The 144,179-nt window shown below is 40.5% G+C and overlaps 1 protein-coding gene and 2 long non-coding RNA genes across 5 annotated transcripts in view; 1 reads left to right on the top strand and 2 right to left on the bottom strand.

Annotated features, from left to right (window-relative positions):
• LOC116631577 overlaps positions 1-2,747 on the bottom strand; it is a 17,417-nt gene extending 14,670 nt beyond the window's left edge. Inside the window, exon 1 of the long non-coding RNA XR_004299216.1 lies at positions 2,584-2,747. This is a non-coding gene — a long non-coding RNA (uncharacterized LOC116631577). The remainder of the gene's footprint in view (positions 1-2,583) is intronic.
• Positions 2,748-24,712: 21,965 nt separating this feature from the next.
• On the bottom strand, positions 24,713-126,017 carry LOC116631576. 3 transcript variants are annotated; one of them, XR_004299214.1, is made up of 4 exons: positions 125,854-126,017; positions 125,654-125,756; positions 88,664-88,805; positions 24,713-24,988 (listed from the first exon to the last, which is right to left on the bottom strand). It is a non-coding gene; the product is annotated as an uncharacterized LOC116631576 (long non-coding RNA). The 3 variants fall into 3 exon arrangements; XR_004299215.1 differs by lacking the exon at positions 24,713-24,988 and adding an exon at positions 64,179-64,218; XR_004299213.1 differs by lacking the exons at positions 24,713-24,988; positions 88,664-88,805 and adding an exon at positions 118,673-118,879 and having other exon boundaries at positions 125,854-126,016.
• On the top strand, positions 106,197-107,288 carry LOC116631575 (RNA-binding protein PNO1-like). Its single transcript, XM_032402832.1, has one exon. The coding sequence runs from the start codon at positions 106,255-106,257 to the stop codon at positions 107,011-107,013; it is 759 nt and encodes a 252-aa protein (XP_032258723.1). The 5' UTR covers positions 106,197-106,254; the 3' UTR covers positions 107,014-107,288.
• Positions 126,018-144,179: the final 18,162 nt, after the last annotated feature.

The following is a 144,179-nucleotide window of genomic DNA, read 5'->3' as shown; positions in this document are numbered from 1 at the left end:
GCACGGCAGGGAGGGGCAGAGGGAGAGTCTTAAGGAAACTCCATGCTGAGTGTGGAACCCCAACAAAGGGCTGGATCTCACAACCCTGAGATCATGACCTGAGCTGAAACCAACAGTCAGACACTTAACCGACTGTGCCACCCAGGCACCCCCCCCCCTTCTGGTCCTCTTTTCTTATCAGAATACTTTAAAATGCATTCACAAAATTAATGGCCCAGTGTCATGTAGCTGAGGTTTAACGTATCTCCTGTAGTAACAATGAAACATCTGACACAGCATCTGCGAGAAGGGCTACCGGTGTTGGATCCTGCAATGACCGACAGTTATTGCAAAGGATCCATCAGTATCTGTAAAGGCCAGACTAGCAGACTAAGAGGAAATAAGGAAATGATAGGGACCACTGCCCCACAAATCTCTGCCACACTCTCACTACACCCTTTCCCCACAATGCATTAGCTAGCATGGGTGTTTCCAGCATGGGGGCAATTTCAGAGATTTCTCTTTGGCCTCCCTCACTATATGACCTCTTTACCTAATAGGCAAGGACCCAGTGAAAGAATTATTCCAACGATCAAGTATGTCTATCTCAGTTATGCAGTAGGGAAATGACCGTGGACACAATGGACCCATTGAAAACCGGATTTTAGTCAGAATTCCATTTATTTTCTGAACTTCATAAACCACCAATCTAGCAGGGAAGCCATGATGATGCTTTGGAGTGGGACCAGACAGATAAGGTCTCTGTCTTCAAGAGGTTTATATTTTTGTTTGGGGAGATATGTAGATTTATTTTTTTAAATGTAAGAAAATCCATGGCAATTGAAAGATTGTGCCTTCAAGAGAGTATTTCTCTCAATAGAATGCTAGACATCAAATTATGTGTTTATGGAATCAGCAAGTTATTTTAAAATGGAGCTAGTGGACATAGACTGTCACTGTGAAGAAGTCACACAGAAAATAGCACTTTAAAGGGAAGATACAAGTGTGTTAATTGGAAGAAATAAATGGAAACAGTGCTTGAAGATGTAAAATAAAGGGAATAATTAATGGAGTAAGTCCTGCAAAAGGGATGGTATTGTGAATGTAGAATAAACCACTGGCCTTGAGAAGAAAAATGGACCTTCTTTTTCCTTTATAAGAACTGAGAATTTATAAGAATTAAGAACAAGGTGAGAGGGGGTGCCTGGGTGGCTCAGTTGGTTAAGCGTCTGACTCTTGATGTCAGCTCAGGTCGTGATTTCAGGGTCCTGGGATCAAGCCCTGCATCCAACTCTGCACTCAATGGGGAGTCTGCTTGAGATTCTCTCCCTCTCCCTCTGCCTCACCCCCACTGACATGCTCTGTCTCTCCTTCACTCTCTCTCTCCCTCTCTCTAAAATCAATAAATGAATCTTTAAAAAAAAATGAGGTGACAGGTGAAAATACAAAGAAAATGTAAGGTGGGAAATACCTGAAATACCTGAGAGTTGAGCTTTTCTCAGATGGTGTTATTTATCTTGGTGAAGATGAAAGGGGCTATGGATGGGTATTTAGGTGTGAAGAGAGGGGCAAAAATAATATTTGGAATTGTACCTCTGAGGACCATGACTCCAAATCATAACAGTTGGCTCATCAAAGGTTACGTGCCATGAATTTTTAGAGCACCTAATCAGCATGAGTTTCTCCAGCAACCCAAGAGCAGAGAACATAGAAAATTCAGGTTGTAAAGCAAACTGAAATAAAAGCAAGTAAATAAACACATAAAAAATAGATGGCAAATACGATGGAAAGTCAGGGCATTTGATATACAAAAGTGTTACTGAAATGGATGATGACAAGGTCCAATATAGACAGAGAATTCAGAATCTAGGAGAGAAGTCATGGTCAGTTCATGATAACATGACAAGCCGATGCAGAATAAGGTAGTTGGAAAGGTAGGAAGTAAAAAGATTGTAGACAGAAAGGAATTGCAGACTCTGGATATGGGGTTACAGAAGTTCCTAGAAATAATATAGTCAGGATGAGGCATTGAGCCTTAATTAAAAGTATTGTGTACAGTGAGGGTTTCAAAAAATACTTTTCGAATCTCAATCCACCATTTATTACAGATCTGTATGTGAAATCCTAAGGTGCTAATTAAAGCCTTTGTAAACATTTGCACATAGTAATTTCACAATTCTTTGAGGAGATATGAAGAAGCACTTCATCTTTTGAGCACAGCCTATTTTTGCAAGTGGTTGTTATCAATGTGAAGTTATAAAAAGGAAACTTCAGATGCCTTCTCTGCGCTGTTGGCAACAGTCTCTTTCTGGCCAGGAAAGGAGGATGATGTGATTGGATTATAGACTAGAAAATTCCTAAATGTGCCTCATGCTATATTTATGATGATTGAATTAAATTTCGTTACCCCCAGGGTTTGGTGATCAACTTGGAGAACAAATAAAAACTAAAGAAACTGAAAAGAACATTTTCTCCTAATGTTCTGCTTCTTAGTAGAGAAAATGAATCTTAGGAGCTGTATTATTGTGACTGGAAGAAACAACTCGGGCAAGGCAGCAGGTGGTTATCGTTTTGAAACAAAAAAATAAATGCAAACTCCCATACCTTAAAGTTCAAAATGTTCTTTTGAACTTAATCCAACTGAGTATTAATGTCTCCTGAGTATTGATGTCCGTGGGTGAGCTCTGAAATGCGAATACAATGAGTGACTTCATCACTCGGGATCACATATTCAAAGTCCTAAATACAGAAAAAACAGAGTAACTTAATCCCCCTCAGCCTATGAGAGTCACATTTCTGGAAGCAACATCCCCTGCCCCCACCCCCGCACCCCGGCTCAGAAATACTGAAGTGATCAAAGAACCAAAGCATTTGGTTATATCGATTCCCTAAGAGCAATGTTACATCACCTGAGCAGCGCACACAGTACACTGAGGTCTCCCCAGAATCATGCCTGTTTTAAACGAATTGCAGAATATCAAACTGACTACATCTTTAGTCCAATTTGGTCACATCTCTACAGATACAATACTTGTTTAATTTGTTTTCCTCTACAGTGGAAGTTTTTTTCCCCCTCTCCTTTTCCGAAATGCAGAGAGGAAATTCATGGTCTTAATATGGTTTGGAAGTTCTGCAGAATACTTAATGGACTGCTTTGATAGGTATAAAATGGAAGGAGATGGATTAAGTCCTCCAAATTACACAGCACCAGGACACATCATTCTTGCAGAATGCCGGACTGTGTCCCAGGTGGTGTCATTCACATTACATTCTCTGTTGTGCAACATGGTGGCCCTGTGGAGAGCAGATTACAAATGAGTTTGTCAGGTACGTGTGCATGAGCAAATATTTGTGGGCAGGTTGTCTTTTCATCACACAGATAATAGTAGGCTAACACTTATATAGCACTGACTTGTGCCCGGCACTGTTCTAACCCTGTGGGAAAGATAATTTTATTATCTCATTTTACACATGAGGAAGCTGAGTTAAAAAGAGATTAGGTGCCTTGCCCTTGGTCATAATGCTCATAAGTGGCAAAACCAAGATTCGAAAGCAGGCAGTCTGCCTCCAGAATCTGGGCTTGTCTGCTTTTCAGATTGAGAAAATAATAACCAGGACAACAACATAGTTCGTGAGATCTGCAATGAAAGAAATATTTGGGAGAGCACTTGATTTATTATCCAGGCTGGGTCTTTCAAAAGCAAGCACTGGATATATTTTCTAGTAACTTGTAAAAATATAAAACAAAAGGAATTGACAGTGGCATCTGAGAGAGCAAATTTAATCATGTAGCAATTACTCCTTTCCTCTTAATATCATATCAAACCTGCACACACACAAAAAAATAAAGAAACCAGCTTTCTTTAGAGAGGGTTATCATACTCTACTCTCCATTTTTCCTTTTTTTAATGGAATGCAATGAAAGAAGGGTATGAGCTTTCTTTTGCCATATGTTTCTTTACTTTTACTATAACAAAGTGAAAGTCAATAAATGATGGAAATGAAATGCACAAAAATCTATACTTATAAAGAATTAAGAAAATATCTTAAAAGGAAGGGAATCACTCCTGCAGTCATTTTTCTATTGCTTTTATTCAGGTGCTTCCTGATGGTGCTGTTTTTTATTTTATTTTTTTACTTATATGATAATGTCCAATTAAAGTAAATTTTTCAGGAATATGAGAGAACGTTTCAAAGTGTGTTATACAGAATTTTTAAAACATAATTCAGTTTTATCAAACATAGAAACTATTATCCTGGAGTTAAAACAAGGCATTACTGATTTAAATGTGCCAGGCAACCACATAATATAGCTTTTTTTTCTACAAGATTTATCTTCTACTTGACAATGTTCATACATCATTCTCAGATCCTGACAGATAACCTGATTGTAAAGATTTTACAACCGAGCTACTAAAGTATGCCAAGGTTCACATAAAAGAAACTCTGGCAATTGGTAAGAGGCTTCTCAATAAAATGGAACACCCTTAGACCTCAAATAGCTCTGTGAGAGATCGAAAGATAAAGACATTTGGATAGAAATTTCTTGGCAAAGTCAAAAGTAGCATGCAGCTTGGTTCTGCACCTGAAAATGAAAGTCACAAACATGAGTAAAGACATTATCTTTGGAGAGCAAAGATGAAAGTTCCCATCCTAAAGCTTTTTAAGAATTAAAGAAAAAAAAAAATAGTGGTTCCCACCTCGGTTTGAAAGTGCCCAAAGCAAATCCATTAGAGAAAACTAAAACTGTTTCTAGAAAATTTCCTTATATTTTCTGGAGTTTGAACAGAGCCACCTTCTTGGAGAGCTGAAAATGCACATATTGTTTCTATTGATCAGGAAGAAAAGCTGAGGCTGCTTGCAATTTAGTTTGCCATCTTCAGGAGGGCACAAGAATATTATACTTGAGAGTATTGAAAATAATATGTAGATTCTTTAGGAGGGAGCGACAGCAGTCTCGCAGTCTCCGGTTGTGAGGAAGAGTCTACCCTGCACCAGCAGCTGGGCTCTCTACCCCAAATAGCTAGGAGAATTTTTAGTTAAGACTGGAGAGTCAATTTAAGAAGCAAAAAAAAAAAAAAGAGGAGTGTGTGTGTGTGTGTGTGTGTGTGTGTGTGTGTGTGTGTGTACTTACTCTGCTTATCTTTTTATTTGTCTAGCTGGGCCCAGGAGAAAAAGAGAGATACATGACTTAATAAAGGGATGTAATATCAATAAGAGCTTGTCCTTATCCTTTGTTCTAGCTGGATTTGAAGGTCAGTGTGATTTTACCCACAAATGCTGTCTATGAGAATCCATGGCAGAAAACAAAGATTAGCAACAAGGCACAAACAAAATGGAAAATGAAGGAGTGAGCAGCTCTCGCTCCTTCTCTCTTGGCCCTCTTCCCACCTCCTAACCTGAGCCTCCCTGCCTGAATCTTGTGGACGGACAGACCACAGATGTTAGGGCTTTGTTCTTTCCTTTTCAAATAACAAAAAGCCACCCCGGGTATCTCATCTGGGGGAAGAGGGGCCTGGGCTATAAGGTAGCTCATTTGAAAAGCTGAAGCTGTGGTGCAGACTATTCCTTCTCGTTCCTTCTGGCTCTCATCATCCCTGGTCCACTAAGCACATCAGTTCTCTTTGACGCCCTCCACCTATTTAAATCTTTTCTGCTCCTTTGGGGCACCTGGGTGGCTCAGTCGTTAAGCGTCTGCCTTCGGCTCAGGTCATGATCCCAGGGTCCTGGGATTGAGCCCCGCATCAGGCTCCCTGCTCAGCGGGAAGCCTGCTTCTCCCTCTCCCACTCCCCCTGCTTGTGTTCCCTCTCTCGCTGTGTCTCTCTCTGTCAAATAAATAAATAAAATCTTTAAAAAAAAATAAAATAAAAAAATAAATCTTTTCTGCTCCTTTATAATTTCAGTTTGTTCATGGCTTTGGCTAGTTACAGTCCTCATCCATGACATCCTCTCAAAAGAGAAAACTCTATTTTACTTTGATCTCAGATTTCCAAGATAGAGATTGTGGTTGGCTCCACTCATTCTTTTGTGTCTGGTCATGGTTCATAAATATTTGGTCACTGTTATGGCTTGAATTGTGTCCCCTCAAAAGATATATTGATGCCCTTACCCTCCTAGTCCATGTGAATGTGACATTATTTGGAGATAAGTTCTCTGCAGATGTGATCAAATTAAGATGCAGTCATTGGGGTGGGCCCCTAATCCATGATGACCGCTATCCTCAGAAGAAGAGGGGAATTTGGACACAGACACAGAGGGCAGATGGCCCATAAAGATGGAGGCAAAGATTGGGGTAATCCTTCCATAAAGGAAGGAATGCTGGGACTACCAGAAGCAGGAAGAGACAAGGAAGGATTCCCCCCTTACAAGCTCCCTGCTGACACCTTAATTTTGGACTTCCAGCCTCCAGAACTGTGAGAGAATATATTTCTGTTATTTGAATGTATTTCATTACAGCAGCCCTAGAAAATTAATGCAGTCTCCTTAGTCAGTTGCCCAACCTTGATCCAAATATTGGGTGGGTGTCATATGCCCAAAGTATGAAACTTCTGCACTTTAGCTGAGCTTGTGGGAAGTAAGTAGCTGGTGTCCATATCTCTTCTCAGGAACAAACCTGGTGACTATTACTAATAAAAATCTTCTCAAAAAGTGAGGGGAGGGTCTGTTCTTTTTCGTCAGAAGTGCATGGTTTATTTTCCAATTTCTGGGAAAGGAAAAATTTTCAAAAGGAAGAAAAATCAGTTCTTCTAAAACTGAAACTAATGAAGTTCCTTGAAAATGTCTTTTTTCCTCCCCTCTAGCCAGGTTCTCGTATTTTTCTTTTTTTTTTTTTTAGATTTTTATTTATTTAACAGAGAGAGAGAGCACAAGTAGGCAGAGCGGCAGACAGAGGGAGAGGGAGAAGCAGGCTCCCCGCCGAGCAGGGAGCCCAATGCGGGGCTCGATCCCAGTACCCTGGGATCATGACCTGAGCCGAAGGCAGCCGCTTAACGACTGAGCCACCCAGGCGCCCCGTTCTCGTATTTTTCAAGAGAAATCTAAATATAGGAAAGATTCCATACTTAACATTGACCATCATTTTTTTTTTTTAATTCTTCTGTTCTCATTAGCATCATGGAAGGTACTATAACCTGAAATAAAGTCCAAGAAAGAAACAGCCACAATGTGCTATCTAATATATTTCAGTTAGTCCCTATTATTTTCTTGTATTGAAATGTAACTGATATATAACATTGTGTAAGTTTAAGGTATACAATATGTCGATTTGATATCTTTATACATTGCAATATGATTACCATGGAAGCTTTAGCTAACACCTCCATCATACTGCATGGTTGCCCACATGGTGGTAGAGAAATCTGGAATGTGAAGATGTGGGGCAATGGAGAAGAGAAACAGGGGGGGACCCTGAAATAGCTCTGTGAAGGGCCTGATAGTAAAGGTTGTTGACTTTGCGGGCTGTGCAGTGTCTGCGACGAATTTTAGCACAAAAGCTATGCTAGGTAACAAGCAAATGAATGGGCATAGCCCCATTACAGCAAAACTTTACAAAAGTAGGGACGAGGATTGGATCTGACCTGCAGGCCATGGTTTGCCAACTCTATTCTAGAGGATCAGTGCAAACACCTGTGGTTTCTGATGAGGTTCTTCATTGGCCAGCATCCAGCATGGAAGTGTGGGACATCATATCCAGGAGGACAATGCCTCCAATGACCTCTTCCCTGTTTCTCCATAGATGGGTCTCAACTACAGTCAGTTACAAGGTATAGGAACACATGCAGCCAATGACAGCACTTTCAAGGCATTACCCAAAGCAGCCTGCTGCTCCTTGAAGATGTGTTAGGACCTTCCTCTGCCACTTGGGACAATTGAGAAGCCCTCAGAATTTCAGTGTCTGTCAAAGGTCACACTTTACCATTTGTTGACATATTGCCATACAAATATTCTTTCTCAGAAACAATAATAGCATGTTAAGCAAAAGAAATCCTTACCACAAGTGTACTTAGATGCAGAAACCAGTCAGGTCTACAGCCCCACAGCAGTTAATAAATGCAGTCTGATGTTACCACTGAACAAATGCTTAATGACAGCAGAGTGCATATGAGTGCCCCCTCATGTCTTTAGAGGCAAAAAAGAAATTGGCACCCCATTCTATAAGGACAGGACACAATATATACTGTCACTGGCCACGGAGAGGCGTAACATGATGTCATCCTGGCCAATTCTCAGAACCATTCACACAATCCATAAAAATCACAATGGCCTTGAACCCACCAATACATGCTTAGAATGTTACTAATTGCAATAATTCCTGTATAAGGTCAAAACAGACCAGAAATGCCACAGTGTCCTGACCTCCCAATGTCCAAATGTCTCCAGGACCCTGTGCCATTAGATTGCAGCTCAGACCTCAACCACTTCCATTTACAGTGGAAGAGTCCATCATAAAACAACAACAATAACAACAACAACAAACCCAGAAAACAAAAAACTTATTTTAGCCCCTATCCTGCTAATGATGTGATCTGCTAGATCTGGCTTATACCAGCTTGTCAGCGCTAAATGTCAGATTTTCAGAAATTTTGTGAGCCAATTGACATCACATTGTAGTTTAAAATCAGCCTTACAGGGAATATTTGTTTCACAAACATCAGCAAATACTGCAAATCAGGATGTTTCTTCTTCCATCGACTGATGTTAAACATTTACCAGAACACCACTGACCCTGTTCCTTCCCTCCTGCACCAGCCAAAATGTCCTTGTGTTTTTTTCTTTTAAGATTTTTTTTTTTATTTATTCATTTGAGACACAGAGATACAGAGAGAGAGAGAGAGAGCATGAGCAGGGAGAGAGGCAGAGGGAGAAGCAGGCTCCCCGCCGATAGCCAGGAGCCCGATGCAAGGCTCGATCCCAGGACCCCGGGATCACGACCTGAGACGAAGGCAGCTGCCCAACCACCTGAGCCACCCAGGCGCCCCAAAATGTCCTTATGTTTTAATCAGATAGTCCATCTTGGACTGTCCAGCCACTTGACCAGCAGCTTCCAGCATCTCAATGTCTTCCATTTCAGAATCTACCTGTTTAATCGTCCTCCCTTTGCCACAGAACAAGAGAGAAAGGAAATCAGCTGTTATTCCTCCCAGCGACAACACATCTGGTCCACACATCAGAGAATCCATCTCATAATCACTCACGATACTCCTATAGCAGTAACAGCTGTTATCACCGCGATCATTCTGTGATCCGACCCTACCACCCATAAATCCTCCAAAAGGAGGGATAAAATACTTTTAAAAGATTAAATTTAAACGTGAGCAATTGATGAAACTAAGGTAACATTGTGTGTCAACAATACTTCAATAAAAGAAATAAATAGAAGTGGGCATTTGAAAATATTGAGTGATAAATATTTTAATTTCAGACTAAGCCAAAAGGAGCACATCCCCCACAAGAAATACAGAGTAAGACTAATTCCTCAGACAAGCTGCTTCTGCAAAGTTGAGAAGAAAGAGCAGCTGTGAATTTTGGCTTCAATCCAGCTTGATAAGTTAGAGATGGTCTGCGGCTGTTCATGGAAATTTTAATGTTCACAACTCCACTCTTTAAGATCTATAACAGGGATTGTTTATCCCTTGCGGTTTGCAATTGATTTCTCTCCCACAGAAGGGGAAATAAGCCTTGTTCTAACAGTAAACCCTTCTAGATGGCAATAATAACATAAGATGATAAATTCTATTCTTTCATTATTTTTATAACTGCGCTCCTCCTGCCCTCTCCCTTATGTTTTTTGTACCTAATGAGACAGAAAAAAATATTGATAAGAAAGGGCAGATTTATCAATAGATCATTCCTGAAATTTACACGTAAAATGCTATTCTGACTAAAAGAATCACCCTCAATAGTCAGCCATAATGTATACATTTCCACCATTAGAGAATCATTCCTTTGGTTTAAAAAATTACTGTATTAAACCATCCACATTTTAAAATGAGCCAAATTATTCCAAACTGGAAAAACTTCCATTCTTCACACTATAGTCTTTGGGTGCCCTGAGTTAACGAGGCTCTGGATTGCATTAAAGGAATACATAAATGAGCTTAGACTTGCCCAAGAGAGATCTTGATGAAACAGTTCCTTTGAAGTGTGTCTTTTTTTAAACAATTTAGTTATTTGTTTGTTTGTTTGTTTGTTTGTTTGAGGGGGGAAGAGAGAGAGCATGAGCAGAGGGAGGAACAGAGGGAGAGGGAGATAATCTCCAGCAGATTCCGGGCTGAGCACCAACCCCAATGTGGGGCTCACTCTCATGACCCTGAGATCGTGACTTGAGCCAAAACCAAGAGTCAGATGCTTGCTTAACCGACTGTGCCACCCAGGCGTCCCGATGTGTGTCTGAAGATAGTACCAGCACACGTTTATCTCCACATCCCAAGGTAAGATGTTAGGTAATATGCCCAAGATCACACCACTAGTAAATGGTAGAGCTAAGAGTTGAGCCAAGACCTAATTTCAAGACTCTAGTCTTTGTCATATAATGTGTTGCTCAGGGGGTAGAAATGAGGGATCAACCTTTGGTAATATGCAACAATCTCAGCATTATGGCATGTTTTTGTCCTGAATGACAGCTACCATAGTCTGTGAAAGTGTTAACTAGTCTTTGGCAAAAATCTTTGGCCAAAGCATGATCTAAGGATTTCATTTTCTATTTCTTAAAACCCATGTATTAGGTATTAACAGAAAGGTGACATTGACGGTTTTCATTTACTAGGACTTATATTAGTTTTCTGTGGCTGCTATAACAGATTATCACAAACTGTGTGGCTTAAAACAACAGAAATTTATTTTCTCACAGTTCTGGGGACAGAAGTTCAAAATCAAGGTGTCAGCAGGGCCGTGCTCCCTCTAGAGGCTCTAACAAGGAGTCCTTTCTTTGGCTCTTCCAGCTTCTGGCACCTGTGGGCATTCCTTGACTTATAGCCACATCTCCATTTCTGTGTAGCCTTCCCTTCTGTTTGTCCGTATTATTTTTCTTTGCCTCTCTATTATAAGGATATTTGTGATGACATTGAGGGACCACCCAGATAATCCACAGTATCGGCTTCTCTCAAAATCCTTAACTTAAATGCATTTGCAAATACCCTTTTTCCAATTAAGACCAATTATAAGTTCCAAGGATTGGTACTTATTCTCTTTGGGTAGTCATTATTCAACCTACTATAATATCATACTTGATGAAACCTATTTTTCACTCCCATACAGGAGAACTACATGTAGTAGTAGTTAGATTGTCAATCTGTCTTTGCTTCTTTGGACAAAATAGGCACAATACTACTCTTTATTCCTTTTCCTCCCCATATCCCTACCACGGTCCCCACTCCCTGTTATCCCCCACACCAACCCCTGCTAATTGGACCACATTTAGAGGGATCTGTTTCTGGAATACAGGTGAGCCATAGGCTGTAAGTAACATTGTCCTTAAACCTTGGCTACTAGGGTCCTGTACATTGGAAGCCCTCACTCTGGCCTCACTATGATGGTATCTCTCCCCCCGCAAAGAGTCGATGGTTCAAGGAGAATTGCTGACCTAGAGCTCATGCCCTCCCCCTCCCATTGTAGATCACATTCTGGGAACCTGCAATCTCAAAATTCCCTGCCCAAAGAGCCCCTAAGTCTTTCCTCCCAAAGATGGACCACACTGCCAGTATGGATACCTGCAGCCTGGAGAGATGCCCAAGATGAAGCTATTTCAGGTGTGGATTCACTTGGATGAAGAGATGGTGACATCTACACACATGCACTCCAGGCCAGAGCCAGGTGTGGGAAGTGAAGGTGGGAGGCCTATGGACTGAGAGCATCTATTCATTCTCTGACCCAAAGCCCTGAAAATGTCCAAGGTGGACCTGGTGGTGAGGATGGGGATTGAGGCAAAACCAGGCATGGCTAAGAACTGCTCTTCACTTCATCATGATGGGAGAGGAGACCAGAGAATCCCAGATCACTGGGAATAGCCAAGCAACTACTCTGCTGATTTAATATCTACCAAATGCTAAAAATATATAATGCTTGCTTTAATATGTTAATGGTCTTAATAATGTTCATACTTTTTGACTCAATAATTTTACTTCCTAAAATTTAGTCCTTGAAAATATTTCAAAATACAGAAAAGGTGTTATATACAGATGTTCATCTCCCCATGTTTTAAGATAATAAAAAGGAAGCATCCCAAATGCCCAGTGACAGGTGGTTAAATAAACTGTAGTATATTGAAATCAATGTAACAGAGCTTATAAAAACAATGTTTACAAGTTGTTTTACGACATGGAAAATCTTTACGACTTTGAATTAAAAAAAGATATATGATACAAAATTATAACTATAAAATGGTCCCACCTGTGTAAAAACTAATTCCAGGGGAAAAAAAATGACTTCAAGGAAATAACCAAAATATTAATTATGCACAGAAAGGAGTGTTCTGGATTCTTTTAATTATACTTCATAATTTAATTAACAAATTGTTAATTTGTTGCAACAACACACATTACTTTTACAACCAGATTTTAAGAGGCAACACTAAAAATAAAACACTGAGACCACTTACACATGGTGTTAATCAGTTTCTTCCCACAACCACATGAGATGACAGTTGAGAGATTTTTTTTTTTTTAAGGATATAAAAAGAATAAGAAAGGGGACAACAGCAACACAATTTTGGGAAGTAGGAAGCTGGTGGATAAGAAGTCACTGATGATGTAAACCTGAGAAAAATGACCTTACTACCAGCAGCATGGAGAAGTCAGGCTGATCCATAGAAAAGTTCAGGAATTGGAAGAACCTGATTATGTAAAAACAGGAATACAAATGGGCTGTAAAAACTAGAGGATCAATTGAAAATCTGCACATAATTTATTTAGAACCCCGGAAGTCTCTCCCACTCCAATAGAAGACAAGTTTACTCTCTACAAAAGAGTGAACCAGAGGGATTCAGAGCTGGAGGCATAGGCAGTACTGAGGGTCAGTCTGTTGTATTGAGAATGGGAGCATTAAGTCAATGGTGAGATCCTTGCTTGCTTCCTCCAAAATGCTGGTGGATAGGCTTACGCTTTTCAGATAGGAAACTGACCAAACCAAGAGAAAAGACACATGTACTGCAGGTGCGGGGGGGGGTCCCTCAGTAAAAAAAGCCATCCAGTGATAAGCCTTTGCCATATACATAGTTACATACCACCCTTTTATTTCCTTTTTCTAAAAAATGAGTGGAAGCCAAGGATCATAAGGCTTTTGAGGAAAAGTTTCCAACATGAAAGAGAGAAGTTAAGACATCTAAAGAGTAAAAAACAATTCAAGGAAAACAAAAATATTGCAGTAAACAGAAACTTTGAAAAAACCGTAATTGAAACCTTCAGAGGTAAGATAGTATCCTTAATCCACAAAATCAAAACACAAGGCTAGATTTCATTTTTCTGATGGCTGAGTAATATTCCATTGCATATATACCCCACATCTTCTTTATCCATTCATCTGTCAATGGACATCTGGGCTCTCTCCATAGTTTGGCTATTGTGGACATGGCTTCTATAAACATTGGGGTGCAGGTGCCCCTTTGGATCACTACATTTGTATCTTTGGGGTAAATACCCAGCAGTGCAACTCAAGCATCAAAAAAAAAAAAACAAAAAACAAAATCTTGCCATTTACAATGACATGGATGGAACTAGAGGGTATTTTGCTAAGTGAAATAACTCAATCAGAGAAACACAATTATCATATGATCTCACTCATATGTGAAATTTAAGAAACAACACAGAAGATATAGGGGAAGGGAGGGGAAAATAAAACAAGACAAAATCAGACAGGGAGACAAACCATAAGAGACTCTTAACTATAGGAAACAAACTGAGGGTTGCTGGAGTGGTGGGGGGTGGAAGGGATGGGGGGCTGGGTGATGGACACTGGGGAGGGTACGTGATGTAATGAGCACTGGGTGTTATATGCAACTGATGAATCCCTGAACTCTACCTCTGAAACTAATAATATTTTTATATGTTAATTAGTTGAATTTAAATTTTAAAAAATAAAATTTAAAAAAAGAAAGGAAATAAAGTAAAATAAATTAGTTTCACCCTTAAAAAAACAAAAACAAAACACAAGGCTATAAATCTAAGAATATTAAGGGGAAAAAAGACCTTTGCACTTTACAAATAATATGATAGCAAAATGAAAATCTCAAACAAAAAGATTTGGAATCAAAGTTAACCGTTGCAGATTGAGCGGTAGAGCTGATCCTCAAACCTAACTTCCCACTATTCCTCTCCCTTCCTTCCATCAATGCCTGCCCCCTATGCATTCTCATGGATGGCGGCTGTGGTTTAAAGAATTCATCTGTAGCATTCTAAGGCTCCCTTAGAACTGTTACATCAAAGCACTCTCACTTCACGAGCAATAAAACTTTATTACCAGATTCTGCCATTTATCTGGAAATAGAAGAATAGATTTCCCCTGCCCCCTGTTTCTCTCTTCATTCTTAAATGCATTCTATGCAATAATTTTATAATACCAATTGCCCACTGGGTGTTTTATTTTTCCAGACAGCCCACACAAAATGGACTCTCTGTTATAGCCTTTGGAAATAGTAACTTGAATTAGAAAGAGGTATTGACATGCTCCCGGAGGCAATCCACAGCCCCCGCAGGAACTTCCACTAACACCAGCCAGCTCCATCTGAGGAGACTGCAGCCCCACCCTGCACCATCCTTCACTCAGCCCTCCAATCTCTGAGCTCATTAATTACCCACTCCTTCAGCACATTGGCACTGTACTTGTAGGTGCTGACAACACAAGCCTGTCTCCTTTTATGTGGTTATTTGAAACTTTCACAGCAGCCAAGGCTCCGATTTAATCATTTGATTCTGATGCACTTTCTTTAACAAATTGTAGCAGCATTGAAGTACAGTAAGACAGGTCTGGGACTGTGACAACCCTGTTGATCAGAGTTATTCCCACAGCCATGGGTCCATCTTAAATTCCTGGCTTTACAAAGCTTTCAGACTTTTAATTTGGTGGTGCTGAAGGCTTTTGCTTGTTTTTGTTGTCATCTGATATGTCCTAGAGTTCTAGGAAGACCAAGTGAACAATGATCAAACTGGTTTCTAGTTGCACTGAATCAGAAGCATTACAGAAAACAAAAGCCCAATCAAATAGATGTGCTTTAAAAACTGCTATGAGAAAGTTCAATACCTAGACTCATAAAACAAATGTATTTGAGGAAGTCATTCATACCAGTAAGATGTCTAATCAATTAGAATTTGCCAAAAATGAAATCTTTTGGTCCGTCCAAACCACACACACATACTTTGCAATTTATGAACTATGTACTTTGGAGCACATAAGTTTATCTTTACAAGAGCTATAATATTTATCAGATATAATTCCCAAAATAATTTTGCATATCATTATCTCATTTGATCCCATGTGTGACCCTGATGAATATGCCCAGTGGCTCTTATCTCCAACTTACAGAGGATGAAATCACTTGTTATAATGAGTGAAAACAGGCTTGCTTCAAATAAATGTTCCTCCTTTGCATATTACCAATGCTTCTAGCAGTAGCTAAAAGCTCATAGGAGCTCAATAAATGTTCTGGGGGAAAAGAAACATAAAACTCAAGAAAATATTGATTTTCAAAGTTATATCTTAAGGGATTTCAGGGGAAAACGTTTGCAAGAATAGCACACATGGTGAAGTCGTCCGCAGCAAAAGTGTTGAGTGCCCAGCTTCCTGAAAGAGACAAAAAGTCTCTTGACTCATCCTCTTTAGCCTCAGTCTCCCTGGGATGACATGTCAGCCTGGCTTGCTGTATCTTTTACAATATCCCTGGCTCAGAAATCAACAAGGCAAAGAAGGTAAAACCTAACTAACATTGGGCTACTTGGCAAATTAAAGAAATAAAGTCAGTTCTGTTTTTGAATTACACAAAGCAACTCAAAGAATGCCAACACTATGGCTTTAGTGGAGAAATAAGTAAAATTTATTATTAGCAAATAAAATGGTCCTTATAAGGGTTGTATTGTGTCTATGGCCCTGTGACAGAGGTGGCCCCATTGTTTGGTGATCATCTGTTTCCATGTCTAATCACCTCCACCTCCCACCCCCAGGGTAAGGTCTGGGTCCTACTCATCTTGGTACTGCCAGAACCTATCTGATCCAAGTATTACAGGGACTCAATGAATGTTTGATGAGTAAGTTAATTAATGAATAAATAAACTGCTGTTGAATGGTTGTTGGACGCATCTTGGCAGAGAAAACAGCATCGACTGTGGAGTCAAAGAAAACTTAAGTTCACATTCCAGCTCATCCAAAAAGAAGCTGCACAATCTTAATTTTCTCAACCACTCTCCTCTTGTCTCAACTATAAAAGGAGCATAACAGTGGGAAATAATGCCTACCATACAGGGCTGCTCTGACAAGGAAATGAGGGACTGAGGTAAGCATTTTACCTGTTTTCTCTGACACCTTGGATGCTCTATAAATTCACTTGAACTATGAAATTTTTTTTACCAAGCAAGCTAAGCTTCAGATCTCAAAATACCATAGCCCTAAATAATTAAGTTCTGAAACAGAGTTCAACTAAATTCACTGTCCTCTTTCAATACACAAGACAGGGAGTGATTAATTAAAAGTGCAAAAAAAGAAGAAGAAGAATGTAGCAGGAGGGGAAGAATGAAGGGGGGGAAATCGGAGGGGGAGAAGAACCATGAGAGACGATGGACTCTGAAAAACAAACTGAGGGTTCTAGAGGGGAGGGGGGTGGGAGGATGGGTTAGCCTGGTGATGGGTATTGAGGAGGGCACGTTCTGCATGGAGCACTGGGTGTTATGCACAAACAATGAATCATGGAACACTATATCTAAAACTAATGATGCAATGTATGGGGATTAACATAACAATAAAAAAATTTAAAAAAAAAAGTGCATGCCAGTGACCACCAATTAAAATAACAAAATGAATAATGCGTATGTTACCATCCACCAAAACATCTCTGTAAATACGGCTTTGATGTTAGATTATTAATTTTATTGAGAGTGAATATTCATTTGACTGCTTTAAGATTAATTAATTTGTCTCAGTAATTTGTTGGAATTTGGACTCTGAGGTGATTTAGTGACAGCAATTTCTACATAGAAAAGGTTTGGCTCATGAAATAGCTGGGAAACCAAGATTAAGGCCAAACGTGATTGAAAGAAACAACAACAACAAAAAATATTTCCAAAACCTCTGTGGGAATTCCCTACTCCCACTGCTGCAGAGGATCAAAACCTGGCCTGGTGTGATTTCTAATGCCCTGTAAGGCTTTCCACAATGCAAATGTCACAGTGAAAAATTTGGCAATTGCTTTCAGGAAGGTAAGTTGCCCAGATCCCTAGAAAATGTTTTGACATTTAAGTGACCCTTCCATTCTGTTTTATAAAAGAAGTTCCAATTAAGCTCAAAGCTCTCCTCTTATTTACTATCCTGGCCCTAAAAATGAAGGCCATGAAAAGTTGAATGCTAGTTTTGCTGTGGGAGCAGGGCTGAACACTCGGTGAGACAGAACAAGAACTCTCAGCCACCTCCCAAGAAGACAAGAACCGATTAAAATTGTTTTTTGTCTCAAAATTTATCACCATTTCCCCACAGCGTTGTTTCTTTTCCCTTGGCTGTGGCCCAGTACAGATGCCCAATGCAGCTGCTAGTGCTTGGGCAACAGTCTAATGTTGGAAAGCTCTGGTCTTGGTTTTGCTACAAATTTATCATATAATGTCAAATAAGCCTTTTCATCCCTCAGAACCTCTGTGTTAACACTGGGTGTTATATGAAAACAATTAATCGTGGATCACTACATCAAAAACTAATGATGTATGGTGACTAACATAACATAATAAAATTAAATTAAATTAAAAAAAAAGAACCTCTGTTTTCTTATCTATTAAATGAGGGGGTTGCACCAGATCATTCCTGAGGCCCCTTCCAGCTCCTTCCAGTGTGTGCATTCATGGTCAGGAGTGATGGAAGAAGGCAGAGCTTGTGTAAGAGGGGACTCCCCCAGGGCGGTCCGCCATCCCCTGCTTCCAGCAGAAACCCAAATGCTAAAGCGGAACCCCCGAAGTGAGCTGAGGCTGAAGGGGGAACTCCACACTCAACTGAAGAGTCCAGAAATGAGACACAGACCTCAGCAGGTGCAGGCGGGCTCTGGCAATCTAGGAAGTTTGGGTTCCAGACTTATTTGAAATAATACTAGACAAAAGACACTCCTGTTTTCTCTCTAGTGCTAATTAATATTTTTTCCTTGCAGGCTGTGGGGATCATACCAAAGTAGCTTGAGGAAAAAGGTGGAAATGGTTATATGAATAAAATCTGGACCTAGGAAAAAACTAGAAAGGTGAATCCTTCAGGAACCTAGGAAGTAGTCTCTTGCTTACTGTCTCTTGTCACTGCTTCCTCCTAGTATCTGGTCCCCCTCCCCCCATCCCCCACAGCTCTCCTCTTCCTCCTCCTCTCCATCCTCCTTCCCCTCCCCCTTCTTCTTTTTCTCCTCCCCTTATCCCTCCCAGCAGGCTTTCTCTACTCTCCATCCACATAGAGAAATAGGATCCCGCACTCCTGACTTTAGATGTTAAAGCTCTACTCATATCGAGAAAAAAACTAGATTTCCAATTTCCCTGGACAGAGGTGCTGAATGAACCAGGCATCTATGCCTTGTCCAACTGTGGCCAAAAACTGTTGGCAGGGATCAGGGTCGGGGGGGGGGGGGGGGGGGGGGGGGGGGGGGACTCAGGGGACCATGTGAATAGACAACAGTTCTAAAACTTCAACAGTAAGGTCTCATCTTGTTAAGCCCTCCTCAGGTATAACGCAAACTTCGATCACTGGATTCCTTTTGTTCATTTGAAATGGGTTATATGAATGTTCAACCTCACTCACCTTCATGATGTGGCTAATGACCAAAAATAGTTTTTCAACTGTTGAGATTGATACTATTTTTTTAAGTAGTGCTATGCAATTAACCATAATCATATTTAAAATGAGAGCTCTTTAAATGCCTTTCAAAATCTCACTTAATTTAATTGCTGTTACTTTGTTCACATAATTCAGAATGTTTGACTCCAAAGATGATTTCCTCTGGAATTTCTTTTTGAAGTAATTTCCTCAGTCAATAAGAAACACTATGCTTGAGTTCCCTAATAGGTTATGTTTATAGCTTGCATTGTATGGAAATTCCAAATTGATGTCAGGACACTGAGGATAGCTTCAGGAATTGCAAGAAGGAAGAAAGAAATGGCCAGAGATATTTGAGCACTTCTTTCCTCAAGGAGCATCAAAGAAATGATTTGTTAGTTCCTATGAGAGATTTATAAAGCCTTTCCTTTCTTAGCTAATAAAACATATCAATTTATTTCTACTTACTCATGTATTCCCCCAGCAAGTAGTTATTTGCTGTCTACCCTGCAAAAATAACAATTTGCTAGATTCTTTTTTCCACGTGTAACCAGATTGGTCATTTGTTACCAAGAGAAAAATGTGTTCCACTATGCCCAATTATGAGTTGCTTAAGAGTTATTAAGCATCTACCAGAAACACATTTTCACAGTTTTGTAAGTTTTTTATTCCTGGGTAAAGAAGCACATGTAAAAAAAAAAAAAAAATTCAAATGATAGAGAAATAAATAAAGCAGAAGCTAAAATTCTCCTGTAATCACATCCCTTCCTCTGTTAAACAGTTTGCTTGTAAATTCTGGTAGATTTTTTCCTATGTGTACACTGATACAAATTATATATGCATGTAATTAACAAACATATAAATGCACATAAGACACATATACACATTTTTATAATAAAATGTACATACTATTCTGCAATTAGCTTTGGTCACTTGTCAGTGTATTATAAATATTTGCTTTTAGCTACCTCAACCCTTTAAAAGGCAACAAAAGAATCCATTATTTGAATACAGCAAGTATCTCTCAAACTGTCTCCTAATTATATTCATTGTAGGCTATTTCCAAGGTTATTTCCACTTTTTTTCTGTATGAACATTGCTACGACAAACATTCTTATCTGCATATCTTTGTTCGCTTGAGTCAGCATTTCCAAAGAATGAAATCCTAGAAATGGAATTACTACACAAAGTATATACAGTTACCATTTATGTAATAGCTGCCAAATTGCTTTCCAGAAAGCTTTTACCAAATTATAACCTCACCTAGAATTCATGGCAATACCTGTTCTCTATACCCTGGCCAGTGCTAAGTGTCTAATAAATCACCGCTACTTGTCCAGATGAAGAAAGGTTATTTCAATGTTTTAATTTGCATTTCTTAGCAACACATATTTACTTATGTTTTTTGGATTTCTTCTGACACTACCGATTTATTTTTCCTTGCTCACTTTCTATTGGATTCGTCTTTTTATACTGATTTGAGTGTGCTTTCGATAGTGTTGCTGTTAACCCTGTGTTGTCTGCATATTCATTGCCTCTTGTGTAACCTTTCTCCGGTTTCAATGGCCTTTCAGCAGGCCTATGATCTGAAACTAATACAAAAACTTAAATACTTGATGTAATCAAGAACATCCTTTTTTTTTCCCTTTGTTTCCTGGTTTCTACCTCGTATCTTCTTGTATCAGCTTTCTCTGCTGCTGTAACAAATCACCACAAACTTGTGGTTTAAGACAACACACATTATTAGCATGCAGTTCTGGAGCTCAGAAGTCTGACACTCAAGGTTTTGGCGGGGCTGCATGCCTTCCGCAGGTCCTCGGGGAGAATCCATTTCCTCTCCTTTTCCAGCTTCTAGAGGATGCCTGCATTCTTTGGCTCATCCCCCTGTGCTCCTTCATCTTTTAAATCTAGTGGTGGAGCATTTTCAAATCTCTCTCTCCCTCATCTACTTCCTCCAGCATACCTCCCATCTCTGTCTCTGATGCTGACCCCTGCCTCCCTCTGATTAAGACCCTTGCAATTACATTGCACCCACCAGATAACCCAGAATAATCTATGCATATCAATTAATTAAACATCTACTTTAATCAATCTGCAAAATCCTCTAGTTAGTAAGGTAACATGTTAACAGGCTTCAAAAAGTGGGACATGACAACTTTTACTGTGGGCTTTTATTCTGTCTACCATACATCTCCATCAAAGGATTATAAACATTACTCCCTGTATTTATCTTCTACTATGTTGTGATTTTGATTTTTTACAATTAGAAAAATCTAGGCTTTATTTCAGTATAGTATGGACATTTATTTAAACCTCATAAAAGGGACATCTAGCTGGCTTAGTCAGGAGAGCATGTGACTCTTGATCTCAGGGTGGTGAGTTCGAACCCCACATTGGGCATACAGCCTACCTTTAAAAAATAAACTTCATAAAAAATATACAAATAAACCTCCCTCTCTTTTATTTCTAGTGCTTTCCTTCTTTCTTCTATCTAACCTATAAGCTTGCTGAAGTCCCACACATTGGACAAACAAACGAAAAGTGCTCTTGACCCTGCAGCTTTCTAGTTACTGCCCCCCACCTTTGCTTCCCAACTGAGCTGCTCTGGGCTCTAGCCTCCGCTCCAGATAACACGACCTTAGTTTGCACTCCTTGGCCCATGGGAACGAGGCTTCTGTCATCTCACATCTTCTCTCCCTGGAGTTCCTAAGTGTTCTCCTGCCCCTCTCCAGAGTCTTCCCTGACGAGCCTCCCTACCTCCCAATCCACATCTCATAGACCAGATTTATTATTACCTTATCAGGTTCTTTATTATTCTCTGTAGTTTATGGAGACTCGGGAGATAGCACAGGGATTGTTTGGGGTGGCTTTTATAGTCTCTCAAAGTTGATGTGCTTCTCCACCCTAAGCCAATCGAAATAGACACACAATTACTGAAATACAAGGTGCTTGCCATGCAAATGACTTCTCCAGGTAAGTTCAGAGGAATGTGTTCAAAGGAACCAGCTCTTCTCCCTAAACCTCTTTATACTGTCAGGCATGAGGACAGGAAATAGATCCTATTCTATGTGTATAAATGAGAAAGGGATTGATTACAAGAATTAAGTGCTCATAAAATTGTTGGAAGGGCTGTAGGAGGAGCCAGGGGGTGTCCTTGGAACTACTGGGTTCGAGAACACTACCATAGGAATCAGGCAGACAACCCCACTGCTTCAACCCCACTGCTGCGGCATTACAACTGTCTTATGAATCCCACAAAGCAAGTGACAGATAGATTGATTTCAGCTGCTGTCCCTGCCTCTCAACACTCACTACTCTGAGCCTTGCTGATGGGTACATGGCTTCTGTCTCTCCTTTCCAAGTCTCAATAGGCTGAACCTATTTAACATGGAGAATATTAGCTGCAAGAGAGTCTGGGGAAATTAGACTTAAGCTTTCTAGCCTTTTGCAACATAAGACAGGACACAGAAAGAGGTGGAATGTTTCGAGGTGGGGATATTTAGAACCAACTGACCATCCCAAATTGCCCCTCTTCTATAAATATTTCACAACCACCATGGTTCTGTTCACATCTATCTGAGTACATGGAATATTCTCCTGAGGTTGTTTAGTATCTGCCTCTCTTCACAAGACCTCGAGGATGGGGACAGTGTCAGCTTCATCTTTATCTCACAGCACCTCAAGACTGATCCCCAAGCAATGCACACAACGGCGAATTAATATATGTGCACAGAGGGCCAGACGGTCTTGTGTATATATCCCTTCCTGCCTCACTACACACCCCTTGTCTTACTTACCTTTAAGATACATGCTTACAGCAACAGAAGAAATCAACCTATCTCAAGAGCACAGATTTTAGAATTAGAAAGGTTTGTGTGAAAGTCTAGATTGTGTGTGATTTTGAGAAATGTTTCCTTGCTGAGTTCAGTTTCCTCACCTTTCCTTCTTTGAGGGGCTTATTAGAAATGTTGAAGAAGGTGGTGCAGGAAAAGCCTGTGACAGATGCTGAGCAAGGGCGAGGTTTTTGCCCCCTGCTACTGAGTCCCACCCTTTCTATATCTCTTCGTCTATCTCATGTATCTGCAAGCAGGAGGATAAGAACTAAAAATAACGTAATATGAAAGACACTACACAGAACATCAATTTCAACTTTTTTTTGCTGTAACTAATCATCTTAATTATTTTGTCCCTTTAGAGTCTTTTATCTGAATATTTCAAAGGATGTTACAAGCATGAATTATGATACATAATTGATAACTAGAGTAGCTGAGGCTTAGGGGCTGAGAGATTTGTCAGTTGTCTTGTGATCCTCATAAAACCAGCAGCCTACTGGGTTTTTGCTATGCTTTTTTTTCTTCTTCTTCCTTCTTCTCTTCCTCTTCTTCTTCCTCCTCCTCTCCCCTCCCCCCTCCTCCTCCATCCTCCTCTCCTCCTCCTCCTCCTTCTTCTTCTTCTTCATAGTAGTAGTAGTAGTAGTAGTAGAGTGTTCTGACCAAATTTACATGTTTAAGGGCAGAGAAGTGTAAGAACTGGGGAGACAGGAACCGAACTATAGGATCACTTTTCTGCTTCTAACCTGGTAAAATTTAGGGAACTTTTTTTTTTTTTTTAAGATTTTGAAAAGACTTTTATCGAGAGAAGTTTTGTCATGGGTTTTCTTTTTTTTTTTTATTTCTGTTAGTGTTTCTTTTTTTTTTTTAATTTTTTTATTGTTATGTTAATCCCCATACATTACATCATTAGTTTTAGATGTAGTGTTCCATGATTCATTGTTTGTGCATAACACTCAGTGCTCCAAAATTTAGGGAACATTTTGCGTTTTATCATAGAGTTTATTTTTTCCTCAGATTTCTGAAGCTTTGATCTTTAGCACATTAACATGGTGTGGGGGGCCACAGAGTCAGTTTTATCCCCAACCCTTCCTCTAGTTCACTAAGTAAGATTGACAGTCTCTGGCTTTTGAAGCGTCCTGTCTGAATTGATTGAGCTGAGCGATGTCCAGTCCAGCTCAGTGGTTCTGTGAGCCTTTGTGCATAACTCTGAGGCCGTGGCAGTGAGGAACAACAGCACTTTTCATCAGTGGTGTACAAGAAGCCAAAAATACAGTCTCTGTGCCTTCCTTTCTGAATAGAAGCAGCAGCAGGTAGCAAAGAAGAGTGAATCACGACTGGTCCTTGCCAGGGCCAGGGCAAAGAAACCATCGAGTTGGGAACTGAGAGTGCCAGGCAGAGGCCGGGCAAAGCTGGGGAGGAAGCTGAGAAGGCAGCTTACAGCCAAGAGGCTGAGGTGCTCACTCCCAGCCTGGCAGGCACCAAAACCACTGAGCTACTGGGGATTCTGTTTGGTGAGGCAATCTGCAGTTCTTCACTCTAATAAGATGCCAAATACTTGAAATGGGATTTTTATGCAGGAGCCTTCCACATACTGACTTGGGCCCTTCTATGAGTACATCTAAACTGTGTAGGCATGCAAACTAAAGAAAAAATGTAAAAAAGAAAGAAAGAAAGAAAGAAATCAGAACGTGATTACACTAAAAAAGAGACCTTTGAAAATGGGTAATCCAACTCTTATCCACCCTTATCCCTCTTCCTTTTTAGGGATAATAAAAATGAGAATGAGAAGAGAAATTAATGATTTGCTCAAGGTCATCCAGCTTATCAGAATCTGAGTTAATTTAAGCCATCTGATTCCTAGATCAAATCCCACTAAAATATAGGTTATATTTGTATATGCCTTTGTGAATTATACTTGGCTACTTCTGGACTCAATTGGAATCAGAAAAAAAGGCAGAAAAAAAAAACAAAAATCAGTGTGCCACTCCAGAGTATATATATTCAGACTGGACTTAACCCAGTCTATCTGGTCTAAACTTGCCTCAGGAGGTCCAGGCTGGAAGCACCAGGGGTCCCAGGGACTCCTATTGTGAAATCTTCATTGGTCCCTTTGTCTTCTTTGGTCTTTTGGTCAGCTGTTTTCTACAAGTGCCTCTTTCATTTCAAGCTCTGCCCATGGAGTTTCTGACCTTGTAGAGCAGTCCAGCTGGGGAAATCAGACATTTCTAGTCAGATTTGGCTAAGTAATAATATATTTTTTAAGAAAGCCTGAAAATCCCAGTGGCTTACTCAAAAACAAGTATTTATTTCTCACTTACGAGTCTACAGGTCAGCTGGGACTCTTTGTTCTATGTGTACTCTCATTCTGAGACATGACACAGGCTGAGAGGATAGCCCCTATCAAGGTCCTGTTCTCATGGCAGCCTGCAAGGCTGAACCAAACCACACAGCATACATACATTGCTGTTTGCAAGGGCATAAATCATGTCTACCCACATTCCATCAGCCAAAGAAAGTCACATCGCTCATCCTGAGTATGGGACATAAAAGCACCATCTACTTGGAGTCATGGCAAGGGTGGAGATGTACGATATTCTTACAGAAGGAGGAACAGGTGGTTGGAAACAATAGTGAAACATACCACAGCATAAAAATGCTGGTAGGTGAATGATGCTTTCTTGAAGCATAAAAAAAAGGGCAACCAGCTGTACCTGGGGCAGATCAGTTAAAGAAAGTGAAAAACATAAAAACTTGCTCCAAGGCCTTTGAGGGTGAATAGGAGTTTTCCAGTCTTAAAAGATTTAGAAAGCATTCTACATAAGAAAAACACCATGAGCATTAACATGAATGCATTAAATAATGTATTGTATTCAGAAAACTGTGAGTAATCTTGTAAGAATGAATCACATTTGTTTTCCTTTCATCCTAGCTAGATAATAAGATTCTTCAGAGTATAAAACATACAAACACCTAAGATTCAAGAGGGATCACAGGAGAAAGGTGAGGTTTAGGAGATAGCGTTGTTCACCTAGATTCCCTAAATCTTTCTGAAACTTCTGAGACATGACAAAATGGCTAAGGATTCCAAACACCACAGAGTAATGGAAGGGCGGGTATAGAACTAAAGGTCCTGAAAGACGGGGAAAGAGAAACTGTTACTTACATGGGTCACTATGTTCAGAATATAAAAACAAACCACAAGAGGGTTCAGTTTTAGGTAAAATCAAATAACTCTCACCACCCTGTCTCTCCCACTGAATGTAGCTATGAAATCTGGATACAAGGAGCAGCTATTTAAAGACTTTGAAAAGTAGAAGGTATATAGGAAAGCAGACCAAAATCCAAAGTATTGCTAAACTGGTAGTGAGTTTACCATTGTTTTTGTCCAGTAGCTCCAGCCAGGACTTGAATGAAACACTGGAAGAGGCAGGTATCAATGAGGACAGAGACAGCCCCCAGAAGAGGCCACTAGTTCAGCTCAGTGAGCGGGAAGGAAGCCCACTGCTACCAACAGCAGTGTCCAGAAGAGTACGCATCTAAAACTCTGCAGAAGGAAATTTCTTCACTGATTGGAGGAGCTGTGGTCCCAAAAGAATGGAGTAAACCTCTGTTGCTTTTTTTTTCCTTTCCTTCCACCTCTTGGCCCCAGACACAAACACAGTCATGGCAGTGCGTGGCAGCGGGTGGTAAATAAAGTCCTAAGTTCCTGACTGGAAGATTGAGAAGAATGTCTCTAGAGAAGTGGAAAGCACCAGGGAGGTCACTGAGACGGAAGAACTCAGGAAACTGATTCCATAAGGAAATTCATGATCACTGAGACTCACGTTGAGCTGGACATGGGTGGGTCTAATCCTAAACAGCATAGTAAAGACTTTAAGAACTGAACCAAGATATAGACCACCCCCCAGGACCCAGAATTAGCCACTGGGTGATACACATGTGAGACAGATATGAATAGCACTGAATAGGCTTTGAAAATGGAAGAATATTTAACCACGTCCAACAGAGGATTGGTGAAAATGGGCAGCCTAAAGCCAACTGGGCTGATTCTCTGCTAAAACAAAAATGCCAACACATTCCCTTAGATTTAAGCAATAGGTACAGTTTCACAATATTCAAAATGTCCAGAATACAATCCAAATCTACTCAATAGATGAAGAACCAAGAAAATCTCAACTCACATGGGAAAAAGAAATAAACAGATGTCACCACCAAGGTGGCGTACGTGCTGAAATTATCTGACAACGACTTGAAAGCAGCTACTATAAAAATGCACCAGTAAGAAACTGCAAACACAGTTGAAACAGAGAGTTAGAAAATTTTGGCAAAGAAATGGAAGATTGAAAGAAGAACCGGATAGAAATTTTAGGACTGAAAAAATATAGCACCCAAAAGAAAAAAGTTACTGTATGGGCTTAAGAGCAAAATGGAGATGACAGAGGGAAGATTCAATGAACTTGAAAATAGATCTGTAGAAATTATCCAGTTTGAACAACACAGAGGAAACCTGTTTTTCAAAAAATGAATAGAACCTAAAAGACCTTTGGGACAATACCAAAAGGTCTAATATTTATGTCATAAGAAGTCCAGAATAAAAGGAAAGAACATAATGTAAAACAAAATATTCAAAATAGAACAATGGATGAAAACTTTCTAAATTTTATGAAATATATAAAGTACAGTGAATCCCATATAGGATAAATATAAATAAATTCATGCCCAGACACATTATAATCAAACTGCTGAACACTAAGCACAAAGAAGATATCTTGAAAACATCCAGAGAAAAACGATGCATTGCTGAGAACAATGATTTTAATTACTATGTATTTCTCATTAGAAACCATGGAGGCCAAAAGATGGGAACACATTTATAGAATACTCCTCCTGATAACAGCAGAATACACATTATTTTTAAATGCCCACAGATACAGCAAGATAGAACATATCTTGGATCATTATAAAATCTTCAACAAATTTAAAAGAATTTAGTTCATTCTAGAGTCCTCCAGAAAAATATCTCCAAGTTCATATAGTTGCACAGGTGAATTCTATCAAACATTTAAAAAAGAAATAACATCAATTCTAAACAATCTTTTCCAGATAACAGAAGAGAAAGAAACACTTACAAATCATTTCATAAAGCCAGCATTACTCTCATACCAGAAGCAAAAGACTGAACAAGAGAGACAACCACAGATGCAAAACTCCTCAACAAAATATCAGCAAATCAAATACAGCAATATATAAAATGTATGACACATCACAACAAAGCTGATTTAACATTTGAGAATCAATGTATTTACAATATTTTAACTCCCTATGGAAGAAAAAGCACATGTTCATATCAATTAACGCAGAGAAGACATTTGACAAAATTCAGCGCCCACGGTGATAAAAACTCTAAGCAACCTAGGAACAGAAGAGAACTACCTCAGACCGATAAAGGACATCAACAAGAAACCCACAGCTAACACCATACCGAATAGTGAAAGTCTAAATACTTCCCTCCTAAGATAAGGAACAACACAGAAAGTCCATCTTATCACTTCAATTCAAAATTGCACTGGAATTCTTAGGACAATGAGACAAGAAAAAAAACTAAAATACATATACCCTGGAAAGAGAGAGAGAATATTCTCTCTATTGATAGATGGCATGACTGTCTGCAGAGAAAATCCCAACGAATCTACAATAAATCTCCTAAGACAAATATATGAGTTTAGCAAGGATCTAGGATACAAAGTCAACACACTAAAATCAATCATATTTATATTAGTAATAAACAATTAGAAAATGAAATCTCTTAGAAATACCATTTGTAATAGCTCCACAAATATGAAATAGTTAGGCATAAATCTAACCAAACACATACAGAATTTGTATACCGAAAATTACAAAATGCTGATGAAATATAGCAAAGAAGACCTTGTTAAATAGTCATATCATGTTTATGGACTTGAGAACACCACATCTTTAAGATGCCAATTCTCTCCAAACTAGATTTAACGTAATTTTAATCAAAATTTTTGCAGGATTTTTGGTAGATACAGACAAGCTAATTCTAAAATTTATATGAAAAGCAAAGGAATTAAAATAGTTGACGCAATATTGAAAACTAAGAATAAAGTTGGAGTAATCCCACCACCCTATTTTAAGCCTTACTATAAAGTTATAATACCAAGACAGTGTGATACTGGGGAAAGCGTAGACATAGAGATCAATGGAACAGAATAGAGAGTTCATAAATAAAATCACACAGATATGGCCAGTTCGTTTTTGACATATGCAAATGTTACTCAATGGAGGAATGATAGTCTTTTCAACAAATGGTACAGAGCAACTGGTCATTCATAGGAAAAAAAAAAAAAAGAATCTCAACCAAAACTTTAACCCTTATGCAAAAATTAACTTAAAACAGGTTTCAGACTTAAATATAGAGTCAAAACTGTAAAACTTTTAGACAAAAATGAGAAAATTTATGGTTTTTTATGGCAAAAGCAAAAAGGGGCAAAAATTCTTAGATATAATAGAAAAAAAAATAGTAAATTGGACCAAATCAGAAATAAGAGTGTTTGCTCTGTGAAAGATGCTATTAACACAAGGAAAGACAAGCCACAGACTGGGAGAAAATATTTGCAAATCACATTTTCAACAAAGAACTTTTATCCAAAATATGTCAAGAACTTTCAGAACTCAACAGTAGGAAAATACACAATCCTAGGGTTTTTAAAATGAGCAGAAGATTTGAGCACCTCATAAAGGAGGATATATAGAAGGCAATCAGCACCTGAGAAGACCCCGGACATCGTTACCTGTTAAGAGCCGCCAATGAGGATGGTGATGAGATTTAGAACACATCTATTAGAATATCCAGAACAAAACTTACTGACAGTGTGAAGGCCTGGCAAGTATGCAGGGCAATGGGAACTCTCAGACATTGCTGGTGGGAGTGCAAAACAGCGCAACCATTCTAGAAAACACTTGGGCTGTTTATTAGGAAGGTAAGCATACCCTTCCTGTATGGTGCCCACATTCTCACTCCAAGCAATTTCCTCCAAGAAACAAAAACATGTCCAAATGCTACATCAATGGTCACAGCAGCTTTATTTCTCATAGCTAAAAACTGAAAACAACCCAGATGTTCTTCAATGGGTGAGGAGATAAACAATGTCGCATCCATGTCACAGAATACTACTCAGCTGGAAAAAAGAAAGAAATTAGTGATGCATGCAACAACCTGGATGATCCCAAAGGCATGATGCTGATTGAAAGAAGCCAGTCTCAGAAAGTTCCATATTGTACGATTCTATTTATATGGCATTGTCCAAAAGACAAAACTGTAATGACTGAGAACAGATCAGTGGTTGGGGATTAGGGAGATGCGGGAGAGGTATGACTATAAAATGAAAGCCTAAAGGAGTTTTGGGGGGTGATGGAAGTGTTCTGTATCCTATTGTGGTGCTGCTTACCTGAAAATAGACAGATCTTAAAATTTTACTGTATACCTACTGACCATACATCCTACTGACTGTACGCCCCCCAGAAGTATATTTTACCATGTATTAATTTTTTTTTTAATGTAAAAAATATCGGTAAAATGCCTCTACTCTTAGTACTGAGCCCTGTGTGGAATTTCCCTCATCATCCTAATAAATGTAGTGTAATGAACAGTAATGAATACCAAATATCCTGAGGGTGAACCTATATAGTTACTTATTCACTAGTTTATTCATTCATTTATTCATTCACTCGACAAATTCTTACGGAGCACCTACTACTTTTCTAAACACTACAAGTCACAGGATTTAGCAATGTGTGTTATAAGACCTTAGTCTGACACATCTGTCAGTGCAGGCTGGGGGCACAAGGACAAAATACAAATTGTAAAAGCAATCCTACATGAGCTGAAATAATACAGTCCAGGAACTCAGCTATCCTGTGCTCTGACTTAAACTGAGGATGGATTTTAGAAGATGTAGAGGAATAAATGGGTTGTAATATGTAAGCATTAGTTCTCTAAACTGAGCTTTTAATAAACAGTAAGTGGTAGGGAGTTTGAGATAATATCCCTGCTAAGTACCTGGAGTGCATTATTCTATCTTTTCAGTTAAATCCAGAGCCACTTGATTTTTGAGTCAGCCCAGCTGGGGGTGGAACCCCTTACAAAAGCTGAGAAGTCTGATAAGTGCTCCAGCCCTGATAGAAAGCCGCTCTGCCTCAACCCAGAGAGGCTGGGGGAAGTAGAGATGGGAAAGGTCATGAAAAATCTCCATTAGGGACTCAGGCAGTATAACCTTGAACCATATAAATTTTAGGTATACCCACAGAACTTACTGTATCAAACATTGAACCATAATCCAGCTCAGTATTAGGAACTGACTGCCAAAAATTATTTGGGTTTTGGGTTTTAAAATAGTTAATCTGTAATTCTTAAAAGGTAAGGCTACTAGTATGAACTGAATTTTGTGTACCCCCACACACACAAAATTCATATGTTGAAGTCCTAACCCCCAGTGTGATGGTATTTAGAGATGAGCCTTTGGGAAGTAATTAGGCTTAGATGAGGCTCTGAGGACAGGTCTGCCATGATGGGATTAGTGCCCTTATGAGAGAAGATACCAAAGCTTCCTCTCTCTCTCTGTCTGTCTGTCTCTCTCTGTCATTTGAGGACTCAGTGAGAAAGAAGCCAGGAAGTGGGCTCTCACCAGAACCCGACTGTGTTGGCACCTTGAGCTCAGACTTCCAGTCCCCAGAACTGTGAGATATAAATCTATTTAAACCACTCAGTCTGTGGTATTTTGTTGAGGCAACCTGAGCTAACACACCACTCCTAGGTCATGACAAGAGTAAAAATCATTATAATTGATAAAATATATTGAGTGCTTAAGACACGACAGATCATTTCACTCAATCCTCACAACATCCTTATAAATTGACTATCATCATCTCCGTTTCATAAACAGTGGAATATCTTCCCAAAGTCACCCAGCTAGTAATAGCAGGTGTAGGGTGTAGACTAGACACTAAAAAGAGCTCCAAGGTGTAGCTCTCATTTACTCACTGCAAACTGACATAAGAACCATCCAAAATCTTTACTATTGACCCTGAATTAAGGTGCAAGTTCTAAATAAGTGTCAATACCTGGGTGGGAGTGGTCTCTATGGAGATCATAGAGTTAATCCATAAACTATTCCTATCAACGAAAGCCACAAATAACCTATGATTCCTGGAAGATTTCTCCCAAATAAAGTGCATAACTAAAAGAGGTTAATGGTGGAATACAGTGTACTTAAATCTTTCCTCTAGTCGAATAACTAAACCTTGTCAATGCCCTCCAGCCAAAATCAATGAGGAACACATCTATATTTAAACACGTTAGACTTCTTGCTCACTGCAGTAAGGGAGACGACACACCATGAGGAACTACGTACATCTCAGTAAGAGGATGTCAAAAAGAACTTGTAACAGGTATGAGGCTTGGGTTAGGTGACTTTGGGGGAAGTTTCAGGGAGTAAAGCTTTGCTCAGGATTGGATACTTTTTGGAAGCAGGAGGAACTCTGTAATTCTAGGATCACGTCTTAGATAGGAGAGGAGTACAAAGTCAAGCTAGAGCTGTGACTGGTAAAAAAGCAGCGGTCACTCATAGAAGGCAGGATAAGGGAGTGTTCGGTATCTTGTGGTTTGCAGTGACCTTGTTTTGTTTGTGGGCGGACAAGATTGCAGAGCGGTCTTGTTTTGTGTCTCCCTTCTGCATGGTCACAAAGCACCCTGGTCTGATGGTACTCTGGGAGGTTCTTGTTCAACAGGATGGTCAGGTTCAGGCCAGCTCCTGGCAACAGCAGTGCCCACCTGACAGCGTCAGGCCAGTTCCGAGCTAGCTGGAGCTGCTTTGCTCTTTCTCAACTTAACTTTCTTTCTGCGCTCATAAAATATAGGCCTGGGAGAATGAAGTTTGCAATAGATCAGTTAGGAAATTGGCATTGAGTTGCCATTCAGATGGAGCGTCTAAGAAACTAATTAGCATATAGTTGTAAGGGAAGAGTGTTGTCCTTTAACAAAAATGAGATAGATCACTCCCTGAATCAACGAGCTATATATTATGTAGCAGTGGGTGCCCTTTCAAAAAGAACAAAATCCCTTTTAGCCTTCTTCCTTGGCACAGAGATTACAAAATCATTTTTCATGTTATCCAAATGCATCTAAATGTTTTCTTAGCGTCCACTGAGTCTTTCCAAGGCAAAAAAGGAAAGAGATCATGGAGGCCAAGGGAACATTTAGATTTTAGCTGCGGGCCTTTCCCAGTGGCAAATACAGTGGAAAGAGGATGGGTTTTGGAATTAGATTATCCTTGTCTAAGCAGTGGCTAGACCACATTGCTTGCATGACCTTGAGCTTGTTGCTTAAACCTGTAAAACAGACGTAATAATTATACCTGCCATCACAGGTTAAAGCTAATTGAGATAAAAAATAAGAAAACACTCTATAATCTCTAAAAGCATTCTAAATACTGGTCATATTGTTACTACATATAAAAATACTTGTGCTATTGATTTTAAATGCATCACTGATGTCTTAGAAATAAGGATAATAAGGGGTGCCTGAGTGGCTCATTCAGTTAAGTGTCCAACTCTTGATTTCAGCTCAGGTCATAATCTCAGGTTTGTGAGATGGAGCCCCATGTGGGGCTCTGTGCCTGGCGGGGAGTCTGCTGGAGATTCTCTCTCTCCTCCATCTGCCCTCTCCTTCCCACTTGTGTGCGCTCTCTCTCTCTAAAGTAAATAAATAAATCTTTAAAAAAAAGAAAGAAAGAAGGATAATGATGTAAAAAATAAACTGATCATATTAGGGCATCCCTTTAAATTAGGCATAGAATGTTTTCGATTTCTAAAAATCTTCTAAAATTCATAGCAAGTTTATACAAGATGTTTACCTCAGGAAAGTTAAAAAGATTCTCTGAGAGTCATCTCATCTACTATCTAACTGGCTCAAAGCCATTAATGTAAAATAAATGACCCACGGTATCATATTGATTTATTATTTCATCTTGTAAAAAATATTCTAGTCCTTAGGGCATGTAATTTTCAAAGAAGAATAAATAGTGAGACTAACTCGAAATTAAAGGCACAGAAAATGCCTACATTCTGTGAAAGCAGGTTAAATAAGTAGTTCAATCGATATGCACATATAAACGGAGAATTGCAAGTAGGAGTCTCTCCTTGGCTCTCAAGGTGCAAAATCTTTAGGAATAAAAGAAACAGTTCAATGAATAGATAGATTTGAAAGAACATGTGATGAGCAAGGGTCTAAATGAAATTCACTGGGCTGTCTTGAGGAAGCAAAAATAGAACACATGGAGACAACACCCGGTGGAGCTTGGGACTAGAGGTCCCACTGTGAAGACCGTGCAGACTGAAGCCAAGTCAGGATGCAGAGATGGCCCAGCCTCCACCCAGCAATCCAGGCCATGGCTAACACCCAGAAGCACCATGGGTACAATTAGAGCCCATAAACCAGCCGGTCTCCTCATGCCTGCACCAAAGAGCTATACCAGCTATCCTCCCCATTGGAGTTCAACAAGGACTTTCCTTTGATAGCAGCATGCTTTGATCAATGGCCGTTGACCAGCCAGCGTAAGTGACATCCATTAGAGCCCCAAGACTCTGCTTGGTCTCTATCAACCTGACTTCTATGGAAAATCCCCTTGTCCCAAGGAATTCACAAGCCCCAGGTCTGTATGGGGATGTGAAGCATGACATCTGGTGAAGTGGTCAGAGTGCTAGAGAAACTCCACATTAGCTGACACTGAACAGACCTGGGTGGCTCAGGTGGTTAAGCATCTGCCTTCAGCTCAGGTCATGATCCCAGGGTCCTGGGATCCAGCCCCTTGTTGGGCTCCCTGCTCAGTGGGGAGCCTGCTTCTCCCTCTGCCTGCCACTTCCCCTGCTTGTTCTCTCTCTCTCTCTCTGACAAATAAATAAATCAAATCTTAAAAAAAAAAAAAAAGAATTGAGGGAGAAAAAAAAAAACAGATTTCCCATTCTCCTCCAAATATCCTTGAGGATCCCAAACTTCGAAGATGACCATTAGATCAAAGAGATTACCACACCATCTTAGTCACTTATAATCCCTACTGAGCCCTTGATTAAAAAGGTCAAGTGTTATTTGGAAAAAGTAGAGCATAATGGAATAGCTTTCAATTGGCATTTGTAGATAATTAGTTTTTGTGGACGGATACACATTTAATGGACTGCCCCATGCTTACTCTACCATTCCTCACTATGGACCATCAACACAGTTGAGAGACTTGCCCCTGCTCCAGAGTGAGCACTAAGTAGTCTATACCAAGAATGGAAATCTCTTCACCCATACAAGCATCAGGAAACCCTCCCAAGCCAACAGCTCATTTCCCAGGAAACAGCCATCAGCTCAGGAACAGGCATGTTACTCAAACCAGGTCAAAGAGCCATCAGGGGCAAGTTTTCAGAGAGGGTCACAGGTAGAAATGCTTTCTCTCTCTTCTGCCAAAATTGTTGAGAAAGCAGAGAGCTTCATTTGCTGCTGGCAGGACTTTTATGACTGTCAGGGATCCAGCTTTAGCGTGGAGCCTATGCTGTGAACGGCAGACAAAACGAAAAAAATCTGGATCCTTAATTGCACCCTAGGCTGCTGGATCAACCTCTCCCGATGCCAGCTAAGTTCCCCTATACATTTCCTCAACATTTAAGCCAGTTAAGTTTCTGTTACTTGTGACCAAAAACAACTGAATTGATACATATGGCTATGATGCTAGTTTAAGGAAATACTATATTTGTGGCTCTAGAGGCCAAGATATTTCGTAAACATAGAGTCAATTTTCACCTGAAAATGTACTCTGTTCTGGCATTCTCCTAGGTAATGGCTTGTCCCTCAGATTAGAAACCAAAAATAATTAGAAGGCTTTGGGAGAGGATCAGAGTTAAAACACCCTTTCTTGACCTTGTAGCAAAGAGACCACGTGAGGGGTGCCTGGGTGGCTCAGTTGGTTAAGCGACTGCCTTCGGCTCATGTCATGATCCTGGAGTCCCAGGATCGAGTCCCGCATCGGGCTCCCTGCTCGGCAGGGAGTCTGCTTCTCCCTCTGACCCTCCTCCCTCTCATGCTCTCTGTCTCTCATTCTCTCTCTCTCAAATAAATAAATAAAATCTTAAAAAAAAAAAAAAAAAGAGAGACCATGTGAATAAAGGCATTTTCTGGAAACAGAAATGAAATGCAATTGGGAAGCTGGGAAATGAAGAATCTGGCTAAGGTGTTCTTTCTGGAGCAATGATCAGGTCAGCCATAGCAAAATTAGGAAAACTAGAAAAATAAGGATAAAATTAGGAAAACCTTAGGAAAAATTAGGAAAACTAGGAAAATTAGGAAAAAATTAGGAAAACCCTAATGTTGTATATACTGGCTATAATTTTCTGCCTAAAACTTCTGTATTTTATACCTCTATTTACTATTAGTACTTTAAAAAGTCCTTATTGAAAGCTCTAGTGTATCTCTGCTGTTCTACGAGAAAATCAAAGTCCTTCTAAGGGATTGAGTGTATCCCTAATTGTAATAGGAATTAAAGTGAGAAGACTCTAAGAGAAAAGTTAGAGCACTGGATGCTGACTAGTCCCCTTTGGAGATTCTCTTGGGTTTGGGCTTGACCCAGGGGGGCCTAAGTTTTATTTTACTGATGAACATCATGTCCCTTTGTGGCATTGTGGTGACCTTGTGGCTGTGTTGGATTATAAATGGACCAGACTCAGCATCTAGATGGTCTGAGCAGTCACATTGGTGACAGGTGCATAGTCCCTGTGTAGTGTTTTCTCACTTCAGGAATACCCAGGTTAACAAGAGTTGCTGTCCAGGGTGCTCATAAAATCCTCAGGCACCATGAACACCCAGTCGGCAGGGTGAACTCGTTTCCTTCCATGAGGCACCCATGAGGCTCATGAAGCTTAAAATGGGAGATTCTCTGAATCGGTACCAGCACACCACCTTATAGATGTTAAGACCCTGCCCATCCATTTTAGAGGACCTTGCAGATTCTCATTTCAACAGAAAATCAATATATGGAAAGTAATTCATGTATCAGCACAATCAGCAGTGCACAAAGCAGAGATTAGTAAAGTAAGCATTTTTTTTTACTATTTGGACTAAAAAATAAGTTATGGCAATTTTTTTCTCCCAATTGCTCAGCAAAAGAAAATACCATTTTAGGATGTCCACCTTTACTGGCTGGTTGTAGATCTCTTTGACTTTAATTGCCGTTTTTGGAGCGATTTTAATCTATTACATGAACGCACCAGACTTACTTACTAAAAAAGACGTAGAACCTTTTCATCAGGAAAACAACAAAGTTCCTGAAAGAAAACAAACCTAAGAAACGAAATACCATGCAAATTACAATGTAATTAATGTTTTTTTTAATTTGGTTGGATTTTTCTGCATGTCTCCAAGCAATTGCACACATTATCAGTTACTTCTTAATTTTAATTCAGAGTGACAAAACTATTTTTAAATTCTAAATCGACTTTAAAAATTAGCTTACTGTCTCACTTTTGCAATTTATTTCAATTCCAAATATATGTTTTATTTGAGCTCTTTAAAAAATTATGCCATGCTTTGAAATATTCAATCATTGCCTTCAAGTTTTAGTCTGTGGTTATATTTTTGTTGTTTTGAAGTTAGAAATTACTCAAGAGAGACACAGCAGCACTCTCCCTTCGAATGGCTCAGCTATGTACTGTATTTGAACGTTATCAATATTATATAATGTTTTTGAGTTCTTTTGAAAATAGAAAGTCCAAAACATCAAAAGGAAATCTCTTAGATATGCACCACACGCCACTCCTTTGGTTAAAAATGGAAAGCTTATCTCTGGAGCAGGAGTTTGTAGTGACACCAGATCTCTGCTTTTGGTTATTATTATTTTCATTATTGCTCACTAATTGGTTCATAGGGCCGTAAAATATAGGACACCACGAGACCCATTTTCAGCACAGCAAGCAGTTACAGGGTTTCACCATGCAACTTGCAATAGCCTTACTGTGCAATGAGAAATACATTTCCACCTCCACGCTGAAATTGCTGCCAGTAGGACCGCACTGAGAATACAGTAAAACTGAGACCAATAGGCTACACCATCTCTGGTTGGACAGGTAAAGCACAAAGGGAGTTGAAGATTTGACAGGGATCAGTTAATTTGGATAAGAGATACCACCTAAGTGAAATCATTTAAGTCCTAGTGTGGGTCTAGGAACAACTCTTCTCGATGGTCAAATTAATTATATAATTGTCAGATATTGTTTACAAGAGTAGGCAGTGCTGTTTACATAAGGTGCAAATGAATGTGATTCAGATACCTGGTATTTCTGATTTACCAACATTGCCAAGATGGTCTGTGAATAGTGGATGAGGTAGTTTACTCCCCTGATATTTTAAAGGCCATTATATGACAACTAACAAATACAGCCAACAGAGTCATTGGTTACATCTCATTCCTTGAGGAAGGTACAGACTTGAGGTATGCATTCACACATCCATTTATTTTTCCCATGAACATATAGTGGGATGGAATGAACAAGGCACTGTTTTAGGAATTGAGGATGATCACAAGAAGACGCAGACATTGAGCCTGCTGTCCTGTGGTTGTCCACAGGAGGAACGACATGAGCCAGGAATCTGTCCATTCTGTTTCTGTAGTAATCACAACACGACCTTCAGAGCCAGACAGACTTGGAGCACAATCTGGGCTCAACTCGCAAATACCTACCACTTGTGTGCCTTTGGGCAAATCACTTTATTTCTCTGAGACTTGGTTCTCTTATATGTAAAAAGGGGAATGGTAATCCTTCCTCACAGAGATTTTTAGGATTCAGATAATCTTGAAAAATACCAAGGCAAGTGCTCAAATAACAGTTCTTATTCAAATGATGACAATGACAACAAGGATAATGATGATGGTAGTGATGACAAGTCTTAGATGGGGAAGGAAGATAATTATTAGACCTTTAAACAGTTAGAGTTGACCACTATCTTCTATGTATAACTTGAAGGTATCAGAAAAATCCTAGCACTAATCACCAATGGAAATACACCCCATCTTAAAGTCTGCCCTTTAGGAATTCATGCCTGTGAATTAGGACCTTGTACCTGTTAAAATACAAAGGCAGGGAAGAAAAAACATGCAGAGATATTTTCAGTCATTAACAGGATGAATTATTTCATTATATCCCAAATGGAGGACCTACTTGACAAGGTTTTCATTTGTGGTTAAGAGGAAGAATAGGTCCAGAGTACAGGGCATTGTTATCATACATATATGGGATCTGCACAGTCAAGAGTATGAAGACCTAGCACATGTGGTCAAGAAAGAGAAAGGGAAGGGGCACCTGGGTGGCTCAGTAGGTTAAGCACCTGCCTTCAGCTCAGGTCATGATCTCAGGGTCCGCATTGGGCTCCCTGCTCAGCGGGGAGCCTGATTCTCCCTCTTCCTCTGCCTGCTGTTCCCCCTGCTTGTGCTCTCTCTCTCTCTGTCAAATAAATAAATAAATCTTGAAAGAAAGAAAGAAAGAAAGAAGAAAGAAAGAAAAAAAAAGAAAGAAAGAAAGAGAAAGAGACAAGAAGAAATGGCAGCAGGTGGGAAGATGGGAAATTTTTAAATAATGGCTAACATGTGACTATTCTAAAGATCTTGCATGCATGTCTCATGTGGTGCTCACAATAATCTTATTAGGTACAACTATTCATACTCCCAGTTTACAGCTGAGAAATTTGAAGCAAATCAATGTTAAGTAACTTCCCAAAGATGTACAGGTAATGTGAATGGCAAAGCCAAGATCCATACTCCAACAGCCTGACTCCAGAGCCTTCTCTTAATGACTGTCCCCAAAAGGCTCTTTCAGCTCTTCAGTCACATGACTGGTGACATTCCGCTCTTCAGTCACATGACTTTGTGACATTTAGCCAGTGTATCAGTTAGAGTTCTCCCAAGAAACAGAACCAATAGTGTATATATAGGTATATTTAAAAGGATTTATTATAAAGGATTTATATGATTTGGCTCACATGATTATGGAGGCTGAGAAGCCCCATGATCTGCCATCTGCAAGCTGGAGGTCCAGGAAAGTCAGGGGTGTAGTTACAGTGCAAACTTGAAGGCTTCAGAACCAAGGAGTCAGTGGTGTAAAGTGTCAGTCCAAATCCAAAGGCCCAAGAACCGGGAGCACTGATGCCTAAGAACAGGAGGAGAAGCTTAAGCAGAGAGCAAATCTGCCCTTCTACTCTGCCTTTTTGTCCTACTCAGGCACTCCCTAGATGGGTCAATGCCTGCCAGCATTGCTGAGGGCCATCTTCTTCACTTAGGCAAATGCTAATCTACCACTGAAACACCCTCACGGACACTCATCCTCACTACGCAAATGCTAACCTGTTACTGAAACACCCTCAGAGACCCATCTAGAAATAATGTTTTACCAGTTATCTGGCCATCCCTGAGCCCAGTTAAGTTGACACATAAATTTAACCATCTCAGCCAAGATTCTCAAAGTTCTTGGTATGTTTAAGTCCACCCTCTGAATCAATGGGAAAGCCCATTTTGATATCAGGAACTTTCTGAGCACACAACACAAGTGGGGAAAGTAGAAATAATACCAAAGGATTCTTGTGTCCTAATGCTTTTATGGAGAATGTCTGAAGAGAGTACAATATGTGCTGACCTACAGGCAAGGCATTTTGGAAGCTCTTTATAAGAAAGGGACAATCACTTCCCTTTGAGCACAGCTGTTAGAATGTAGTAAAGAGAGCTTTTTTTTTTTTTTTTTTTGAGACAAGGCCAGACATTGATACTTAACAAAACAGGGCTCCTAAATCAATCTCTTTGGTAATAGATGGAGTAGGGATACTACAACCCTTACTTTCTGGCATTAAGTGCAGCTGTGGTTGTATTTGGCATTGGCAGCCCAAACCTTGGCAGAAATTTCTATGATGCAGGAGTTTGGGAACGTGGGCAGGGGGCTGAGGGACAGAGAGCATGTGAAATTTCTCAGCTGAAAACAGGGCCAGCTGAGGAGCATCTTGTGGGGACTGAATCTTTTGCTCCCAATTTATGATAGTTCTCAGGGAGCTGGCCTGAATTAAAAGTAAAATGAATTCCTCACCCGGGAGACCAAGATGTCCTTTATAGTTTCCGGCTTTAGCTTGGGACAACTTCTAAGTCTTATTACTAATGTTCCTCTTTGCCTTCTAAGCTCAGCTGGCAGATAGGATGTTAGCACCCCTACTGAGGAGGATTACGGAATGAAAGACAGGGATCAAAACGTGGGAGAGGCCTTTTTCCTCCCCATAGACCAATGTTATCTTTTAATTTTCATCAGTGTTATGACTGTGGAGGAGGGTATAAAATCAAGAAAAAGAATGGAGGAAGCTGGCACTTCTAAAATGACTTCCAGACCTATTAAAACATCAAAGCCAAAATATTCCCCCAGGAATGATGACAGTTTAAAGGAAGACATTTCAAGAAATGTTTTTCTTCATATTCACAAAACCTAAGCTCCCCATCTCCATAGCATTCTATGTTTTTATGTGTTTTAGCAGCTTGTAATGACTTCAAAGAAAAAGTAAAATTATGAGCATATATTGTTTTTAAATTGCATTTTAGATTACATATATTATAAGATTCTATATATTTAGATTTTACATACAATAGATTACATATAAGATTCTATATATTTAGATTTTACATACAATGGATTATATATAATATATGTTATATATTATATTACATATGTATAATATATATAATCTAAAACATAATCCTTAATCATTCATTATCACTCTAGTCTTATCCAGTAGGGACAGAATAAAATTTGAAGTTGTCATGCATATTAAGAACACTTCTACAGGACCATTCTTTATGGGAATATTTTTTATTGTCACAAAAATGTTTCTAACCACTGGAACACAAAAAGGCGCACAGATACAAAAAAGCTATAAAAGGTTCTGAGGACCTTTTTTGAGTTAAGAGGAAATCTACCTCTAGAAAAACACACACCTCTTTTTAAGTGTATAGCTCTGTGTGAATTCCTTTCAAATAGAAAGAGCACAGTGATACAGTAAAAATCAAACCTGATTTTAATCAACTTCTCAATGCATAGTAAGGTTAATAGGATAAGCAGTTTTGAGCTCCTGGTAGACTTATGAATAATTTCCCGACGTTTTCTTTTTTTTTTTTTTGATTTTATTTATTTATTTGAGAGAGAGAAAGAGAGAGAGAGAGAGAGAGCACATGAGAGGGGGGAGGGTCAGAGGGAGAAGCAGACTCCCTGCTGAGCAGGGAGCCCAATGCGGGACTCTATCCCGGGACTCCAGGATCATGACCTGAGCCAAAGGCAGTCGCTCAACCAACTGAGCCACCCAGGTGCCCAATTTCCCAATGTTTTTACATTAGAAAACCCAGTCATCAAACATCTCAACTTTGTGGGGAGAGTTTGCTCTTCAAAGCTTGCTGCAGTTTTCACAGGAATGGGGGAATAAGTGTCTCTTCTCTGCCAGTACCCCCTAGCAAGAGTGGAAGGGTTTCATCCTCCCCAAGGATCCATTTGTGCCCTTGGCAGCAGGCAGTGGGAGTACCTAAATAGATTCCTTCTTCTAAGGTCTGTGTGAAACTAGAAATCATGATGCAAGCCAAGTGGTCAGGAGTACAATATATTTGGCATTACTGTCCCCAAATAGACACATACAGGTCAGACCATGTGTACTGATTGGCCACGCAAGAAATATGGTCACCATATGTTCAGATTTCTGTGTTTTCCTATTTCTATTTCCTCCCCACCTTTCTTTAGCAGTTTATGGTTGCTTTTCATTGACAAATGGCCAATTCAATTAAAACAGACTAAGTGTAAAGTCACCATAGTGAGGAAACCAAAACAAAGGAAAAAATAAAGCAAAAAGAAATAATAGATCAAAATATTTCCCATCACTGAGGTATGATCTGTTTTCAAGCTTTGAGCCCCTAGAACACTCAAGGGGAGCAAACACTACTCAGAGGTGACCTGACTACGATATTCTATGTTTTCTATCTGCGTGGCTGGGGTGGGGAATGTGGGAGGGATACTTGTTCAATTTACAAACAAGCCAGCTTCCTAAAACAAGTGCAAAGGAACCGATAGGTTATTGAGCATTTTTAGAGTGCACATTTTCTTACTCTGGCTTTATCAAAATAAAAAGAAAACATCTTGAATTAGAAAACCCCAGGAAACTGCCCAGTCTGCCTTAGTATCTAAATGTCTAAATAGGATCTTATGAAAGTAGTAAGCAAGTACCTTTCATTTGAGGTTCTCTCAACTCCCCAGATACTTCGAGCTCTCTCCCAGACTGTCCTGTTAAATCTGCCATCAGCTAGAGGCCCCTGCCCCAAGGCCAAGTCACCACCCTAATTGAGGATTATGAGATTCTCTGTTCAAGATTAAGTACTTGCCTATTCTGACTTGCTAAAACTTTATTTGTCCAAACCCCAGCTCTCCTAATTGAAGATAGACTTGATCTTACAATAAAAGCAGTTAAAGTGCTTCCCATATCATAAGGAATTTTCTCCTTTCCTGTAGCTTACCAATGATATTAATCTACCCAAGAATATTTGCTTAAAAGGAGATGACCAGAACGAGGATATGGAATAGAATTTGCAGACTTGATTGTCTTCCCAAGCGGCTTGGTTCTTGGGATAGTGTCCCAAATAAGGGTCATAAGCACTGAAAAGGAATGCTTCCCTCTCCAGGCTTAATTTCTACCACTAGTCCGCATGACTGGCTGATGGTGTTTTGATTGGTATCAGTTCATCCCTGAGAGTCTCTGGAAGTACTAGTAATGTCAAGGTCTTCGAGCTGCAGAAATAAAGATCAGATCTGATTTCAATATCTTCACTAAGGCTGGGATACCATGAAGAAAAGAAGCCTACTGGTGAAGAGCCAGTTGGTCAATAACACACTTCGGCCTCACAGAACACTTTTGTTCAAAGGTCAGTGAACTGTGTTCAATCAATATTTTATAATCTCTTCCCTCCTTGCTTCACCCTTTCTTCCTTTTGCCCTCACCATTTCCCTAACATGCCAAGAACATTCATAACTCTATCTTTTCCTCAAATTGTTCTTTCTGTTTTAAAGAGTTCCTTATGACTAACTATATCTGAAAAGTAAGCAAAAGAGGGCTTTTTCCAATGGTGCCCAGTCTAGATGGATAGAAGGGAAGTGGTGCCATTAACTGAATTGAGATGCAGACACAGGGAGGAACAGATCTGGGAGGGAAGGGGATAGTGGAGATAATAAACTGGGGGACCTGTTGTGTCTTTTAAGTATCTATAAAACATTTCAGAAGAGAGCTATGTAGCAAATAATTCAGGCAGAGGTTGGGGATGGTGATAGATACACGAGAATCATTAAAGCAGTGATAGATGAAGAGATTTCCAAAGGAATGATAGTAGAGGGAGAAAATAAATAAGATGAATGAGGACAGCACCTTGGTAAATGTATGAAAATAGGGCACAAGAAAAAGGTAAACAGTATAATAAAATTCCCCCAAAATGAAGAAAGCAGGCAAGTAGGAGAACCAGAAGACTTCTTGGTCACAGAAACCAAGGAAGGATCAATAATGTCGAGTAATAACAAGATGCAAAGCAACAAAAGAACTGAAACAAAAATCATTAGATATGGTCATTAAAAGATTAAGTAAACCTTGAGTAGAAGGCAGCCCAGGTAACCCTGGAATGGGACTGCCTGGGTTTGCATCCTAGCTGAAACTCTGTGAACTTGGGCAGATTATTCTCACCTCCATGTCCACATTTATAAAATGGAGGTCGTGATAGCAGCTACTTTGGAGAGTTGACATGAGGATCACGTGAGCGACCGTGTTTGAAGTGCTGAAACCACTGCCTGACACAAGCTCTACAAGGATGTTTGCCTCTATCATTGATTATTCTAAGATTTCAAGGAGTCAGAAAGCAATACACAGATGGCCAAGCATATTAATCTTCGAAGAAGTGTGGCAATAAATCGAAAGGGAGAAATAGGGCACTATCTTCAGTAGGAAAAAGAGTACAGGCACTTTTCTTTTGACTTTCCCCTACAGCAATACTAAAGGTAAAAGAAAAGAATGTCAAATTCATGGATAGTTACATCAATACTAGTAACATGGAAACTGAAGTTCTTGTCAAATACTGGAAAACACCACCAAAGTTCTTATGAGTATTTCTAATCTGACATTTTTAAAACATGGAGGTCAACACCTATCAGTCTGATTTGCTTAAGGTATATTTTTATTTCCACCAACTCTGTGATTATTTACCTCGGTTAATCAAGTAACTATCAAGTATAATCCTTTCTCGTTTGTCTCTAATATGGTTTCAAGAAGTAATTGTTGCATTATAATAGATTTGTAAATAAAAAATTCACTCTTTCCAGAGAAACATTACAGAATAACTAACCTAAACAGCACATGTTATTACATTAAGTAAGAACAAATTATGCTTCCCCAAATAATTTTACCTTAACTCTGGCCATAATCATCTCATCATTAGTAAACAAAATGATTCTTCTCTTTATGTAAATCCTTACAACTGTGAGTGAGAAGTAGGAAATAAAGATTTATTATAAGGAATGTAAGGTACTTTTTTAAAATTAAAAATGACTTTAGTTTTTAGTTTTCCCAGTATTTGGTGTCTTTCTGCTAATACAGTATTCTGTTGTATTCTTATTCCTTACCCTTACAAAGCTTCCATTCACATCAAAAGTATGTTCAAGACCCTGACCTTGACCATAAAAGTTCTCTTTGTCTTTATGATTACATCTGGTAGAACTTAGCTGGCCACCTGCTATCAATTATTTTATTTAGTGTCATAGAATATTTTGGCCTGTTCCACAGAGCCTTTCAAGTAAAGTTTGGTTGGGATTTTTTTGTTTTGTTTCTTTCTTTTTTTTTCTTTTTTCATTTTGAAGAATGAGAGACTAAGATAACAGGGAAAGCTTTTTAATTTTTAAGCCCATTAATGACTCACATTTGGAAAGGAAAACAACCAGGATTTTCACAAGCAAGTTACCAATTGACCAGATTGGGACCAGCAGAGGCCTGGTAGGCATAGTAGGTCCTGTAAGTCATGCTTTGCCCATGTGTCTATGTCATGCTCCACCAATCATTCTATCAAAGAATCTTAGTCCAACAGTGAGCTCCCTTTTTAAAGGACATTTTTCAGTTTCCAGGAATGTGCAAGGACACAAGTTTAACTTGGGAAGCAAAACTAATAAACATGATTGATGAAATATCAGCCGAGTGTCAAGGACTGGGAAACTGTCCATAAGTGCAGTCAGAGTGGGGAAAAAGGACATCAACAATAAGGAACAGAAGTGAATATCCACCTGAATGGAAAGGTATTAAGGGTGAGGAAACTCTCCCGGTAGCAAAATTCCATGCAAGAAAAATCCCAGCAGCAAATTCTGCCCAAGGAGAGCAAAACCGGGTGCCCGGGAGGATCCCAGTCACTGGCTCAAGCACACACCTGCCTTTAGATGGGCCACTTTCAGTCCATACACTTTTCGTTTTATCTGGAACAGAAGACTTTATTTATAACTTGACATCTTACATCTTTTATAACTCTAGTAAATTTATAAGTTACAACAGAAATTTCTCATATGGCAACCTAATTACTGGACTCAAAAAAAAAAAAAAAGAAAAGAAAAAAGAAACATAAAAATGTGTGTCCTTCCTAGAAAGAAATTCCTGTTCTTCCATGGTTTATTATGTGTGGTTACAGACTATTTTCCAAAGATGTTTGTGCTTCCGGTCTTCTCTCCCCCAGAATTATGCTGCGTGTAACACCGAGCCCTGTGTGGCCGCAAAGAAAACTGCCCACGGCCTCCCTGGCGAGGGTTAACCGCAGCTGCCGCCTGCAGAGCCCGGCCTGGGAACAGACCTGATTCGGGCTGTGTGTACCGGCCACACACCTGAAAGGGTCCTCCACCTTCCTAGATACTGTTGTGGCTCGCTGCAGGTGTTTAATTCTGTTGATAAACTGACTTTAAAAGGACATAGCTGATTAAGCCATTTCCAGGAAATTAAAAAAAAAAAAAGAGGATGGGTTTAGATTAGATTGAACATCATAGAAAAAAACCCTCTGCCCTGCATCACTGCCATTCTTGCCAACTGACTTGCTTTGTTGCGTGTGGAGGGGTGGGCGCTGGCCAGCCTGACGGCCACTCACCAGTTGTCTGGATCGTTGATGTGGCTGTAAAGAGCCCCCCCCCCCCCACGCTCCTCAAGCCTGTGACTGCTCACTCCACACCTAGACCTGCAAGGACCTCGAAGGGCACTTCATAAACTCCATTCTATCCCCCATCACATACCTGGGTTGATCTGAGCTATTCCTTTTTGGTTACTGCTTATTCCAATTTTCTATTCAGCCTTCCATTCTATGACCCAACTGATGAGTCAGTAGAAATCGCACAAATAAATCCTTTAACACTTGAATGTATGTGGCTGAATTCAGTGAAGAATATTGAACAAGTGCTTAATGTGTTTCCTATAGTTAGCTGCCACACAATAGTCATCATTTTTAAAAGGTAAAAGGGAGAGGGAACTGTGGATTGCAATTCTGTTTCTTGATGCAGAACAGACACTAATAACTTACCAGAAAAGTATTCGGTTCTCGCACAGGTGACTCAAATTCCTATAAATAAATAAGCGTGTCAACCTTGTTACCTTTTTATCTTAATAGTGGTACCAGGAAATAACCTTTCTAGTCAAGGAACACCAGTCATTTGAACTATGCCAATGAAATCTAGATTTCTGATTAAATTTATTAATACGCCTCATTACCAGACTACAGCAAATCACAAGTGTTTTATATTACTGACTCATTAAGAAAACATTTGACATGTCCATTATGGAGGTGTGCTATAGTCACCAGTAAATGTGGGGTCAAAATGCCTCACAGTCCATGTCTATAATACATATATAATTACGGCTTCATTATACAAGAAAAATAACAGAAGACAAAGAATGTTATTTCGTATCATTCTAATCTTGGCTCTTCCTCAATTTAATGTTAGCCTAATAATCTCTCAAGGCCACTTTCATATTCTGAAAATGGGGAGATTAGACTAGATGCTTGCTTAGACCTCTCATAGCTCTAAAATGTCAATGAGTTTAGATTAAAAAAGCATAAATATCTAAAGTCATGGGAATAAAAAGCAGAGCATAAAAAATAGTCAATAATATGGTAACAGTGATGTTACGGGACAGATGGTGGCCACACCTGTGGTGAGCATAGCATAATGTATAAACTTGTCAAATCACTACATTGTGCACCTGAAACTAACGTCACATTATGTGTCAACTATACTCAAATAAAAAAAAAAATTTAAAAACATAAACTTCTAGACAAGGTAACTTAGGCTAAGTGTTGAATAACTATAAATATTAAGGAGGTTCAGAGTAGAAGTCAATCACGGCAGCTTGGCCAGGGGAAGACACCCAGAAGAAATGCAAAGCAGACCAGGCTCAAAGGATTGAAGTTGGATGGGGTGACTGGAGACTTGAACCTGCCTACTGAGGTGAGGTGGTGCAGAACTACATCAGGTGCTGGAACCAGGCTCCTTGTGCTGAGGGGACCCATGCGCCCAGCTGAAGGGAGAGAATTATAGAAGCTGGGATGAAGCAGTTACGAAGAAGCTCTTTCCTTCACATCATGCTAACTGCTTAAGTTACTGGTACATAATTTTTAATTGAATATAAATTATAAGCCAAATCTTATTTCACAATATAGCATATAACCTTCACTTTCTATTGAAACAGTTACACTGGATTCTTCCTATTTTTTTTTTTTAATTCATTTATTTTATTTTAGAGAGAGAGAGAGAGCAGGAGGAGGGGCAGAGGGAAAGAATCCTCAAGCAGACTCTCTGCTGAGTGCGGAGCCTGTCACAGAGCCCTACTCGGGGCTCAACCCGGGGCTCGATACCAGGACCCTGAGATCATGACCTGAGCTGAAATGAAGAGTTGGACACTTAATCGACTGAGCCATCCAGGAGCCCCGGATTCTTCCTATTAAGTAAAGGACAAAAATACATCATTCAGGGAAAATACTGATTTTGAAATTAGATAAAGGATCTAAGGAAATAGGCATGCATGTATTCCTTTTCCAAGCCCAAATAATCCCCCAAGAAACTGAGAATATGAATATCAGATTCAATTCAAGAGTTCTGCACTGATAGGAGATTTTGTCCAGGATTTCTGGGTCTCTAACCACATGAGGTCAGCTCCCTGTGTCCAAGCTCCTCTCCAAAAATGAAGATTGAAGATTTCCATGCTACTTGTTCAACACTAGCTGGCCTTTCAGCTAATAAGCAAGCCCTGACATCTGTCGGAGCTTTAGCCCCACCCTTAGTCTGGCTGCCCTGTGGATGTTACCCACTTTGTCCCAAGTGAACCCCTGGAGATCTGTTTGCCCTCGAGCTTCGCGTTTGTGTCTGAGCCCTACTGTGTGTGTGCACCATTCACATGATAGGGCTTCTTCTCTTATTCCTAGTTGCTACTCAAGTTTCCCTACTGACCCTTGAATTTTACACTGAATTCCAGTCTGCTTGTCTGGGGCTCTACTCACCTAATTTGTGGCAATCCCCTATTTCAAGAGCAATCATATAAAAGACTAGAAGTTTTCAATTAAAATGGTCTCCACTGCTTCCAGTGATAGCCCCATCAATGTTTATTCGGGCACTCCCAGGAAGCAACCCTCAGCCCGGCTCAATGGTGGTTTCAGGTGCCCATTAACAGAACAGAAAGTTCTTTAATTGTCCCTTAGCTCCCAGCAGATTCCAGGATCTATTTCCACTGTTAGTCATAGTCTGTCCCCCAAATTTGATTGTATCAACAGCTCTTTTAAGGTAGTGGGAACTAAATGTCATTTAAGAATGGCTCTGGATCCCACTGTGGCTCTCTTAGGAACTCTAAAACACTCTGTACCTTACCGCATTTTTTGTTTTTTTTTTTACTGCTGTATAAAAATTACCATAAACTCAGCAACTGAAAACAGCATCCATGTATCTCACAGTTCTGTAGGTCAGAAGTCCAGGTGGACTTAGTTCTTTCATAGAGCCAAAATCAAGATGTTAACTGGTCTGGCTTTTATCAGAAGACTCAGAGGAAGAATTCATTTTCAAAACCATTCAGGTTGTTGGCAGAACTCTCCCTTCCCTGGAGCTCTCGGTCTGAGGTCCCTTTCCTTGCTGGCTGCCAACAAGAGTGCACCCTCAGATCCTAGAAGGAACCCACATTCCTTGATTCATGGCCGTCTCCATCTTCAAGCCAGCAATGGCACATCAAATCCCACTCATGCTTCAAATCCCTCTGACTTCTGCCACCAAGCAGACAAAGTTCTCTGCTCTTAAAGGCTCATGTGATTACATTTAGGCCCACCTAGATAACCTTCCTTTGCTCAGGTCAACTATGTCTTATGTTATGGGTTCAGTTGTGTTCCCCCCCGCCAAAAAAAAGATATGTTCAAGTGCTATCCCCCAGTACCACACAGTGTGACCTTATTTGGAAATAGTGTCTTTAAAGAGGTAATCAAGTGGGGCACCTGGGTGGCTCAGTCGGTTAAGCGTCTGCCTTCGGCTTGGGTCATGGTCCCAGGATCCTGGAATCGAGCCCCAAGTTGGGCCCCCTGCTTAGCGAGGAGCTTGCTTCTTCCTCTCCCTCGGCCCTCCCTCTGCTTGTTCATGCTCTCACTCCCTTTCTCTCTCAAATAAATAGATAAAATCTTTTTTAAAAAATCTTAAAAGAGGTAATCAAGTTAAAGTGAGGTCATTAGAGTATACCCTAATCCAATATAACTGGTGTTCTTATAAAAAGGGAAAATTTAGACATACAGACTGGCACAGAAGGAAGAGATGTGAGGATACACAGGGAGAATGTCACATAAAGACCGAGGCAGATATCAGACTACAGTCCAAGGATCATCAAGGATTGCCCTCCCCCATCAGAAACTAGGAAGAGACAAAGAAGGATTCTACCCAGAGTCTCAGAGGAAGCATGGCCCTGCCCACACCTTGATTCAGACATCGAGATTCCAGAACTGTGAGTTTCTATTGTTTTAAGCCATCTAGTTTGTGGTGTTTTATGACAGCAGTCTTAGCAAACTGATATACCATGTAACATAACACAATCCAAAGAAGTGATAACATTCACAGGTTCCAGGGATTAGGGTGTGTGTGATGTTGAAGAACTTCCCAAGAAGCTCCCTACCATACTTACTCTATAACTCTTTCAAAGACTGTGAAGGGGGCGCCTGGGTGGCTCAGTCGTTAAGCGTCTGCCTTCGGCTCAGGTCATGATCCCAGGGTCCTGGGATCGAGCCCCACATCGGGCTCCCTGCACCGCGGGGAAGCCTGCTTCTCCCTCTCCTACTCCCCCTGCTTGTGTTCCCTCTCTTGCTATGTCTCTCTCTGTCAAATAAATAAATAAAATCTTTAAAAAAAAAAAAAAAAAGACTGTGAAGATCCTGTGTTCTGAGTTCCCCTGGCATCCCCTTCTCAGACCACATTCCTTTTCGCTCCCAAGGCAGAACACAGATCCACTGATTTTCTTCAACTCTTTATTGAGATGTAACTGAAACACAAAAAACTATACATTTTTAATGTATACACTTGATGAGTTGGGACATATGCAAACACCTGTGAAATCATCATTACAATCAAGGTAATAGATATATCCATCACCTCCAAAAATTTCCTGTGTCCCTTTGTTTTCTTTTGTGTGTATTGTAGAAACATTTAACATGAGATCTACCTTCTTAACAAATTTTTAAGGGCACAATGCAGTATTGTTAACTCTAGACACTATGCTATACAGCAGAACTCTGGAACATACTCATCTTGCATAACGGAAATTTTATACCAATGAAATTCTTCCTTGGCTCTGAGTATTTTTTTAACTTCCTTAAACAGACTTCCTTTTAGTAGACTGAACCGGAACTATTACTCCCTCCTAGCAAAGCCCAAGAGAAGACACAGGAAAGGCCCCTAAATTCTTTCTCAGGGGTTCCATCACCAGAAGTTGGAAAGACAGTTATGTAATTCAAATACCAGGAGCACTTCAGGTAGTTCCAAAGTGCTCAAAGTAGCTTTGTGAACAAAACCCTAAGGATGACTCTGGATTACACCAGAGGAACACATGCACAGCTAGTGCATTAGGGAACTACTCCTCTGTACATGGTCTACCAGATGCACAGCTGCTGCAAATGCCCAACACAATGTCTTCATCAAAGCAATTTGTTCTTACTGACCTTACTTGTTTAGAACAAAAACCCGAGGTCTGAGCATTGTCTTCCCAATTCCCAGCCCTCTCAGTACATCTCCTCTCCCTCTGAAAGAAGGAGTGATTTCCCTGCAGCCACTTAACCCCCTGCAGTGGATAACACAGACTCTGTTTGAGAAAGCTAGGATTCCTGAGTTTCTCTTGATCTCCAGATACTCTGTCCTGCCATTTCCTATCTAAACACAGATTGCTCCTCTTTCTACACTTTTTCTCACTTTACAACACTGCTCTCTCTTCCTTCCCCAGGAGAGTTTCTGCGAAACATTTACCCCATATATAGACAACCCATCATACTTTCTGAGAACCACAATATCCATTCATAAGCATGAATGTAGGCTCAGGGCCCAGAGATCAGCCTTGACCCAAAAGCCTTCCTCAGTAGGCAAGAGGGGAGAGAGCCAGCAGCCTCTGTCGGGTATCAGGCCCGAAAAGCCTGCCAAACACAGCCCATTCTGAACTGGTACGCGAGCACGGAATCTGAGCAGGTCTTTCCAGGGACTTAGACTGTAAAACATACTGCAGGCAGGAGCAGAAACCAAAGGAGTCACCTGGGGCAGAGGTGATAAGCCTCAGTCATGACACAGAGGAAGGCAGGACTGAGTAGAAGCCACGGGAAAAGAAAAATAAATAAATAAAGGTAGTGTGAGAGTGAAAGGGAGGGAAAAGCAGAGACAAAGAAAAGCAGGAAACAGCAGAACGGTAAGGTACCCGGAAGAGGAAGCGATGGGTTCCACCTCTGAGGGCAGAGACCACAGGGTCTTTGCCTCCCGGGTGATGACTGCAACAATCATGATGAGCAGTGCAACTGCGAGGTAGGAGTGCAGGCCAGTGTCCTTAGTTTCCTTAAAATCATTCTGCGCCATCTAAGGCTATGGAACATTTTACTTCATTTTTTAAATTGTATTTTCTTCCATGTCTTACACCCTCAAATGGACTTCGGCTCTATTATATAGTTTCAACTCAAATTATTACGTTTCAGATAAAGAACATATACATGCTACCATGACTGTCCTCTTAAGAGAAACACTACTGATGTTCTAAGGCAGACTTTGATTTTATGTGTAAAAGCCAAGTTACCTATGAGCAAGTTCAAAGTGTTTCACCAAAACGTTACAGTATATGAAAGGAAAAAGTATCTTCCTAATGATCTCCAACTATTTAAGAAATGTATGTGACCCAACATTATGACATCACTTCTTTTAAACATTTTTTATCATGAATATAACACACTAATAGAAAATTGCACTCCAGGAAATATCACAAAGTAAACACTCACATAACCACTACCAAAGTCAAGAAATGGAACATACTTCTCGTGTTCTCCCCCAGTAACTTCCTTCTTCCTCCTGAAAGGTAACTGCTATTTTTAATTCTACTTCTGGTCTGTGCTTACCTTTGGTTCCAGTTCTGTCCCCTTGGTCCCATGTAGGTGTCAAAGGTGCTACTGTATTTCTCAGCCTCTTTGCTACCTCTTTCAGAATCAGCAGATATCCTTGGAGAAAAACTGACCCAAATACTGGGGTTACCCCTCTGGACTTCCTTTTTCATCCAGATCTTGACTCCATGATTCTTTACCACCTTGTTAGCTCACCAATGCTTTCAAGCCGATATTTTTAGTTTATTTTTCCACCTTTCATAGCAATTTTCTATGTTATAGTTGGACTGAATTACTTTATCAGCCATATCAGAAGTGGAAATCCCAGACAGATGAAACCTGCAGTTACTCTTTTTAACCTCTTTCCACTCAGCCACAAAGAGCATGAGAATATATTCATGGCTCAGCATATAGACATAGAGTAGTGAACTTGACCTCAGTATTTTATCTTCTTTTATATTAGGCTACAGTCTTCTTCTAGACATAGTATATAACACTCCGACAGCATTTTAAATTTCAACTTACCTTCTAAACACTAACTGATTATTTAACTACTTAATTGAGGGATTCTAGTGCTTATCCATTCAACACTTGCCTAACCGAACTGCTGGTTTGCGCTCATTTATGCATTCATTCAAATATTTATTGATGGTTTCTACGTGCCAAACATTGTTCTAGGAACTAGAACAAGGCAGGCAAGAGCTCTGCTTAGGAGACATAGACAAAACAAATACTTGAATAAGTCAGAAAATTGACAAAGAGTGGAATAAAAATGATTATGTATTAAGAAACATTATGTGAATAATTAATATAGATTGATGTGAGAAAGTAAAGATGTGAATCATGAAAGGCTTTCCTAAGGAGTTGCTACTAAAGCTCAGATCTGAATGATAAGAAGGAGCCACAGTGTGAGGTCAGAGAGAAGAGCACTCTAGGTAAAGGGAAGGGTTTCTGCAAAAGCTCTGGAGTGAGAACAAGCCTGAGTAATTTAAAGAACAGAACACAGGCCAGTATGGCTGAGTATAATGAGTGAAAGGGAAGGTAGTGTGAATGAGATTAAGAGTCACAAACTGGACCCAGATTAGGGTGGGCTTTGTCAGCCAGTATACGGAGTTGATATTTTATTCTCATTGTGGTAAGTTTTGGGGAAGATTTTAAATGAGTTTAGGAAAGGAGAGGGAAGGTGGAGTTGACAGAATCTAAGTTACATTTTTAAAACAATTTCTCTGGCTGTCGTGTGGAGATTTTGCTGTGTAGGTGTAAATTAACTAGTGTTAAATAAAGAAATGCTTTAAAAAATTACTTAGGCTCTCTTAAACAAAGGCTATTTAGTACTAGGAATTGGTTACAGGGGAGCCTGGGTGGCTCAGTCGGTCATGGTCCCAGGGTTGGGGATGGAGCCCCTCAGCAGGGAGCCTGCTTCTCCCTCTGCTTGTGTTCTCTCTCTCTCTGTGTCAAATAAATAAATAAAATCTTAAAAAAAAAAAAAAAGGAATTGGTTACAAAGCTGATAGAAGACCTAAGATTTCAAACAGGGTATGATGAAGCAACTTGAGATTCACCAAAGCCTCTACTACTTCCAGGAGTGAAGGAACCGAGAGAGGTAGTGTGACCATGACCCAGACACTGGAGTCCTCCAACAACAGAACCATTGTCATTACCTCTTGTCCAGGTCAGATTGTCAAGCATGGAGATATCAAGTGTGTACTAAATGAAGGTATGCCAATTTATCATAGACCATATGAGAAAGGTCGCCTAATCATCGAAATTAAGGTAAACTTTCCTAAGAATGGCTTTCTCTCTCCTGATAAACTCTCTTTGCTGGAAAAACTCCTACCTGAGAGGAAGGAAATAGAAGAGACTGATGAAAGGGACCAAGTAGAACGGGTGGACTTTGATCCAAATCAGAAAAGACGGTGCCATTACACTGGGGAAGCATATGAAGATAGATGATGAACATTATCCTAGGGGTGGTGTGCACTGTCAGACCTCTTAAAGCGGCCAGTGAATAACACTGTTGGCAGTGTTATTATACATATAATATGTATATTATGTATAATATATATGCATAAATAATGTATACATATAATATGTATAAATGTAATGTATACATTACATATGTATACATAAATGTAATTACATTTGTATTACAATGTACATATAATTACATATGTATTACTAATGTATACATATAATATGTATATATGTATAATATGTATATTATATGGGGTAGTGAATAAGTGAAGGACTATAATCATAGCTCACTACCTGCTATTGTTTTTGTTTTAATATTCAACTATAGTCATGTTTCAAAAGTTAAATGAAGAATAAACTCAAATATAAAAGCTCAAAAAAAAAAAAAAGTCCATATGTTATCATGGCAGGAGCCTCCTTTAGGTCTACAGAAGATGGGACTATCTCAAGCAGCTGGAGCCACAGAGAAGAAGTGGTATAGGAGCCATCACAGCAAGCAATCTTCTACCAATTCTCTCTCTACTAGGCAAATCTACCCACAAGTCAGAGGGCAAGGGAGGCTAGGAAATTTAGGTCGCTGAGGCACAGAGCTGAACAAGAGATCAAAGAACAAAAAGACAACTGACCAGCCCACAAGACAAAAGCAGAAACAAGGAGGCCAAGAGGAAGCCGATGCAGTAGGTCAAATGAAAATTACAGTTGATTGGAGCAGGAAGGTGGAAGTGGAAATGACCACAAATAACTGGAGTCAATATATTTGAAATATGATCAATAAAACTCATTTGGAGAGCAGATGTAGCAAGTGAGAGATAAAGTGTAAACTTAGGGATAACTCCTAGATTTTTTTACTTGAACAACTGAAGAGATAATGATACCTCTACGAAGATGAGAAAGACGAAAAAAAAAAAATTAGTGGGCTTTAGATGTGATAGAATTAAAAATTCAGATAAGATATTTAAGATAGGAGGAAAATTTGATTAGATATTGATGGAAAATTATCCAGTGGAGGGATACAGAAGATGCAAGAGACAGAGGAGGAAAATTGATAGGGCCAAGACCTTAAAAAGTTAAGGAAAATATGATCCAAAGCACACAAGTTGAGGGGTTTGACCCTTGATAGGCATAGAGACACTCTATCCACAATAAGAGAGGACAAATCAGAGTTGGCTACAGAAGCAGGTAGGTTGGTGGTTGGGGATCTTGGAGGGTTTTGTTTGATTACTTCTGTTTCATGTGAAACATGAGACAAGGTCATCAGGTAAGAATGAGGGAGTAGAGTATGTAAGAATTTGGGAGTTTGAGAGAGGGCTTGAAATTGTTTTGAAAAATGAAAAATAAATATGCAAGGGATGTATATTAGGGCTGCCCTCTATAATAGCACCATTGGAGCAGATGACTAACAGAGCCTAACTAGGCAAGTGCAACAGAGCAAATGAAGGACTTTAGGGCAGTTATGGGTTTATGATGGTGAACTATGGAAACAACATTGGGTCAGGTCAGAAATGAGTGGCTAACTCTCTCCTGAGTACATGTATAACACACCTAGCTAATGACCTACATGACAGCAGCAATGCAGCTTTCCTTCAGTACCACAGAATGTGTGTATGGCAAAGCCTCTGCTCAAAGCCAAGAATGACCAACCTGACCACACCAAGGAATCGAATCCAACCTGACCACACCAAGGAATCGAATCCAAGAGTTTTCAATAAAAAACTATGAGTGTCTTCTACTCTGGGAGTTCGTTCTTAATTCCTTACAAAATAAATATTTGCATCATTCAATTATTTCTTCATATGGGATAACTAGAGCAGGGATTGTATTAGTATTTTTAATTACTGACAGTATGCTTTTTTAATTTTGGTCTTGAGATCCCTAAGTGAAGTTATGTAAACCCTACCAAGCTTGGTCAAATGAAACAGATTCTGTCTTAAACAAAGATGCCCTTATTGTACAGACTAGTTTATTTTCATCAAAATATGAAGCAGCCATACATTAGGAACATTTTTAGTAACTAGATCATACTATTTATTATTTTAGTAAATAGATCATAATAAGAAGCCCTAGGGGAAAAATCATTTTAAAACCATTTTATAGACTGTTACAGATAGACAGGATATCCAAGAAGTTGAAAGACTTAAGGACTAAATTAACTGGGTTATATAACATTATGTAGACCTAACCATAGTAATGGGAGTCTTCTTTTTTCTTTCAGCAATTTAAGCAACTGAAAAATTTTCCCAAGATGCATAAATATGGGCAACATTCAACATTTTAGGGTCTTATTTTCCTCCTCTGTGAAATGAAGGGTTACTCTCATATAATCTCAAAAATTATCATATGGTTCCTATCCTTTCTTTTATTAACATGGTGTATCATGCTGATTCATTTGCAAATACTGAACCAACCTCGCAGCCCAGGAATAAATCCCACTTGATTGTGGTGAATGATTCTTTAATGTACTGTTGGATTCGATTTGCTAGTACCTTGTTGAGAATTTTTGCATCCATGTTCATCAGGGATATGGGCCCTTCATCCTCCTTTTTAGTGAGGTCTTTGTCTGGTTTTGGAATCAAGGTAATGCTGGCCTCATAGAATGAGTTTGCACCCAAAAAACAAATAATCCAGTTAAGAAATGGGCAGAAGACATGAATAGACATTTTTCCAAAGAAGACATACAGATGGTTAATAGACACATGAAAAGATGCTCAACATCAGTCATCATCAGGGAAATACAAATCAAAACTACAGTGAGAGGCCACCGGACACTTGTCAGAATGGCTAAAATTAACAACACAGGAAACAACAGATGTTGGTGAGGATGCAGAGATAGAGGAACCCTCTTACACTATTGGTGGGAATGCAAACTGGTGCAGCTACTCTGGAAAACAGTGTGTAGTTTCCTCATAAAGTTGAAAATAGAACTACCCTACAACCCAGCAATTGTATTGCTTGGTGAAATACTGATTGACAGGGGCACATGCACCCAGATGTTTATAGCAGCATTATCAACAATAGCCAAATTACAGAAAGAACCCAAATGTCCATCAACTGATGAATGCATAAAGAAGATATGGTATACACACACACACACACACACACACACACACACGCGCGCACACACAATGGAATATTACTCGGCCATCAAAAAGAATGATATCTTGCCATTTGCAACTACATGGATTGAGCTAGATAGTATTATGCTAAGTGAAATAAGTCAGTTAGATAAGGACAAATACCATATGATTTCACTCATACGTGGTATTTAAGAAACAAAACAAGCAAAGAGAGAAAAAGAGAGAGAGCAAGAGGCAAACCAGAAAACAGACTCTTAACTATAGAAAATAAACTGATGGTTACCAGAAGGGAGATGGGTGGGGGGATGGGTTAAATAGGTGACAGGGATTAAGGAGTACACTTGTTGTGATGAGCACCAGGTGATGTATGGAAGTGCTGAATCACTATACTGTACACCTAAAACTAATATTACACTGTATGTTAACTATCTTGGATTTTAAATAAAACTTTTTAAAAAAGTAAGCCCACTTAAAGGCCTTACCCTGTATGTCTATGCCATTGTCAAGAGGGGCATTATTTGCAGGAGGTGGGCTTAACACTAGTGAAACCAAAATGCAAATAACTAACAGAATATAGTATCAGTGGGGAAAATAGATGCAAATGACTAGGAAAGGGGAAGCTTTTTTTTAATTTAATGGACAAAGCAGCAATCTCACTATTTCATCTATAACCAACCTAATATAATAAGCATAATGGACAACTTTCATATTCAGCATTAACATATTTAAATAGCACTATGTTGTACACCATACCTAAGACCCAATGAAAGAGCAAAGGCTTTGTAGTCACAGAGCTGAGATCATCCTCTAGCTCCTCCTCTTACTGTGTAGCTTTGAACAAACTACATAAACTGCTGAATTTTAGCATCCATGTCCATCAAAGGGCAATATTCTTCTAAATGTCATAAGAGTTTAATGATGTTGGATATTGTGAGTACATAGTACAGTGCCTGGAACTTAGTAGAGTTGAATAGATGATAGCTATTATCAGACAATAATAAATAGGGCAGTGAACCCTGTCTGCTAAAGTGCTCCGCAATTCTGTTAGTTAGTATAGAATATAGAAAGGGAGTCGTGTAGGAAGAGAGTCAAGGAGTCATGTGAACAGGTTGGAAACAGGTGCCACGCACATCAAAGACAAAGTTTAAACTATTCTTGGTTGTGGCATCCTACACCCAGGAATCCAAGTTCCCAGGAAGCCTGTGGAAACATTTCATTTGAAGCCTTCTGATTCAAAGGTGAGAGGCTATAAACACTTTTTCTCTAACATAGACAATTCTGCTTGGTAAACTGGCCGCATCAGTGACGACTCAGTAACTCAGCCTATATAAAAAGTGCTCCAAAGAGTCCTAAAATACAAGATAGGATTTCTAGTGGATGTGAAGGTTATTGGCTCTAAGGGAATGATTTCTTGAACCAATGGAAGACTATTGAAAGATTTGTCAGAAACCAGAAAAATAATTTCTTCTTCTGCAGTTTCCAAGATCACATTGCAAAATATTCCATCTAGGAATCAGTAATGTGACAAAATAGTTTTTGTTTTACTCTAGCTAGACAATAAATACAATGCAGTGATTTAATACAACTGCATGAATTTCTTTCTCCTTTACTGATATGACATATACATCATATTTATCTACCATGCTGGCTGCTATTATAAATGTACTGATTTTGTAGTCCTTAAAATAACCCGTTTGACATCATTTGTGTGATATACACATGAAAAACAAATTTCACATAGAAACCAAATAACTACATATAATTTTCTATTGCAGGAGTCCATTTGGAGACTGAAATTTCTAATGAAGAACTTTAATCAATTTATAATTCTGAGACACTGGAACTATAAAGGATCTCAGAGACCATCAAGACCAATCTCCTCATCTAAAAAATAAGGAAACTGAATCCCAGGAAGGACAAATGTTTCATACAGGATCACACAACTAGTTAGAAACAGAACAGGGACAAAAACCCAGACCTTCTGACTCCACAGATGGTGCTCAAAACACTGGGCTGGTTATCAACTTAAAATAGATAGACCACTCCAAGAAATAATAGATCCACTGAAAAACATCTTTATGTAAAGTATGAGGCAGCTCTGTAAGCAAACAGTCAGAATCTTAATGAAGTCAAGATGAGATTAACGAAAATTAAGAAGCCAGACTAATGAAGAAAGGCAAAAATTATGAAACAGTTAATATCTTTAATTTCCCCCACTTACTTTGTGTTGGCTTACTGGAGACTTAAACCTTGTACGAGAGCTATATACAGATGTCTTACATCTTTTTTTCTAGTCTTAAAGGATCTGGAGAGAAGCCACAAATGCCAAGAAGTAGGAGGAACAAAAGTAAATATAAATGGGCAACCATGTTAATTTGAGAAATTTCAGGCAAGAGTTCATGTACCAAAAATGAGTTTGAGGACTAGATGTTCTACAAACAGGAAGAATTTAGGCATCAAAATCCAATTTGATCAAACAACTTTGTACAAACGAAAGGAAACTGTGTGCAAGACAGTTTGCAATGAGGTTGTCTGTCATTTCTGAGAAAAAGATTTTATATTCATACAAGATTCATAAGCAAAATCATGTCAAGTATGATGGTGTTGTTAAAGGATATAGCTGTAAAGTCAATGCATTCACCACAGTAAAAATTGTGTTTCATGTAAATATTGAGAAACATTTTAAAATGTGAATTCTAGTTACTAAATTTAAACATCCAGTGGGAAAATGGCTATAATAAAAGAAATCGAGCCTAGGACTATCTGTATTCAGGCACCAAATGCCACCAGGAAAGCACCTCAACCCAGTCTCCTGGCTCAATTGATTGTGGGGTGAACAACATATATCCCTGAGAGGACCAGTAAGACCTTCTTAACATTGTAATGATCTGTATACATTTTAATCTCATGGTCACAACCTACAAAACCAAGACCTATACCAATATCTGAAAATTTAAAACTCAATATATGCTTTATCTCAAGAAAGAGAACTCTAAGATTGTATCCAAAATCTTGAAAATCAACATTGTTAACTATGAATATCAGTTCCCATATCCAGAGATCAGTAATTCCTATGTTTATAAATAATTTTTTGCATAAGAAATAATGTGTTATTATAGAAAAGTAGAAAATACATACATAAAGACAAAAAAAATAAATTACAAATGATAGGCAATGAGAATGAGGCAAGGATGTCTGCTCCCTCTATCTCTATATAATATATTGGAGGTCCTAGTCTGTCTTGCTGTAAATCAAGAAAAGGAGAAGGCATTCCAATTGGAAATAAAAAGTAAAACTTGGGGGGCGCCTGGGTGGCTCAGTCGTTAACCATCTGCCTTCGGCTCAGGTCATGATCCCAGGGTCCTGGGATCGAGCCCCGCATCGGGCTCCCTGCTCCGCGGGAAGCCTGCTTCTCCCTCTCCCACTCCCCCTGCTTGTGTTCCTTCTCTCGCTGTGTCTCTCGCTGTCAAATAAATAAATAAATAAATCTTTAAAAAAAAAAAAAAAAAAGTAAAACTTGCCTTGTTCATAGATGACATAATTTTATACACAATAAGTTTTAATGACTCTACAAAATAAACTATCAGAACTAAAATGAATATAACACAGTCACAGAATATAAGGTAAATGTGAAAAATCAACCATATTTCTATAAACCAACAACGTTTATGTTCCAATAAACAATTGGAAATTTAAAAAATTTTAAATGCCATTACAATAGTATTAACAAATGAAATACTGAGGATAAACTTAAAACACAAATGCAAGCTCTCTACACTGAAAACCATAAATATTGCTGAGAAAACTAATGGAGACCTAAGTAGGTGGAGAAACATACCATGTTCATGGAATGATTGATTCAAAGTTAAAATATCAATTCTCTCCGTATTGACCTATAGATTCAATGCATTTTCAATAAAAACGCCATGAAGCTTTTTTGACTTGACAAACTGACTCTAAAAATCATGTGGAAATGGAAGAGACCTAAAACACCTGAAACAATTTTGAATATGAAGAACAAAGTTTGGAAATGTAAACTACCTGATTTGAAGAATTACTATATAAAGCTACAGTTGTCAAGACAGTGTGATAGTAGCACAAAAAGAGACATTTGAAAAAAATAGAACAAAATAGTGAATCCAAATATAGTTCCACAAATATCTGCTCAGTTTGGGGTCTTTAATTTTTTCTTGGTTTGGTTTGGCTTTTGGTTTCTGGCTTTTTAAAAATTTTATTAGAGTAATCTTTCCACCCAACATGGGGCTGGAACTCATGACCCTGAGATCAAGAGTAGCATGAGTGTGGAGCCTACTTTAAAAAAAGAGATGTTTGGCTTTAAAAAAAAAAAAAAGTCCCCAAGGTTATCTGGGGAGAAAAAAAATGTTTTTTCAACAAATGGAACTGAAGAGTTGGATTATCAGTGTGAAAAAAAGATGAACTTTGACCCTTATTTCACATTGCAAACAAAAATCAACTCCAAATAGATCATCAGCCTAAATATAAACTTTAAAACTATAAAACTCCTATAAAATAATAAAACAAGAAATAGAAAAACCCTTTGAATTCTTGAGGGAGCCAAGGATAGAATACACAAAAATGAGTCATTTTTAAGGAAATGATTAAATGGATTTTAGAAAATTTTAAAACTTTTGCTTCTCAAAAAACACCATTAAGAAAGTCGGAAAGCCAAGTTGAAGACCAGGAAAGATTTTTGCAATACATATACCTGGCAAAGGACTTTTGTCTAGAATAATAAAGAACTCTTGGGGCGCCTGGGTGGCTCAGTCGTTAAGCGTCTGCCTTCGGCTCAGGTCATGATCCCAGTGTCCTGGGATCGAGCCCTGCATCGGGCTCCCTGCTCTGCGGGAAGCCTGCTTCTCCCTCTCCCCTCCCCCTGCTTGTGTTCCCTCTCTCACTCTGTCTCTCTCTGTCAAATAAATAAATAAAATCTTTAAAAAAAAAAAAAAAAAGAACTCTTACAACTCAAATGGATGATAGCCCAATTAAAAAACAGTGTGAGCACTGTGGTGCCTGGGTGGCTCAGTCAGCTAAGGATCTGCCTTTGGCTCAGCCCCACATCGGACTCTGCACTCAACAGGGAGTCTGCTGCTCCCTCTCCCTCTGCTCCTCCCCACCTTTCTCTCTCACTCTGTCTCTCTCTTTGTCTCAAATTAATAAATAAAATCTTTTAAAAAAATAATGTGAGGAAAAGATTTGGACACTTCACAAAAAAGACTTATGCATGGCTAATCTGTGCATGGAAGGCTGTTCAGCATTCTTAGTCATCAGGGAAATGCTGATTAAAACAAGATACTGCCACAACCCCACTACAATTGTTAACATTAAAAACACTGATATTACCAACTATTGACATGAATGTGGAGCAACTGATACTCATACATTCATTATTCATGGCAGTGTAAATGGTGCACTCATACTGGAGAATATTTTGACCCAGCAATTGCACCCTTAGATATTTATCAGAGGGGCGCCTAGGTGGCTCAGTTAGTTAAGCATCCATCTCTTGATTTTGGCTCAGGTCATGATCCCAGAGTTGGGAGATTGAGCCCCCACATAGAGCTCTGTGTTGGGCATGGCGTCTGCTTAAGATTCTCTCTCTCCGTCAGTCCATCCCCTCCCTAAAAAAAAAAAAAAAAAAGATATTTACCAAAGAGCAATGGAAACACATATTTATAAAAAGTCTTGACATAAATATTCACAGAAGCTTTATTAATAATACCATTAAATGGAACAACCCAAATGTCCATCAAAAGATAAAAGGATAAACAAACTGTGGTTTAAGCATGCAGTCGGGTACTGCTCAGCAATAAAAAGGAATGAACTACTGATACATACAGCAACATAGCTAAAATCTCAAAATCATCATGCTAAGCAAAAGAAACCAGAATCAAACAATACGTACTGCAGGAGTCTATTCATATAAAATTTTAGAGTATGCAAAACTAACCCATCGTGACAGAAAAAAAATAGTGGTTGCGTGGGGCAAGGAGTTAAATTTTTGACTGTAAAGGAGCGTGAGCAAAATATGGGGGGATGATGAAAATGGTATTTGTATTGTGGTAGCAGTTACATAGGTTTATACATCTGTCAAAACTTGAAAGTATAATAGAACTTCCAGACTGACAAGCAAATAAAAAAGAAAGAAGGAAATTTTAGCAAGTCAACAAAAGTAGGGAAATGGAGATGGAAAAATAAATAGCAAATATCAAACAAGAAGACATAAAATCAAGTATATCACATGACCTGACCTATTTTTAAAGGACATTCTGGCCTCTGTTTTAAGAAGAGGCTGAGAAGGTATAAGCAAGTTTTCTTCTAAATATTGCCTCTACAAAGAAGTCTTCCCTGGCTTCCTTCTCTAAAGCAGTCACACACATCCCATTTATGATTATAATACATAGAAAAATGCATAAATGAACAGAAAAATTACTAGAATTAATGTGGTATTAGCAAGAGTCCTGGATACAAAAATCAATACATAAAAATCAATTTTGTTTCTATATAATAGACAAATAATTGTAAAATATTTTAAAATATCAAAAACCTAGGAATCAATACATTATAAAATATTACTGAAAAAAATTAAATAAGACCTAAATAAATGGAGGCATATAATCATTCTCATGAATTGGAAAACTCAATGTTATAAAGATGTCAACTCTTCTACCTCCTACACTGTTGGTGGGAAAGCAAGCTGGTGCAGCCACTTTGTAAACAGTATGGAGGTTCCTCAAAAAGTTGAAAATAGAGCTACCCTATGACCCAGCAATTGCACTACTGGGTATTTACCCCAAAGATACAAATGTAGTGATCCGAAGGGGCACATGCACCCCACTGTTTATAGCAGCAATGTCCACAATAGCCAAATTATGGAAAGAGCCTAGATGTCCATCGACAGATGAATGGATAAAGAAGATGTGGTATATATATACAATGGAATATCATGCAGCCATCAAAAAAATGAAATCTTGCCATTTGCAATGACATGGATGGAACTAGAGGGTATTATGCTAAGCAAAATAAGTCAATCAGAGAAAGACAAGTATCATATGATCTCACTGATATGAGGAATTAGAGAAACAAGACAGAGGATCATAGGGGAAGGGAGGGAAAAATGAAACAAGACGAAACCAGAGAGGGAGACAAACCATAAGAGACTCTTAACTACAAGAAACAAACTGAGGGTTGCTGGAGTGGTGGGGGGTGGGAGGAATGGGGGGCTGGATGATGGACATTGGGGAGGGTAGGTGAGCGCTGCGAATTGTCTGAGACTGATGAATCACAGACCCTGAAACAAATACCCCTGAAACAAATAATACATTACACGTTAATTAAAAAAAAATTTTTTAAAAAGATGTCAACTCTTATAAAATTTATCTATGGATTCAAAATTTGTTTATGGATGAGAATTTCTACAGCTTTTGGTAGAAGGTGGCAATCTAAACTCCGTATTAAAATGCAAAAGACCAGGGCGCCTGGGTGGCCAAGTCCATTAAGCTTCTGCCTTCGGCTCAGGTCATGATCTCAGGGTCCTGGGATCAAGCCTGCTCAGCGGGGAGTCTTCTTCTCCCTCTCCCTCTTCCTCTGCCCTCAATTTGTGCTCTCTCTCTTTCTCTCTAATAAATAAATAAAATCTTTAAAAAAATAAAGTAAAATGCAAAAGACCACGAATAGCCAAGATGAAGAACAAAATGAGAGTACTTACTTAATTAGACATACAACTGCAGTAACTAAAACAGCATGGTACTGCCTCAAGGATAGACAAATAGACCAATACAACTATCAAAAGTCCAGAAAGAAACTTACACATATTTGATGACCTGATTTATGATAAAGATAACACTGCAGAGCACTAGGGGGAAAGAGACTATTTCAATAAATGGCTCTGGGTCAATTGGATATTCAATTCTAAATAAATGAAATTATATCCCTACCTTCTATTATATAGAAAAATGAATTTTAGGTGGATTGAAGACTTAAATGTGAAATGCCGAACAAAGTTCCTAGATTAAAATGTTTGCATATATCTTCAGGATATTGAAGTAGTTTCAACTGAATATAAAAGTCCTAATGATAGGGAATAAGATTGATTAATTAGATTATAGTGAAATTAAGAACCTCTATTGAAAGATCCAATACAAAAAAGTAAATAGGCAAGTTATAGGATTGGAGACGATGTTTGCTACACTTACAACCAACAAAGGGCCCAAACACAGACTGCAGAGCTACTATAAATCATCATTAAAGATACAACTCTACTCACTTGAATAGGATAATCAAAAGGTCCCAAAAGGATAACCACATGGTCAACAAAGTTATGAAAACTGTCCAACCTCAGTAGTAACCAAGGAAACACAACCTGAGATCATAAATCAGTACCACTATAAATGCACCAGAATGACAGAAATTTAAAATCCTAATAATATAGTGGTGCTAATTTACTAACCTATGTATTTATGATTTGCATGTATAGTGTCCTCCACAATAAATGTTACGACTAGTTAAAAAATAAATGGTGGGGGATCAATATTAGAAAGTCAATTAGGAGAGCAAACAAAAATATTCTAATGAATGCACAAATACCTAAACAATACTTACAAAAAGTAGAAGCTTTTGTCAAATATTTAATTCAGCCAATATTAATTTCATGCAATTTTAGTTAGAATCCTAATTTTGATGATTCTGTTGGGACTTTGGTGGGGAGAGAAGATGGATAAATTTTTTTTAGGATTCATAAGAAAATAGAAAAGAAGATTGTGAACAAAGAAAAATGATAAGGGGAATATATGCATTACCAGATATTTAAATTTACTATAAAGTCACTATTATCTCTGGGGCTGACACAGAAATAGATAAATATATTTGTGGAACAAAATAGAGTCCAGAAATAAATCCACAAAAGTGACATTTTAATTCGGTGGGAAATAATTGGTTTATTAATAAATGATCCTGGCATAATTGGCTGTCTACAAGAAAACAAGCTAGCTCTACCTCGCACCATATGCCAAAATGAATTCCAGATGGATAAAATTTTAATGCAAAAATATTTTTGAAGTTTTTGAAAGTTAGAAAATTAAGAAATTTTCACAAACTTGAGGTAGAGAAAAACTTTTTATGTAAAACATAATTGTCTGAAGCCATAAATAAGAGACATATTTTGACTTCACAAAATTAAAACATATATATCTATGTCAAATCCACTGTAAACGAAGTCCAAATAAAAAATGACAAACTAGGAAAACATTTGCAGTTCATGCGACAAAGGACTACTACATCTGACAAGCAAAAAGAATGCCTCTATTTTGAAAAATAATGAAGAAATGAAAGAAAAATGGACAGGGGCGCCTGGGTGGCTCAGTCGTTAAGCATCTGCCTTCAGCTCAGGTCATGATCCCAGGGTCATGGGATCCAGCCCCACATCGGGCTCCCTGCTCCGTGAGAAGCCTGCTTCTCCCTCTCCCACTCCCCCTGCTTGTGTTCCCTCTCTCGCTGTGCCTCTCTCTGTCAAATAAATAAATAAATAAAAATCTTTAAAAAAAAAAGAAAGAAAAATGGACAGAAGCTATAAACAGGCAATTCATAGGAGATGAAACCCAGTTGGCCAATAAATGTGGAAAGATGCTTAGCTTCATGAGTATCTAGAGAAGTGGAAACTAAAGCACAATTAAAGTGGCACTTTTCACCCATATCAGTAAAAATAAGATGTATGGCATTCGGTGCTGATGAAGATGTGGGGAAAGGAGTACTCTCGCATTTTCTTGCTGGGACTGAAGCTCCTAGCAGTAAGCTAATGTTAAGAGGTCTGGCAATTGCTATAAACATTCAAAATATACATACCTTTTGACCAAACCATTTCACTTTGGAAAACCTATTCTATAGAAACAAAAATACCAATGTGTGATGATAAATACAAGGATGATTGTTGCAACAATTTTTGTGGCAATAAAAAAGGAAAAATAGAAAACCCTGGAAACAAATGAATGTCATCAATACAGAAATAGTGAAATACATTGTGGAATATCCATTCTATAGATACAGCTTTTGAAACAGGGAGAAGGAAGGGGGAAATGGGGAGGTGCTAATCAATGGGTATAAAGTTGCGGTAAGATGAATAAGTTCTAGAGATCTGCTGTACAACATTATGCCTCTAGATAACATTGTATTGTCATCTAAAAATCTGTTAAGAGGGTAGATCTCATGTTCAATGTGCTTACTACAATAAAATAAAATTTTAAATTAAGAAAAGAAAGGAAAACATTCAGATCAGTATCTATTCACTTATGGATATCCAGGATGCAATTCTAATCGGTATGCAAATAAGTATAGTATGATAACTTCTTTGTAAAAGAGCAAATGAGATCCTGTAGATGTGTATACATTTCTGTGAGCACTGAGAAAATCATGGAACTTTAACATCCAATATGTATATCAGTTTGAAACACCCGGGGATAGAGGGAATGAGACAAATTATCTCTTGATACATCTTTACATTGTTTCACTAATTTCAATGAGCACATATTTTGTAAATACAGATTTTTTACTCAACACTTTTTATAGAATACTTGGTAACTAATTGAAAACGGACATTTGACCCTATTCTAGTATAAACTCACACATTCTAATTAATATAAATTTTTTCTCTTCACGTCTCTGTCACTCTTCTTTCTTGACTTGGCTTTTGCCCCCTCTCTATCCCTTCCCTAGCTCCCTTGTTAGCACCTTTTTCTCACTCATTCTTGAAATAAATCATTTCTGATCATCCCTTCCCATAGCCATTCCTTTCCTGCGTGTTTATGGTCTTTATTTCACTCATTCATGTTCCCGAATCCCCACAAATTCAGAGAAATGTAAGAGACAGATAAGGAAATCGAAAAATTAAAATAGGTTGAGATAATCTCTTGATGTAACATACATTGAACCGCTAGAGGGAAGTACATGGAAGTCCGTTTTGAAACACCATAAAGGTACCAGCCACCTGGGGCTAAGCCTTTCGAGCAAAATCCTGGGGAAAGATAGGTCAACCTTCCTGACATCGCAAACGGTGGGTGTATGTTGCCATTCATTGATTCTCTTTTTCTCCAGCAACATTCAATGTTCAGATCAACCACATGAATTACAGAAGACTGCCTATTGGACTAAAACTGTGCTAAAAATATTTCCTGTTCTGAAAAATGTAGAGAAATAAAGATGTTGCCAGGCTAGTAAAATAGGCCAACCAAAAGTATCAATTTGGAATTCAAATTCAGCAGGAGAAATAAGAAGCATGCAAATGCTACCCTATTCTCCTCTAAGTTTCTAGCATTTATATTTTTACTCCTTCTACAAGACAAAGGCAGTGCCTACCTTCACAGAGCCATGCAGGTATGATGAGTGCAAACAGAAAAGGAGCACAGGATGCTGTGCTAGTTCATACACTTGTCATCCTTTGGTTTGATTAATTAATTATAAAATATTTTGTTATATATGTTGATTCACATGATTTGTTGGGGGGTCATTTTCCTTTAAGGTGAAAGGATGATGTTTGAACTGAGGAATGGAGTGGAAGGAGGCGCTGGAACATGACTGCTACTTGCAAGGGCACTGTTGGAACAGAAGAACCTGGAAGAATTCAGGCAGCTCTTCTGCTGCCCCCCTTCTCATCACACCACAGCGCATGACTGCTACCTGGACGGGAAGGTCAGACATGGGAGGTTGTGTTCAAATCGGGCAAGCACACCTCTTCTGCTCTTTGGCTGGGTCATCTTCCAGAACACAGAAATATATTCCCTCGTTAACATGGAAAAAAAGTTTACCATCTCGAGAACCTGCCTTGTATGGAGCAGAATCATACACCTATGGAGAGGATAACTGGAAGCTCTCTTAGCAATATCTGTCTCAGCTCTTTCTTTTTATAGATTAAGTCAGAGCAAAGCAGTTAAATAAGATGTTTAAGATCTCACAGCTACTAAGTAGTCTTTCCTCTCCATAATTCTACATCCCTATGGCAAGTCCTTTGAATGAGAAGCAAGCAAATAATTTTTGAATTTCCACAAGCATGAATTAAGATCTTTTTGAAAATTTCTACAGTAGGAAAGCTACTTTAAATACACAAAGAAAAGGGAAACCTGGGTGGCTCAGGTCTGCCTTCGGCTCAGGTCATGATTCCAGGGTCCCAGGATAGAGCCCCACAGCAGGCTTCCTGCACAGCGAGGAGTCTGCTTCTCCCTTTCCCTCTGCCTCTCTCCCTGCTCATGCTCTCTCTCTCTTGCTCACTCTCAAATAAATAAATTAAATCTTTAAAAAAATACACAAAGGAAATTTGCTATTAAAAGAAGTTGAACGTAGAGGACCACAGTGGAAAGGAGGGAAAACTGAACAGGAAGAAATCACAGAGGGAGACAAACCATGGGAGACTCTGGACTCCGGGAACCAAACTGAGGGTTACAGAGGGGAGGGGGGTAGGGGGATGGGGTAACCGGGTGATGGGTATTAAGGAGAGCATGTATGGTGATGAGCACTGGGTGTTTTATGCAACTAATGAATCGTTGAACACTACATTAAAAACTAATGATGTACTATATGTTGGCTAATTGAACATAATAATAAAAAAATAAAATAAAAATAATAATAAAAATCACAGACCTGTACCCCTGAAACAAATAATACCTTTTATGTTAAAAAAAAAAAAAAAAAAGAAGAAGAAGAAAATAGCAGGAAGGGAAGAATGAAGGGGGGGAAATCAGAGGGAGAGACGAACCATGAGAGACTATGGACTCTGAGAAACAAACTGAGGGGTCTAGAGGGGCGAGGGGTGGGGGGATGGGTTAGCCTGGTGATGGGTATTAAAGAGGGCACGTACTTCATGGAGCACTGGGTGTTATACAAAAACAATGGATCATGGAACACTACATCAAAAACTAATGATGTAATGTATGGTGATTAACATAACATAATAATAAAAAAAGGAGAAAAAAGAAAAATAAACAAATAAAAAAATAAAAATAAGAAGCTGAAATGTTTTTAGTGAAATAAATATCCTTTCATCAATATTAGATTTCGGTTTTTAAATACTACTGTATTTTTCTGAGAGAAGGAAGTAGTGCATTATTTTCTTAAACCATATCAATGAAAAATCAATGCTCTTGTCACAATAGCTAGAGAAAAATCATTGCAATGATCCTATCAACTCCACCATTGGATAGTTACTGAGAAATGTCTTATGTTTCTATTCCACTAGATAATGTGCCCAAGTGTGTTTTTTTAAAAGATTTCACTTATTTATTTGAGAGAGAGAGACAGAGATAGCGAGAGAGAGCACGAGCGGGTAGGAAAGGGAGAAGCAGGCTCCCCGCTGAACAGGGAGCCCAGATGCAGACGCGGGGCTCGATCCCAGGACCCTGGGATCATGACCTGAGCTGAAGGCAGACGCTCAACCTACTGAGGTGCCCCATATGCCCAAGTGTTTTTAAAAATAAAGGAAATCTCAAGATTGTTCTGTTAGAATAAGGTCAGCGCATTTATTCACTCCCCACCCCGGGAAGTTCTGTTAATTCTGACTTGCCTTTTGTTTCTCTGCCTCCCTCCGGTAGACCTTTTTTTTCCTGGCATTTTAATTTTTTTATTAAACATTTTTTGTCAGCTGCAGGGCACCACCTGTTTCTAAGCACTTGGCATTCATGTCTAATAAATTGTTCTATAAATACTTTGGAGCCTTTCTTTATAGTCCTTGTCAACCTTTCCCTACTACATTTTTCAATCTTCAGTGATTATATTTGCAATCATACCTCAAATAAGAGAAGAATATTCAGTCACGGTCTAAGAGAAGGCACAAAGTTTGTAAAGGATGGTAAGTGCAATCATGTCTATTTTGGAAAATGGATGTGACATACCACAGCATATTCTCTTCTCCCTATCTTTATCCAAGTGTCGCTTTTCCTTTAGTGCTTGTACCTCAACTATAACAACACCCTCACACCAATGCAATATTTTAGTTCAACAAATATTTCAGTGCCCAGCATGTGGTATGCACTGAAATCACAGACAAATGAAACATGGCCAGTGCCCTGGGAGGACAGGGTCCCACATGGAAGGAAGTCAGAGTTCAGTTACTATATTACAAGGAAGTTAGTGCTTCGTAATAGAGGTATTATCATGCGATCAAAACTTTTAAGTTGTTCTTAAAATGCATGTATGGAGTAAAGTATATGAATCATGTACACATGGGAAATTAGAACCTAAGCGACTAATGGAGGAAAATGTTGCTTAGAAGACTCTGGTTGTGGCTATCTTGGGCCACTGAAGATTAGCCTATTCTGGAATTATGTCCTCCCTCTCTGAACATACCAAAGTGTTTGGATTCTCTTTCAAATTCCAACTTATTTCTGCCCCTTCCACAGACCTGGCTTAGTCCACCTCACCTGGGGGCTCTTTGAGATATTTATGCATATACCTAATCTAGTCTCCAACCTCTTCACCTGTCCCAAGACCTCTTCCCCGGGCTGTTCCCACCAGAGAGCTTCTCCAGTTCCTACAGACTATAATGCCTCACTCTCATCTCTAAATATTCATTCGGTGGCTGGAATTAACTTTAGAATCAGCACCAGAATCAATCACTACTCAGAGAAGACGAGAGCACCCCCCGCTCCCACCCCAAACGGTAACGGACATTAGCCCAGAGAAGACATCGGCCTTAAGAGATGGCAAACTCGGGGATATGAAACCAGACAAAAAATAAAGATGAAAGAGATAGAAGAAGAACCAAAACCTATCAACGCAGGGCAGAAACAAGATCTTAAATAGAATAGCAAAGTTTGGGAATATTTTCAGGGGATTCTCCAAGGTCAACAGGTTGATTGCTTCCTTTTCTGCTGATTTGCAGTTTGCGTTGGAGTTTTGTTTGGTTTTGTTTTGCATGCCTCCAATAGTTTCTTCCCACATCTTGATCACGCAAAAGGAAAACTATAGTTTTCTCATCATCCAAATGCCACATTTAGCCACTTCAACCCACACTGAAAGCACCAAGAATTCTGTCTGGAAAATTGAGTGGGGAGAAAAAGGTAAGGGTTCTGGTTCATCTGGGTTCAATCAATCCCAATCTTCCAGTGGGCACTTGAAAGAAGGAGGCTTTTAAGGCTCAAAATACTTGAAGAAATTCTTGCAACTTCAAAGGAGTGTCAATGGGAGCCTTCTCAGAGCATCTTTTCTAGCTTCTCTGTGATGTCCCAGTCGAAGCTCTGAGGTAGAACCTGGTGTCTCCAGGCTCCCGATTTCAGCCCAACCCAGGCAACACACAATCTGAGTTCTTTCTGTGGATGAAGCTAATCTTTCCTGTTTGGTTTGGACTTTTGTCTGGCTACCTCATGTCTTTTTTGAAACTATAACATCTTTGGGCAAAGAATTTCCACATGTTTTCTAAGCAAGGGCTTAAGCTTAGGTCTTATCTGAGGCCAAGATCTCTGGGCCTGCTTCTCACACAAGATGTCGTGTTTTGTTTGAAACATCATCTGGTCTCTCCTTTAGTATTATTCATCATGATAATATTTCCTGTGTAAACGTGTACCATGAAAATACTACCTCATGAATATTAAATAATGAAGGTGGAAAGAGAAAACTATCCAGCATTTCCTCAGAAAACCTTAACATCTTGAATAATTTCAACATATTTAACTTGAGAATACTTATATGAGTCCTATGCATTTCAGACAAAATATAGACTGGCGTGGGCCTAAAAGATTCTTGTGAATTATTTAGAATGTAATGAATTTCCTCATAGAGACAATGATATAAATGATGCGTAAATGATGGTACCAGTCCTCATTAGCACATCTGATTCCATTTGACACTAATCGCACCACCCACTGTAGCAAACCTCCACGCATACCGGAGAATCCCAGAACATATCACACACTCCGCCATACCTCCTCCTCACACCCAGCCTTCCTTGGCCTACCTCCAGGAATGCACAAAAAGGGAGAATAAAACTAATGTTTGTCTAGCAACTACTAAGTGCTGAGATGGGGCAACATATTAAATCTCACTTAATTTCCTATCAACAAGACATTTGAAAAGCCAGCCTGATAGGAGCTATAATTATATAATCATATGTTAATGTTGCACAATTTCCAGTTGCAGACCTACAGCATTCCTTTCTGCACCAGGGGACCATGCTTGGTGATAGATGTAAAGAGGAATAAAATGCTGTTTCTATTCTCAGTGGAGTTTATAGAAGAATGGGCAAAGCAAACACCTAAACAGATAATGCCCTTACCACGATATTGTTTTCATCCTGCATCTTCATTAGCAGCATGGATCTAATATTACTGACCCAGAGGGGGCGCCTGGGTGGCTCAGTCAGTTAAGCGTCTGCCTTCCACTCAAGTCATGATCCGGCGGTCCTGGGATTGAGCCCCATGTTGGGCTCGCTGCTCAGCAGGAAGCCTGCTTCTCCCTCTCCCTCTGACTGCCACTCCCCCTGCTTGTGCTCTCTCTCTCTCTCTCTGTCAAATAATAAAAAAAAAAAAATACTGACCAAGAGGTTGGGAGTCAGAACTAGCTGTGCAAAACAGTTTTGGTAAGTATTAGCCCCAGCACTTTAACGCATCATGAAACCTAACTTCCACCATGGCCGTGAGGTTTCATGGGAGACCGCACAGAAACCATGACTCGCCATGTCCTGCGTGAAATAAGAACTGTAAACAACGCTGGCACTCTTCCCTCCCTTCCTTGATATTTCATATTACACGTAGAATTTTAAAACCCTTTTTAAAAAGATGAAATTCCAGATTTCTGAACCACAGAGGAAACTGTCCAAACTAGGAGCATAATTGCTACTGTGTTGGGCCGTCTACACAGTCAGTGGATCTTTCTGGTATCTTACTTCTTCCTCTGTAAACCGTTCTCCCTGTCCAAAGAGCAGTGAGAATGTGGGTCATCTCTACAGGATGGGTCTCTCATGATCACTTAACGCTGACCCCAGCTTGCTTCACTATGGAATCCTGCATACACTTGCAAAGCCTGCGTTGCTACAAAAGGACATACTTCAAAGCTGGTGCAGTGTCGTTATTTAGAAATAAACGTCTATTATCTCCCTTTATCTTCTTGTTCAGTAAGTGTCCCTTTGTTCAGAGTGACCTGGCAAAGTGTGACTAACGGGAACTTGCAGCCAATTTTTAAAAATCCATTCAGAAGTCTCCGTTGAAGGAGGGGAAAACTGAGAGCCTAAGAACATTTGGGAAAATGCCAGGGGCTTGTTCAGAACTTGCTTATTAAACCTCAGACCTAGTTAGCAATGAGTTCTTCTCTTTTAGGTGCATAAGGAATGATCTCTAAGGTGCCTGCCAGCTCTAAATTTCTATGATTTAAAGTGAGCAGGGTTTCCTTAAGAGAGCAATCTTTTTAATGATATGAGCAGTGGATCTGAACCCTTAAGCTCTTCTTCAGAAATTCATTTCAAGGGACTGATTTCTGCTTTCAGAATTCATCAAAGCCCAAGCCTGTACTTACTCCATGGAGGCGAGCTTCTTTAGGGGAATGTGCCTTTATGTGATGTGCACCACCAAAGCAGCATGCATTTTTAACCTCCGTGCACAATATCGGCGGAAGTCCACAGAAATGTTTCCAGCTGATGAAACATCCTCTCTCCTCTTCGCTCCAGCCTGGGAGCAAGGAATGAAATACAGTGTTCTATGCATTTTAGTTTGCAATTAAAATTCTTATTTGTCCTCAGTCTAAATTCTTAATCCAGGCTCATCTTAAATTCTTTCCAACACAGACTCCCAAGCTGCTGGGGACAACTGAATACACACAAAAATTTCCATTCGTGTCTGGACAGTCTTCTCCAACAGGCCCCTTTAAGAGGAAGAAACTAAGCTAAGAGGGACTAATAAGAGCTCACATGACCCCCCCCATTCATCTAAAGTCTTACACAAATTAATTTAATCTTCATAATTACCCTATAAGAAAGAACAATTAATGTCACCATATTATAGCTGGAGAACAATAATGTTTCCCCAAGTTACACAGACACTGAGTGATAGAGACAGGTTACAAATCCAGGAACAAAGCGTTGTGTTACAAGGGCTCCATGTGAGGGCTTTCCTTGCATTGATCCTCAGAGATTCTGAATCATTTGTGGTGGGGTGGGTTACTGGATACTTGGAACAGCAAAGTGTCTTTTTGCTAAATCCTTCTGTAGCTAAAGCCAGACTTTTCAATGTTATATGTAACAGACTGTTAACTCTAGTCTCTTCAAGGAGTGAAATCAGAGGAGAGAGAAGGTGGCCTCATTTTCAAGGTGGCCTCTGTCTCTTAACTACAGACATAGAAATAGCAGTTGGTGTCATGCTTTGGACTTGGCAGTGGGGGTGGAGATAACAGGTAATGAAGAAAGGTTCTTACCACTGCCTATCCAGGAAAGTCAAGAGCAGCAGAGTCAGTGGTGTGAACAGCCAAGGGCAGATTCTCAGCAGACAGAGCACAGGTCCAGGGAAGAAACTCGGGGAGTTATCAGGTAGGAAGTAAAGGTCAAGGAAATCAGGCAGACAGGTCTGACACCAAAGAGCTGGAGTTCAGTTCTGATGCCTGGGCTTCAGGGACAAGAGAAGAGTTCATACCTGACAAGATTGGCACAGACCAGGGAAAATTTGGTCATGGAGGAGGTGGGATCCTAGGCAGGATGCCCAGTTGTAAAGACAGTGTGGAGAAGTGACCCTGAGGCGCAGTCCCTGAAAGACCAGTTCACTAGGCCAAGGTTCTGAGAAGAACAGAAACCAAGCTGGCCTGACTATGAGCCTCTTCCTGAGCTTGCTAAATGTCCAGGGTCTTGGCCATGTCCTTGCCATGTCCTTAGAAACAAAGATGATCTGACTCCTGGAACTGAAATTCCTCAGGGCAGTGTGCCAACAGATCTGAAACATATAGTGTCACTTTAGCAGGCGTGACACTGTGAATTTTTATAGTATTTCTGGCTATGCAACTTCGGTTACATAGACTGAAAATAAATAATCAAATCAGAATGCCATTGCAATTGAGCAACACAACGAGGCCACTCCATCCCCATTGCAAAATTTCTTATGTACACGAATTCTCCATCTAGGTCTAACTTCCTGATTTTTAGCAAAAACCAAAGAGCATAGTAAAAGTGAAAAATAAGTAGAAAGAGTAAGTATCCACAGAGCAGCATAGATGTGAAACATAAGGGATGTGTATCATATAAAACCCAAAATAGGAAACAGAGGACATGGCCCCATTATGTTCATATAATGATTAAGTTATCCTTAAATTTTTCAGTCAACACAAGAGAGGAAACTTTTGAGAATGAAAAATGGCTCTTCATGCTGCCACTAAGAAATGTGTGGGTACCATACTGTACACCTTAAACTTATACAGTTTTATGTTGATTATTTCTCAATAAAACTGGAAAAAAAAAGAAATATGTGCCTAGACAAGAAATCTATTGTATTGGCAAAACATTTTCAACAGCTTAATTCAGATGCAGTCTTTGAAAACAATATCATTCTTTCACTCTGACCCATTTGCTTAGAAGTGATGATGATAGATCACACACATACAGTTACTGTTCACAAAACCTCAGATTCATGGAGCTCCTTGGAGCAGAAACTCTAGTGGTGCCTAACACATAGTAGATATTCAATGGATATTTATTGAATTGAAAGGATGGTATACAATGATCTCAATATTGCCTATCACTGGGGTGGCAAGGGTAGAAGTTTCAGAAGGAATTTAGATGATCCACCAGAATGCATTCCTGATGAAGGCTTTTTAGTCATTAGCTGGAGTAAAAGAGGGGTCTTGTTGGTTACATTTACTAGGATGATATGTGCTACAGACATCTACAGTCTTTTAAATATTAGAATTACATCATACCACACATGGGAATATATGGACTCATTTCCTTTTTAATCTCTTTAATGGCACATTTACCTAAAACCCATTTTTATCATAATTTATTATTTTATCTATGCTAGATCAGCGTAACTCCTCCTGAGGTTTTTTTCTATCCCTTTAGTTTTCTATCTTGACAAACTAAACTTCAAAACCATCTTTAACCAACCTGGAGACGTTCTGTTTTAATTTCTTATTTCGAAAAAGAGTTCAATAGATTCACAGCACTTCTGTATGCCAGCATGTTCTCAGCCTCTTTGATATTTCTGTCGTCCCTTCAAAGGTATTCTTACCTATTTTGCTCATATTAAGGATTTGTTTTCGTCTAATTTATCTAAGACAACTTTCATTTTGTTTAAATTTTTGCTGAGCACTTAGTTATGTGGCTGTGCTAAGATGCTCAACCTTGGAAACTTTGAAGCTACACAGCCAAAAAGACACGAATCACTCCTTTTTGCCTAATAATCTTGAATTAGTTGGCAGGCAAACTTGAAGTGGATGCTTTGGCAAGGAGCTCAAGTTGTTCGACAGAGACAGAGAAGAGGAGCTATCTGAGGTATTCTGCCCAAGGCTCTCCATTTGCCCCACGCTCCACTCCAGAGAGGGTTTCCTCTCTATAGGAGGCCTGAGGACACTCAGACCTCTTTTAAGGATGTCACCATGTGCATTAGTTTCCTATGACTGCTGTCACAAAGTACCACACATTTGGTGGCCTAAATAGCACCTACTTATTCTCACAATTCCAGAGACCAAAAGTCCAAAATGGTTTCATTAACCTGAAACCAAGGTATAGGCAGGACCACACTCTAGAGAAGAGTCCATTCCTTTGCATCTCCCAGTTTCTAGAGCTGTATTCCTTGTATTGTGGCTTTGGCCCCATCTTTCATCTTCAAAACCAGCATCATAGAATCTTGCTCCAGTGGTCATTGCCTTCTTTGTCTGGATCAAACGTCCCTTTGCCTCCCTTCTGTAAGAAGACTCATGATTGCATTTAAAGGCCCCCTAGATAATCCAGAATAACTCTGTCTGAAGATCCTTAATTTAATCACATCTGAAAAATCTTTTTTATCATATAAGATAATGTTCACAATTCCAGGGATTAGGATCTGGATATCTTCTGGAGCCATTATTCAATCTATCATAGTCTGTTATCCTCCTTTCCATATTTTAACTTGTTTTACTAAAACAAGTTATTTGTATATGTTTTTAAACCTTTGTACCTCAATAATAGAACTTTCTGTTATCCTTATTTATTCTATTTTTCATTCACTTACTCTTTCCACTTAAATTTGAGTACCTACTTTTTGCCAGACAAAGCAATAATCAGAGCAGACAGATATGGCACAGATGTTGAAGTGATTAAACAGGAAATTTAAGATAACTATGACTAATACATGAAAAGCTCTAATGGAATGAGTAAGCAACATGTGAAAATAAATGGGTAAAGTGAGTAGAAAGACAGAAAATATATTAAATAATCAAAAGGAAATACTACAAATCAAAAACACTAGCAGAAATGAAGAATGTCTTTGATGGGCTCATTAGTAAGCTGGAACACAGTAAAGAAAGAATCAGTGAGCTTTCATATAGGTCAACAGAAATTTCCCAAAGTGAAATCAAAGAAAAATAAGTATTTTAAAAAATAGAGCAGAACATCCAAGAACTGTGAAACAATATGAAAAATATAAGTACACTTAATTGGAATACCAGAAGGAAATGAGAAAAAAAACGAAGCAGAAGAAATATTTTAAGTACTATTTACCAGGTAATTTCCAAAATTAGTGACAGACAGCAAACCACACATTCAGGAAGCTCAGAGAACACCAAGCAGAATTAAAAAAAAATCATCTTAAGTGTACACATATCTTTCAAACTGCAGAACACTAAACACAAGAAAAAAAAGTCCTGAAAGAAGCCAGAGGGAAGAAAACACCTGACCTCTAGAGGAGCAAACATAAGAGTTATAGTGCACGTCTTGCTAGAAACCATGCAAGCAAGATGAGAATGGAGTGAAATAGGTGAAATATGGAAAAAGAACCCCCAACCTAGAATTCTATACATAGCAAAATTATCTTTAAAAAGTGAAAGAGAAATAAAGATCTTCTAAGAGTTTTTTTCAGACAAATAAAAACATGGAACTTTCCACCAGCAGAACTGTAGGCAGAAAGAAAAGGATATGGTCAGAAACTTGAGTCTACATTAAGAAAGGAAGAGGGTCAGAGAAGGAATAAATGAAAGCGTGAAGGTCGGTTCTGTGTGTCCACTTGGCGGCACTCTGGTCTTCAGTTAGTCAATTAAGCACTAATCTAGGTGTTGCTATGATAGTATCTTGTAGATGTGATTAAAGTCCATAATCAGTTGACTTTAAGTAAGTGCGATTATCCTAGATAATCTGAATGGGCTGATTCAATCAGTTCAAAGTTCTGAAGAGCAGAGCCTGTTTTCCCAAAGAAGAAACCTCACATGTGGACAGTGGCTTCAGCTTTAGGAGACCAGAAATTCCAGCCTGTCTTTCAAGACAGCCTGCCCTGTGGATTTTGGCTTGCCCAGCCAGTATAAAATACATATATGTATTTTGTATGTATATAAAAAATATATGTATATTTAATATGTATGTATATATATGTGCACATATATCATTGGAATTTTAATTTGAATGTGTTTGTGAGTGAAACTGATTATTTTTTCATGTGTTTAATTCTTGGTTTACAAGGGGAGCTTTTCTTTGAAAATTGTTTCTTTGTGAAAGGAAGGGGAAAAAAGGAAGAAGGGAAAAAAGGGAAGAAGAGAAGGAAGGAGGGAGGGATAAAGGAAGACAGGGATAAGGAACACTGAAACAGTGGATTTCTCATTTTAACAGGTTTAATTCATTTTATTTATATTTATTCCTAAGTTTGCTTTAAAATTTTTAGTCTAGGGACACCTGGGTGGCTCAGTTGGTTAAGGGTCTGCCTTCAGCTCAGGTCATGATCCCGGGTTCCTGGGATCAAGCCCCAAGTCAGACTCCTTGCTCAGCGGGGAGTCTGCTTCTCCCTCTGCCTCTCCCTCAGTCCCTCCCCTAGCTCATGTATGTGTGCATGCTCTCTCTCCCTCAAATAAATAAATAAAATCTTTAAAAAAATTTTTTTAATCTAGTTTTTTAAACTTCTACTTTTAATCTTTGTAGTTTTAATTAATATTAATATTTTAACAGTTTTCAATCACTTCATTTTTTAAATTACCATTCTTAACCTTTTATTCCCCCCATGGAACTCCATTTCAATGTCCTCTTCTTTTATACAAACTTAATCTATTGACTGTGTTTCCAAGGAAGCATGTTCTGACTGCAATGGGAAAAGCCAGCAAACATGAAAGGTGGGGAAATTACCCTGCTGCCTGTATTATCTGCTGCTGCATAATAATCATCCCAAAATGCAGTGGGTTAAACACAATAGTCATTGCTTATCTCTCATGATTTCTGAGGGTCAGGAATTCACACAAGGCACCCCAGGGCAGCTTGCCTCTACTGCAGTATGTCTGGGGCTTCAGCTGGAAAATTTAAAGGCTGGCACCTGGAATCATCTGAAGGCTTGCTCATTCGCAAGTCTGACATTTGATTCCAGCTGTCAGCTGAGACCTGAGCTAGGGCAGTTGGCTGGGACACGTACACATGGCCTCACCATGTGGCCTGGGCTTCTGCACAACAAGGTGGCTGAGTTCTAAAAGTGAGCAAGCTGAGAGAGAGAGAGAAAGACAGCAAGGTAGAATCATACTCCCTAATTATAACCTAGACTTGAAAGTCATGCAGCATCACTTCTGCCACATTCTGTTGGTCAAGGCAGATGCAAACACACATCTAATTTTAATGGAGAGAGAATACTGTCAATGTCATATTCTCTGAAGAGCATATCAAATGGGATATATATTGGTGAACCCATATTTAGGAAATATAATTTGCTAGAGTGCCAGATGCATCGGAAACAACCCTTCAAGTTCTTCCTGAATGAAACCTCATGCCTTCCAAGTTTGGCTATAAAAATAAATAAATAAATGCAGGAACAAATGAATGAATGAATGAATGACTTCCCCTGGTTAACTTGGGATGATTTGGCGCAATATAGTTCTCTGCCCTCCATTTGGTTCATTGAAGATTATCAACCACTCACACATTCTACAAATATTTGAGAGTGCCTGTCACATCTCAGCCACCGTGCCAGGGTCTGGAGAAATAATGACAACATTACAGAATCTCTGTCCTTAATGAGCTACAGTTTTGTGGGCAATATGGAGAGTAAACCAGAAATTATAACTCAAATATGTTTTGTATGAGAACAATGTTAAATAGTCTTCTATGGAAGTATCTGGGAGAGACTCATAACCTAGCCCTAGGAACTGGGAATAACTTCCCAAGGGAAGTGACATCTAACCTAGAAATAATGAATAAGTAGGAGTTAGCCAGGAAATATGTATCCATGATGCAGGAAGGAGTGGGGGCAGAATTATGCAAAACAGAAGGAAGAGCATATTCACAGTTCCAGAGGCAAGAGAAAGTATGGCTTGATCATAAACAAGCAAATAATTAGTTTATTATGGCTGAAACGTTTGTTTTGAAAACAGTCATGGAAATAGTTGAGACTAAATTGTTAAGAGCTAGAGCGAGAAAGGTATTGTAGGGCCACCTGGGTGGCTCAGTCAGTTAAGCATCTGCCTTCGGCTTGGGTCTTGATCCCAGGGTCCTGGGATCAAGTCTCGTATTGGGTTCCTTGCTCAGGGGCTGCTTCTCCCCCTGCCTATTTTTCCCCCTGCTTGTGAGAGCACTCTCTCTCTCTCTCCCTGACAAATAAATAAATTAAAAAAAAAAAAAAAAGGTATTATAAGTCTTGTTAAGGAATTTGGATGTACCCCATCAATCAGATCTTTTAATCCCAATCTGTTCTACCCAGGGCTTCAGATATTCTAGGCAAAGCAGCTGGGGCTATGTTCTCCAGTACAAAGACTCCTTCAGGCTCTACTCTACCCTCTACTCTACCCACAGAGGGCAGGAAGAGACCAAAGAAGGAGGCAAACCATCCCAGATTGGTAGGCAGCAGTTTTAACAAGCAAAGGAACTTACCAGGCCTATCTTTGGCAGCCATAAGACAGGTAGACCTCTCGATCAGCCAATCAGAATCTTAAAAGTATATAACGGCCTTAAAAGTATACTTATAAAAGTATATAAAGCCACATATGCCATCCAGATGGTCGAAACAACACATTGCTCTCTCAAGGCTGTGTCCTTGAAAATCCCTCCCACTTTGGAAGAGGTGGACAGAGCCTACACTCTAAGGATGGGGGAGGGGATGAGGAGACTCTGATTGCTTGGATCCAGCTCAGGGTCAACCAACAGTCACATTTACTTGATGCCCTCCCCCAACATTTATCAAAAATACAGGAGATAACAACTGTTGGCAAGGATGTGGAGAAAAGGCAACCCTAGAATACAGTTGGTGGGAATGTAAATTGGTACAACCATTATGGAAAACAGTATGGAGGTTCCACAAAACATTAGAAACAGAACTACCATATCATCCAGCAACCCTACTTCTGGGTATATATCTGAAGGAAATGAAATCAGGATCTCAAAGAGATATCTGTACTGCCATGTTCATTGCAGCACTATTCACAATGACCAAGATATGGAAACAACCTAAGTGTCCATCAACAGACAGAGGAATGGATAAAGAAAATGTATTTGCAAAAACATGGATGGACCTTGAGGGCATTATGCTAAGTGAAACAAGTCAGACACAGAAAGACAAAAAGACAAATACTCTATGGTCACACTTAACATGAGGAATCTAAAAAAAAAAGCCAACCTCATAGAAACAGAGTAGAGTGGTAGTTGCCAGCAGATGGGGAATGGAAGAAATGGGGAGATGTTGGTCAAAAGGAACCAACTTCTAATTATAAGAAAAATGAGTTCTGGGAATCTAATATTCAGCATGGTGACTCTAGTTAACAATACTATATTATAGACTCAAAAGTTGCTAAAAGAGTAGGTCTTAAACATTTTTACCAGACACAAAACATATTGTAATTATATGAGGTGATGAATGATCTAACCATCAAACTGTGTACCTTAAATGTACATAATGTTATGTGTCAATTATATTTCAATAAAGCTGAAAAACATTCTACTTTAAAAAATCCCCTATATGGGGGCACCTGGTGGCTTAGTCAGTTAAGTGACCAACTCTTGATTTTGGGCTCTGGTCATGATCTCACGGTCAGGAGATCGAGCCCTAAGTTGGGGAGTCTGCTGGGGATTCTCTCTTTCCCTCTGCCCCTCCCCCCACCCCCGCTCATGCTCTCTCTTAAAAAAAAAATTCCCTATGCAGTCTTGGTGTGCAGTAGGAACTCAATGAATGTGGGAGGATTTCTAGATGAGAAGCAGCAGGTCGTACCAGAAAGAGTACTGAGTTCTACCATTAACTTACATAAGTCACTTTTCTTCTGAGTCTCATTTTTATCAAATGAGAAGATTGGTCCTTTAATCAGAAACCCTAGTGTTAAATAATTTGCTGCTAGCCCTGTAACTTTAAATCCAGCACACTCATATTGTTTTTTCTCAGAAGGAACATATTGCTTTGGAAGAGCCCAATCAGAGAGCTATAGAAAGAGAGAAATATTCTACTTATTCAACATATCAGTTTATATAAAAATAGAAGAGACTCAGAAAACACTAAAGCATGATAATATTTTAAATGCCTAAGTGAAAATAGTATGTATATGTTAAAACCCTGAAAGCAAAGAATTAACTTCCTCTGATATCTGGCAGCCCCAGAAAAGGGGCTATTGCAGGGTGATAGATTATGTATTTGCTTGTTTGGAAAGCCATTTATATTCTATTCAGTGCTGGAAGATTTAGAACATCATGAAAATGTTGCAGCTCTTAAGGAAGAAGAAAAGAAAAGAAATAATAAAGTTAATCCTTGGATTAAATGAAAAAAAATTAAAGGAAGAAGAAACAAATCTCAGAATATAATGAAAACAGATATCTCCCAAGAGGAAAGGGGAGTATATCATGCAGGTAAATGCAAGCTTAATAGGAACAAAGATAAATTTATAGTAGATTTCCACATTACTAAAACACACAACTAAACAAACACCAGAGCTTCGCTCTATAGATTTGAATACATAATTGTTTTACGGTCCTGCTAAACAAATTCAAACCTATAATTGTTTAAGTTCCTATTGTAAGCGAAGTTTTGCAAACTCTCAACTACATTTGGAAAAAAAAAATGCTACACTCAGCTGTGGCTTGAAAACAATCAAAAGAGATTCAATAGCATTTCTCAAGTTATAAGAAAAATATTCAAGTATGGTTTATTCTAATTTAGACCAGCATCCAATTAAACCCAAATCTTGCACAGTTCTTCATTTGAGCATTAAAACTTACTTTTAATAAAAACTTCAAAAAGCATTCTTTTTGCATTTTCAATATTCCCAGCGAGATGCGTTATCTGTACTGAATTTATCATTCAATGTAGCAGTAGCAGGTGGTCCCAGAGGCTTAATGAGGATTTGATTATAAGCACAGGGGGGGAAACTGCAAGGAAAACGCCTTCATTCTGGACACTTACCTTTCTAATTTGTCTCAATATGCTACCTTTTAGCTAAAGTTTCATCTTTATCCCTGACAGAGATCAGGCTGAAATAGCGGGGCTTATCAACATCGACTGGAGAGAACGGTGTTAGAATCTTACTTTGGCCCCGTTTTCCCAGACCATATCCTCTGCAAATGGAGAAGTTAGGGAGCTTCCGTCCAGAGGCGACTCTACAGATAAACAGGCAGGCGACATCCAAATGGTTCCAGATGGGTTACTATGCCATGGAGTCAAGTTTTTAAGATAATTTTAAAGGGAGAGAGGCTATAAAAAGGAAAGAGGAAGGGATTTTTTTGCAGCTGATGTTCTGGAAAGGAGAGTTAATGTCATCAAATATGACATACGTTTAATAAGTCACCATCTTGCCAAAGGTGACTAGTTACTTTAGAAAGTAATCCTCTCTGAATTTGACAAGAAAAACATTTGACCGTCTAGTATCACTTAAATAAATTTTGGTTTTAAAAAATACGAGGAGGGCGCCTGGGTGGCTCAGTTGGTTAAGCGACTGCCTTCGGCTCAGGTCATGATCCTGGAGTCCCGGGATCGAGTCCCGCATCGGGCTCCCTGCTCAGCAGGGAGTCTGCTTCTCCCTCTCCCGCTCCCCCCTCTTGTGCTCTCTCTCTCTCAAATAAATAAATAAAAAAAAAAAAAAAAATCTTTAAAAAAAATAAAAAAATAAAAAAAAATAAAAAATAAAAAATACGAGGAGAGAAACACTGGTAGCCTGGTGACCTCCCATTCTCCCCTAGCTTCTCTATTCCTGTGTATATTTCTCTTTTTTGCTATGATCCCCAACTGCTACATAAGGAAGTGAAGCCTCCTTTGTTCTGCTGAGTACTTTTATGAGTTTAGGTTATGCAAGTTTTTTTGGGGGGGGATGGGGATGAGGGATGAGAATTGCTTTGCAAAAAGCAGGAAAACAATTTTGAACTCTGTGGCCAATGTGGAATAAAGAGAGGCAGAAAAATAGAGGACTATAAAGGCTCCAAAAATTAACAGAAATCATGAGGCAACTTTTAGAGGCTCAAATCCATGATTTTGGCAAGAGTCTTAGAAAACAATATTTGGATATCAGGAGCATGAGAAGCTTTATTTCATATCTGGGTTACACACCAAAATAAGCACTGGAGCATAGAGGGGTCTGAATATAGAGATTGAAATCACTGGCACTGAACAAGGTCAGCTGGAATTCATTATGGGAAAAGGTCCTTGAGACTTTGGTCTTGAAGACGTCTCTAGAGTCATTTAGCCCATCCCTCCCATCGCACCAGGACCCATTCAAACCACCACAAGCAAACAGCATTCCTTCGGCACCCTTCCTCGTGAGAGAAGAGTCCACCACCTTCCCCCAAAACATCTCCCAGTTCTCAACGTTCAGGGCAATATCTACCAAGGATCTACACAACTGAATGACTCCCTAGTGCTTACAGATTTACCTACCATTTAAAATCAGTAGAACTTGTCAGCTTTAATGAATTAATCCGTTTTCCTAAGAAACGTTTTAATAATTTAGCTATGAGATTAATAATAGACGGTATTGCTAAAACTACAGCTAATCTGTTTCCCAGAAGGAATTAGCAATTATTTCAGGACTTTCAAATACCTTTTCTCTTTACTTAAGGTATGATTTCAAATTTGGTTTCTCCTAGAGTGAAGAAATATTTTATGAAAATGTGCTGGCGGAAAAGTCTCTTGTCAGCGTCGTTTGCAGTGTATTGGGATAGAATCGCTGCCGACTGAAATGGGTCTGCTGTGCCCCACCAGACCAAAACCAGCCAAGAGGCTAACACAAGCCATTCAGCACATCATTAACATTTAGTGACACTCAGGGTTGGAGGTGGCCTTAAACAAATGAGGAGACAAGGCCAGGGTAGGTGACTAAACTGTATTTTGAACATGATTTCATTTAGCCATCACAGTTAGTTCGCTCTTTTTTAATCTTTAACTTGTGAAGTGACAAAAATGAAGGCAGGTTTTAAGAGAGAGAGAAAGGAACTAAAATAATTCATGAGCTCAGCACACATACGTTGAATAATGCAACATTTACCATAATTAGAAATAGTCCCCTTTTTTGTTTTAAAAATGCCTGGTTCTTTTTAAGTTGACACTAGACACATGAGTGCTACAACAAAAACAGTACACACTTCTGAGGCCCCAAATTTTTCTCTCATTCACCAAAATGAAAGAGATAACAAAGTTTGGTTTTTGTGTACAAATAACATTCGTAAAAACATACATAATACTACATGTTAAATAATGATATATTTTAATTAATAGCTGAAAAGAAACATTTTAATTCTCATTTTTTTATTCACACATGACTGGGAAGTGTCCTACTCTGATTAATTTTATGTCAGTGTTTTTCTTCCTATGGATTTGCGCAGATCACGCACTGCAGAATAAAGACGTTTACTACCTAAAAAGCCTTTGCAGCAACTGTCCATGGAGATGAACTTGTTCACTTTGACTATAATCAAAGCATTGATAAAAACCAAAACAATTTTGGAATGAGAAAGAGTTTAAGGTGAAAATAGAAAAAAAAAAAAAAATAGCTTACTTTTCCAAATGACTCCAAACAGGTAAATGTTAATACAAGGCCACATCTTCATCCATCTGGGTTTAGTTTCTAGATGTTAGTTCCTCATCCTGGGCCATTCGCTGAGGAATCCTCCCAACCAAGTCCACGGGTGGAGAAGGACCTACAGATGTTTCCAATAGAGTCAGTGCAGTACCAGCCACAAATTGAGGCCATAAGAAAACTCAGTACCGTTTGATTTAATTCATTTAGAACATTATCCTTAGACTACAATAAGATAATTTAACAGAAATAGATGTATTTATGACAGAAAGTGTTTGGTCTCAGATGTCTTAAACGATTGAATGGTCATAGATTTTGTTGATGCTGATGCCGTTGACCCATCTCCAACTGATCATGCCCTTCTCTCCCGGAAAAGCCGTATTTGGAAGCTGGTAATTCTGTTTGCCTCAAGGAATGGTTTCTGGTTTTCTTTTTTGTTTGTTTTGGTTATAGTGGAGTTTGGCTTTGTTCGCATCTGTCCTTGACTAACTTTATAATCTTCAGATTTTCTGGTATGTTAATGGCCTCGTGTCTTTAAAATACAGTCTCTTTTGTGAGAAATTCTATGTAGTAGCTACAAAAAGTCAAGAGGAAATTAACTTTTATTAAAAGTTAATTAAAAGACCCCATGCTAGTTCCCTCAGATTCTCAGGAGCTTCCCCAAAAGATGTAAGAAATAATACAATTGACTTTGTGGAGAAACCAGTGGACTGTATAATTTTTAATGAATAAGCTCTACTTAATATTAAATCACAATTTTAGAGCGCCTGGGTGGCTCAGTTGGTTAAGCGACTGCCTTCGGCTCAGGTCATGATGTTGGAGACCCGGGATTGAGTCCCACGTCGGGCTCCCTGCTCAGCAGGGAGTCTGCTTCTCCCTCTAACCCTCCTCCCTCTCATGCTCTCTGTCTCTCATTCTCTCTCTCTCAAATAAATAAATAAACTCTTTAAAGAAATTTTTAATAAATAAATAAATAAATCACAATTTTAAAATGGAAATATAAACACTGCTATAATAGCACAGAACATCTGGAGCTCCTAACCAGAAAGCAGGAGTCTTACACCTCTTTTGCTTAAAGAACATAGAAATGGTCAAACAATATAAGACTTTTTTTCCTCTTGAAGGGACTGCTGATCTAACTCAATCATGTTGATGACCAAGTATTTGGTTGGGATCAGAACTGGATTCCCTGGGCTTGAATGGGAACAGTAGAGGCTGTGAATACTCACAGCCAGAAGGACAACCAGACCAAAGACCACTGGGGGTGGGGAGGGGGAGGTTTGAAGGTCCAAGAGACAGAAGCCAAGTGTCAAATCCAAGGGTAAAAGGCAAGAATCAATGCCAGGGCCAAAAAGCTAAATGAACTTGAAAGTCAAAATTCAAGCTAATTAGAATGAGCCCAACAAAACATGGGTTTCCAGGAGAACTGTCTCCACCACTTCTGGGTATTCATACTTCCTTGAAGGAGCCAGCAGGTGTAGGATGCTTGGAAAGATGAAAATGGCTTCAAAGACTAAGGCTGGGCAGATGGCCAAGGGTCTCAAAATCAAAACCAAGTTTTAAGCACTTAAATGTGGATAACTATAATGGCATGAAGCAAAGTATCTGTTGCTGTGGCGAAAATCTGAAAGCAGAATTTCTCTCTTGGTGCAGCAGAGGATCTCTAGTGAGAAATAATGCAAGAAGACACAGGTGTTACGGTAATTATAAAGGTCAATAACCCTCAAGTACGTTCAAGGATCCTAAAGTTCTAATAATGCTCAATCGTTGAGAAAGAGCAGAGATCAAGTGTCTTTTGCATAATTCTTCCAACAAAAGACATCGAGATTAACTGAAATTCAAATCTGGACTGGGGGACAGCCATCTGGAAAACACCGCTGCAGATCTACTGCGCGGCCCGTCAGTCAGCCTGCAGAGATGAAGGGAACCGTCGCTTGCCGGGGATGATGTTATGTATTGTGGGCCATACCTATCAGTGCATTCGAATGACTGTCAATATCCAAACTTGAAATAATTCCAGTGATAGGAATAAACATTAAATATTTACCAGCCAGTGCACCACTGGATCAATGGGCTCATCTCCCTCCCTTGAGTACACACAATAATAAATGAATAGACTTGGACCAGCAGGAACGGTTTGCCATAAAATTGGAAATCAATGATACCACTATGGTTACATGACTAGAATAAGCAATAAATGGAGGCTGCTGTCATTTTTTAGAAAATACTATAATAACAAGGAAAGGAAAACAACGGAAAGGGAAAATTTCCTTGTATTTGCTTTATTTACTTTGAATTTTTTAAATGAATTCTTACAGAAGTCCCAGGCTACGTGTACTTTTCAAGACGACATATTGTCCCAAACTAACAATGTCTCCTAATCCTAAATCAAGTTCCCATCAATCTGTCCCTAAAAATATTTTAGGTTCAGATTCTCAGTTCTTGTCTCTGCCGAGAAAATGTCCGATGACTAAACATCTTGAGGAGGAATGGAAGATAGAGTTGCAATAAATAGTGTCATAGGAAGAAAAATATGTGTGTTTTCTTTTCATCTTTATTTTATTCTATCAAATCTCATGGCTTACAAGTTCTGCTGAACCAAAAAAAAGTGCTCAAGTCATGACTTACTGTGGAAAATTCTGGTGTTGATATTGTCTCTCAGAAATAATGATAGCGGGCTCTAGGAGTCAATCTAACTAGTCTTACAAGCTTACTTGAGCCAAGGGTTAATAGTAAGATTGTGACTACAGTACTGCGTCCTGTCAGCGGACCGGGTGAGGTCTTCCAGCTGCATGACAATAGCACCTTCATGGCCCAAATCAAGTGGCTAAGTGATAAAACGAGATGGAAGACATACCGGAGAAAATGCCGTTGCGAATCAGCCAGAAGCTGCATCCATGACCAGTGCGTTCTTCCTCCCCTGAACCAAAGAGTTAGCCCCAGCCAACTCCAAGGAGGAGACAGCAATGGCAGATGAAACTAAGGGGACACATTGGTACAATCAGAAAATACGTCTCCTCTTCCAGAAGAGAATTGGCGCTAACTAAAGGGAAAGATAAGTTCCAATTTATTACAAGCCGGGAGCCCTACAAAGTAGAAAGCCAGTTCAGGGTCCTAAAAATACTTTGTTTCTTCTGTTGCTAATTTTGAATGTTGCTTTTCCCTGTGCGATTATATTCAGTGGGATTCAAAATATTTGAAATGAACAAAGGGACTTGTTAGCTCTTTTCTTTATCATAAAGCCCATTCTTTACCATTTTATGTAGTCTGTTTCTCCATTTTCTTATGTACAAAATTTCAGAAAGCCCTCTAAATGTTAGATTATTTTCCTATAGAATTTATCTTCTTGTGAAAGTTTCAAAGCCTGTAGAACATGCTTCTGAAATGATGTGAAAGCATACATATGTCAATAGGAGGAGTTATTTAGTTCACGATGCCCCTGTGATTACTCACTGAAGTTGTCAATAGGTAGGTCCATTCAGTTTCAGGGTTTTTTTGGTTTTGGTTTTTCTTCTTTCTTTCTTTGCTCCTCCACTCTGTACAGATTGTGCAAACCCTCCGAGGAGAAGGCCCAGCCAGGGAGTGCTTCTTGTAGCTTCTGTGTCAAGCCAAATTAACAGTGTAGATACCAATGTGCCACCTCTTACAAAAATACTAACTTCATTTAATAAATCATCAATGTTCATTTATTGAGCCTCTAGTTTGTGCTACTACTACCGAGCCAGGAGCTGTGGAGACAAGTCACCAGTCTGGCAGCAAGTCACGCAGCCCCCAAGGTTTTCCAGTCAAGTAGGGTTCAAATGTGAAAATGCGTGTGTCAAGAAATGGAGGTAGAGAATTTTTCAGCTACCAAGATTCTGCTTGGTATAAGCATTGTACACTTCTGCAGAACGAAATGCTGCCGAGAGCCACTGTAGTGAGATTTGAGACACCAAAGTAAAAGGCTTTCATTAAAGAGCAGAGGTCAGTGAAATGTGGTCGGAAGCTCCTAGGTCCCGTGATGGATGAGAGGCCAGCCCGGGGTAGAAGGAGAGAGAGAGCCGCACGGCACTATGCAATAGAGGGCAAAGGAGCTTGAAGACCTCTGGGGAAATCCGAAAGAACAAAGAGCATCCAGAGAAGGGGGAGTAAGGAAAAAGAAAGTAACAGCCACAGAGACTTGGTAGTGGCAAGGCCAAGAAAGAAGTCCAAAGAACATAAATTATCTCGTGTGATACTTTTTTTAAATGTTTTGTTACATAATGTAGGATTCCCACTCCTACTCATTTCTGCCCACCCCCCTCCTCCCCACACCCTCCTGCCAGGTCTCCCCACTCAGTGTCTTCAGTAAACACTACCAAAAAAAAAAAAAGAAAATACGCATACAGAAATCCTTGATGTTTACTGGATTTCTCGACAAAACCATTGAATATACAATGTTGCAGATCTGGGTTGACATGGCCTGCAACAGAATCAGGATGTGGCTGAGGGGGTAGCTGATGTTGGGCTGGTTTCATACACAGAATCCATCAGCAGGGCAGATCCAGGTTTTCTGGGGCCTAAAGTAATCCTAGGAGGATTACATTTAGGAAAAAAAATTCCACAAAAATACAAATTTAGCTACAGGGGCTTGGAAGGAGCCCATACAAATGAGGGTTACCAAAACTAAAGCTTCATTTGCTTCAAAGTCAACCTGCCTATGAGTCCGTCAAATTATGGGGACTTTTCCTAAAAGAAACACAAATATTGTGTGAGACTTTCCTTCATATAAGACAAGAAGCTCAGAACTCTGGATAGAGTGGAGAAAGGATGGGAATATATAAAAACAAAACTGTTTATAAAGTCAATGTTTATCATTAAATATCTAAATCATTTCCTATATGCCCATCATTGACACATTCTTTTAATTAAATGCCTGTCTGATATAGAAACCATCTCATTATGTTACTATAATCAGATAGGAGCAGTTTATGTCATTACATTTAAATACACGTTAATTCCCAGTGTCAAAGTAAGTATATATAGAATGTTGATTGCATTGGTTTCCAGTTACTCTTATTAAGACTTGTGAATAATCTGCATGAATTATAGAGCATGTTATTATTATAATTATGGGTGTAAGATAAACAGAAAGTACACTGTTCTTGTTTTTTAAAATCCCCCTGACAATGAGGAATGCATGTCTAAGAAAGAAGAAAGAGGTGTTCTCGCTGCCAGCATGCTTTAACCACACAGCTACCCTAATCTGTGCCCTTCCTTCAGCTCAGTGCCTTCCCTACCAGAATTTTCCACCGAGAATCCATACAAAAACATCAGGAGAAGAACAATAAAAGCATGTCAAAGATGCAGATTTTTAATCAGAATATTGTCTTTCTACCTGCATTCATGTTGACTTTGCCCTAGATGATAAGGCTCAAAGGACAGCAGGAAATAAAATGCCATTTGATGGTTCTACTTTGGCACAGAACAGGGGAAGCTGGGCCTACTCTCCCTTCTCCCTTCTTGGCAACAACCTCGGCTTTGCCTTTTAAGGACCTTACTCCTTCCAGTTCTTCTGGTCCCTTGGGGCTATCTCAAGGGTATTGAAGGGACAGCATGTGACCCAGGCCAGACCAATTGAACTTGCTTTCCTGGGAGGCTGCATCTATCTATAACAACATGAAAGGCAGATGGAAGCCATTGGGGCTGAGTTTTTCCAAGGGCACTGTCCAGAGAAGACACAGCAGTAAATAGCAAACAGTTCCCTGGAGCCGGTCCAGGTCCTGTCCTTCCACAGGCTTGGTGACTCAGCAATTCCTTAGCATCTGCAAGCTATCCAGAATCATTCCTACAAAGTCCTTCTATACTTAGGTCAGAAAGAGCTGGTCTCTGTTGCTAACAACCAATGGGCCCTAACATGGGGAGAGAGGTGGTGACCTCCATGAGCAGAGCAGTCTATCACTAAGTTAAGAGCAGCTCATTTTCTGATTTTCCAGTCATGTTCATTTCTCTCTATAATCTTGGAGCTACACTGGAAGGCAATCTGAACGCAGTCTTAAAAGCAAAAAATCCCCTCCCCTCCTGGGGAGAAAAAAAAAAAACTTCCATGAAAAATTTAAAAACATTAGTTCCTTTCATACTTCACCAAATCTGCCATACCGGGTCTAAAACTACAGGCAAGATGCCGTATGAGAATTGCAGTGTCTTATATGGAAATTCCCAAAGGGAAATGTGGGGGGTTTTTTCCAAGTGCTTATAAGACGAAATGAATCTTGGGGGTTAAAAAATTATCTCTTGTGGTTTGAGGCCTCACTGAGACTTTTCTTAAACTCTCTTCAAGGCCTATTTGCAAACTTACTTTCATTCTTGGGGGACTTTAAAAATAGTTTAAAAATGTTTAATTTTTAAGTGTGTCAAAAATATTTTCAAGAGATTTGTATTTGTGTGTTTGTTTGGATAACTCAAAAGAGATTAATTTTGACAAACTGAAATTAGAAAGCCAGTTACCTCTAAAGGCAGCCTAATTGCTTTATCTACTTAAACAACAAAACAAGTAGATAAAGGGACTTTTCCAAGCGCAGCATTCTCCTAATATGTTCACTACCAGCTTAAGAGGTTACCATAAGACACTCGAATATGCACAGAAGAAGTGAGCCCTCTGTGGAATCTCAGAAGAGATCCCCAATTACCTTTCTGTATGGAATCCTGCTAGAGGTAGGCCTTTTCTCTCAAGACGGGACTTAAATACAGCCAACTGCAGAGGTCTCTGCTCTAATGTCTTCATGTAAATTTGCCAGAGGTGGACCAAGTGTATTTCTAGACTTGTACATGAAAGCACTTTTAAAACAGCACAGTAAATCTATGTCCAGCGTAGCAGTATGTTACATATTCATAAATTGCTAATAATTACAAAATAACCTTTGGCTTTTTCTGCCTATATTCTGGATCATTCAAATTAGGACAAACTCAAGAAGCAGTCTATCTGATCTTATAGAGATTACCTACCAACCATACTTCAAGCCAGGGTGTGGCAGTGGATAGTTTATGGTTTTAGCAAGACCTATAAACCCCTAGATAACAGTTGCTGATACTAAGATTATGGAGATAATGTGTACTGCGGTGTCAAAGAGAAATGCAAATGATAAAAATCTTGGTAACACCCATATTTTGGGTCCTTCTCAGAAATCAGAGTTGAAGTAGAACATTAATTGAGTTTCATTAAAAGAGCAACATGAATTATGGGGTAGGGAGTGGGCCACAGACAATGTGGTTTTGTGGCTCATATAACAGGGAGGGTACACATGGCCATGTTTCTACATGCCCCATCTCTGGGAATGAATCTTAGGTTGTTTCTCCTCAGTTCTCCCCAAGTAAAGGTGTGAAGGTTTTGTTTTCCATGTCCCACATTGTCCTGGGTGTCAAAGACCTAAATTTTTGTTTTTGTATTCTGTAGATAGGGTTGGGAGTGACACTGGAATTTGTAGGTGCTCTGGGTCCCTATAAGGGGGGAGATCCATACTCAGGGGTTCAGACAGAGCTGAGCAAGCATCACTGTTGCCCAGCACATCGGCTCGTGATGGAAGTCCCCACTAGGTATCCACTAGAAAATGAGCTGCTGTGGCTCCTGGATGGGGACTGCCTGGGCCACCATGACCTCAGTAGTGTTCACATGGCAGAAGCCCCCAGAATCTCAGCGCTCCTCTGCTCTCCTTCCTGTGGTCCCTCCAAGCCTGTTCCTCTCATTGCATGGCCCCTGGCTGCCTCAAGTGTCACAGTCCATGTCTAATCCTCCGGCACAGCCTCCCAACACGGACTCCCTAATCTAGTCTGCCAAGGCTCTTCATCTGTTTTCTTCCCTGGTAATGTGGTGTGAGTGTGGGGGTGTGTGTGTGTGTGTCTCACCCTGCTTCATTTCTCTCTTAGCAAAGTTTTGGTTTCCTCTAAATGACGTATGGTGGCATCTTAGTGCACCCCACACAACCTGCTTTTCCCAGAAGGTGCCAACGAAGTTAACATCCGGGATTGCAGATGTCCTGGGCTATCCAAGAGCACATAGGTTAGACCTAAATCCTGGTCAAGTGCTCATGTGTTTCCACTAGAGAATCGCTTTGTTTTCTCAGGGCGCTCTCCTTTCTCCTGGCATCACTGCCCTCACCCGCCCCACCCAACCCAGATTGCTCAGCCTCAGACGTGGTCATGGCTTCCTTTGACAGCTGGGTAAGTTTCGAGGAGTCCTTGCTCAATAAGGGCAAGCAGCTGTCCTTATCTAAGCACAGAGAACAGGTTTGGGTAGAATATCTACCCAATCTCCTGCATTCCCTCCCCTCCCCAGAGTCACTGCGTCTGTGAGGTGTGGTCATCTCGTTTGAGAGGTAGTTTTGGCCCCACTTTCTGGATCTTCTCTCACTTCCACCAAGGAGATCTCCCAATTCCTAGCCTTAAAATCTCTTCCTTGCCTAATTATGGAGGCATTCTCTCCCTTCTAAGAGAAGATCCTCCAATATCCCCTAGGCCTCCATACTTCTCATCAAAGATGGTACAGCATTCTGTCCCCAAGAAGAGATTTGATACTTTTGGCACCTTGGTGTCTGAAGTTGGGGTCCTTCCAGGCCCAGGCTTTTCTATGATACACTCTCAGTCATGGGCTTATGGCATCCTCTGTTCCAAAATCAGCAGATTTCTGAGCATTTACCTCTTTGCCACACGCCATTTTTCTCCTAGGGACACAACTCTGATTTCAAGCTGACTTGTTCCAATTCTCATCCAGGATTATATTACTTTGTGGAACAGATGTGCTTCAAATGAGGACTCTTCAGAATTCCAGACAAGTGTCCCCGTGTAAGGGATATGAATTTTAATAATCACAAAAGATGAGTGTGCACAAGTAGAGATTTCTTTCTATCTTCATAACTAAACACAACTCATACACTCCTTCTTTTCTGCTGATGATAAAAACATAATCATTCCACATGGATATTAAGGAATGTCAGAACAGAATGTTTCAGTCTGAGTTGTGTCTGAGGCCCCAAAATCATAGACACCAACCATTCCCACATTTCACTTCCTATCGTGGGGGTAGTGGAGAAAAACCAGTAATGTGATCACTGGCCCCTAACCCACTGGTGAGTATAAAGGGGGGAGTATGGAGTCTTTCTTGTCATCTCTAGTCAAGTGAGAACAACTTCAATGGGACCATTGACAAAGCTTTCCATGCACAATGCGATCAAAGAATTCAATTAAGTTATGTTCTTCTCTCATAACTTTCTTGGCATGACCATTCAGCATGGTGAGAGGCTTCATTACTGGTTTAGGTGAGCCCTAGGGCAGGCCCCATAGGTTACCCGACTGTTCTCAGATAACATCTAAAGTAGACTTGTTTTAGTAATTAATGTGTGTTTGAATGTAATTACCAAAAACCCAGATTTCATCCAGGGTTAAAGCATCCACCTTCCCTAGCTCAAGCCCATGGTGAGTGGGAAGCCAGCAGTGGGAAAAGAAGGAAGAAGGCAGATTCCCCCCTTTTTATTCTGTCAACGTCTCCAGAAACAAGCCCCCCACATTGGCTACAGCTTCTGACCCCTCAGGGCTTGGAGCATGGAGAGCAAGAGGAATTAAAGGCAGGACAAAATATTGCTCAAGTGGCACTAATCTGGAATTGGTTTCCACAGAGATTGGCAGGTGTTTAAAATGGATTTTTCTCCCGTGGGTGTTTCTTCACAGGCTCCTTGGCAGCAGGGCTGATGCCTGTCCCACGTCTGTTTGCTCTCAGATCCATCCTTTACTCCACCTGCTCTGCATTTCCGCAGAGCTGGTTTCTTGGGGTTTGGCTAGTTGGAGGCACTGAATGGGGAATAGAAAGTGGGAAGGAAGGGAGGAGCCAGAGAACTTCTTTCCATCTCACTTCACCTCTAGCGGCCCCTCCAGCTCTGGCCGTGCTGCCTCAGAAGCTCAGCTCGCACTGAAGAACCCCACTCGGAGTCCAGATCCCTGCCAGTGGTCCCAGTGCATGGGCTCCAGTAACACCACCTCTCGCTTTGTCCTCCAACCTAAGGATGGAGTGGCTTCCTGCTCTTGCCAGTCTCTAGATTACCTCTCCATTCCCTGTCTGGTTCTCAGTTCCTCTGTCACCCGTATAAACAATTCGCTGCAGTAAATTCCCATCACTGTGAACACTGGAAGGTGTCTCTGTTTTCCTAGTTAGACTAATGATGTCCTCCTACACACATACACATAGCTGCCCCGTGACTCGGGACCTCCCCTTCCATCCCCTGACATGGGAGAGTAGTCCGGCTGGCCACTTGCAGCTTTCCCTCAATCCCCGGTCACTGGGAACACTGGAGCATCTTTCAGTGGAGGACTCCTCTCCCTGCTAATGGCTGTCCAGGCTAGAATCTAAGATGAACTAACTGCATATGTCCTAGATGTGGTCCTCGGGGGAAAAACCCACCATAGAAATGGTCAATGGAAATCTAATTATTCCCTCAAAAGCAGACTCTGAGATAGAGGCTTCTGCACGAGCACTTAATTTGGGATTGTGATCCCAAGGAACAGGAGTGACGGTGAGGGGGTGAAACAGGATGCTGTATTAGTTCCCTATTACTGCTCTGTCTTAAAACAGTACAAATATATTATCTGATAGTCCTGAGGCCAGAAGTTTGAAAGGGGTCTTACAGGCTGAAATCAAGGTATTGGCAGAGCTGGTTTCTTTTGAAGTCTCTGAAAATAAAATCCATTCCCTTGGTTTTTTTCAGATTCTAGAGAATGCCAGGATTCCTGGGCCCGTGAGCCCTCTCTCACATCACTCCAAACTCGTGCTTCCAACATCATACCTTGCACTATCTCTAAGTCTACTGCCTCTTTCTTGTAAGACCCTTGTGATTACATTTGGCCCATCCAGATAACCCAGTATAATCTACCATCTCAAAATCCTTAACAACATCTGAAAAGTCCCTTTTGCCATATAAGATAACGTACTTACAGATTCCAGGGTAAGAACATGCCCATCTTTGGGGTGTCATTATTCAGCCCACCACAGACACACTGGCCACTGCTGTGGGGAGTTCACTCCCACAGAACCTTCTAAGCAGTCTTACAAAATAAATCTTAGAACTAGCCACCTAGCGGAAGAAAGGGAGACAAAGTTATCTGGCAGCACCCATCCCCTGTTGATCAAGGTTGTCTCTGGGGCATTGACTCCCACAGCCACGTCTCATGAGGGTGGTGGGGGGAGGAGAGAGAAAACCCTTTAAAAGCCTAAAAAGGAAAAATCAGAATTTATCTCTAATGGCTACTACAAGGAAGTGATACAGAAAGAAGCTCCAAAGATTGGACCAAAGCACAAGAAAGGCAGTTAAAGAAATTATTCTCTGCCTAGCTAGAGTTAGTTCTTACTGAGAGTTCAAACTCTTCTCAGAACACACAGGGGATAGAGCATCTGAGCCCTGACTGGGAGATTTCTAAAATGTTAGCAGAGCGAGAGAATCAGGAGGTAAACAACATAAGCTATTCGGGTCATTCATGTTCTCAAGAACCACCACCCTTTAATGAGCAGGCATCTGGACTCGTAGAAAACATTAGGGCTGACTTCTCTCTTCCACCATTTATCAGAAATGGAAGAAAAGGATCTGGGTACGGAGATTGCCAGTAGCACAGAGAGTAACACCACCACACTGGGAATCAAGAGCGTAAACTAAGACAATACTGTCTCACTTATCAGAGAGGCAAAAACTAAAAGGAGGAAATAGATACAGTTTGGGAGAGGGGATGAAAAAATGAGCATTCTGACAATTTCTCTGGAAGCATGAATTGATAGTTTTTTGAAAGGCAATCTAGCCTTATCTACCAAAATATAACAGGTGCAGCCCCTTTGACTCAGAATTCTGCTTCCGGGAAAAAAAAAATCTTACAGAAATACATAGACAAATAAGCAAAAAAAATCATAGGAAAGCATGATTGTTACAACATTGCTTTGAATTGGAAATCGTCTGACAAGTTGTTTTAGAAAAAAAAAAGTAAGTTAGTTCTCTATGCACTGATGTGGGAGAGGCTCATGATACATAAAGACAAATAAGCAAATTGCAAAATAGTGGGTGTGGTATGACCCGGTTGTATTTTACAAGATAGCATTTGCCTGCGTGAAAGCTTAGTGTGATCTGACTCCCGTGTCGCAGCCCTGCCGGGCTACGGAGCAGCCTTCGCATTACATCGTCCTCTCCCCGCCGACACGGGCCGCCGACACGGGCTTCACAGAAGAGAGGCGGTAGCAGCAGAGCTGCTTCCTTTGTGTGACTTCCTCCTTTGTTTATGAGCAAAATGGGTGATTAAGATGACGAATGAATATGAAGTCTGTGTTAATGAGAATGCTGACAGCGATAGGAAAAGAAAATCCATTCTCTTGAACAAAGCTGGATATAATCAATTATTAGATGTGCCCAGTTTTTGTGTTTAAGTTTTGTTGCTATTCTTAAAAGAGTTACTGAAACCCCTATAGGTAAAAAATAATTTTGCTTTAAAGTTCTAAACCCTGGGGTGCCTGGGTGGCTCAGTGGGTTAAGCGTCTGCCTTCGGTTCAGGTCATGATCTCAGGGTCCTGGGATCGAGCGCCAGGTCGGGCTCCCCGCTCAGTGAGAGGAGGGCCCTCACCCCTGCTCATGTTCTGTCTCTCTCTCACACATAAATAAATAAAATCTTCAAAAATAACAACAAAAAATAAAATTCTAAAATCTGTACTTCTAACCCCTTTTTCTATTAAAATAATTTAATATGTGATTATTTTTAAAGCAAGACAAAATGCCTGAAGAAGACAATTATTGAACTACAGCAGGACGAATTTATATATATTCCTAAAAACCTGGAACGTCTGACAACTTCAGGCTAAACATGGAGGATGGGATACAGATGCTGCTCTCTTGCAAAGCCCCACTGAAATAAGACTGGAGGAATAAAGCCAAGATAGAAACCCACAAGGACCGAGAGAACATAAGAGGATACAGTAGTGAATGGAAAAGAGGTGTCGACACATTTTTGGAAGAGGGAAGAGTGTGAAGGAACCGAGAAAGCTGAACAACAAGGGTTGGTGGTGGTGGCGGGGGAGGAAGCTAACAGGAAGTAAGTCACTTCATTCAACAAAACCCAGAAAGTCTCAGGCAGGCACTGGGGGCACAGCTGCCTGAAAAAGTTAAGCAGGGAATTGCAAACAGGAGCATCTGCAAGCCCGTAGGAGGGAGTCGGACCTCTAGACCCTCATCCTCATCCAACACTACCAGGCCATTGCTGCTGAAGGGAGCTCAGAAACATATGGTAGCTTCCTCGATCACTTTCCTGTCCACTAGATATTGAGCTCCTCCTGTAAGGGAGCCAGGGTAAGATATTCTCTGCAGGGAGCAGAGCAAAAAGCTTGGGACTGCTGCTGCTTCTTCGTGATCCTGGGAAAACTGCCACCATCCCAGTAGGAAGTAGGAGGAATCCAAGAGAATGGAAAGGGCAGAGGAAAGGCCTGAGATCTACGGGGGAGGCCAAAACCTTCTCCAGGGGAACAAGAATGTGGCTCCAAGACTGAGAAAGTAAAGCTGTTTAATGATAGAATGTCCCTTTGCAACTGGTTTTGCCCCAAAGCACATCCCACAATTTTGAGAGAGCTATAAAAAAAGAGAGAAGGGGGAAGAAAAAAAAAAAAAAGACCATTATCTACCCTGGCAGAGGGAAAAAAAATATTTTGTATCAATCTAAGATGGCTGAACACATCAAATTTAAATTCCAGACTTATACCCACTGCAGTCAGCAGAAAGCCCTGCCAACACCGACAGCTTATTCGGGAAATACCCAAAGCAGCAAAATGCTAGAGCAAGCATGCAAAGATTCCTCGTCCTGGGAATTAGCAAGAAAGAAATCTAGAGACATCTGGTAGTGACCACAACTCCAGTCAATATTCACAAGCCACTGACAGCACAGGTTGGAGAAGCCCCCAGAATTGCTCAATGTCGTAGGAGAAATGTTTTCCAGGTATGAATTTTCTATTCAAATCCACTCAGCTCAAGAGAGGTGGCTCCTATAACAAGTACTCACTAAACCTAATTACAAAAGTCTAAGATGAGTCCCAAGAAGACCCACAATCTGAAAGAGTTAACAAATTTAACCGAGCTCATGAGTGACCATGAAACCTGAGTCACCAGATGGCCAACATCAGGATCTCTCCTGATCCAGCTATATCAGTGACCTATTGCCACCATACGGTTGTATAAATACAACCACAAAACCTCAGTAGCTCACAATAATAAATATTTATTTTGCTCACAAATCTAGAGGCCATCTGGGTAGTCCTGTTGCTCTGGGACAGGCTTAGCCAATCTTGGCTGGACTCATCATGGATCTGCAGCCGGGTGGGGCCTGATTGTCTAATGTGGCCTCGATATTCAGTTGGGATATCTCCCCTCTGATTCTTGCAGTTCCTCAACCCAGCAGGCTGGCTCAGTCTTGTTCTTATGAGGGAGGCTGGGCTCCAAGAGAGCAAGCAGCACCCTTCCAGGCCTCTTGTGGCCAAGGCTCAGAATGGGCTCATCTTCATATCTGCGGCCTTTTATTGGCCAAAGCAATTCGCAGGCCAGCCCAATTTCAAGAGTGGAGAAGTAGACCACCTCTTTATAGGAGGTGCTAAAATTTTGCATTGCAGGGAGCATGGGAACAGAGAGGGGTGATAAATGAAGGCCATTAAGGTAATTAATCTACTCCACCCACATCTTGACATAAGAGAATTAGTTCCCTGAGTAAATCAAAAGAACTTGGTTAAAGGCAATGCGATATCCTAGAAGGAAATTAAGAAAAAAAAAAAGATATCAGTGAGAAAACTGCTACAATCTGAATAAAGTCTGTATTTTAGTTAATAGTAATATTAATTTCCTAGGTCTGACAAATTCAGCATGGCTCTAAGGTGTTAACAAGAGGAGACGCTAAGTGAAGGACATATGGAAACTGTACTGCCTTTGCAACTTTTCTGTAGAACTAAAATTCATTCAAAATAAGTTTATTTTTAAAGGGCATTATAAAGAAGAACCTGGAGCGCAAGGCCATTTTGGCGTATGGCACCGGAAACTGGGTGTACCACTGAGTCACGGAAGACGCTCCATCCGATATTCGGAAACTCCTGTGGCCTGGGAAAATTTGTCAGCATGCAGGGCACGAAAAGCCTGGGCAGGTGGCTTGGCCAGGGCCGAATCTCTGCAGACCTCCCAGGCAACAGCGACGCTGAGCCTCCGGCTTCAGCAGGAGAGGCGCCGGCTCCGCAGGGCCAGGGGCCGTGCCAGTGTCCTTTCTCAGGGTGTCCGGGGGGCGCTGACCCAGCTGGCTGTGCGGCAGGAGCAAATGCCGCCTGGCCACAAGCCTGTAATGCCTGGGGATTCTCTTTTTCTCCCTCTTCAAGTGAGTGAAATCTAGGCTCAGCCGTCTCCTTCTGACTTTGTGAGAGTGACAAGTTGCCATCTTCTTTGGACGGCTTATCCCTGAGTCTAATGGGGAGACCAAATGAGACATAGAAACACAGGATTACAGTACAATGGGATAAGGTCCATGGAGTAGGCAGGTTCCCAGACCTGGTTACTCGGAGCAACCCTCCCTTTGGGCACTGCAACTGGTCAAGGGAGAGGCTTTGCCCAAGGTGTGCTGTTCAGACCCTCTCTGCCATATTTGAGATAGGATCCCTTGGGCAGATAGGATCTCTGGGCGGAAAAGAGGGGTCTTTCTTTCTTTCTTTGATACTAGAAGCAGATTATAAAAATAGAGACTGTCTGAAGCTAAAATTACCAGAGGGAAGAACCAGGCTATGGAAAGGGAAAATCATCACAATGTAGCTGGAACCCCTGGATACAGCCAAGCCTGAAGCCAGAGACACCTCTTGGACTTCCATACTTCTGACCATAATCCACTTTGAGTTGGGTATTGTCTCACTTGTAGCCACCAAACCCCTTCCTAATACAGAGATCAGGACCTGCAAGTGGGGTTGGGAATTAACAGGCATCACAGTGAGGATTTGGTTGAGAACAGGTGGGATGCCAGTCAGGGAAAGTGGCCTTTCAGGTTCTGGGAGGACAACAGGGCTCGGTAAGTGGAAACAAAGCAGCTGGGCAGATTTTTCCTGTTTGTGTTTTGGGACTCAAAGCAGTTCATCTCTGTCTGGGGTGTCTGGGGAGTCAACTGTGACAAAGTTAAGTGGGTTGACTCCCAGTTTCACAGACTTTGGGACAGTTCCTAAAAGTCTCAGACCAAGCTAGCCCTCTGACAGCAGCAGAAAGTGAAAGTTCCACAGAGCCTCACCAAAGAGATGACTTCTTCTCCCCGCAATCCTTATGAAGATACAAAAACTGATTTTCCTGTTTCCAAAGGAGGTCATATCAGGATGGAGGAAGAGCTAGAGCATAGGGGAAACCCAAGCTCCCAGGTCTTTATCAAACACCTCTACAAATACACTCCCTGCCTCCAAAAAAGCTATCATTTCCCCCATTTTAAAAAGACATCCATGAGGATGACCCCCACATCATTATCCCAGCCCATGGTTCCCAGGAGAGGGACCAAGAGGCACGCAGGTAAAGACTTACTGCTAAGAGACAGGAACTCAGAAAGCAGGTGGGACTCCAGAACCGTGCCACAGTAGGACAGCTGGTCTCCATGGCCAGCCCCCTGAATTTCCAGAAACTGAATAGGCTGGCCTCCCTCTGCGATTTCAAGGCACTGTTATTTCCACAGACTCCCCAAGCCCTGCAAACAGGCTTGTGATTGATTGTTCAACCCCTAAGGCAATCCCAGGGCTCCCAAACCTGCACTAAAAGAAAATGGGCTACAGTTCTCCAGCCGTTCTTCCTCAACTTTATGGGTAAATTCGAGGAAAGGATTACAGGAAGTCACACTTGAGCCTGCCTCTGGCCCAAGCCCCAGTGCAGCATGACCGGCAATAAATCGGATACTGCATTCTCATCCCAGCTGGCTTGTGTCTAACCCACAACTGATTCAGAATTAGGAAGGAAGAAGGGTAAGTAATTAAGCTCTGCCTCAAACCCCAATATCAGGGGGTTGGTACTTTTATCCCGCAGGCTTTAGGGAACAGGAGGGACCTGTCACCAGTTCCAAGCAGGATTAAGGCAGGTAACACTCATGGTGGGGTTTGTGAAGGTAACCGTGACCACGTGGTGGATTGGTAGGAGAAGGGTAAGACTGCAAAAATGAACCAAAACTGAGTAAGCGACAGCAAGAGGAAAATGAATAATGGCTTGAACAACAGAGTTGCAACGAGTATGGAGAGGCACTGGGGGACACAGAGGGTGTGCAGAAGATGAAAATCTCACCAGTAGAGGAAATACAGCAAAAGGGCAGGCACATCCCGTACGCCAGCACCCGGATGAAACTCTGTGGACTGTAAATGGAGACAAGTCACTTGTTTGGTTTTCGTTGGAGGGAAGGGAGCAGCAGATAGCTGGAATTATATCTGAAGCAGAAGGAAAGACTTTAAAATCCCTGTTTGCTTTGCACTTGAAAAGGATTTGTCCTGAAAATTGCCAAGCTGTATAGATGTTCTTAAGGGATCTTGGCAAGACATACACAAAAGAACGCCTCGGTTATTCCTGGGGATGGAAACGGAGATGGAAGCGCAGAGCGCCGGGGCTGAAGACGGCTTCACCCAAGTCACCCGCAAGGGTGGCCGGTGGGCGAAGAAATGGCAGGCTGAGCAGCTGTTCGCAGCGGGGGACGGAGGGGATGCGGGCCGCATGGACACGGAGGAGGCCCGGCCCGCGAAGAGGCCGGTTTTCCCGCCCCTCGCTGGGGATGGATTCCTGGGTGGGAAAGAAGAAACAAGGAAAATTCCAGTCCCAGCTAACAGATACACACCATTAAAAAAGAACTGGATGAAGATATTTACTCCTATTGTAGAACATTTGGGACTTCAGATACGGTTTAACTTGAAATCGAGGAATGTAGAAATTAGGACTTGTAAAGAAACCAAGGATGTTAGTGCTTTGACAAAAGCAGCTGACTTTGTGAAAGCCTTTATTCTTGGGTTTCAGGTGGAGGATGCACTTGCCCTCATTAGGTTGGATGACCTCTTCCTAGAGTCTTTTGAAATTACAGATGTAAAGCCCCTAAAGGGAGGCCACCTGTCAAGGGCAATAGGAAGAATCACTGGCAAAGGAGGAAAAACCAAATTCACCATAGAGAATGTGACATGGACACGGATAGTTTTGGCTGATGTGAAAGTTCACATCCTTGGCCCTTTCCAAAACATCAAGATGGCAAGAACTGCCATTTGCAACCTCATCGTGGGAAATCCTCCATCAAAGGTTTATGGCAATATCCGAGCTGTGGCTAGCAGAGCAGCAGATCGATTCTGATTTCAAATCAGAGACTTTTTATCTTGTCTTTGGACTCTAGAGAAAAAGCCCTTGTCCTCTGCATGCGGTCATAAGAAACCAAGAGAAGAACTTTTCAGTCACTTTAAGCCTCCATCGCTTCTTCTGTTCTCAGCCAGAAGCATCAACAGAAAGGTTTGATAATATTCACATGCAGCAACTTGAGGATAATTCCCATATCTGAATTTAGTATCATAATTATACTTATACATTAATTATAATTTATCACTTCACTTTAAATAAAAGATTTGCATAGTTTAAAAAAAAAAAAGAACGCCTCGGTTGCCTTACCGAGGTGCAGGCCCCTGGGACCTGACTCAGGCGCCTAGGTCCCACCAGCCCCACTAGGTTAGATACTGAGGTTAATTACATTCCTTCTGGGCTCCCTTTAACCTGGATGAGAGCACAGCGCTACGCTAGCCTAAAGGATTCACCTGCCTGTAGAAATATGCAGACCAGAAAGATCTGAAACACACCTCCGTGATTTATAAAAGCCGGCAGAGATTACCTGCCCAAATGAGTGTAGCATCCGTCCAGTTCCTTCGATATTCCTTCCCTGACGGGGATTCTATGAAACACTGCATTTCTTTCCATACTTAACCTTCCCTCCTCTGTCACAACCTGATGACAGTCCCTGAAGAGTTCTTTCTACCAGGGTGCTGAATAAACACCCACTGGTCTCTCAGGCAAATGCAGATTCGGTTTGGTAGTTATAGCTTGTCCGTCATACAAGGTCGATGGGAGGATTAAATGAAATCTTGTGGGGTACATGCTTAGCTTAACTCCTGGCATGTAATGAACAATCACATATGGTGGCTATCCCCAGTTACATATAACATTGAAAAGTCTGGCTTTAGCTACAAAAGAATTTAGCAAAAAGACACTTTGCTGTTCCAAGTGTCCAGTAACCCACCCCTAATTTCACTCCAGTCTATACTTCTTCCTCTGTTGATGCTTCTCCGGAATTAATACATCAGAAGAATTCAGGCACATAGATGCTTAAATTTAATTAAAAAAAAAATTTAATGGTAATCCAAACACCACCCAAGCATTCTTTGGCTAAGTGCAAGATTATTATTCACTAGCACACTTAAGCTTCTCACCCTTTACCAAGAGTAAAAATTACTTCTCATCATCAGCAGGAAGACTTAAAGTTCTTTCCCAGAAACAGCTTAGAGTTCTTTCCCCGACTTGGCCAGCCGCACTTGAATTCAGGGTTTCCGCCCTAGAAAGAATGTGGTTGTGTCCAAGTGGGATGAGTCACTGAATTCTAAGCAGAGAAGTTTTCATCTTTTTAAGAGGAGCAGTGGAGAGTTCCATGTTTGTGGTGAAACAGTGTTTGAAGGGAACCCGGACGAGAGCCATCCCATGTCACATCTTCTCTTCCAAGCCTTGCAGCTAGGAGAGGAAGGGATGAAGTGACTGGAGAGAAAGAAGAATTGAACTCTGGCAACAGGCCACCTGGCCTTGTGGATTTACCAAGTAATCTTGGCCAAGAAAAAAAGGTCCGATAGAGGGAGAGCGGAGCAGGGAGCCCAACGCGGGCTCGATCCCAGGACCCTAGGATCATGACCTGAGCCGAAGGCAGATGCTTAACAGACTGAGCCACTCAGGCGTCCCTCTAGTAGCTCTTAATCAAGAGGAAAGACAAAGCAAAGTGAGCTATGAAAAGCTTTGGGTTATTTCCCATAAACTCATGGAAAAGCATGAAAGGATGGTAGGCAAGAGCATGAACACAATCCTAATGGCATTTTAGAGAGCTACCCCTGCTGGCAGGATGGAGAACAGATTTAAAGGGAGCAAGCAAGTCCGAAAGCACCAGGGGGCTACTGCAATGGTCTAGGCAAGATACAAAGGAGACTCAACCTAGTGCTCGGAATCCAAAGAGAATGCAGAGAATGCATTAAAGGATTTTAGTCAGGGAAAATTAGTAGGACTGGTGGCAAATGATCGATTGATGGGGGCTGCTGAGGGAATGTGAAAAGGAACATCACACCCAAGCCTTCAGCAGCTGGGTGGGAAACAGTGCTGTGGCAGAGATGGAGAAGGGCATTTAGGCCAGGCCAGGACAAAGGAGCTTGGGAAGGCTTCAAGGAACAATGATAGCACAGCGGACAAGGCTGGGAAAACAGGCTAGGGCCGTCAATGCCAAGCATGGAGTTTGGACTTCAATTCAGTGAGCAATGGAGGCTTTTAAGCAGTAGAACCACAAGATTGAAGCAGTTCTCTTGGAAAACTAACCTGATCAACAAAGAGACTGAGATTCCAAAAGGTTAACTGGTAAGACAACGAGTTAGTGTCAGAGGGGAATCTAATATGCAGGTCTTTGGACTCCCGGTCCGATCCGTCAGAGGAGGAACTTTGCTGGCTTCTCAGAACTCTAAATACGCACTCCTGTCCCCAAGAAGTCTTCTGCCCTTACTGAATCCTGCAGCCTTTATACTCAGCTTCGGCCCGACATTTAGCACACTAAGAGAATGGATGGCTACTTGTATTGAGTATCAACCGAAAAAGGTTGTTCTAATCACAAATGCGCAAAAATTAAATATAATTGTTAAATGTAGATAATAAGACTCCTTCAAAGGTAGGAATCTAGTGGGAATTAAAAGGGTATGGAATACTGTAAAAATAATAAAATGGCCTGCAAACACAAGTTAGTATTATAAGACAACAAAAGTAAGAAATACATTTTATGGAAGTTTTATTCTGTGATAGCAATTACTTGAGCCATTATTTTGTCTTCACAAACAGCCATGCGGTAGGTGAGAAGGCTCAGGCAGGCTAAGTAATCTCCTGGTGGCCACATGGCAGAGTCATCATTTAAGCCCAGCCCTAACTCCAGACATGCAGCTTTTAAATAGTGGGCTATTCTGCCCTTCCCGATCGTTTGCTAGGGAAAGTTTGAAAGAAGCTACAGAGAGCAAGAGAGCTTATTTTTGTCCAAGGGCACTGAGCAGTGATTTTCTTGGGGCGGGTAGGCCACTGTAGCAGACAGCTGTCTTTTACCTGGAGCCACAGTGAGAACCGACCCACCCCAGTCACGTCCCCATTGCAATCTCCCCTACTATTTAGGAGGAACAACAAGATCCTGTTACACTGGAAATAAAGACTGGGGAGGAGGATAGAATGAGAGGGGAGTGGGCTGCCATTAACGTCATTTATTTCAAATAAACACTGTGATGAAAAAAAACAACCAGGAAATGAAAATAAACGAAATTCTAACGAGTGCGTGTGCACACGTGTGCTTGTGTGCATGTATGTGCGTGCACAGAACTAGAGGGAATGCGCTAGAAAACCAAACAGCCAGAGTCAGCAGCAAGCAGTGGGCTTTCCTGTTCACTTCTCGGAGCTATTATTTTCATGACATAAAATGCTGTGTGTCGGCGCTTCCATTTGATTAAGGCCCATGGGTAGATTATATTTTATGAATGCCATTATTTGCCAAAGTAAATTTAATAAAGAGGTTCCCATGGGAGCAAAATGATGAGTTTCTTAAGTGAACATCTTGTAATACAACTTTACCTCAACATCTCTCTTTACCATGTTTATTCATGACCAGGCAGTGAATTTTAAATCTGCTCCTTTCGTAATCCATCTCTTGAGAAGAATGAAGGCTGGGCTTAATGAGAAGCAAGGTCCGAAGGAGAGGAGCTCCTATGCTGGGTTAAACATTCATGCTGGCTGGGAAGGAATTATGGAAAAAAGGAGCCATAAGAAAATACCCAATCAAAGCAACATGATTAGAGCATGCAAAAATTAACTTTTTCCTAGAAATGATTCTTTAATTTTTGCCAATTATTGAGCTAATATTCTCAGTTTCATAGCACTGTCTGTATTATATCAAAGTATTGGCCCATTGTAATATCAAACTAGGGATAATAGGGTCAATGGGAGTCATACGGTCAATCCAATCAGTTGCAAAGCAATTCATTATAAATGACGACTCCAAAATGAACAAGTGTCAATTCAGAGGAGGAGAGACAGAAGGGAAGGATAAGAATGAAAGAGTAAGGGCAAGGACAGGGGAGGAAATCACCCCTAAGCCCGAGACATGATTCCTTATGGAACAAGGTGCATGTTTCACTTTTATATCTAAGCTGTTAGATAAAGCAATAAAGTAGTTTAAGAAAAAAGAAATGAGTAGTAAATCTCAAAGATGTAGCCATTTAAAACTATAGTTTAAATAGATAGAATACACAGTGAAATTAAATGCTTTCAAAAAAAAAAGAAATGGAAAAAAATCAAATAAAGCAACATGACAATCTCCATATGTGCTGACGTTTAGAATATATTTAAGCAGAGATGAAGACTTAAGGGTAGCTTATTCTAAGATACTCAAATCCAAAAGAAAAACTTTTTATTGACATAACAGAATTATCTAAGATCATATGTTTTTTTAAGTGAAATAGAGATCTTTAACAGAAAAATAAAATAATTTTTATCATCAGTATGTCAAATGAGTTGTTAAAGAAAATAAAAAAGACTCAGTCTAGGAATCACCTAAGAAATTACAAAAAATTATTTACAATACCTCTTCCTTCCTGCTTTTTCTATAAATAGTATTTTACATTGGAAAGTTGGAAGGATTTACTATAGAATCATAGGTCTGGAAAGAACCTGTCTAAAACTCCACATTCTTCTAAACAGGAATGATTTCAGACCAGGCAAAATTTTTATCTAACTTTTCTTAGGAGGCTCAGAAAAGGAGACACTATAGTCTTGAAAATGCCATTCAGTCTATTCCCAACAACCTTGAAAAATATTTTTAACTCCTAACATGAGACCAATAAAAACACAATAATCAACTTTCAGAAAGGACATTTTTCCTAAATATTGTCTTTGGAAATTATATTTTTTCCTTCTTCTCCTGATTAAAAAAATACAAATCAAGGTATTTGTAACCTATTTTTCTAAAGCAAAAAAACTTTTTAGATAAGTAAAGGGGCCAGATGGTCCACAGAGGAGCCTGAGAAAGGCCCAGACAAGCATCAGTCTGGCTCCAAGGAGACCCTGTGTCTGCAGTAAGCAAATTATGAAAGGACTAACTCACCTGGTGAATCACCACAGCTAATCTGCATCTGGAAATGTCAATGCAGGAAAATTAACACTCCTGTGCCTCATCTATAGTCAGGACCTTCAGCCCTAGACTTGAAAAAGACCCTCCACAGCCCAGCTTCTTTGTGTCAGAGAAGAAGAAAAGCTAAGAGAGCTCTCCCTCTCTTCTTAATCAATGCTCCGGTGTGAGGTGATGGATGTTCACGAAACTCATTGTGATGGTCATTTTGCAATATACATATATATATATATATATATATATCAAATCATTATGTTGTACACATAAAATTAATACAATGGTACATGTCAATTATATCTCCATGAATAAACAAAAAAATAAATAAATACAACTAGGCTTAAGCAAAATATGGATTTCAAGAATCTTAACAATAGAAAGATTCTAACACAAGTAATAATAAAAACCAGAGGACGGAAAAGCTGGAGGACGTGTGCTAATTTTATAACTTACAGAGCCAGGAGTCCATCGATACTGTCTAAAATTTGAACCTGTAGTTTTAAAGAAAGGACTACATTCTATTTTTTTAGCAAGGTGCCTTGAGAGCCAATTTCCCTCACAGTGAACATTTCTCTGCAGCCTCTGCCTGTGTCAGCATCTCTGACCGGGGCGGGGTGCGGGGGGGGGGGGGCTTAGCAGGCCAGAGGTTGCCCCAGGAGGAAACCTCAATGAATGTGGGGCAGGAGCAGGTGGATAATACTGGAAGGAAGGAAGATTCTGAGGTGTGTTCTGCACTCCTTCAGAAGCTGCCTGATTCCTCACAGACCCGGTCCCCTCACTGGTTTTCCTCCCTCTTTGTCTCACCTGCCCCCATCTCACAGTGCTCCTGGGATCAGATCTCGAAGTATCGACTTGCACTCAAACCCTTGTCTCAGATTCAGCTTTGGGGAGAAGCCACCTGTATTAGTCTGCTCAGGTGGCTATAGCCAAATACTACAGACTGAGTGGCTTAAACAACAGAAATTTATTTTCTCACAGTTCTGGAGGCTAGAAGCCCAAGATCAAGGTGCCACGAGGGTTGGTTGGCTTCAGGTAAGGCTTTGTTCCTGGCTTGAAGATAGCTGCCTTCCTTCTGTGTCCTCACACGGACTCTGCTCTGTGCACAGGCAGAGAAAGAAATCTCTTGTGTCTCTTCTTCCTCTTAAAAGGACACTAGTCCTCTTGGATTAAGGTTTCACCCTTATGACCTCGTTCAATCTCCTCACAGACCCTCTTTCCAAATACAGTCACATTGGGGGTTAGGGCTTCAATATACGAATTGGGGTTTGGAGAGGACACAACTCAGCCCCTAACAGCATTCTAAGATAGGACCTCGCCGGGAGGAGACATCAGCTCCATGCTGCTCCCATAGGGACTCTCCACCCCAAGAAAAAGAGCTGCTTAGCCAGAGTCAGTAGAGGGTCAGGTGAGATGTCCCACTGTCTGGCTGCAACGCTTAACCGAGCTTCCTCCGGCACCACAGTCCAGAGCCACAGGTGAAGACTCAGGATGGCAGGAACACCATGGTTTACAGCTCTCCAGCCCTTCTTAGGCCCACAGTGAGAGGAGGAGCATCCACACAGTGGAAATGGCAGGAAGTCGAGGGTTTCTGTGTACGCTCACAGAAGAGAGGAGGTGGCAATTTCTCAAAAGACAGCCAAGAATAGACACCTTATGTTTGAATCCAAGTCCCAATACCCAACAAATGGAGGCTAGAGTTCAAAAACTTATGGTACATACATATTCTTTTTTCCTAAGTGATAAAACCATGTTTTCCTCTTTTGCCTAACACTAATAACAACACCTAATTTCAAGGTCATGGCGAATAAATGAAATTGTAGATACCACACGTTCAGTCCAGTGCCCAAGCCAGTTGCCCTCACTTGACAAGCATGACCTCTCTTTCCCCTTCCACAAATGTGAGTATCCTTCTCCCCCTCCACTGGAGACTGGGACATAGACTGGTCTCTGGCTTAGCCTGAATATATCAGTCACAGGGGTTTTATTGTTGTTTACTGTTGTCAGTTTTTAAAAACTACCGCTAGGTTCTTATGTTTCAAATCAAAATTTGTTGAAATGAAAACAAAAAAATTCTGTCTTTTTCCATGGACCTCTTAAGCTTTTGGATTTCTACTAAAATGAAATTTGGGGTACAAAGCTATCCTTTAACTGATTTGGGGGCAAAAAAATCAAGTCAACTTCAAGTATGTATCAGTGTGATTGATCTGTCTGGTTCCTACATTGGAACAAGGGCCTACTTCCAGAACTTGGCTTGGGGGCTGGTCAGATAACACCTTTCACCAAAGGAGAGCCCTGTTTCATAGGGAAGAGGCACAACAGGAAGAGAGGCTGACTCCTAGTTTAAACGAGACAGAATTATCTCCATTGCTTTTCCTCTTACTTAGTTAATAGGGATCTCTGTTTCTATAAGTCAATCCCATTTTCCAGTTCTTTGATCTGTTAGCATCCAAAGAACATCTACTTTTCCTTTCAAACTATTTCCATGTTTTAAATTCCCATTCTGCAATGATTTCTCTCCTCCTCTCAATACATCCATGTATTTCTCATACATTTCTCTCCCTCTCCAAAGCCCACACTTGCCTTTTCTTTTCTTCCTCTTAGCTTGCTACACCAAAGCCATTCCAGGACCAGGCTGTCTCTATGATGCCTTCTTGACAATTCAGTGAAAATCTCCATGACAGCTGGCTCCCTGGATGACACACAGATTTTAACCGATGTTTGGTATTCCTCTCACACTGTTTTCGGGGCCTCACTGAGAGGGTCTGTATCTTTGATAAGAGCATTCCTTGACAATCTCCACAAACACTTCTACCTTCTACCCTCCTGACTTCTCTAAAATTAGCAAGAGGAAAACTGTTGTGATCCTAGTGGAAGAATAAAATAGGCCTGATAACAATAAACAAATTCCCGCATTGGTTGACCAAACAAAATATTCAACCCCGACTTGCCGGGAGCAGCCTGGTGCTCCTGGCAGGCTCCAGCAGCCCACTCTTCTGGTGCACAATGACCGGGGCCCACAGCCTCACAGCAAACAGGAAGCAAGGGGAATCACCACATGAAATGGGGTGAGAGCCCCAAGGCACCAGAAAAGCTCAACGCCAGACTTCCAACATCTGCCCCAATGACATTCTGTGCCTTTGTCAACTAAGCAATTTGAATTCTCTCCATTTATTTTTTTTATCTCAAACAATTTCTTTTCTTTTTTTTTTATTAGCATATAATTTCAGGGGTACAGGTCTGTGGATTCATCAGTCTTACACAACACACAGCTCTCACCACAACAAATACCCTCCCCAATGTCCATCACCCAGGCACCCCATCCCTTCCACCCCCCTCCACTCCAGAATTCTCTCCATTTCTAATGGATGGACCACCGATACCATCTGCCCCATGCAGTCACCCAGTGAGAGAATTCTGTTTGTAACATTCCTGAAGCTTAGTCACCCAACCTCTGCTAGACTATTTCTAGAAGACCTTGAGGGACAATGGACAGTCTGCTCCCTTTTTCACATCTCATTTTGATCTCTTCTTCTGCAAGCTGAATAGTCATGGATCCTTTCCTCACTCCCAGTTAGACATGTTTTGTGGGCCCTTCACTCTCTTAGTTGCTCTATTCTAATTACACTTGGGTTTCAAAGCTGGTTTCAAACTCAAAGGTGTTCACAACTCCAGCTGGTATTATTGACAATATCACTAGTACGATATTATAGATAACATTATTCTCGTCTGCATCATGGTAGGCAAATGGCCAGTGGCTTTAGATGTGATTATTTAATATTCCTCATTACAAACTGGGACACATGTTAGCCTCTAGTTAACTCCCACTTTCTGATTTTTCTCAAATAGCTGAGCAGGCACTGAAAAAAATCACATTCATTCTCTTGCAAAATCAAAACATGTCTTATAAATGTCAGATTATGTCCCAGGAATTTCTAGTTATTTAATATTACACCATTCCTGAAAAGAATCATCAGCAAGAACTAAGGAGCAATGAAATTTAATACAACAAAGACTAGAGGAAAAAGCATGTTAAAATGTGTGGAAAATCTATGTGACAAAATGAATCAGACACTACAGAGAATAGCCTTGAACGGCGTAAACGTGGAAACCAAACTTTTTTAAAAATCTGGTTATGTGTCCATAAGCTAAAGCACAGCTCTGGAAGTTGATATTAACAAAAGCAGCAGACCCACGCCCGTGTCCTGCTTCCTCTGTTAAGTGGGCAAATACTGGACAATGCAAGGTCATTATGCTTTAGAATCTCTGCATAGCAGGCTGAGAAGAAGGGGCAAAAAATAGAAAGAAGGCAAAAAGGAAGGAAAAGTAGGAAGGATGAAATCAGTACTTGCCTCATACAAAAGGCATTTCTGCCAAGAGAATAGAAAATGATGATAGAGCGTTTCCTTTTCAATAACCCATCTATCAACAACCTCTGTTGTGTAGCCGCTGTAATGATTCATGCTGTAATTAGTAAAACCTTCCCTATCTATATTCTCTAATGTGAATGTGCAAAGAAGAACATCATATAAATACCCTAAAATAAGACAGCTCTCCGAGACGTAAGCACACACCCAAAGCTACCGCTGGACAACAGAGAAATACAAAGAAAGAAGCACTGCTCTTTTCTGACTTCAGAGTGTGCTGGTTTGGTACAGAGAGGGGGAGTGATCTGTGGTTTTGCGCTTTTTTGTTTTGTTTTGTTTTGTTTTCCAGAAGATAGCATCTGCTGCAAGCCTTTTAAAAATGGAAAGAGAAGCTCCTGCAGGTTTCACGGAGACAACGTGAAGAGCCGTCTTTCCTGAATCACAAACATTAGCAGATAAAAACGAGACAGTAACTAAAGGTCATCACACACTCATGGCCTTCTGAGTTTGGGGCTTTCCTTTTTCCTTTGGCCAGCACACTGCAGTCCATTTACGTGTTGTTTTCTTTGTGGAATCGAGAAAAACAGGCAAGCCAAAAGCGATTATTTTCCAGAAGCTTTGCTTATTTAGTGTCATGGGAATTTGACGTTGTTATCTGGTACATTTGGGAGTCAGAGCAAAGTCTCCACGATGTTTATGGATTTCTTTTCTAGTTTGATGTTTCTACCATCCTCACTCTTCCCAATGGATTTTGGTTGCACCTGCCCACTTCCCCACGGACCTGAAAGGACAGCTAATGTTCACTGTCCGAGGCTGCCCTGCCTTAATCCCAGAATCATATGAGCAGAAAAGTTTTAAAACATAAAGGAAGCAGGGCTTTTCTCAAAGCCTTATTAATCATATTTTGATAGGAATAAAAGACTTGAAAAATTTTCTTATTTTCTGGTCAAGTAAAAAAGAAGCATCAGACAAAATGTATCCAATTTACATCCTACCATGTGCCCAGAACTATAACCAGGCACTGTAAGAGATGTGGCATTTTAAAAATACAAGACATGGTCCTTGCTCCTACATAGTTTAAAATTAAACTGAAAAAAATTTAGAAGATAACCAAAAGGCCACAGGAAAAAGGAGTCTCAGGAGGGACAGAAAGTCCAGCAAGACCTTGAGCCAGCAGATTCGTGGCGAACTAGAGAGAAAGGGGACTGCGGCCTGGGAAGAGCACAACTAAAAGCAGGAGGGAGGGACCACTCTTGAGAATTTTCAGGCAAACCCAGGAAACCTTAGAGGAAGCAAGAGGAGAGAACCAATTAACATGCTAAAAACAGGCTTCAATTATTTTAATTCTAGGAAGGGGTCATTTTTCTGCTCATTAGGGCATCAAATGCTTTGGAATAGATGTTTTACTTTCTTCTCATTTGTCTCAAGTTCTATATCCTTTAATGTACAAATTCCTGGTCCCAGGGGGTGGGCAGTGGGGGAGTTTTTGGCTGGTTGGTTGGTTTGGTTTTGGGTGGTAAATGGCTTGCAGGACCTGAAGTAGTGCTTCCTCATAAGCAAAGTACAACCTCTTTTTCTGTGGAAACCACATGTGAGCAGCCCGGGTTCCTCACAGCACCTGCCCACCCATACTGCCCGGCCTAATAATAGCTGGGGGTTGGGGGGGTGGGAGGGGCTGAGGGTGGGGGACGAGCACTAAGGGAGCGGGAGAGCCAGATGGACTGGGTTTGAATTGTTCTGTTTTCAGGATTTGGTGGAGAATCGCTTGTTAGTATTTTATAAAGGATAATGTTCTATTAATAACTTCAACTCCATTGGAAATGGAAATAGCACCAAAACCCATACCTGGAGAGAAAGACAAGATTTATTTCACTAAGGTTTGATAACATCCACAAAAATAGCCCCTTCTAAGATAGTAGGAAGGGAAAAATGAAGGGGGGGAAATCGGAGGGGGAGACGAACCATGAGAGAACAATGAGTATGAGAAACAAACTGAGGGTTTTAGAGGGGAGGGTGGTGGGGGGATGGGTTAGCCCGGTGATGGGTATTAAAGAGGGCATGTATTGCATGGAGCACTGGGTGTTAGACGCAAACAATGAATCATGGAACACTATATCAAAAACTAATGATGTAATGTATGGTGACTAACATAACATAATAAAATAAAATTAAAAAAAACTAACGATGTAATGTATGGTGACTGACATAACATAATAAAATAAAATTAATAAAAAAAAATTAGCCCCTTCTCTCTTAAGGCAGTGTATCTCCGAGGAGGCACCCTGTTTTACTGTGTTCAAGTAATATCCTGCAGGTTATTGCAAAACTGTTGGTTCTGTTGTTTAGCTTTGAAATTCCTTTTCAATTCTCTTCCTTCCATTGAGCCAATATTCAGGTAAAGCTGTGAAACAACCTGAAGACAAACAAAAGGGAGGGATTTGTAAGTGATGGTAGATACCATTTACTATCCTTCGTATGTCAGATCTCTGCCAAGAGCCTTACCTGCCTTATCTCATCGAATCCTTCCCACCACCCTAATGAGGTAGGCGTTATAATCCCCATTTTATAGATGAGGAAACTGACACTCAGAGAGGTTGCGTAAGTTTTCCAAAGTCACATTTTAGCAAGCCGTAGGGCTAGGATTCAAGGTCTGCCCTTGACCATTATGCATATTTCAGTATGGAGTGTGGGGTAAGTGAAAGGGAGGAGGGGCCACAGGAGGTGTGAAATTAACCCTTCAGGGAGGAACTGAAAAGACGGTCCTGGTGTCAAAGTAGCTGATCTCTCATTCTGAGGCAAGAGGGTAGCTGAAGAACTAGGATCAGAGTTTAGAACAGATGAGAGATCCAGAAGAGATGAGCAATACCCAGAAAATTAAAAGCTTGGTCTCAGCCAGAAATCATCTGAGCCCCCAAATTCTCTACTTTTGTCATGAATTATCTGAGTGGGCTCTGCTCTGCATGGTTACAGACAAGCTAGGGAGAGAAACCTTCTCAGAGACGCCAAAGACTAGAAACCAGGGGTGTTGCCCGAGAAGGAGAAATGGTCTCTATTTTTACACGGGGGTGGTGAAACTTCCTGTGTGGAAGTAGTAAGATCAGTAGAAGAACCAAGTAGTAGACCAATACACTCTCACAACAATATCTGCTCATCTTCAAATCACATTAAATATCTGGAATATGTTGTCATTTTTTAGATCACCAGTGTTGAGAAGACAGTACTTAGAAAGATGATAATTTAAATGTGACAGGATGCTTTTTTGTAGGCTAGAACAGGGATGGTGCTGGACCAGTGTGTGGATTTAGGCAACCCTCCTGGAAGTACTCTGGGTCTTCTCCAAAACCCTAAGAAAAAGTGTCTTTCACCATCATAGGATGTTTGGGGACAAGCAAAAAGGTTCTAGTTACATTTCCATAAGAACGGATCTGAACGGTGACAATGATATTCAGGTACATTAAAAGTATGTCTGCTGGCAAAGTCCAGAGAAAGCCAGATGTCAGGGAGGAAGAGCCTCAGAGGAAAGCCCAGTAAACGGAGAGAGACTCTGGTATGGTGGGTGAGAAGTAGCACAAGACCTGAGTGTCCAAAGGAAAAGTGCTGGTGGGTACAATGCAAAGCAGTACACTGATACCCACCCTTTGAACCTCAGGCTCCTGATGGCACCTAAGGCCTTAAACCCAAGCAAAAGGAATTCACTAAGGAACACTTGGGTATCTCTGTCTCTTGGGATCCAAGACTCAGAATTTCACACAATCTGTAATCTTAAATATCCGCCCTCATTACCAATGCCATTCAAACCCCAGGGAAACTCTTCACATTCTTGCCCTGTCTTTGAAGAAATGACAACTGGATCCAAATGCCACGAAGGTTTAGGGGCTACGCCACCGCCCATTTCAGTGACTGACAAGGCTTCAGAGTGCAGGGAGGATTCGAGCAGCCAAAAGGATTTAAGTAAGGGAAAAACAAATCAAATAATGTGTCATAAACCTGTCCGATATTATGAAATAATACATTCTTGCATAATGAAGAATATCATTTCCCATTGCTACTGAGCATCCATTGTCTTCCTTCTCTTCATGTTCCAAATTGAGGTTCTGGCGGCACTCACAAATTAGCACCCCATGCACAACAGTTGCATGTGGAAAATGAGGAACATTCTTCCATATTAAATAGTTTGTGTTACTCTTAAATTATACATATATAAGTTTATACTCTTAAACTATACATAGGATCTAGACATAACACGCATGAAGCAAAATACCTTTTCTTTACATTGGCAACTAGATGGACATTGAACACTAGAAGTAGTAATAGTTTTATTTTTACAGATAAATTTAAATGATTTAATTTATAGTCAGAGAATTAATATACCAGCTCTATTTTAAAAATTGATTGCAATTTGGGCGCCTGGGTGGCTCAGTCGTTAAGCGTCTGCCTTCAGCTCAGGTCATGATCCCAGGATCCTGGGATCGAGCTCCACATCGGGCTCCTTGCTCGGCGGGAAGCCTGCTTCTCCCTCTCCCACTCCCCCTGCTTGTGTTCCCTCTCTCACTGTGTCTATCTCTGTCAAATAAATAAAACAAAAATCTTTTAAAAAAATTGATTGCAATTTATGATATTCATTAATTATAATTTGAATTTTATCTCTTAATTTCAATATATCTTTTTAAATATTTTAGAAAAAAGTAGTCTTTGAAAATATAAAAAAAAAAGATTTTATTTTTCAGGATTTGCATTTATTTTCATTTATTTTTTAAATGTGTTCAAATTTTGTACACTGTTAATAAAACTATATTTTATACTTAAGATCACTGAGGTTGAAAACAAGCTAAAATCATGATAAAAAATATGAAACATGTTCAGAAAAATTTTTAAAGGCTGAAATTTTAAAAATAGAAAATTTGTTGTAATAAAGAGATATTTGTAAAAATAAAAGGATAAGATATATTTTCTAGAACATGTTCACTTGATTTATACTCTTAAGTCTTTAGTCTTCAATATATGGGCCTCCATTTTTACTCTTCTCCTGGGCCACAAAAATGTTGGTTGCAGGACTGCTATGCTCCCTAAAGTGGAGAGAAATGTAAAGAAATACTTTTTTTAAATGTGCAGAGCTGTATTTCTAAGACCCTAAGCAAATTGTGCACTTTGCCTTTGGAGAGCTTGGTAATATAACCGAAACAGCTGTATGTCTTAGAGTTTCTCTTATGAGACAGCTCCCACACACCCACATGACCAAGAACGGGCTGGGCTCCAGAAGGAGAGTCATTTTACTTGTGGACAAAGGGTGAGATGAGCACCAGGGGTCAGGAGGCAGAATTCCAGGCCATGGCAACTCCGAGGATAAACACTCCAGGTCATCAGAGATCAAGGGTAAGTCATGCATGCCAAGTAGAGACACAGCAGACACTTTACTGGACCAGAGAGGCCAAGACAGATGGATTCCCTAAGGAGACCAGCAGCAGCCAGAGCACAAGGACAGCAGGCCCCTAGGCAGTGACTGTATTACAAGAGCCCCTCTCCTCCTCTGTATTCTGGAGGATTCCCTGCATAACACAGTAATCATGACACATCAGGGACTGCCTCTTGAAAGAAGTGGCTGTTGATCCATAGGACCAGAGGATGACTACCAGGAAAGTCACCTGGCCCAGGCAACTCCTACAAGCTGATGAAATCTGGGAGATATTCAGGTCCTAGAGATACAGATGAAAATATTTAGTATGAATATTATTAATAAGTAATAATATCCCAAGGCTGGTCCTCAAGGAATGTAAAACTTAGAAATAAAGACATTATTAAGCAAGATTAATCCATTAAAAATTTTTTCCTGAATAACATAAAATACTATTTTGAGACACATAGTTAAAAATCTGGGATTTTCAACTTTTTTGTCTCAAACTTGAAGTATGTAATATAATGTATGAGGCACTTCAAGGAATCAAGACACTTCAAAAGACAATTTGGTTGGTTAGTTTTTTTAAGACATAACAGATATGTTTTACTCTTTCAGGCTGTAAATGTCATAGGCGCCACTTAACCAAAAGGAATAAACACACTTGAGATAGATGCTGCCTGTTCTAAATCAAACATAGCAAAGAAAATGCGTCGGGAAAGGATCCTTCCCCAGAGAACCATAAAACGTATTATGCTTTTTCAGGGGGAATGAGTCCATTCTTTTGCAACAGTCAACATTCCCTTAAAAACAAATGGGAGTGTCCCTCTCGGCCTGGGATTTTTGCCTCTGAAGGACAATTCTAGTTGAGAACTTATGTGTCCAGTCATGGGTGAAAGTGTGAGAACTTTCCAGAAGACTATGTTCTGTAATTTTCCTATCACGAGGAAACTTCAACTCCCACAGCCACATTCAGGGCTTTTCAATGACTCCGAAGGTCCATGCAGGAGGTGGCCTTTCCCAGATGGGTCCACCTCAGGCAGATGAGGGGAACCGAGGTAGACATTATCAGTGGAATTGTCTGAATGGTTACTATTTCTCCCCCCTGTTACAAAGGAAGATTTTCTTCAGGCCATTTAAATAGGCATAATATTTATTACCCATGTTAGCTCTTTTGGAACATTTTAAAAGGACTCTTCCAACTGACCTCCTTTAAACAAATGATGCCTCTCTGTGTAATCCTTAAGAGACAGGAAGCAGAGATGCAGAGAAATTGTCATATACTCAGAGTAGGCTAATAAATCCCACTCTGCAAAGATAAATAAGTCAGCTGTCACCCATGAGACTTGGAAGCCAAAGGGACATGAGCTTCCACAATCCACTGAAGTCTAAACCACAGGGCAGCCTGGGTAAATTGGGGACTTGAGGCCACCCTGGAAGGGCAGCCACACTTGAAATCCCTGTGGCTTCCCCCAGGTCCAGGGGATGTTTCTTCCAGCAGTCTGGAGAACACATGCTGAAGTCTCAAGCGAGGATCCAGTAGGCTCCTGTATGAATCAGAGCTCTCCAGAGAAATGGAACCAATAGGGTACAGACACATACAGGGAGAGAGCAATTTCTTTTAAGTAATTTGGCTCAAGTGACTGTAGGGACTGGGCAGATCCAGGACAGACTGGCAGGCTGGAAATTCCAGCAGGAGTTGATATTGCGGGCAGATATCCGTCCTCTTTCAGGACCTCGATCTTTTCTCAAAAGCCCTTCAATTAACTGAAAGAGGTTAATCTGCTTGACTCAAAGGGTACTGATTTCAATGTTAATCGCATCTAAAAAATACCTTCACAGCCAGTATTTAGACTAGCGTTTGGCCGAACAACTGGGCACCACGTAGCCAGGTTTACACATAACATTAACCACCGCAGGTTCCAGAAAGCCTGGACTCCCCACCAAGATGCACCAAGCTCTAGAACCAGGTACTTAGCATGGGAGCTAATCCATCCTGCACAAGTACAAAGTCACCCCCCATGGCCCCATCCCAAACGTAGGTAAGGATCCCACAGCCCCATACTTCTTAGCCACCTCAAATCCTGAGGGCAGGTCTCTCATCTCCAGAGCACCGCACCCTGTCTGAACACAGAAAATGAGCAAAATGGACTCTCATTTTCTGTATCTGTGCATAGATCATAACAGAAGCCCCTCGTTTCATGACTGCCCCAAACACAAGCGTTGAACTGAACCATCAGTGCAGTCACAAAATCCACCTGTCACGTACTTTTAGGCTGGGTCTCTCAGACATCCCAACAAGACAGTCTGAAATATTTATAAATCACTCAGAGATCCCCAAATTGCTATCACTTTGTGTAAAAACTGGGTGACTTTTAGCAGCTCAACACTTACACATACTAGGAAACAGGTTCCTTTAATCTCTGAGCTCACTCTTAGTTTTAGAAATAAAGCCTTTCCCTACTGTTTTCGATAACAGAAATTATAGCAGAGAGAAAACACTGATGTAAGAAGATCCATCTCAGGCTCAGGAGCCACCACCTGAAATGGGTCCCTGATGCCACAGGGCTCGTCAGGAGGCAGAGAACAAAAAAAACAAAACAAGAGGAAAGGCATGGAGCACTCATTTCCTTACAGTTGGAATCACTTTTACACACACAGAGGCTTTGTGGAGAGTTCTGGAGGCTAAGGGAGAGGAATGTCATAGAGCAGAATGAAAACCAAAGTATGAATAACAGCATCACCACAAGGGATGAAATTTTCCAAATTCTTATTCATTCTCTAGCAAGACAATTGCAAGCAACTGTAGCATCATAAAATGAGTTACTGCAGATCCTGGTAGTGCTATAGAAATTAAATTAGTTCTTCCATCCTTAGTACAATAGATGATTCACAAGGTAACAGGCGGCTGCATCGACCGGGGAGCCTTGTTTTAAACAGGGAAGTGGCCTCCATTTCTGCTTCACACGGGTCTGTCCCCTATGAGGGAAGCTGAACAGCAGGGACAGCTGATTTTGTGTACTTGTTATCATCATCAGTAATTAACATTTACCGAGCATTAAGGAGACACTAAGTGCCTAGCAGACGCAAAGGCTGCCAAGTGGGCCCTCAGCCTAATTTTGGCCCCCAAACATCAACACAGACCAACCACTAAAATCAATAGCAAGAGGATGCAGACCTGCCTCATCAGACCGAGAATTGCCTGATTACACAACAGGAAAAAGAAGTGGCCAGAAAAGAACTTGAAAGAGGAAAGCTGATTTTTAGAAATGTGTCATTTCTTTCCTTTACCCATTGACCTCTTCTGTAGGACTTCTGTAACAAAGGGATAATTATTTACAAAAATGGCTCACGGCACACTAGAGAAGAGACCTGAAGATTATTAAAGATTTCTTATGGATTAGAGGAGGTTTTGATTTCGGATGAAGGAACAAGTTCTTCACCATTCAAGTTTAGTTAGAGTCACCGGTAAAACGAAAAACTTACAACAGCCCTGTTGCCACATCTTGAATTGGACATACAAAGGAAATTTCCTTATAACAAATAGGAAATCTGCATTCCTGTTTTATACTAGATCATTTTCGGCCTGGGTCAAATCCCTGGAGGAAAGTAGGGCACAGAGGTAAAGGGCTTGCCCGACGGGTTCGCATGAGAGACAGGAACCCAAGCCTCCCGTTGTCTTTCTAACCTGGGGCTCTTCCGCGGCTCCCCAGCTCCCTGACAAGTTGTGCAAACTCTGATCCAGGTTTAGGCAGCAGGGAAAGGCAGGCTCAGGGCTGAGCCTGACTCACTTACCGGGGGCTATCACAGTTGGATCTACCAGTAAGCTGATGTGCTTCCCTTCTCTCCTTGTTTCCTTCTAGGGCAGTTCCTCTTTCCCTCCGAGGTCCCAGCCAGCCTTGCAAGAAGATGCAGCTCAGACATGGATTTTGCAATAAAACCCAGGGCCCAAGGTCAAAAGCTACTCCCACCCACCTCCTCTTTTCCTTACTCACCCATGGTTCCTCTCTGTTCTGGCCCTTACATCAGAGCTTTTTGACCACAAGCCCCACAGACGGACTCTCAAGGAGGCTTTACTTCCCTGCTTCTCTCCCCTTCCACCCTGTCATCTTTACTCTCACCTTCTGCATGAATATCTTCTTCCCTCCCTCCCCCCATCCTCGTCACCTGACTATCCCTCCCTCCTCCTGTACATCTCAATTCCAGCATCCCAAGCTCGGCATCCTTCTGAATCACTCCCACCCACTGCGCAGATGGGATTCAAGTGCCTCCCTTGCCGGTTCCCAAATGTGTGTTTCTATCCTTGCTATCCTTGCACTCACCACACTTTTTACATTTCTGCTTGCACGCTCTTCGAGGGCAGTGACCATCTGCTTTCACATCCCTGGGACATAGCACAGTGCCTGGATTCTCAATAAATATTTGTTTGAATGAATGTAACACAAGTAAAAATATCCCAACTATTTCATTTAGCTAAAACTGCCGTTGTTTGCATGTTAGTGACTTAAAAACCTTTCACAGGTTCCTTAACTGATGAAATAAGCAACTGTTCTGTTTTCTCTTCTCCTGACTATGATGTCCATATCTCCCCTCATGAGGCACCGCCTCTTCTACTTTGTTCTTTCCTCCAAAATCTATGATTTCAAAGTCAACCTCTCCACTCAAAGGGTTAAGAGAGACTTGAGGTCCCAAGGGTTGCGTGATGCGGAATCACCGACTACTCGGGAAGTACAGTCCTTGCAATGACAGATACACAGAAATCAGAGGAAAAGGATCTCACCGCGAACAGAACACATGCTGCTGCCAAGCAAAGGTGCGCTTGAAAACGCCACTGCCACACTCCGCGTCTCTCACCCCAACGGGCAATTTGTGCTGCCCAAGGAGCACGCGAGGTTCCCCTGGTGCTCCCTTCTTCTAGCTTTCCTTCCCACTTTCTCCTTTTTCCCCAAATCTCCATCCCCACCCACTCATTCTCACCCTCAGCTTGCCGTGACCTTCCACTAGAAAGAGTCCAGCCCAACAGACCTCCCGTGAGCTCGCACCTCCACACCCTGCCCCGCCCATCTGCTCTGCACCCTCAGCCTCTCCTCTCCTGAGAAAGGCTGATGCTGCCCCCTGTGCACCAGATCCCAAGCTTTCCTGCCTCTTCTCGGACATTTCTCCAGCTCTTCTTTCCTCTCTCGTGCAGCATCCATTTTTCCTTCTTACACTGGATACTTCCATCAGATACAACATACTCATTTCCTCCCATCTTAAAAAAAGGAAAAAAGAAAGAGAGAGAGAGAGAGAGGAAGAAAGAAAGAAAAGAAAGAAAGAAAGAAAGAAAGAAAGAAAGAAAGAAAGAAAGAAAGAAAGAAAGAAAACTTCTACCCAGTTCCTTCCACATTTTCTCCTTCCCTTTCTAGTTTCCCCGGGAGCCATCAGGAGAAGTGCTTGCAACTTAACCCTTTGTGTTGTGACTTGAATCTACACCAGTCACACTTTTACCCTCAAAAGTCCATCAAGGTTCCCCATGCCCTCCACATTGCTAAAGCTACAGCCAAGTCTCTGGCTTTGTCCCATTGACATTTCAGCAGATTTTGCAAAGGCAATAACTATCTTTTTCTAATTCCTCCTCACTGGCTTGGAGGACACCTCACACTCCTGGTTTGTCTCCTACTTGCCTGGACGCTCCATCCTGATCTTCCTTCCTGGTTCCCCTTCATCTCCCAAATCTCTAAATGTTAGAGTACCCCAAATTCAGCCCTGAATTCTCTATACTCACTCCCTTGGTAATCTCATCTAGATTTATCATTTGAAATACCATTTTATGCTAATGGTTTCCAAAGATATTGAATAGCATCTTAAATTTATCATATCTGGAACTAAACTCTTGATACATACCCCCAAATTAGCTCCTTTATGGTTAATTGTAACTGAATTCTTCCAGTTGCTCAGGCCAAAACTCTTGGAGTCATCTTTAGATCCTTTTTCCATTTACCCTACATCAGCTCTGTCAGCCAATTCTGTTGACTCTGCTTACTTTTTGCCTTCATCAGCATCTTCTATTATTATTAAAGGGCTCTAAGCCTCACACAACTACAGAAATTGAAAAGGAACCACGAATGCTATCAGGAATGACAAAGAAGGCAGAAGACCCCAAGAAAAAGCCACAACTCTGCTTAACCCTCAGAGCCCTGTTCATTCCCTGCTTCCCCTGATGTGTCTCCCCACATCTGCTAATATTATTTCATTTTTGTACCTCTCACCCAGTTTCCATCAACGTTGCATCTTACATATAACTGTAGCACAATGTCAAAACCAGGAAATCAACACTGGTGTGCATGGATAGTAGTACCATGTCATTTAACCATATATGGAGATTCCCATAAGCACCACTGCAAGCAAGATACAGAGCTATTCTATCGCCATGAAGATCTTCCTCGTGCCGCCCCTTTATAATCACGTCTACCTCCCCATATCCCCAACCCTTGCAAATCACTAATCTGTTTTCCATCTCTTTCATTTTGTCATTTTGATAAAGTCAGATAAATGGAGCCATATAACATGTGATCCTTTGAGACTGGCTGTTTTTTACTCAGGATAATACCCATGAAGTCCTTAGACGTTATCGTGTATATCAATAATTTGTTCCTTTTTCATTGCTGAGTAGTAGTCTATGGTATGGCTGTTCCATGGTTGTTTAACCATTTACTTATCAAAGGACATTTTGGTTGTTTCCAGTTTTTCACTATTATATATAACAGTGCTGTGAATAATCCTGTACAGGTTTTTGTGTAGGGGCACCTGGGTGGCTCAGTCGGTTAAGTGGCCAACTTTTGATTTTGGCTCAGGTCATGATCTCAGGGCTGTGAGATCGAGCCCCACATCGGGCTCTGCATTGAGCGTGAAGCCTGCTTGAGATTCTCTCTCTCTCCCTCTGCCCCTCCCTCCTTCTCAATTTCTCTCTCTCCTCTCTAAAAAAATAACAAAACAAAACACATAAGTATTCATTTCTCCGAGATAACTGGCCAGGAGTGCAATTGCTAGGCTATGTGGTAAGTATATGTTTAGGGTTTCATGTTTGTTGTTTTTGTTTTGTTTTAGAAACTGTCAAACTACTTTCCAGAGTGACTGTACCATTTTACATTCTGAGATATTTCCAGAATCCAACCACTTCTCACCACCAGGCCCGCACCCTGATCCAAGTCACAGTCAGGTTCTGTTACTCCTCTGTCTGAGAGCATGCACTAGCTTCCCATGCCAACCTGAGTAAAGCCAAATTCCTTACCATGATAGAATTTTGTTCTCCCTCTTCTCTGACTCTATTCCCAGTTATTCTCCCCATCACTCACTCCTCTGCAGCTCGGACAATGGCCTCCTTGCTCTGCTGACACGTGGCAGGCACTCTCTTGTCAACTTCACATTTGCTGTTCCCTTTTCCTAAAAGGCTCTTCCACACAGTTCATTCCCAAAATCCTTCAAGTCTTTATTCAAACACCCCTCCCAGTTAGGCTTTCCCAGCCATTCCACCTCCCCGCCAACCTTCCCTGCTTTGTTTTTCTCCCTGGTGCATTATCACCACCACACACGGGACTTGCCTTGGTGACGGTCTCTGACCTTTCACTAGAATGCAAGCACTTGGAAGGCAGGGATTTGAGTCTGTTTTGCTCCCTGCTGAATTCCCAGTGTCTGAAATAATTCTTGGCACATAATAGATGCTCAATAAATATGTTTTAGGTGAATGGATGGATAGATGAGTGAACAATCATAACTAGAAAGCAGATTGCCAGCATTCCACATCTGTTCACAATGTCCCTGTAAAGAATGCCATTCTAAGCACGTAGAAATGGAGGTCAGAACAAAACACCAAAAGCATTTACAAATGTTCCCAGGAAATAACAACAAACGCATATTTGTAAATGGCCACATCAATAATGCACTGGGCCACTGGGCTAGAGGCCTTGCCTGTCTGCCTCTCTAGAACAAAATTCTGGAGCTGCCCCCCTTCTGAAATGTCATATCAGAACACACAGCTCATTAGGCCACAAGCCCATTCCCTGATAACCTGGAGAAGAAGGACACGTACAATTTACAGCCACCCTCTGTTTGTCAATCCAAACATAAAGACAGACTCCTTCACTCCTGTAATGACTGATTCTCAAAACCTAAAAGAATAAAATCCTGCCTCATTACCCATTGCATTCCACTTTGAGCCAGACTTAAGCTTGGTAAGAGAGAGAATTTAACCAAAAACAACAGGCAAAGAGTACACAGAGGGTGTAAGAAGGTTCAAAGCCAATAAGGAGAGCTTGCTAATAGGCTAGCAGGTACCATTGCATGGCATGCACTTGCTAGAAAAAAATTCTAAGTAGGCTAATTTATACTTCACTTACTGATGTCAATTGCTTTTTTTTTTTTTTTTTTTTTGAGTGCTTGCTACAGAAATAGCCAGTAATTATATAGTACATATTATGTACCAAGGACTATCCTAAACACTTTACACATATTAACTCAACCAACCCCCTCAATAGCATGAGAAGGTAGACACTGTAATGGGCCCCAGGTTACAGACAGCTTTAGCAACATGTCCAAAGACACACAGCCAATGAGTGAGGCCCCGAATCTCCTGAACCCCAGCAGCCTGGCTCTGGAGTTGTGTTCACACTTTGCCTCTTCACTTTGTGTTAACATCTGAGCTAAAATATGCTCCCCTCGTTATCTTGTTAAATGTTTAAGACCACCCAAGAGGTAAAATAAGAGGGAACTGAAGAGCTGAAGTAAGTAGCCTGTTAAGTGGTAGGGAGGGTTTCCAACTCAGGGGGCCTGACTCTTAAAGTCCATCCACATGGCCTCTTCTGGTCTCTCCCTCTACCTTTTCCTACACCATACCCCTGAAGGGAGGGGAGGGTGCTCTCCATGGGCTGCCCACCTTCACAGCCTTCTTCCAGCCTACAAGGCTACACACACACCAACCTAGCCTCCCCTTCCTCCTTCCTTCAAAACACCTTTCCCTCAGTCATGTTGGAAAGGAAATGGATTCGGCTATGACTGAGACTCCCTTTAATAGAGTCTACTACTTACCTCAAATGAAATTTTTGTCAGGCTTCAGATACCAAGATAAGAATCTCAGAGAGCATTATGGAAATACTTTTGACTGGTATGGGGGCGGGGAGGGGGGTCTCTTTCTGGTAGACCACAAATCACATCCTCTGAGCGCTTGTCTTTATCTACTGTGGCAAAACCACAGTAGGCCACCCTGCCTGTGTGATCTCTGACAAGTCATGTCATCTCTCCATACCTCAGTTTCCCACGCACGAAAGGAGATTAAAGACATAGCTACTCTGTGGGGGGTGTGAGAAGCTTCTTTGAGCTACATACAGAAAGCAGTGCTTGGAAAAGTTCTCGGCACAAAGTGAGTGCTATGTAAATATTTGCTATTATTACCACTTTTATTAAATGCCCTGTGTACTGTGCCAACATGGCGGCCTGGAGGAAGGAGGAAGGAGACTTTCTCCCCTCCTCCATTCCCAAACTCCTCTCATCTAGAAACACTTCCTGCCACTGGTTTTCAAGAAAGCTTGTTTTCTGCCTCGTGGAGTGGAGAATTGAGTTGACTTAATATTACTTGCTATTCATATAGTGTTTTTCTTCCTTAAAAGACCTCTGTGCAACCAACATTACTTTGCATGACACTAAACAAAGAAAGATTCTTTTAAAAGGAAGTTTTTGAAAGAAATGTTTCGGGCCTCGTTTTCAGGAGCGGCCAAGCTGCTTAAAGTCTGCTTACTGGGAGAAATGTGACACAAACTATCCCAAAACAAGAATTTCCAGAGGACAAGGAAATGGACTTTGTTCAAATGAAAAAAAAAAAAAAAAAGGCTATTTTACATTTATCAGCATTTGAGAGTAAATTTGCATTATTCTGAATGCTTTGCATGCTGCTCCTTCTGCTTCTTTTAAAAGGAATTTAAAAGAAGGAAAAGAAAAGAGAACAGTGCAATAAAAGGAAGGCCTCCTTTGCTTATATAACTCCAGCCATGGAGATTTAGCGAAAACAGACGGCTAAGCAATGTTATCCAATCTCATTGCACAATCCACTGATAATCTTCACCTCACCTGATAGAAACTCCTATGCTTCCTCCTACTTTCGCATGGGATTGTTCATCTTCCTCATTCAGAATCTATTTCCCAAAGCACGAATTTTAAATTATTCTCATTTAACTCTTGCCTCACTGTGTTCTGAGAGAAGCTCTGAAACTTATAGACAGGAAACATGTCCTGGTCCCTATTCCCTAACTGAATATATGCTTCTGTAATAATTCACTGCAGTGACTCCCAACCACCCACGATACGTGTTGCAACTTCAAATGAAAGGATTTGCTCGGGAAAGTATGAAAGAAACCAGATAAACGGTTAAATATCTGCATGGTCAGAGATGAAGAGATTTTCCTAAACAAGATATCCTAAGACACTCTGCTTCCCGTGGGCTTGAGGACAAGGGCTCTTGCTCCCGGTGCCGAGGAATCAGTATCTGGCCAACAGGGACTCCCCTCAACTTACCAGCTTGATTAAAAGATCGGCTTTTGAACCAATACACCTTTCCGTTCCATATGTCTGGACTGTATTTGACATAGAAGACACTGAACTACTAACTGTTGGGGCCCTGTGATTCTGTCCCACAAGTAAGACATGCTCAGCTGATGTCCCCATCTCAGATGACAAGTCAGCGGGGTCTGATTGGAGCCACAGCCTCCTCCCCGGCAATGGCTCTCACACATGCCCTTGATCATTCCTTCTGTCTGCTCTGAGGAGACTGCCCTCCTTCAGCAAACAGTGCAGCAATTGCTTTGACATCTTGTTATCACACATCCTGTTCACAGGCACAGATAAGAGGACCTGTGTCCAAATAAGCAGAGTGCTGTCGCATTTTCTTCATTAGATTGAGTGATTCAGTTGCCTAATTATTGGTGTATCCGTAAGCCCATGGTGGCCAGATCTACACAGTTGGGCAGGATTTGTGCTGCTGGTTGAATCCAGAGAACACATACATCCAGAGAACACATACACTAATGTTGAGTTCTGCATTTTATCCCTATAGCTCTCCTTGGTTCCAAGAGTTCTCTTTGAAGTCAGCGCTCTTGGGTTTAGATCATTAGCATGCTATCGTAACAACGCCAGAGCCATTAACCGGTTCATTTGTCAATTAATGTCACTCAGTTCCGTGGCACAGGCTGTACTCATTCTACTCAATTTTCTCAGAAATAACTATAGGTTACCAAAAAGACCAACTTAAGAACAAGTGGCTAGATCAGCATAAATCCACCATCCCAAGAGATAAAGCAAAGTCACCATCCTACAAAAAAAAGGGGGGCTCATTTTTCTTATGTAAGCAGCTGCATTGCATACAGAATTGTTCCTTAAGAGCACCATTCACCCAGTATTTATGTAAAAGCATAAACCAGCACCTGTACTAACACCTAAAACGTGTAATTAATATCTCCAGTGTCAAAAATTCAGAGTCTAATGTTCACACAAGTAATGACATCACTATAACCAAAGCTTTTGTGGATTTACTCTATGGTCTTGAAGCATAAAAGGCAAAGAAACTGGTTCTGCCCCCAGAGTCATTGTGACAATGTTTAGCATTCCATCAGAATTTATTATATTAATAAACTAGGGATGAAGGCTGTTCACAAATATAGATCATTTTTAACATGAAAACACAGAGCCTGAAGTTGGTATTCCTCATATCAAAACAGCCAGAGGGGTGGATGTCCCTGGCCGAGTGCATGGCCCATCCTGTCCCAGAGGTGGCTATATCCATATCAGGAAAATGAATTAGTCCAGCTCCCTTTGGCAAATGCCATGGATTACTCAAATCATGCAACTAAATTCTCTGGTCCTAAGAATCTCTGTAGCTTGTCTATAGGGGTAAGATGCACTTGCTGCTGACACCAGCACTCATCTATTTACTGAATTCAACAAATAGGCATTCACTGTCTAACTCAGGCTTAGGAATATAATATCCTCCTGGAGCTTGAATTTTAGACAGACATTGATCAAAGAATTATATAAATACATATGAAATCCCACTTGTGACAAATGCTATGAATGCAAGGTGTAGACTCCTAAAAGAGCAGAAAATAATCTGAACATGTCAGTATTGTTATTATGGTGATCAGGCAGTAATCAATGTAATATTTCACTTTCAGAATTCTTGTGGAGATTAGTTTGATATACACAAAAGAATATTTTTAAACTCTACATACTTGCTGAGCTCTACCTCTGAAACTAACAATGCACTATATGTTAATTAATTGAATTTAAATAAAATAAATTTTTTTTAATTAAAAAAACTCTACATACTTAGATAAAAAAATAAGGATCGGTTTACTATAGTGGATAGGCTAAGCTATGTTGCAGAATAAGTAATAAATAAAATCTTGGAACTAAATACATCAAAGGCTTATTTCTCACTAAGGCAAAAGCACCAACAAATGTGTCAGCGCTCCAGGGCAGCTCCCTTCAAGCAGGGAATCATCTTAGAATTCCAGAGCATCTCAAGGTGTGGCTTCTAGATCACCGTGGCAACAAAGGCCCACAGGGCAAGGGACTGAAGGGTCATGCACTGGCTCTTGTACGTTCCATCTTACCACGAGGGCAGTAGTAAATGTGGGGGAACACGGATGTTTGGTAAATATTTCTGCCATGAGTGGGAAGAGCATGGTTCTTGAATGAGTGATCTAACTCTTTTGAGACCATTTTCTCACGGATCAAATGGAAAGGGTCCTTCAAGCTATCTCACCAGGTTAAGAGGACCTGTGAAGAAGACCTTATTTGCTGCAAAGAACCAGAGAAAAGACTATAACTGCTATTTCTACCACAACCACCAATGACAGCAACACCAAAGGAAAGAATAAACCTGAGGTGAAGCCTGACGGGCCTGGACTAGTTTCTGCCAATGGAACAAGCCAGCTAGTCTGGCTGGGCACCCAGGGATTGGCAGCACCCTGCAACCATGTCACTTGGGGACAGACAGAGTAGGGTGGCTGGAAACAGCACTGGAGCAAACCGGTGCAGACCCTGGCCCTTCCCCAACCTCTCAGAAAGCACAATTTGACTTCTGGGTCCCTGCACATTTACCTAGTGAGCTAGTCTAAAATTGCCTAATTGGGCTAACAGACCCAGTTACAAAAAAAGCTAAATATACCTAGTACTTTCTCATCCTGAATAATATTATCCTGGGTCAGAGATGAGGTATATTACTTGTTTAACTGCCATTATTGGTCCCTGTCTGACCATTGTGGAGCCAACGGCCCTGATCTAAATTACAGACCCTTCTTTATCTAACTAAAAACCAAGAAACCCATAAAGAAGCAATTCCTGGTTCTCATTAGGGCTCCCAATTGTCTTTGGTAAGATGGAAACTCGGGTGGTGTTTATCTATTTGAGAAATATTGTATTTACTTAGACTCTCCTAAGCTTCCATCCTCAGGACCAATACATCTGCTTAATATGCTCCATTTATTGCTTTGGTGATGGATACAACCATTAGGTGCACAGCATGACAAATGTATATTTGGACCTTGTGAAAATCATGTCAGGCTTTTTATCATGAGTTTTAGTTGTCTGTCTGCCCGTGCGGCTATTCACAGCCAGAACGAAGAAGCAACATGCAATAATATTAAAGGCACTACCAAAATAAGAAAAAGAACGTTTCTATAAAAACAAGTAGAAGTGAAAGAGAATGAAATGAAAGTAACTGATTGTAAGAAAAAGTCTCAGAGATTCCAAAGATCAAAGATTAAAAAAAATCCAAAGGCTTGGGAGATTAATTTAACCACTACAGAAAGATGATTCTGAGGAAAAACAGCCTACAAGACCAACTGAAAAATAAATGGCTGTCCCAGAAAATAGAATAAAATCGAGAATGTTGAGAAGATAGAAATGATATGGTAAACAAAACTGCATTTGTGTACTTTTAAAAAGGCTTATAGCCACAATGTGTATCATTATTAAAAGGTATTACGATGACCCAAAGCAAATTAAAACATGAAAAAAATGAAAAACAGAAACACTACATTCCTGTTGTCTGTTAAGAGACGTTAAAGAATTTTGGAGGCTTTCCTACAACAATAAAGCTTAAGAAATCACACAAAGAAAAAAGAGATTCACTACATGACCTTTTCATTATTACTGGTAGAGATTCGTTTTTAACTAATAGTAGATTGTCTGCTTTTAGCCTATTTTATGAAAACTGTCTATTAATATATCATATTACAAAACTAAATATGTTGAGATGTTTCCAAACGTGCCTGTGCATGTGTGCTTCTGTATGTATGTGCGGTGGGAGGTGTGAGTAGTGTGTGTGAGTAGTGTGTGTGAGTAGTGTGTGCGCACAGTGTGTTTATGCACAGCTGTGTAGCTCAAGTGTGTGCAGGTCTGTGGTTGTGCGCGAGTGTATGTGTATGGTGTGGCATGTGTGTGAGCGTGAATGCGGGAGTCTGTGTGACTGCACACGCTGAGCGTCTGTGGGGAGTGTGACTGTGAATATGTGCGAACCTATGCAAGTCTGTGTGAGCGTATGTGCGAGTATGTCTGTAAGTGGGGATGTGATGATGCGTAGATATGTGAGCATGGGTGTGATCGGATAAGTGCACCCGGGCACACGTGAGCGTATGTGGGAGGCTGCTGCTCACGGCAGAACATTTCTAATAAACCCAAGGAGTGAGGCATTTCCATGGCCTAGAAGGACACAAAGTACAAGCCGTTAAGGGGTAATTAGCATAGCAACTTGCTTCTTATCAGATCCCTCAGACCAGAACCACATTCACCACGAAAGTCATTTCCTGACTAGTCCGCTAGAGGCTGGGGCCTGCCTTCCTCTCTGTCCGCTCACTGCTCTTTTTATCCTTAGCCCAAAAAAGAACTCTAGGAGTGTCCCTCAAGAGCTCCTGACCAGGTAGCATCTTGCCACCTCTGTGAGGAAGGTGCGCCCTCCACCTGTTCCTCCAGGCCCACGACGTCTTCCAAGCCCTGATTAAAAACAGTGTCATCCGGGGGCCTGGGTGGCTCAGTCATTAAGCGTCTACCTTCGGCTCAGGTCATGGTCCCAGGGTCCTGGGATCGAACCCCGCATTGGGCTCCCTGCTTGGTGGGAGGCCTGCTTCTCCCTCTCCCTCTCCTCGTGCTTGTGTTCCCTCTCTTGCTGTGTCTCTCTCTGTCAAATAAATAAACTTTAAAAAAAAAAAAAATGTTCATTCAAGAAACCTTCCTTACCCAGCCTCCCCCAACACCGATCTCCCCCTCAGCCCTTAAGAATAATAACATTTACATTTTGAATGATGTATCAAACGGAATTAACTGTACAAAGAGATGAAATCACATGGCTACCTACACAGGATGATTTTAATAATTATAATAATTAACTTTTATTGAGAACCTACTATGTATGTGCCAGCCACTCTACTAAGCCTTTTATCTACATCTCAATTAGTTGTCACCACATTCCTTTGACTTGACTATAGTCACGACTTTCATTTTAAAGATAGGAGAGTGAAATTCAGACAGTTTAAGTAACTTGTCCAAGGTTTACTCTCTCTTTCTGTTCTGTTGTTCATATTCAGTAAATTCTACTGATCTGTCCTCAAATTTACTGATTTTAGCCTGTCTTCTCTAGTCTACTACTGAGCCCATCCAATGAGTTTTTACCTTGGTTATTGTATTTTTCAGTTCTATAATTTCCATTTGGTTCCTTTTTTATAACTTCTGTTTTTTGGCTCAGATTTTCTAACTTTTCATTTGTTTCAAAAAATTCATTCTTTGTGAAGCATTTTTACAGGACTGCTGTAAGTTGTGAGATCATTTCAAAATGTGATTCATCTGAGCGTTGGCATCTGTTGATTGTCTTTTCTCATTCATGTTTTGATCTTTCCAGTTCTTGGTATGAACACGTGACTTTCTATTGTATGCTGGACATTTTGGATAGTTTATGATGAGACTCTGTATCCTATATTACCTTCTGTTTCTAGCAGGCAGGCCCCCCAGTGAGGTGCAGTGCAAGATGGGATGGGTGTGTATGTTCAAATGCCCTGTGGGCCCTGCCAACGCCGCCAGAGCAAGAAAAAAGCACCAACTCACACCGCCTCCTCGCAGACAGGGGCATTCCTATTCAGCTCTCCTTCTGCCTGATTGACACCTTCTTGGTGAAAGTGGGGCACTAACTCCTACACCCTGAGCTCAGCTGCCACCAGGGGAGGGGTGGGGGGAGGGGGGCTGACTGCAAGCCCTGCCTCCCAACATCTAATCCTGTCTTGTTGCTACTGGATGGAGTGGAGGCTCAGCTCCCCACTGGGGAAAGTAGAGTGCTGATTGGCCCCAGGGTGCACTGTCTCTGTCTCATTGCTGGTGAAGATGAAGACTCAGGTCAGCCCTGGGTCCTACTGACACTCCCCTAACTGATTTGCACTGTCTGGTTCCACTGGGCAGGACATGGGAGATCAGCGGCCCACTTGGTCCTGCCAACACCAGTCAGCGTGAGAATCGAGGCACTGCTTGCTTCCTCCATGCGCAGGACAGAAAGTTAGCTTCCTGCTCGGCCCTGCTGAGGCCTCCCTGTGGGGTTACGGGAGCATGCTGCCTGCTTCCACACAGCAAGGGGGTAGAAGATAGAGGGGTCATTCCTCCATTGGTGTTTGACACTTGGCTAGAGTAGGGTAGATGTTTTCAAAATGCTTCCTGGTCCTTTGCCTCGGGGGAACAGAATCTTGTTGGAGCTTTTCGTGCCTGTGCCTATAGGTGGTTCTGGTTTGGAGGCTTCTGAAGCACCTGTACAGAGTATAGAGATGGCAGTCAGGTATCCCAGCAACTCACCATATGTCATTCCTCAAGTCCTGTGGTCCCAGGCAGCCCTTCTTCATTTACCTTTCAGAGACTTCCTATGCTTGCTCGTTGTATTACATCCAGAGATGTTTAGTTGTAAGGGAGGGGAGGAGAAGGGGTAGAAACCTTATAGAAAGGAGGCTACCCCCTCTTGGTGGAACTGGAACATTCCAGGATATTATAAACTCATAAATGGTGAGGCCAGAATTTGAACCAGGAAATCTAGTCATGAAATTATTATTTTAATTGTCATGGTAACACTAGTCATAATAGAAATCATACGTGTATTAGTTTGCTAGGGCTATCATAACAAAATACCAGAGACTGGGTGGCTTAAACAACAGAAAATTATTTGCTCACAATTCCAAAGCCTAGAAGTCCAAGATGACGGTGTAAGCAAGGTAGGTTTCTTCTGAGGCCTCTCTTCTTGCCTTACAGATGGCTGCTGACTTCTCCCTGCATCTTCACATGATCTTCCCTGTGTGTGTGTCTGTGTCCAAATGTTCTCTTTTTTAAAACTTGTCATACTGGATTAAGGCCCACAGCAAGGATCTCATTTAAACTTAGTCACCTCTTTAAGACCCTATCTCCAAATACAGTCGCATGCTGAGGCACTCAGGATTAGGACTCAAACACATGACTCAATTTAGCCCATAACAATATGCTATTGTGTATAAAGCAGTATATTACATAAAGGTAAGATATTATAAATGTATATTATATGTGAGAAAAGTAGCCTAAATGTATAGTAGGTTCTTGGCATCAGGGTGAATTCACCAATCTATACATTAACTGTAATTAATACCCACTTGTCTGGCCATTCTTCTTGGTATTATGGCAGGCATAGATTATAGCTGATTGAAGGTGTGCAAAGGAAGGAGCTAGTGCCCTCTCTGAGACACTCTGGTTGAGGAACAGGAAATCCATTGCCTCAACCTACCCTTTTCCTGAAAATACACCCCAGGGCTTGGCTTCTCACCCCCTGCCCTAGGAAGGGGAGGTTGCTGGAGACTGTCAATGCTTCTTCACAGCTTGGGGGGGTAATTGGTAAGCTCAGCCCAGATCCCGGTGCCCCATTCGCACAATTACTCCAAAAACTCAATCACCTGAACTACAGTGACACCCAACAACATGGAAGAATCTTAGCAATGTCATATTAAATTTAAAAAGTAAGTCCCAATACCATACTGTCTTGATGATTATAGCTTTGTAATAGAGTTTGAAGTCCAGAATTGTGATGCCACCAGATTTGCTTTTCACATAGATCAGTGGAACAGAATAGAGAGCCCAGAAATGGACCCTCAACTCTATGGTCAACTAATCTTTGACAAAGCAGGAAAGAATGTCCAATGGAAAAAAGACAGTCTCTTCAACAAATGGTGTTGGGAAAATTGGACAGCCACATGCAGAAGAATGAAACTGGACCATTTCCTTACACCACACACAAAAATAGACTCCAAATGGATGAAAGACCTCAATGTGAGACAGGAATCCATCAAAATCCTAGAGGAGAACACAGGCAGCAACCTCTCTGACCTCAGCCGCAGCAACTTCTTCCTAGAAACATCGCCAAAGGCAAGGGAAGCAAGGACAAAAATAAACTATTGGGACTTCACCAAGATAAAAAGCTTTTGCACAGCAAAGGAAACAGTCAACAAAACCAAAAGACAACCAACAGAATGGGAGACGATATTTGCAAATGACGTATCAGATAAAGGGCTAGTACCCAAAATCTATAAAGAACTTATCAAACTCAACACCCAAAGAACAAAGAATCCAATCAAGAAATGGGCAGAAGACATGAACAGACATTTTTCCAAAGAAGACATCCAAATGGCCGACAGACACATGAAAAAGTGCTCAACATCGCTTGACATCAGGGAAATACAAATCAAAACCTCAATGAGATACCACCTCACACCAGTCAGAATGGCTAAAATTAACAAGTCAGGAAACGACAGATGTTGGCGAGGATGCAGAGAAAGGGGAACCCTCCTACACTGTTGGTGGGAATGCAAGCTGGTGCAGCCCCTCTGGAAAACAGTATGGAGGTTCCTCAAAAAGTTGAAAATAGAGCTACCCTATGACCCAGCAATTGCCTTACTGGGTATTTACCCCAAAGATACAAATGTAGTGATCCGAAGGGGTATGTGCACCCCAATGTTTATAGCAGCAATGCCCACCAATAGCCAAACTATGGAAAGAGCCTAGATGTCCATCAACAGATGAATGGATAAAGAAGATGTGGTATATATATACAATGGAATATTATGCATCCATCAAAAAAAACCCAAAATCTTGCCATTTGCAACAACGTGGATGGAACTAGAGGGTATTATGCTAAGCGAAATAAGTCAATCAGAGAAAGACAAGTATCATATGATCTCACTGATATGAGGAATTCTTAATCTCAGGAAACAAACTGAGGGTTTGGGGGGGTGGGAGGGATGGGTGGCTGGGTGATAGACATTGGGGAGGGTATGTGTTATGGTGAGTGCTGTGAATTGTGTAAGACTGATGAATCACAGACCTGTACCTCTGAAACAAATAATACATTATATGTTAAAAAAAAAAAAAAGAAGAAGAAGATAGTAGGAAGGGAAAAATGAAGGGGGGCAATCGGAGGGGGAGACAAACCATGAGAGACTACGGATTCTGAGAAACAAACTGAGGGTTTTAGAGGGGAGGGGGGTGGAGGGATGGGTTAGCCCAGTGATGCATATTAAGGAGGGCACGTATTGCATGGAGCACTGGGTGTTATGCACAAACAATGAATCATGGAACACTACATCAAAAACTAAGGATGTAATGTATGGAGATTAACATAACAATAAAAAAATTTAAATAAAAAAAAAAAACTAAGGATGTAATGAATGGTGACTAACATAACATAATAAAATAAAATAAAATTTAAAAAGTTCCAAATACTGCTTACAGCATGCTGCCTTTTTTACAAAGTCACGAAAATTACAAACTGCATATGCCTTTTAGGAACACAACAATAACACATACAATCAACAGTAACACATATGATAAATTATATAAAGAAAACAGTGAACATGAGACTCAGGATGATGGTTACCTTTGGGGGAAAACATCCAGACAACAATGGGGATGGAAGAACAGGTTATATTTGGCAACAACCAGGGTCCCAGCTTCTGCTTTGGATGGTGGACTCATAGGTGATCATTATGTTCTTTTAAAATAATTACCAAAAAAAATTACAAAAAAATAAAAGAAAAAGAAAAGAATTACAGGAATAACTTATTAAATAAATAAAAGCAGGAGGAAACTGGATCATTAAGAGTTGACCTTAGTCGGGGAACCTGGATGACACAGTTGGTTAAGCATCCAACTGTTGGTTTCGACTCAGGTCTTAATGTCAGGGTCCTGGGATGGAGCCCCGTGTAGGGCTCTGCGTTCAGTGCAGAGTCTGCTTGAGATTCTGTCTTCCTTTCCCTCTGCCCCTCCCACTCATGCTCGCTCTCTAAAATAAATAAATAAATCTTAAAAAAAAAAAAAGAGTTGACCTTAGTCTTAAATTAGCTAAGATTCCAGATTATTGATTGTTTTCCTCTCCTTTCCCATTCCTCCCATTCGTGAAGAATGAACTGTACTTCTCAAAGGACGATATCATTTTCCTACTTCAAAAAGTTTAGTTTCTCACCACCCATACTGAAAAATAGCAGAACGGTAATCATTAAGGTATATCCTCAGCATTTGCTACCTGAGGAATTTTCCAAACATAGGGACTCCCAGCCCTCACCACAGAGATTCTGATTCAGTAGCAGGAATGAGGTCTGAGACTCTGTATTTTATGCTCTGTGTCCTAGGAAGCCGTCCTGCCTTCAGCGTCTTGGCCATCATGTCTGAAACACTCCTATCACCAGCACCATCTAAAACTTCTCTTTTATCATATTACTCTTTCTTCAAAAATCTTTACTGTTCCGTTCTTGCTTGCCAAATCTAAACTCTCTGCCCACCGGACAGGGCCCTCTACAATATGGTGCCACCCTAATGATCCAAATATATCTTGCAAATCTAAATACAATCAGGCCGGTGCTCCCTGCCACCAATGTGGAGCTTATTAGTGCCTCTGGCCTTTTTGTGTAGTCCTTGTCTGGAAAGCCTTCTTCTCTCTCTTCTACCTCTCCAGATCCACATCCACATCCACATCCAGATCCTTCCAGGCCAGATTCAAATCTTTCCTTCCACATAAGCCATTTCTGATTTCATCTCACTTCTTCAACAGCACATGGTAGCCCTTAATGAATTCCTATGAAGTGACTAGTGTATTTCCTAATTTCTCTCTTTACGGATAGTAAACCTCCCTGTGACTAAAAGTTATTTTTTTCTTCTACTTCACTTATAATTTGGATTATGTTGAAACTTGTGGACACTTAGGATACCATCAATCCAATGCTCCCATCTACACACTATCTTTGTCCCAGGCTAATGCCTGAGCCTTCCTGTTGATAGCAAGACATCTCACCACTGATCCTATTCAATGGAGCAAGACTGACTCTAATCTGAACTTGGCCAATGAGATCCTTCTGTAGGATTTTTAGACCCAGTGCCCAGAGATTTGAGGCCTTAAAAAGAAAAATTTGGATGCTGACATCTTAATATCGGTCATGTTTCTTACTATGGGTAAAAGAGAGGCAGAAAAATCTAATGTTCAAATAGAGGAAGGTGCAGCTGAACAGAAACAAGCAGAATCAAGGACTGGAGGGCATGTTTGGGTGATTGTTAAGCCTCTGCTTCTAGTTAATTCCAGAGTCTTAACTAAATTCCTGCCCCCGGGTTTTGCAAGAGCCCCTCAGTAATTAATAAATTCCCCCTCTTTCAGTTCAGCTACTTTAAATAAACTTTCTACCGATTTCATCCAAAGAATCAATCTTCTTTATGATCCATTCTCCATGAGGCTGATGCATCGTACCTGCCCCTCACTGTCCACCTTCTTGAGCCCTTTTGGCCTGTTAGCCAAGAAGGAATAATATGTGACTGCTATTAACTAGTTCAGGCAGGATTTACTGAGTGCCCTGTGATGCTGGGAACTAGAGATATCAGACTCTAGCCCCCAGAAATGCCCTTAGACCACGTCCATACTCCCAAGGAGAAGTTGGCAGTCAACCATTGGTTAAGCTCACTTCAACTCTAACCTCCCTTTGTTTCTGGAATGGACACCCTCAACATCCCTGGAACCACATTTCTTTGTCTCAGAATTAACATTTATTAACTAAAAAAGAAAAATGCAAGGTTATATCGATTTTAACACATTCTCTCAGGTTTGGCAAAATGGAAAGAAGACTAAACCCTCTTTTTATCTCCTTGCAAGGAATTCATACTCTCAAACTTCACAGAACAGACTATCTTCTTAATATCTGACTTTCAGAGAACAAATCATTGAAACAAGTATCAGGTCACTAATGCTTTGACTGTTTTAACAAGTCTGCAC

The sequence above is a fragment of the Phoca vitulina genome, unplaced genomic scaffold (assembly GCF_004348235.1).
Source record: "Phoca vitulina isolate PV1807 unplaced genomic scaffold, GSC_HSeal_1.0 scaffold5, whole genome shotgun sequence".
Classification (NCBI taxonomy): domain Eukaryota; kingdom Metazoa; phylum Chordata; class Mammalia; order Carnivora; family Phocidae; genus Phoca; species Phoca vitulina.
Note: the sequence above shows the minus strand (reverse complement) of the source record. Positions and strands in the feature narration are given on the sequence as shown.

Coding starts and splice junctions, on each gene's coding strand:
- LOC116631575 (XM_032402832.1), top strand. CDS start 106,255: ATGGAAACGGAGATGGAAGCGCAGAGCGCCGGGGCTGAAGACGGCTTC.